General features: G+C 39.0%; 1 protein-coding gene and 3 pseudogenes across 1 annotated transcript; 3 read left to right on the top strand and 1 right to left on the bottom strand.

The window, feature by feature from the left end:
- Positions 1-4,553: 4,553 nt before the first annotated feature.
- Positions 4,554-4,848, bottom strand: LOC130707131 (transcription and mRNA export factor ENY2-like; annotated as a pseudogene).
- Positions 4,849-14,223: 9,375 nt separating this feature from the next.
- Positions 14,224-76,238, top strand: LOC130707261 (peroxisomal multifunctional enzyme type 2-like). Its single transcript, XM_057540918.1, has 19 exons — positions 14,224-14,358; positions 16,287-16,346; positions 17,625-17,646; positions 17,747-17,793; positions 19,263-19,347; positions 20,433-20,620; positions 27,091-27,182; positions 29,793-29,817; positions 31,404-31,532; positions 34,727-34,830; positions 36,275-36,511; positions 38,991-39,042; positions 45,504-45,575; positions 48,458-48,561; positions 52,948-53,013; positions 61,017-61,086; positions 61,788-61,894; positions 63,707-63,793; positions 76,116-76,238. The coding sequence occupies exons 1-19, from the start codon at positions 14,274-14,276 to the stop codon at positions 76,140-76,142; spliced, it is 1,659 nt and encodes a 552-aa protein (XP_057396901.1). The 5' UTR covers positions 14,224-14,273; the 3' UTR covers positions 76,143-76,238.
- LOC130707262 (protein FAM170A-like) lies at positions 76,135-81,631 on the top strand (annotated as a pseudogene).
- Positions 81,632-118,899: 37,268 nt separating this feature from the next.
- On the top strand, positions 118,900-119,339 carry LOC130707130 (60S ribosomal protein L32-like; annotated as a pseudogene).
- Positions 119,340-121,896: the final 2,557 nt, after the last annotated feature.

Below are 121,896 nucleotides of genomic sequence, written 5' to 3'. Positions count from 1 at the left end.
CACGGTACATAGTAAATGCAGTGCACTTTGAACGTTTCTATTCTGTTTCATTAAGTAAATGCAGATTACAACCCACTAAATTGATTTTGTGAAGTATTAATGGGTTGTGACTAGACAGTTCTGAATTTAGCACCTCCTGTTCATGAACTGATTCATATTTTAAAGAGCCTGGATTATGATACAATTACTAGCCATTAGATTTGAATACTGATCTGGGGCAGATATAATTTTGTGGTAAAGTTGAGACTGTCATTAGGTCTACACTGGGCCATCGTTATGAAAGAGAGATTGAGATCTAATTCCAGTCCTCTCATGAAGACTGTTGTCCTTGAGGTCTTGGGGTTCTCATTTAAGGATACATATCTGTAGAATTGAGGCACTGCTAAACATCCCAGGAGGGTGTCCGTGAATGCCTGCCAGGCCTGTGTCTGGGAGTTAGTCTGACTCCAACCCACGCATGTTCTAGAGATGAATAGAAATATCAGGTGCTGTTGTTTAGCTTGGAATATTGAATAGTTTAATGGGAGACCTGGAAGGAGAGGTTTAGAATTGTCTAGGATTAAGGTAAACAATTTTGCCGTGATGGGTGGTATAACGGGAATTCGTATTTATTAGCTGATTGTAGTAGTTGTTGGGGATGTAGTTGTGAGAGTGGTGGAGGTGGGCCGTGGAAGAAGGGAGTCTGGCCATTGTGAATTTGAAATGGTTATAAAATAGCAAGCTGTAGATCTGGAGATAGGGAGAAGTGTGTGAGTAGTTGGAGATTCTGGAGTCAGGAGAGGTTTCGAAGTCATTTGACTTCCTTTGATTGGTAAAGCTAGAAGGTGAAATAGTCCAGGAAGCTAATCTCAGAGGCTCTGTCAACTTGAAGCAGAGAGAAGTCTAACCCACTGAAGAGAGCACTGAACAAGCACTGTGAGAAAAGAATCAACTGATATTTGACAGTGCTAAAGAAGTTAAGGTCAGAAGAGAAATGGGGGAGAGAGGACGGTTGACAATGAACTTCGGTGTGGGAGAAAGTTAAGACAGGATTTAAAAGAGGATTAAGAGAAAACAGAGGCTCTTGGCTTTACCTTTTTGTGCATTTTGACTGTAAAGATGTGCTGGGCATTGTGGGAAATGTAAAAGAACGACATAATCTCAACCTACAAGGACCTTCTAGTTTAGTTGGAGAGACAGACTAAGACACATAAAGTATTTAAATAATGTTTATGTAAGCACAGATATAAAAACGTTGGAGGACACTTAGCGAACCTGTTACTGGACGAGTGGTATTACAGGGAAACCGGGAGGAGAATGTCACTTTTAACTTTATATACAGATTTGTGTACAGTTTGCATGGGCCTTTATGGTAAAAGTAGATTACTGACATGTCTTTTCAGAGAATTGTATAGCTTGGTTTTGAGATAATTCTCTGATTAACTTAGATCAATCTCTACGAGAGACATACCCCATTCCTTTCATCTGATGATTTTCTTTGTTACCATTTTTTTTTTTTTTTTTTTTTTTGCGTTCTGGTTATGAGTATTTGATTTCTCTGAAAACCTCATGTTTCGAGCAAGTGCTTCAGCCTAGATCTGATAAAATATGAGGAGAGTTGAGTTATTATATTGGGTGGGTTCTCTCTCATCCATTCAGAGTGGATTAAATTTTAAAATAAATTATTTGGTGATCTTTTAGTTTTGGAAAACTTTATAGTTTGGGTTCTTTTTAGAAGAGCCTGATAATTTAGCCATCTCAATATTTGTTTACTTGTTTATCAGTTAATTCAAATTTAATTTAAACTACCAATTAAATTTATCAATTATATTTTTAAAAACGTGTGCACGAGGCGTCAGGGGCACGAGGCGGTGCCGGCCTGGCGCGGGGCTGCGGCGGCCGCGTGGACCGGCGCCCGGGGCGGCAGAGCGGGGGCGGGGCCGTGGTTCCGGAGCGCAGCCCCGCCGCCCGGGTCGAGGCGCTAGGGCACCGGGGACGCGTGGTGGGCGCAGGGCAGTGACGCCGGCCCGGGCAGAGGCTGCCGGAGCGCCGCAGGCCTGGAAGTCCGCGCGGGTCGCCTGGAGACGACGCCTCCGCCAGGCCCTGCTCGAGCCCGCCCCGCGCCCAGGCGCACTTGGCCGCCCGGTGCCCACGGCGCGTTGGGCCTCAAACCATGCCGGTGTCTGACCAGGCGTTTGTCACGCTGGCTACCAATGACGTGTACTGCCAGGGTCCTTGGTGCTGGGGCAATCATTGCGGGACCACAGGGCCACCAGGAGGCTGGTGGTGCTGGTCACCCCTCAGGTGTCCAGCCTGCTCAGGGAAATTCAGATTATCCACATTGACACCAGAAGAAGTGAAACCCTTCTGCTGACCAGTAACAATGGGAGACATGGAGAATGTTATCAAAGGCTTATCTGGGGGGAAGGACCTGGGCCTGGGCAATTGTAAGGGATGTTCTGTAAAACTGGGCAGACTAAATTTCCATGCAAAAAGGAAAAAAACAAAAAAACAAAAAAACGTGTGCATGTTAAAATAATTTAAACAATGCAGAAGTAAGCTTTCCACCCCTTGTTGCTAGTTACATAATTCTGTTCCCCAGAGGTAACCCCTAATTGCCTGTCTCTTATATAGTCTTCCTGAGATATTCTCTGCCTATACAATTTATATGGGCACGTATCCATTTTTGGATGTATAAATTTACACCTCATACCTTTGAGTGTGAATTAAATATTTCCTGTGTGTGGTGATTATGTAGTCAAGGTTCAGAGCAGGATATAGAAACCACTAGATATTTGAAACAGGAAAGGACTTAATTTAAGCAGTTGGGTTTTAGGCAGTTCCTCTTGGAATTCCTTATGGAACAGTATAAAACTGGTCCATTAGGGGAGCCACTACCTCTGAGGCTACCATTGGAACTGCCACAGCCCAAATAGCCACTGGCCCCAGGGATCTAGAGAATGGAAGCTGCCATCCAGAAATTAGGGAGCTAGATCTAGAAGCTGCCACTATACCTGCTTAATACCTAGGAAGCCTCAAGAAATCAGCTTCTTAACCAACAGTAACATCCAAAAGTCACAGTAAGGTGGCTTCTGCCTCATTCCCTCCTTCCACATTTCATGCAAATGCGTTTAATGGTGGAACCCAATTCACATCTAGCGTCCATCCTAGAAGCTAGGTAGAATGATAGGAAATGGTAGGTAGAATAGGTGGAAAATACAGTTTTAAGCTTTCCAACCCCTGAAAGTAGAAGTAGGTGAAGTAGAGGCTGAGAGTACCAATGAAAGCTCTACCTTTGTAATGTAATTAATTGCTCACCAGTTACTTTGCAATAGGGATTGAGTTGAGTGGACCAGAAAAATTATGCTAACATTTGCTCAACCTTCTGATTTTTTTCTTTTGTTTTCAATAGGATTGGGCCGAGCCTACGCCCTGGCTTTTGCAGAAAGAGGTGCATCAGTTGTTGGTAAGTTGATACATTTTTCTTTTCATTCAGTAGCTAGGAACTAAAATACAGTCTTCACAAGCCAGAGGCCTTTGTATTCACATCAAATAATTTGTTAAGGTCAAATTTCATCACTAATTTTTTCTTGTGCCAGCAAAATTTTTTTCCCCATTGAGGCTAACTTTGTAACTTACTTTTTAAAGTGAACTAGTTTCACAGAATTTGCAACTTAATAGAACTGAGAAAGATGAGCCGACATTCATTATATAAAAGGAAATTCTTGAATTTGGTCTATTGTGGGCTGTAATTTTTCGATGTAGAAGACTGGTGCAAGATGAATCCTTGTAAGTGTAAATATATTGATAAGGTAAGAAATAAGTGCATTTTCATAACTAAATGTTTGGAATCAGGGAATCGAAAGTATTTTTTTTTTAATCTCTTTCATAAAAATTTTTCAAATGGAAGCTTTTATAACAGTTAAAAATTTTTTAAATTAAAGGGGCACTTGCATGAGTTTTATTATGGGGGGATCAGTTGGAAGATGGTGTATTGAAGAATACACCAAAAGTGGGAGGTTTTAGTAATCTTAGTGGTTTGCCTGATGTACTTGGCAGTTGGTATGGACCTAGGAGTGGATTTGTCTACAGCCAAGTCTTTGTGGGGAATATCTAAATGAGTGCCAGGTAGGTACATAGGGCAGATGTATGGCCCAATATTTATTAATATCTGTCCTGGGCTAAAATTGTTAGCCCACATTATTGTCCCCCCAATCCCAGTTTTCCTACATCTTATCAGGGAATACAGAGAGCCAAATTTCTCCCAATTTGTTTACGGAGATGTGTAATAAAAGACTGAACAAGCAGCCAGGTTTTCTAAACAAAGAAGACCTAAGCAGGATATTGAATATACTTTGCTTCCTCAGCATATATCTTTTTTTTTTTTTTAATTCATGAGATATTTATTAAAATAACACATTTAGGGAAAAATATCAATACAATTGTATACATCATTACTGAAAACTGTATACCATCATACAAAAAAGGATTTTATTTTGGGAAATCAATTCCTAATTTATGGCAAGTTTTACTTTCAGAAATAAAACCACAAAACAACACAATCTAATTCAATCTTAACGGCTGGCATGCTGAGCAAGGAATGTTCTTATTCTTTGTAGGAGCTCCTTCTTTACACTGTCAGGTACCAGGGCTCTGCCTTTTGGTGTGATTTCAGCCACCAAGTCATCAACAGTAATGTGTTCTAGTCCTTTTTCTTTAATTACCTTTACAGTGTGCCTTCAACTGATCCTTCCAGCCACATTCAATTAATTTAGCTCTCAGCAACTCTTTGAGGCCTTCTCTTTCTCCGGTTTCTATCAACTTTTGGTTAATTGCTGCTCTCATCTGCGCATCTTTGTTCATCTTGCTAACCACACTCTTCGGCTGCCCGGACCTAGCATATATCTTTATGGAAGGGACACAGCGACTTTGGATGTTCCTTGTTTAAGGTCATAGCCACTGGCTGTTAATCCAGTCTACTTCTTGGGGCAAGGACAAATTTTGATATTGTGGTATTTGGTCAGGGCGTGTATAGTTCAGGCCTTTTTTGCCAGGTTTTCCCCAAAATATTTCATGTCAGGGCCTAAAGGCACATGTTGTTACTTTTTTTTTTTTCCTTTAAAAAAAAAATATTGTTATTTATTTATTAATACTTAAAACTTTTAATTTATTTACATCTTTTCCACTCAATTCCGTAAGTGCAAGTATCTCATTTTATCTTTTGTATCTCCTAAAGTTCTGAGAATGTTGCCTTTTGTAAAGAAGGGACTTTGTTCATTCCTTCCTTTATTGTTTGCTGTAGCCCTTTTCAGGGGGTGGGGCGGGCTGGGGAGTGGTTGGTGTGTCTTTGAGATTGGTTGAATAAATTTCTGCTTTTTTTGTTGTGACTAAGTTATAATCTTAGTTTATAAACTTGTTTTGTAAAACCTTTTGCAGCAGTATGTGTTTATGTGGATCAGTTTTCCTATATTTATTTATTACCTTTGAATTTGTTGAACTCAGATTGGAGTTTTTCAGTTCTAAGAAAAACGTAAACAGGGACAGTGTATCTGTTTATTTTGTCATTGCCTCAGGGATGGTATCGCAGCAAGTGCTTGTGAGAGTCCAAAAAGGCAGAAAATTAGTGTTTTGGGAAAAATATTTACCAAACTAGGCTGGAGAGCCAGATTTAGTTTAGCTTAGTTTATGTGAAAATGTAGAACTTTTCACTGATATTTTCTACCACTTTTTAGCCTGTGACCTAGCTGTGAACTTTCTGGGCTACCAATGGGTTTTGTTCTTCCTTAACCACCACTACCCTCTGCTTTAACTTTTTTAAAACACAGATGCCCTGAGTCCAGGTTGTATCATGTGCACTAACATTTCTCCTGTGTTAATTTTGTTCTGCTCAGCATATTTTTACCTGAGTAAGCAAAAAATAGTAAAGAGGAGTAAGCAAACCTAGGATTTATGACATCAGAGTATCTTGTTTGTGGAAAAATTACTAATCAGTTAATCCTATGACTAGCTCAGAGGCCAGTAAGAAGTAAGACCTTAAGAAATGGAGTACCTTGTTTCTCATATAAGTCAACTTTTGCTAGGTTATGCCGAGTTAACAGACAAATCTCAATGGATTATAATAATAAAGGATAATTTCAGGACTTCCCTGGTGGTGTAGAGGTTAAGAGTCCACCTGCCAATGCAGGGGTTACAGGTTCGAGCCCTGGTCCGGGAAGATCCCACATGCCGCGGAGCAACTGAGCCCGTGCGCCACAACTACTGAGCGTACGCTCTAGAGCCCACGAGCCACAACTACTGAGCCCGTGTGCCACAACTACTGAAGCCCATGTGCCTAGAGTCCGTGCTCCGCAACAAGAGAAGCCACTGCAATGAGAAGCCCACACACCTCAATGAAGAGTAGCCCCTGCTCGCCACAACTAGAGAAAGCCCACGCACAGGAAGGAAGACCCAACACAGCCAAAAATAAAAATAAATAAAATAAATAAATTCTTAAAAAAAAAAAAGGGTAATTTCATACCTACCTGACCTTTCAGCTTCTGGTCAGCTGTGTCTCTGCTTTATGTGTCGTACTAATTTCAGGATCCCAGCTGAAGGAGCAACTTTCATCATGGCTGTTCTTCCGGCAGAAGGAAAATAAAAATGGATCCCCTTGGTGTCTCATAAAGCTTCTGTTTAGAAGTGGCATGTCATTTCTACTCACCTTTCATTGGCCAAAGGAAATCACCTGGCCAAGCCCAAAGTTAAGGGTATCACTTAAGATATTCTCTTCATGTAAATATGATTGCTATGTTTTATATTCCGTAATATAAAGCATTATGGGAGATTTAAATCTGGGTATCAGAACTGCTAAGCCTGTGGCTGATAATTACAACAAGGGACATTTGGTTTCGTACACGTTACATCTTTCAAGAAATGTTCGCACATGTCTGAAGGAAATGTTGGGAATGGAATAGGTTTGAGATTTCCTCAGTAGGTGAGCTGTATCGAGTTCTCTGAATATTAAGTTTTGTCTTGAGGGCGTGAACACAAAGAAGATGGAAGTGTTCCAGCAAGGAGAACCTCTTTTTGGACAGTAAGAAAGGCAGAATGCTTTCTATTCTTGAACTGGAGGAGTAGCATTTTTGGGTAATTGAAACTGCAATCTTTTGAAGTAAGATCGACATGATTTCTTTTCTGTACTGCAGTTGCATAATCACTGGTAAAGATGAGTTACAAGTTCCTGTGGTCTGATGCCAGAGCCTGTGTTTTTAACCGCTGTGTGATCCTGATAGCCAGAAGGTGAACTGCAGTGGGGAAAGTGAATTGTCTTTGAAGTTAGGTCAGGCTATAAATCCTGTTTCTGCTGTCTAATTACATGACCTCTGAATATTACTAGCCACCTTACCTAATAACTTCCAGGATTATGATGGGGATTAAATGACATCAAGAATTAAAACCTTTTGTAAAGGGGGTAAAAAGCGAATAATAGTGACTGCCTACCGTGTGCTGGGCACTGTGCTCAAGATTATGTCAAAGTGAGCTTAGGGGGCATCCCAGGCTGGCGTGAAGTCATCTAGGGGAACAAAGTGAGAGATGAGAGATTACAGGAGGTCAGGTCATGTAGGACCATTTAGTTCAGAGTAAGGACTGGCTTTTACCCTGATTGAGATGGGAAGCCATTGGAGAGCGTGGAGGAGCAACATGACCTCATTTAAGGTTTAAGTGGATCATTCTGAGTGCTGTGTGAGGAATAGGTTCTAGGGGAGCAGGCGTGGAAGTGGAGAAGTACGTTGGGCATATTGGGGTCTATTATCCTATTAACAATTCTTGTCCACACTTGTGATTTTTTGTTAAAAAAAGAAGAGGAAGCAGAGAGATCTGTCAGGTTATTGCAGTAATCTACATAAGAGATGGAGGTGATTCAGACAGGTGGTAGGGATGGAGGTGGTGCAAAGAAGTTAAATTCTGGATATATTTTGAAGGTAGGTATGGCAGGATTTGCTTATTTGCTGATGTGGGTTGAAAGGGAGAGAGAAGGATAAAGTGGTGGTTTACCGAGATAGGAAAGACTGGAGGAGGGCCGGATTCGCAGAGAGGGGACATTCCCAGTAGACTTTCAGATGGGGATAGTAGGTAGGCAGTGGGACATAGGACTCTGTAGTTGGGGGGACAGGTTGAAGCTGTGTAAATCTGTTTTCAGTTTCTAGGTGGTATTCAAAGCCAGGAGACTGGATTAGATTACCCAGGTGGTGAGTGCATATAAACAGGAGATAGGGTCCCAGCACTGAACTCTGGAGGGGACTCAGTCTCTCATTTTCAGTTTCTTCTCCCTTTAAGGAGACCTTTGATGCCTTCTTGTTGTTGAGACAGATTAAGTCCCTTAAATTAAAGAGCCCTAATTTAAGACGTTGCTTTCTAAACTGTCACAACATTTTGGAGGTCTTCAAATATTTAGATACATTTATGGCCATTCTGGAAAAGACTCTGATGAACTAGGGTGATTGTATCTTTCTACCAAACGTGAAAATAGTATGGCAGCTCTGTGTTTTCCGCCTTTTCTTTGGCTGTCAAGAAGCTTGAGGGTAAACCTGACACTGTCCCCAAATAGAGTAACTACCATTAGCATATGCTTTGAGTAGGCTTCTCTTTCTCTGATGTACGTTTTCTTAATTTTTCCGTTTTTTAATAGTCCTTGCACATTTAAGCCACCTCAAATACTTTTTGGTAGCAGTCAGGACATGAACAGAATACAGGAAGAAATCCCCATTGGGCCCACAGCTCTAAAATCAATGAAATGATTCTTAATGCTATTGTTTGCTATCGGAAACTTTATCAAAATAGGAGGAAAGGCATCAAGCATAGAAAACAGAAATGTCTGGAAGAACATCCAAGAGATGGTTAATAGCAGTTACCTCTGGGGTAAGACAAGGATTAAAACGACTTTTTGAGTCTGCAGGGTTTGAATTTCTTGAAAGCATTAAAAAAAAAAAAAAGTAAATAACCTCTCCAAAAAATAAGTACACTTGTAGTATAATATTGCCCGTGTCATCTTTTTATATGCTTCTCAGATTACTCATTGTAAAGGATTTCACTCACAGAATCAATACATATGCAAGTTATTTTGATTTTGTAAATTTGGAAGCACCATTTTACTTTGGAAATAAAAGTCGTTTATAGATATGTCATTGGTAGTGGATATGACTCAACTGGTGTCAAACCCTTGGACTGAATAAATATATGAACACGAATATGTGTAAGCACAGTGATAAAGCACTCTTCAAATACAAAGCATTATAACATTATTACTCTTGATAATTAAGTGGCAAGTTAGAAACTGCTATATAAGCAATTTCCCGCACTGAGCTACAGCAAAAAGGACGAACTACTTATAGTAAAGTGAAGCAGTAAAGTGAGGGCAGACTTTAAGGGATCTTGAAAGTTAGGCAGTGAATAATTAGGGTTCCACTGCAGATTTTGAGCAAGGGGATGACGTAGTATAAAGGCTGCCTTTGGGCCATTACCCAGCAACAGTCTGCTGATTGCCTGGAAAGATTAAGATTGGAGGCAGAAGACCACCGGGAAGGCAACTGTAGTAATCTGGGCATGAAATTATAGAATAGGAAAGAAATGGCAGTAAACGATTCCTCGAAAGAACTGGAAACTCCTCAGTGCACAAACTGTCTACCTTGCGAGCTTAAAGCACCTAGTACAGTGCTGGATACAGAGTGGGAACAGAGTGAACATTTGAAGAGTCATAATGAAATTGATGTCAAGCCTTGATGGCTCAGTGACATGTGCTGTTCAGAAATGGGAGAAAGGAAAGAGTACCTGGGAAATAACTCACCCAGCAAACTGATGTTGAGAAGATGGGACAGTTTGAGGAAGATGATAATCAATTTGCTTTGCTTTTTTTTTTTTTTCCTATCAAACTATAAGTGACGTATATTCCCTCAGCTGGTTTAGCAGCCCTGATATCAGGAGACCCAAAGCATGTTTCTTGCTCTAGTCTTTGGAGCCAATAGTCAGGGCTGAAGGATAGCAAGAAAGAACAAGAAAACCAACTTCTGAGAGCAAAGTCCTGTACACAAATAGGATTGCTAAAGACAAATCCAGATTTCTCAATCTGGTTTTTGTAACAAAACACTGGAAAACAATGTATGTAATGCTCATCAAATAATATTAATGCTCCAATGTTACCTCTGTTTCTCTTTCAACATTTCAATAAAGGAACTTATGATCTGCAACACGTATAAAGAATTAAAATCTTTTATAAGTAAGGGACACGTACACATCTGTAAGAAAGAAAAACACCCCAAATGAAACGTGATTTAAGCAGGCAAAACAATAAGAAGTATAAATGACCAATAAGCCCATGAAAATAATGTTACCTTACTAGTGCTCAAAGAAATGTAAATTAAATAATGAGCTACAACTTGTAATCATTTAATTGTTATACTGAAAAGAATGATGATGTCCAGTGTTGGGAGGATATGGGGAAACAGGCATTGTCACAAACATGGTTCTGTTTTCAGGCTTGGATAGCTGATAACTTGATACTTTGTATTTAGGTATCCATTTACCTATTAATAGACTACTTTTACAGGCTCCAAGTGTGTTTTAGAATTCTCTGGATTCTTATATCCCTGCTCTAGTGGTTAGCATATTGCAGGTATTTAGTAAAATCTTGGGGTGGATTTTTAGTAAAAAACCTTATGTAGTCTTTAGTAGACTATCCAAGTCATTGATTTATTTAAAATGACAGAAATAGGAAAAAGATTTTACATCTTAAAAAAAAAAAAAACAAAACTCTTCAGAGCTATAAACTGGATTTTATATGGAGGATTTACAAATATATCACTTTGGGGGATATTTTGATGGTTTTAGCTGAAAAGACTCTGTCCTTAACTATCATAATCTTAAGATTATTTTTAATCCATTTTTACTCCCTAATTTAAGGCTATTTGTTTGACTGGGGTGGCTGATTTACTGTTCCTTCTATATTCTCCCCAAGCACATGTGATTTTTTTGTTTGTTTGTTTTTTTTAGTGGAAATAATTAGGATAAAAGAAACTTGTTTACAGCATTAGAGGAGCAGAGTGGTATTGTGGTAGGTCCAGGTTCTAGTCTGAATTTTGCCATTTCATACAGCCTTGGAGCCTGGACAAGCTTTGGAGCCTGGAACAAGTTACATAACCTTTCCTAAACTTTGCTCTTCTGCGAAAATAGGAACAACTGTTCCGGCCAAACTCCTAAAAAGCTGTATGGAGATCAAATGCAGCAATGTACATAGATGGGTCTTTGAAAATGTAAGGTATATACATACCAGTATAAGGCGGTAATGGTATTTTAAAATATTATTGTGATTAGAATTTTAGTCATATATTTAAGCTGAACAGTGTCACATAGTGTGGATGCATTTCTCTTTGTATACAATCTGTGAACATTGTTGCTATCCAAGCCCTTCAGCGTGTAACCAGTGCTTTTCTAGTTAAGCCTGAAATCCCTGTGATTTAGCTCTGGTGATAGTGGGATAACTGAGTGGGGTCAGTGTTAAGTTTGTACTCTCTAAGGTGGAGACTTGTCTTGAATAAATCTATTCTGAAACTGTTTCACTGCACATCATTGATCTCAATAATTATTTATACAGTCTTCAGTTCTTACCTTTGCTTGCACTTGGTTGCACTTTGAACAGTTTCCACTTGGGGGTAGTGTTTCATTTCACAATTGAACAATTCTTTCTTTACTTTAGTATGGCCTTTGCCAGTTTGCTCTTGAACTTTCCCTTGCTTAGTTAAAAAGGGTCTTAATAGACTGTTAGCCGCATGTTTTAAAATCTTGATTTTTAAAAACTGTTTCCTGTCATTTGAGTAATTGTACAGAAATGAATAATTAATAGGAATTTAGTCTTGAGAATCTTAACACTTTTTTTTTTAAATCTCTGAGGGATAATGTAAGCCTTTTCCCCATTATTTTGTGTCTTTGAGGCATTTTTTATTTGCAGTAAGGCTGTTAAGACTATATTGTTAGAAAAAATATATCCCAGTCCACATTTTGAAAAACTCATTTCCTTTAAGAGTAAAAGCACATTAGGCTAGCTTTGCTCGGTATCATCCCTGTATCTCCCTTTACCACCCAACCCCACTTGCAGCCCTCACTCCAGCCCCCACCAAAAGAGACCCATTCTTGAAAAGAAAAACAGATCTTGTGGGTTTTTCTTTTTTCCCCAGGTATGGTAATTATCCATTTGGTAATATTAAGAGACTTTAAATTTTAGTATATACCTCTATGCCATTTATTAATTAGTAATTTTTAAATTGTTATATTCTGCACAGTGTGCAATAACCCTATAAAAATGATCACTTTGCAATGCAAATTAATTCTTTGTCCCAGGTATTTGTTTTAAATTCTGTTTTTTCCAAGTTATTTGGCATTGATCTATATATCTTTTCATTTGTTTTTGCATGTTATTTTGTAAATAATTAAATTATTGTATAAATTACCTTCGTTATCATATTATTTAGTTATGTTGGCTTTTATAAACTTTATGATGCAATTAGTGCATTAGTGTAGTTACCACATACTTAACTTTCAGTAGATTATAAACTCTGAGGATAGGCACCATTCTTATACATCTGTAGATTTCTGTAGATTTCCTTGCAAATAGTAAATGTGCAATTAATGTTTGTATCTATATAATTGGATATAGGGAGATGTTATGTGGTAAGTGTGGTCAGTTGTTAAACATATAAATTACATATATGCTATAATTAGTGACTGAACACATATTAGTTGTGTATGTAATTTTTGACCTCTTTCAATAAATAGTTTTTATTTCTTTTTTTGGTAGACCATGACACACTATGTTTTATAAAAATTCACGTGTGCTTCTCCAAGAGTTTAATATTGTGCTTGTTCTTTTTTTTTTTTTTTTTTTTTTATAAATTTATTTATTTATTTATTTTTGGCTGTGTTGGGTCTTCGTTTCTGTGCGAGGGCTTTCTCCAGTTGCGGCGAGCGGGGGCCACTCTTCATCGCGGTGCGCGGGCCTGTCACTGTCACGGCCTCTCGTTGCGGAGCACAGGCTCCAGACGCGCAGGCTCAGTAGCTGTGGCTCACGGGCCCAGTTGCTCCACGGCATGTGGGATCTTCCCGGACCATGGTTCGAACCCGTGTCCCCTGCATTGGCAGGCAGGTTCTCAACCACTGTGCCACCAGGGAAGCCCCGTGCTTGTTCTTTATCACCATTCCTGTAAACAAAGACCTTCTTGACGTGGAGAAGATATTTCACATTGTGTATTTAACCTTTCTTTCTTTCTTTCTTTCTTTTTAATTATGGTAAGAACATTTAATATGAACATTTAACAAATTTTTAAGTGTACAATACAGTATTATGCACTGCAGGCACTATGTTGTATGGCAGATAAGATCTATAGAACTTATTCATCTTGCATTATTGAAACTTTATGCCCACCGATTAGCAACTCCCCATTTTCTCCTCCCCCTAATCTTTGCAACCACCATTCTACTCTCTGATTCTATGAGTTTGACTATTTTAGGTACTTTGATGTAAGTGGAATCATGCAGCATTTGGCCTTCTGTGACTGGGTTACCATATTATCTTCAAAGCTCATCCATCTCATTACATATTGCAAAATTTCCTTCTTTTTTTAAAGGCTGAATAAATACATTGTATTTATGTACCACATTTTCTTTATCCATTTTTATCTGTCAGTTGATATTTAGATTATTTCTACATCTTGGCTATTGTGAATAGTGCTGCATTGAACATTTGGAGTGCTGTTGTCTCTTTGGTTCCTGATTTCAATTCTTTTGAATAAATACCTGGAAGTGGGATTGCTGGATCGTGTGGCACTTCTAGTTGTAATTTTTTGAAGAATGTCCATACTGTTTTCCTGTGTATTTAATCTTAAAAGTGATCTTTAGGTTTTTTTCTTTTCTTTCTTTTTGCTAAAAGTGGTTTGAATCATGGTCTTTTTCTTTCTAAAAAAGGAGAAGCATTGCACAGTTAAAAATTTCATGACATGAACCTGTGTTTAAATATTTTTCTGCTTCATATCTATATATGTATATATATTTTTTCATATCTATATTTAAAAACAAAGAGGCATGTTTTGAAAGTACGTATCTCATGGTGTGTTCAGTAAGATGGGAATATAGTAGTAGGGAATTAGGAAGTTGACTGAAGAAATACACTAATAATATAATTTCATTTCCAACTCATATTTTTAAGGTCTAGAACTGAATTCTTATTTGTTTATTTTTGCATTGCAGTGAATGATCTAGGAGGGGACTTCATGGGAGTTGGTAAAGGCTCCTTAGCTGCTGATAAGGTTGTTGAAGAAATAAGAAGGAAAGGCGGAAGAGCAGTGGCCAACTATGGTACAATATTTGAGAGAACTATACTGCTTGTTTTATATTTCCTCCACTGATGCTGTTTCTCATGTTAATAAGTATTGAGCAAATATCTTGGCATTCCAGTATAATTATGAAATTAGATTTTACCAAAGTCTGCCAAAGATGTTTAGTGACGTATTTTTTAAACTTTTGATGTAGATTATTTCATGAGTCTAACTTTTATTCAGTTGTCTATTTAATATTTTTAATAATGAGCGCATGATATAATCAGTACCTTACTGTAGATGTGAATATGAATATGCTCTTTTCTTAAAAGACCTGCCTTAGCTAAAAGGTCTTATGTATTTCTACAGAGTAACATTAAATTCTTCGTTTTAAAATTGCTTTTAAAAAACATTTCTTGAAGTAATATAGTGTAAGAAGTGAAGTGCCCCCTTTCTGCACCCAGCCTTCATATTACATTCTGCACAGGTGATCATTGCTGTATGCAACTTTCTTATCTTTATGAAAACGTAAGAGTCAAAGTTAGGCATTAGAAATAAAGACAGCAAATACAACCTGTATGTTTGATGTATTGATTCTAGTAGTATTTGTAAGGAATCCTCTTGAGTAGATTTACTTTAAAAAGCTAGTGCTTACTGACTTTTCTGCAAATTAGATTGTTTTTATGGACCAGGGAGAAAATTAGATTGCCAGTGACTTTATTCTGAAATTTTAGAGGAAAGGAAATAGGATATGATTTGTTTTGAGAGTTCAAGGGACTAATGAGACAGACATTTTAGTATCTTATTTCCACATTGAGAGTCTAGAAAAATGTTTTCAACTTAAAAAAATTTCTGGGGTTTTAAAACCTATTTTGTAAAGATAAAGATTTCAGACTCTCTTCCCTGCCCCTCAGTTTTGATATTCCACCTGTATCAATCAGGATTCAGTCAAGAAAACAGAAGCCCCTCTCGGTTTTCCAAGTGTGAAGGGTTTTATACAAAGAATTAGAGACTTACCATTGGAAGGTCTGGGCAGGTGCATGTCAGGGAAACTGTCGATGACCATCGCAGCTTGTGGCAGGTGGTTTTCAAGAGCTCACCTGGATGTGCTGTCAGTCTCACATCTGCCGCCTGCTCACAAGATTGCCTGCGTTTACAGTCTCTTCCTACTTTTCCTCCCTTTAAGCGAGTATTTCTTTTTGGCAGATCTAACCCAGGAGCTTATGGGTCCCAGGGAAGGGACCTGGCTCCCGCTGTGATTGCAGAGGAAGTAGAAAGAGGCAATGGTGATGTTGAGTTGACAGCTGACCATTTGACACACAGCTCTGGGGATATGAGCCCTTCTCCTGGGCTGATTAGCAGAAAATCACAAATCCGTAATATTTCATTGAGCTTTTCTTTTTGTAGTTAGTATTACAAAAACAGTAGGTTTGTTTTCCAAATGTAGTGATACAGAATTGAACATGCTTTTTCAAATTAAACACGCTTCTCCTTCCCTCCCTCTGAAAGTCTCATTTGCATCCTTAAGGGGAAGTGCTTATGTGGCTATTTAAAATTCAACAGAAATGAAATAAAATAGATTATTCCATTTGTCGTACTAGCCACACTTCAGGAGCCACATGTGGTTTGTGGTTACCATGTTAGTGCAGAAATAGAGCATTTCCATCCTCACAGAAAGTTCTGTTGGACCATGGTGTCTTGGATATTATTTGTCAAATACTTCTCATTTACCCCCTCTCTCTTTTTTTTTTTTTGGTAGGTTAAAGGATTGCCTTAGGGACTAAATTTCTTTTGTAACATGTATCATTTATATTTTAGTTTGTTACGTGCCTGCAATATAAATGTATTTTCCTGGGAAATGAGTTCTGTTGAATGAATAGTATCTGTCATGTGCTCTGAGCCACAGAATTTAGAAGTCCTTTGTAAGGGATATTACTGAAGTTTTGTCCTAATTTCCCTTTCCCTCAGATTCAGTGGACGCAGGAGAGAAGGTTGTGAAGACAGCACTGGATGCTTTTGGAAGAATAGGTAATGTTTCTTTGCATTTATGGTACTAACAGAGTAGCTTCTACCTTTCTAATGAAATATTTTTTATTTCACTTTTGTTTATTAAAAACTCTTTTTTGGTAATCAAATTTTTAGATTTGTTTTAAATTTTAATTTTTTTACATACCCTAATCTTATTCCACAAAGGGCTTGAGGTGACAGTTTTTATGCATGTATGTGTTGAGTTTGTTTTATATTTTTTTGTACTTTAAGAGCCTTTAAAAAAACTTGTAAGTATTCTCTAAGTTTCCTTTTTATAATAATTTAATCATACCCCAAATATATTTAGAAAATAAAAAATAAATCAGTATTTTGGCAATAGAGGACCCAGTGGAATATTTTAGATAATTATAATGATTCAGATTAAAATGATTCAGTATCTTGCAAATTAATTAAGATGAATTATATAAAATAAAAATCTTCATTTTTAAGAAGCATTTCAAGCATTTCAAATATATTGTTTAATTTTCCTGACTTAGTCCCATACATTGTTAGTAAAAGGTTATTGAATTACTAGAGGGAAACTACTGCAGATAAGCCCAACGTGTTTATAATCTGAAAAATGTTAATTTTTGTAGTTTGAATGTGTTTCCCCCCCCTTTTTTTGGTCTAGCATATATATTTTTCTAGCTATATTTGGTTGAGCTTGTGAGAGACATGTTCACATAGTGTCTGACACAGGGATAGAGACCACAAAGTTTTGAAGTCATAAGGTGAAAATAGCCACAAGATGGTGGTTGAACCTTAAGAAACAATCCCTTCTATTTTATAGTGAGAATGCAATTATGTATGAAGACAGGCCATCAGTTTCTGACTCTAATGGTTTCCTTTCTGGGCTTTTGACTTTTGAGTGGCAAGGAAAAATCTTTTAAACTTTTAACTTTCCCTGTGAATTTTGAAGTTAATTGAGGGATGGTTTACGATTACCACTGAATTCTAAGAACCTAAGAGTTGTGTGACTGCTAATTCTGTAAATAAGCTCACAGAAATTTGGCAGGAGGTAGAGGTGGAAACATTTAGGTATGTAGACTTGAGAGGAAAGCACTGCTATAATGGGGTACTTATTGTGCTTTTGTGAATCCGATTTTTTTTTTACTATAGGTATAAAATTGTGTTCTGCTAGCACTTGTTACCTATTATATCTACTTTTCCATGGGCAGGGGGGAGGCAGGGAACGCTTTTGAAAGAAATGTGTTGTAAGCAAAGGCAAATTAATATGCTTGCTTTTATATTTGTGACTTGAATATTTTTATATTGTAGATGTTGTGATCAAAAATGCTGGGTGAGTATTTCTTTTTAAATTTCCAATAAAGTAATGTACATGCAAACTTTTTTTAAGTGTTGACTTTCTCTTCTCAACATATATAATATCAGTTTTTTAGAATTTTGAGGGACCGTTCCTTTGGTAGAATAAGTGATGAAGACTGGGGTAAGTTATTTTAAATATACGTTCTCTGGAACATACTTATCCATTTAGCCTTCTAATATTTGATACATTTCCACACTTAAGGAAAAACTTGCTTCTACCTATTTTTGCTTCTGCTAATATAACTGATGATGAGTAAGCTTTACAACTGAAAATGAACAGTTGGAAGAAAAGGCTTTTGTGACTTCGTTCGTTTCCCTTTTTCTCTTTGAGAGATTGTCAGCGTTTTCTTGCAGTATTAGTTGTTTCTAACAGCCTTTTGCATGCTTGTCTGGCTGTGTGATTCTTATTTCAAGAGCAAGAGTAGGCTGTGGAAGAGAGTCTGAGGCACTAAAAACGATGGAGATCTGAGAACTGGGTGGGAAAAACCTAGATATAATTTTGAAACTTCTAATAAGTAGGAAAAATTTCCATTAGGAATGTCATGTTGGAAAGATTGAGTTTAGATGATGAACAGTCACAGTTATAAAATTTTTTTATCCTGTTTGCTCTTTTTTGCCCTTACTTTCATTGGCTATCAGAACTAAAACAAGCATTGGTGGCTGCGACGGTGGCAGGCATGGTAACTGAGATGAATTACATCATTGTTTATAGAGTGTGTTTCTGGGAAATATTGCCAGAAGTTCTTTTGGAAGAAGGAAGATATCTTTCTGACTTAGAATTAAGCAAAGACGGCTTTTAGCTTCCAATTCCCTTGTAATAACTGGAGAAAAAAAGGAGCTGAGAAAGATAGAATTTGTTGGCAGAGGGGACTTAAGTCGGTGCTTTGCTTTGAGCTCTGATGGGGCTGGAGTGTGTCCTCTTCTGGTTTCATCAGAGTAAGATTAAATCTGGAATTGTTTGTTTATCTGCATCATCCTCCAAGTTGTCTGTTCATTAGATTGACATTTCAGAAAGCAGGCTTCTCTGTCTCTCTTTTTCCCTCTTTCCCTCCCCCTCTTTCCTACACCTCCACGCCCCGACCCCCAGCTCTCTCTAACTCATTTGCAAATCCTGTTAAAAATAGGGATTTAGGGATATACTGAACATTTTATAAACATTTCTTGATGAAGAACTGAGTGGTTTTTGATTATGCTTTAACTAACGTTTGTGTTGAGTCCCAATTATGTATGTAAAATTCTTGGTTATTTGTATTATGAATTTTTATATAAAATAGGCAAAAATTAAAGATGGCATTGCACTTAGATATGCATAGGCATCGTATTTAGGTGGCATTATATTTGTGATAAAGTTAGATATATTAGATAATAATCTAATCATAAATTATCGGCAAAATAGGTATGAATTATTGATTGGTTATGTAACTGGAACTAAAGCAGAAATGATTACTCAGAGTGCAATGTGACAATAGCTGATTTTGAATGCTAGGTATAAAATGAACATCTTTGTATAAGTAAGTCTTTGCTTATGTTGATTCTGAGATAGGTCTGTCTAAATTTGACAATATTCATGATAAAAATGTCTTGTTTTAGATATCATCCAGAGAGTTCATTTGCGGGGCTCATCCCTGGTGACCCGGGCAGCGTGGGATCACATGAAGAAACAGAAATTTGGAAGGTAGAGTTGTATGTGGCTGTCAAGGGGGTTTGGAGATGCCGTGTGTGGGTTCTTATGTCCAGAGGAAAAGAATTGCTTTGACGTTGAAAAATACACCTTCAGATATGCACAGGCTTTTTAAACGTAGTTTTGGAAGATGCCTCCCCGTTACATTGGTGTCAGTCATAGATTAGCGAGGTGGACAACTTAGTATTTCTTTTCACCTCCTACTTTTCATTATTAATGATTCTCCTGCTATTCTCTGATATTTTAGCAGTACAAACATTGAGGATTCAGCAGTACTTTATTCTCTAACCAAAATATCATTTTTTGTGCCCAGTGACCAACTGGGGAGAGATGAGTGGCTGTTTTCTACTGGCTAACACTGGTCAGACATGAGTTAGTCTTTGTAAACTAGGAACGGTAAGACTCTTATAGTTGCGTCTGTGTGACTCAGACGTGGCAGACCTAGTAAGTGGCCCCATGCTCTCTAACATAAAAGTTATTCCTGTTAACTCAGGGTTCACACACATCTACTAGAAGTAAATTGCGTGTGATATCTGTTCTTATTGGAGAGTTCTAGTATATCTTGATACTAGCAGTTTCTGAAAGTCAATGATAGGATTTACTTGTTCTACTAAGTAGAGTAAGTGAGATTAGGTCAGATTATGAGATGGTATTATTTAATATGAGGCATTTAATATTATCCAGAAAGGGAAAGGAGCAAAGTTCTGAGGACTAAAGAATTAGAACTTCATGATCTAATATTTCTTACTAAAATTTTAACTTGTAAATTGGCAGTTTATTTTATGTTTATAAATACTTATTGTTTTCAGTACATAATGAATATACATTCTTACACTTGAATTCATTTGATCCTGACCAGGGATTCTTTCTAAAACAATAAAATCTCACAGTTGAATTTTGAGAGATTACTTTTATTATTTATATTAATTTAGATATATGAATCATGACTTTAAGAACCTAATGGCAGTATACAGAGTTGCTTTTGACAGGTATAATAGTAATGAAAAAAAAAATGCTTAGAGTTGCAACATTATCAAAATATAGAAAAGTTGATGTTGAGAGATTGATTTTCCTTTTAGGATCATCATGACTTCATCGGCTTCAGGAATATATGGCAACTTTGGCCAGGCAAATTATTGTGCTGCAAAGCTGGGTCTTCTGGGCCTTTCAAATTGTCTTGCAGTTGAAGGCGAGAAAAGCAACATTCATTGTAACACTATTGCCCCTACTGCTGGATCACGGTTGACCCAGAACATTTTGCCTGATGGTAAGTAGTTTAGTTTTTTTTTAATGCTGTTCCTCACATACCTGTGTGGCGTGAGCTTTGTAAAAGTATTTAATTTTTTGAGTAGCTAAAAAAATTTCCTTACAATTTAAAAAAGCATAATGTGTAGTTTATGTTCATTATAGAAAATTTAGGAAAGCACAAACAAACAAAATGTGACCCATAATTCTACCACACTGAGCTAAACTTTTTCTCTTTGTGTAGGTAGACATACATACATTTTTTCTTTACAGAATGAGGTAATACCATTCTTACTGGTTTATAATAATAATTATTTAAAACAATTAATAGATTGTTTTTTAGGGCAGTTTTAGGTTTATAGAAGAATTGAGCAGGTAGTAAAGAGAGTGCCCATATACTCCTCCTCCCACACAGTTTTACATCAGTGTGCTACATTTATTACAGTTGATGAACCAGTATTGATCAATGTTTATTTATTTATTTATTTATTTATTTGGCTGCATCGGGTCGTTGAGGCATGTGGGATCTTTCGTTGTGGTGCGTGGGCTTTTCTCAAGTTGTGGCACGTGGGTGTTCTCTCTCTAGTTGCGGCGCATGGGCTTCAGGGTGCGTGGGCTCTATATTTTGTGGCACGCTGGCTCTCTTGTTGAGGCACGTGAGCTCGGTAGTTGTGGCATCCGGGCTTAGTTGACCCTCGGCATGTGGGATCGTAGTTCCCTGACCAGGGATCGAACCTGCATCCCTGCATTGGAAGGCAGATTCTTTATCACTGGACCACCAGAGAAGTCCCTGATTGATTATCATTAACTATAGTTAATAGTTTACTTTAGGGCTCACTCTTTAGGTTGTATGATTTTATGCGTTTTCACAAATGCATGATGTTACGTACCCACGATTCTAGATCATACAGAATGGTTTCACTCTAAAAATCCCCTGTGTTCCATCTCTTCATCCTCTCCTCTTTTTCCCAAATGACTGGGAGGATTGAAGCTCATTTCTTTTTATCACTACATAATATTACATGGTATGTAGGTGCCACAATTTGTTTTTTCATTCACCTATCGTGGAACATTTTGATTGTTTCCAGTTTTTGACAGTTGTGAGTGAAGCTGCTATAAACATTCATGTGCAGGTTTTTGTGTGGACGTAAGTTTTCAACTCATTTGGGTAAATATTAAAGAGGATAATTGCTGGATTGTATGGTAAGAGTGTCTTTAGCTTTGTAAAAATTTCCAAACTGTCTTCAAAAATGGCTCTATCGTTTTTCATTCCTACTAGCAGTGAGTGAGAGTTCTTGTTGCTCCACATCTTTGCCAGCATTTATTATTGTTTATCTTTTGCATTTTAGTTCTTTTAATAGGTGTGTAGGGTATTTCATTGTTTTAATTTGCAGTTCCCTAATGACTTATGATGTTGTGCATTTTTTTCCTGTGCTTATTTGCCATTTATTTGTCTTCCTTGGTGATGTGTCTGTTCTTATTTTTTGCTTATTTTTAAATTGGGTTCTTTGTTTTCTTCTTCTTTTTTGGGGGGGGGTTCTTTGTTTTCTTGTTGTTGAGTTTTAAGAATTCCATGAGGGCTTCCCTGGTGGCGCAGTGGTTGAGAATCTGCCTGCTAATGCAGGGGACACGGGTTCGAGCCCTGGTCTGGGAGGATCCCACATGCCGCGGAGCGGCTGGGCCCGTGAGCCACAACTGCTGAGCCTGAGCGTCTGGAGCCTCTGCTCCGCAACAAGAGAGGCCGCGATAGTGACAGGCCCGCGCGCCGCGATGAAGAGTGGCCCCCACTCGCCGCAACTGGAGAAAGCCCTCACACAAAAACGAAGACCCAACACAGCCAAAAATAAACATAGTAAATAAATAATAAATAAAAATTAAAAAAAAAAAAAAAAAAGGATTCCATGAATATTTTGGAAACAAGTTCTTTATCAGATATGTGTTTTGCAAATATTTTTTCCCAGTCTTTAGCTTGTTTTTTTGTTCTCTTTCGTCTCTTTCACTTTTGAAGGATAATTTCACCGGGTACAGAATTCTGGGTTGGTAATTTTTTTCTTTCAGCACCTGAAATCTTTCACTCCACTCTTCTTTTGCTTACATGGTTTCTGAAGGAAAGTCTGACATAATTCTTTCCTTGTTTCTTTATGCATAAGGTATTTTTTCCCCTCTGTGTTCCTCCAAGGTTTTCTCCTTGTTTTTTCCACAGTTTGAATATAGTATGCATAATAATAGGTGTAGATTTTTGGCAATATTCTACTTGATGTCTTCTGAGCTTCCTGGATCTGCGGTTGGTATCTGTGATTAACTTTGGAAAATTCTCAGCCATCACTGCTTAAAATATTTCTTCTGTTGTTTTCTTTTTTTCTTCTACTTCTGGTATTCCCATTATGTGCCTGTTCTATCTTTTTATTTTAATTAATTAATCGATTAATTTATTTGGTTGGGCCGGGTCTTAGTTGCAGCAGGTGGGCCCATTTAGTTGCAGCTCGCAGGCTCCTTAGTTGTGGCTCGCAAGCTCCTTAGTTGCAGCACGTGGGCTCCTTAGTTGTGGCATGCAAACTCTTAGTTGTGGCATGCAAACTCTTAGTTGCGGGATCTAGTTCCCTGGCCAGGGATTGAACCCGGGCCTCCTGCATTGGGAGCGTGGAGTCTTAACCGCTGCGCCACCAGGGAAGTCTCAATGTATCTTTTGTAATTATACCACAGTTCTTGGATATTCTATTCCCTTTTATTTTTTTGTCCTTTTTTCTCTTTGCATTTCATTTCAGTTTGGGAAGTTTCTGTTGACATATATTCAAATCAAGCTTACTGATTTTTCATTTCAAAATGTTATATTGTTTTTGTTTTTTAGCATTTCCTTTTGATTTTTTTAGCATTTCCTTCTGTCTGCTTACAGTAGTCATCTGTTCTTGTAAGTTGTCCACTTTTCTCCATTAGAGCCCTTAGCATGTTAATCACAGTTATTTTAAACTCCTAGTTTGAAAATTCCAAAATCTCTGCTATATTTCAAGCTGGTTCTGAGGCTTGCTTTGTCTCCTCAGCCTGTACTTTTCTTGTCTTTTAGCATGCCTTGAAATTTTTGTTGAAAACTGAACATGATGTATTGGGGTAGTAGAAAGTGTGGTATACAGAGCTTTATTGTGAGGTTTCATGTTTATCTGGCTAGGAGTTAGGTTGCGTTCATTGGTTGCTGTAGCTGTTGGTGTCAGAGGCTACATTTTCCTCTTTGTCGTTGTTTTTGTGTCCCCTGTTGTCTTTGGGTTTCCCTAGGTACTCTTTGTGTTTGCAGCTCTCTCAGTTGTAATCCACTGTTGTTATACTGGAGGCCTGTTGAAGTGGCTGTAAATTATGGCGAGGGGAAGTGTTCTATAATCTTATGATTAAATCCGCAAGTTTTTTAGCAGGTCAAAGTCTCTGGACTCTGAGCTTCAGTAGAGTTTTTTAGCCTTTTTTTTTTTTCTCCCCTTATTTGAGACAGGAAGGCTAGAGGGGTTCCACTAGTCTAATTGCTCTTCCCTTAGGTCAAATAAGGCTCTGGTAGCTTCCCTTGAGGATAGGCCTTTGTTAAGGAGAACAGAATGCTCTGGGCATATTTCAAAATGATTTTGTCTTATTGATTTATTTATTTTGTTACCCTCTCCCTTTTTCTCTGTAACATTTCAAAGCAAATCTTAGATGTTGCATTTCACCTAATAAATACTTGGAAATGTGTCTCTAACAGATATGGACATTATAACCACAATACCAATATCACACCAAATAAAATAATTCATTAACATTGTCTAATACCAAATTTATATGAAAACTTCCTCGTTATCTAAAAAATATCGTTTTAGAGTTAGTTTATTCCACAATGATCTAAACAAGGTTCACAGTCGTTTTGTTACTGTATCTCTTAAGTTTTATTTAACATATGATAGTTCATTCTCCTTTTTGAAAAAGTGCCAATTATTTGTTGAAGAAACTGCGAGTTCATTTGTCCTGAAGACTATTCCTCATTCTTGATTTGGATTGCCTTTGCACTTTTGTGGAAAATCAGTTGACCACGTAGGTATGTGTGGGTCTATTTCTGGATTGTCTGTTCTGTTGTATTGATCTCTGGGCCTGTCCTTTTACCAATACCATGATGTTTTGATTACTGTAGTTTTATAGTAAGTCTTGAAATCAGGTAATGTGAGTCTTCCAACTTTGTTCTTTGAAAACATGAAATATAAAGTTTTAAATTTAAAAATTTAAATGTATGATTGAGAGCCAATGCTTATTTATTTAGTTATATAAGAAATAGAATACTTGACTGGTGGAAAACTGTATGGTTTTTGATACTCCTGGTTTTAACATATTTCTAAAAAGAAAATATCTATAATACTTTAAAAGTAGTTTCTGTGAAACAGTACAAAACAATTGATGAGTGAAATTACTTTAGAATTAGCTGCTTCATGGCATACAAATGCTTATTCACAATACCATTTTACTTTCCACGTTTGAGCTAACATTCATTTTAGAACTTGGGATTTGTAATACCAAGTATGTACTTGCTAGCTTTTCCTAAGAGCTGTGCCTAACCAGTTTGCTTTAGTGTAGAACAGCTATTTGTACCTGAGATCTAATTTTTCTTTTCCTTTTCTTTTGTCAACAGGGCCATTTAAAAAAGTCCCTTATTTTAAAAACTCTTTATACTCTCATATCTTATTGAAGGAATTCTTGTTAAAGAACTGGATTATTTAAGTATAATGCTACATATATGCACAACAGTGTAGGTTACTGGCAAGAAGTAAAGCATCAAAATGTAATGCATAGTCATGAACTCACTGCTCAACCCAAGAATTGGAACATTACTTGCATCTAACTTTATACCTTCTATTCTGTTCCTCTGCTTCATGCCAAGAGATAACCACTATTTAGAATTTTATGCTTATCATTTCTGTGCTAGACTCCTACCTTAGTCACTTTTTGCCATTGGCTGTAGACTTTCTTGGGGAAGCAGCAAGTTTCCAAGAAAATATTGAAAACTTGAGCTTTTAAATTTGCTTTCCTTTGGGAATGTAGCTTCCATTAATTTTGACCTCTAGAGATGTTAGGTCACTGTTTAACGTAGTATCTTTTATGCCCACCAAACCCTAGTGAAAGATGTTTGGAGAATAAGATCTACTTTAGACAAATAATTTAATCTTTCTGGACCTGCTTTCTCTTCTGTAAAGGAAGAGAGTTGTTACAGATCATTTTTAAAAGCCCTTCAGATTCTGAATTCCTGTTATTTTAAATTTTGGTATTTATTACTTTTTTATAGTTTAGAAAAAGCCGAAAATTTATTTTGCCTCAGCGTTTTTCATCTTTTCCTCTGAAATATTAACTTACAGGCTGTCAAAGGAATTATTTGTTAAAGAACCAGGTGTTATGAGTAATGTGGGGAGATATTTGCAATTTCATTTCCCCCTTTGAAATATATTTGAAAAATGGAAAGTCATGTATGTGACTTACATGTTTCTTACATGAAATGAAACATAATCTTAGGATGAATACCCATGAACTAACTTCCCAAGCTGTATTAGTTATTTACTGCTGTGTAATAAATTACTTCAAATTTTGTGGATTAAAACAACAAGTATATATTATCTCACAGTTTCTGGGGTCAGGAATACTGTAAAGTGAAAGGTTCTTAGAGCTGCTCTTTAATTTACAGGAACTGTAAATGTCATCGTTGTCACTTTAAAATATAAAACTGTATTTTGTCCCTTCACAGTTAAAATTTACATTTATTTGATTCTTTAAAGATTATAAGATGTATTTACAAATCGTGTCTCCTTTGAGCCTTGCAACAACTTAGTAGAATAGGCAGGTAACGCATTTTAATTACCATCTTACAGATGCAGACACACGTCCAAGAGAGTTGAGTGCTGTGCTCAATGCCCTAAATTGCCTACATGGCAGGGCCAGCAGTAAAATCTAGGTGTTCATGCTCCTTGTGTAGTACCTTTCTGCTCTGTTAAGTTGCTCACAGAAGGTATGCAGCAGGAAAATATTTCTTAACACTTTGTGACTCATCAGTAACGGTTGCAAGGTCCATTTTCCATCATCTTACTGCCATTACAGTTGTCAAGGCTGTTTTGTACTTTTCTAGCTTCTGGGAGAGCAAAATAGTTTTGGGAATGAATGGTACCTAAGTTCATTATGCTATGTATGCCTTTGCTCACCAGTCTTTGCCAAGGCAGCTTTAACTTGTCTTCTAAACAGTATGTTACCCATCTTGGAAAGGTATATCTGATGCCTTGTATGTTAGAAGCCTGAATATATCCATTGGGATGAAAAGATTCTTCTAAAAGCCTTGGATGTTAATACTAATTATTTATGTTTATCTAATTTTTTTCTTATTTATTTAAAAAGTCTCTGAACCTATAATTTTATAAGTGAGGAATTTTCAGAAAGTAAAATGATTGATTGAATATGTATATATTCTTATTGATAGATTTTTTTTCTTTTTTTGGCTATTTATTTCAGATCTTCTGGAAGCTCTGAAGCCAGATTATGTGGCACCCCTGGTCCTCTGGCTTTGCCATGAGAGTTGTGAGGAAAATGGTGGCTTGTTTGAGGTATTCTGCACCTTTGCACGTTCTCCCAAAGCAATATTTGTGTAATTAAATATAAAAACTGATTCAAAAATTAGTATTTTCCAGTTGTTCACATTTGTAAAAATCTGCATCAGTTGGTATCACTTGTATATTTTTTAATATTATGTATATGTTATAATTAAGGAACAAGTATGACTAATGTCCTTTTTTGAGAAAGTAACAGCAACTTTGTAAATTGTTCTTCCCTAGTCCTTCATTTCTGATATTCTTGTCAAATGAAAATGTGACTGGCTGGTTTGATGTGTTTAGTCAGATACAGAAAGTCTCATTTGGTTAGAGATGCTGAGTAGTAAAGTGAAGGGACAGAGGTGGTGGTTTAAAGTCAGCCAGGCCAGGTTTTGATTTCTTGCTCTGGTAATTGCTGGCTCGCTGGAATATTGTACAGATTAACCTCCCTGAGTTTTAGTTTTCTTGGGGTTTTGTTGTGAGAACTGGAGATCATATTTTTAAACTCTTAGCATACCTAGCAGTCACCCCTCAATTTTAACTATTATATCAGTATAGCAGGAATTCAGTCTGGGTATGATAGATCAGTAAACACAACTTATTATCTGTATTAACTTTAAAAATAAACTTTGCTATGTTTCCCTATTGCAAAGCTTTACAAGTTTGCTATAAAAATAAAAACCACACATAATCCTACCATCCAGTGAGGTTCAGTTTTCACTCTATAATCAAAGTCCCTTTAGATTTCCTTATGCTGATTTATATATTTTTTGGTCCTCATTTGAGTTTGATCTCTTTTTTCTTTTCTAGCATAAACTGTTATATTTTAGACCACCCTCCTTTATTTGATTCTCTGTGGTAATATAATAATAAACCTGTTGCATGCAGAATACATGACATCCAAAGATATTTCTTGGTAGCAAAATTACCTGGCTCAGTTTGAAGTGAATGATATATTAGCCTGATTTATTTGAATAAAAAGCTGTTTAGTAAATGAAAAACAGTCTACACCTGTCTATGCAGAGATAGGCACCTCTGCTTTCTTAATCACAGTCGTTGATTGTGAATTGTGGAAAATTAGAGGTGGAAAGAACTTTACAACTCTAGATTTACAGAAGAGAAATTTAATAATATCAAGCCATGTGGAGCTCCAAATTTGGTCTGCCTGTCTTTTATCTCATTAAGGAATTAAACAAAAATTCTTTGTCTTTTACATTTATATTTGTTATTAATTCTGTGACCAAAAATAATATATGCTTTTTGTAGAAAACTTCAAATATATAGGGGAGTTTATAGAGGAAAATAAAAATCACCCACATTACCACTATCGAGAGATAACTCCTATTAATATTTTTATGGATATTCTTTTCCAGTCTTTTATTAGATGTGCATTTTACACGAGTAGTCTTTTTATTTTAGGTATACAATTTACACACATACCCAGACATGCACAGATAACTAGGATAATGCTGTAGATGAAGTTTTGTATGTTGTTCTTTTAGTTTACTATATTGTGAACAGTTTTAGTAAGGGACATTTGCTGTGTGAGATTGAGTGCAAAATACAGTAAGAGCGGTGTGTAATATCCTGACTTAAACCTTGAATGTAAATTGACACTTTGTTTGCCAAGTTTTGATAGATATCTAGAGTGGCAGATAGAGATTTTTTGGATCGACTGGAGCTGTCGTTTCTAGCACCTGCGAGGAGTTTGCAGCTTGTTGCTTCACTCCCCAAATATGATAAAAGATGATATTTTTCTTGCCTGTTATCAGTACCACTGCCACTTTAACTACTCTGACAGCATCAAGGCCGATTGTCCTGTTAATATATGTAAAGGAATGAGTGATTAAAAAGCCATACCCTTGAGCGTAGAGCCACTGAGAAGTGTGCTGTCTGCTGGTACAGTTTCTTCTGTTATATGCATGTGGAACACTGTAGTTGTGGTGTTTGAAGATATGACAAACAGATTTTCTTACATCAGACATTTTCTTCTGAGGATTTCCTTGAATGGCTTCTAGAAAAAATACCATCTTTCTGTACGGTGATTAATGTATTTGGTCATTTGCCATATTTCTATATAAAGGTGTTTCATTAAAATGAGTATATGTAGTTCATTAAGTCAAATCCTGGCTTTATTTTTCTTTGCTTTTTATTTTTTTTGATTCATTAAGTCTTTCTAGAAGGACATGTATTTCAAGTGATGTGCTGGGCAAATTTGGTATTTATATTGTTTAACCTTCATGGTTACTTCATGAAGAGTGTATTATTATCCTGATTTTATATAAGGGGAATCTTGAGTTTAGGGAAGTCAAACTATTTGACCAGGAATCAGACAGCTAGTCTGTAGAAGAACTGGTATCGCACCTTGGTTTCTGTGCAAAGTCATGCTTTTCTACTACATGCATTTCTGCTATATTGTGTTGCTTTATTTTTCTACTCTGATAACATGAATAGTGCAAAGTCATGCCGGCCAACGGAGTTTTGTAGAGCTGCATTATTTTCATCCATTGTCATCTAGCATTCTGATACTCGTAAAAAGATAGCTGCCTGTTTTGTTAATTTCATGAAAATTCTATTAGTAATTTCACATTAGATGGTATAACTTCTTCCTCCTCTTTTTGGTAGGTTGGAGCAGGATGGATTGGAAAATGTAAGTCTCTTTTGGTTTTTGGTTTGCCATACATTATTTCCATATCTTTAAACCTGCATATCCAGGTAGAGCTGGGTAAAGACCTTGTCAAATGCCGAACCATTGGATTTAGTGCACGCATAATCAAACTCAAACATTGTAATAGCAACAGGTCTTCTAAAACATGGAAGTTGTCCTGCAGGCCTGTGGTATTTTCAAGGATCTTTTCAGTTTTTTTCCTATTAGCAGTGCTTATTCAATATTTGTCCTGTCCTATTCAGAACTGGCTGTTTTTTCAGACAGCACAGTCTCTCTTTATATTGATGTGTGTCTTCCCATGTCTCCGGCACCCCACATGCTTGTTCAGCAGAGTAGTGAGTGGAAGGGAGGGCGTTTTTTGAAGATGGGAAGAGCTCTGTCCTAGGCAAGTTCTCCAATTCTCTCAGTGATTCTTTTCTTCCTTGGAGCATGAGACATCAGAAGGAGACAGTGGGGAATCACACTGGACAGCTTTCTAGAAGAGAAATTGCAGCTGATCTATAGAAATTATTCTCCTTCAGCCCAACAGTAAATTCATCTGGCTTAAGTCCTCTTTTCCCCCAGTTCTTAAACCTTGTGAGCTCCAGATTGGATAATTACTTTATGGTGTTTAAAAAAAATTGTGAACATTCCAATATCCCAATTCAAGTTTTCAGTTGGATGCTGGTATCAAAATTAATTGAATTATTTAAAAGGCTGCCATTACTGGATGACATTGTTACAACATATTGTAGAATATTATTAATGACTGTTCTCTAAGTTATGAAGTAACTTATTCAAACATTTTTAAGTGTCTTATGACATCTTTTAAGAAAGGAAGATCAGTTGTTGCAATAAAAGCTGTATATGGGACTTTATCAATAAGAAATCTCTAGAAGCTTCTGTCATTCCCCAGGACAAATCTTCGATTTAGTAATCATCAAAGTCTGACCATTCTGTTTAAATAAGGTTCTGTTTATTCCTCAGGCTTTTTAAAAAAGACACAATGTTAAAAATTATCTTCATGGAACTTATGCAGCAATGATGATTTTTGTGAATCTGGGCAATCTAGTTGACTTCCCATGGACAAGGAGGAAGAGCAAAGGGAGGAAACGGGAGAATTATGTGGGGTTGTCTGATATATTAATTTGATTATCTGGAGTCTTTGGCCTGTTATCACCACTAGTTTTCAGTTTGCTATTCAACAAAGCCCTATTCTGTTCTGTTACCTTAAAGTGTATTATCTAAGTGATCTGTGGTGATGAAGACAGTCTTTTGGTGTGATTATATATAATTTAACTTTCTGATTCAGCATTTCATCTTACCTTTAGTAGTATCTGGCATAGTCAGAGGAGGGAGAGGTTTTCCCTTCAGCTTCAAATATTAGAAAAAGAAATTTGACATCCTAATGGGTTTGTTATTCTTTTAAAAAAACATTTGTAGTAAAAATCTTTAGAAGTTAGAATCTTTTATCCAAATTCCATTTTTCTTGAAGTTAAAAAAAAAAAATTCAGGGGACTCATGAATTCTGCTTTCTGTCTCGCTCTTAAACTGTGTGTTCAGTATCTTAGTTTTGTTTCTATAACCAGTACGATGGGAGCGGACCCTTGGAGCCATTGTAAGACAGAGGACTCAGCCATTGACTCCTGAGGCGGTGAAGGCTAACTGGACGAAGATCTGTGACTTTGATAATGCCACCAAGCCTCAGAGAATTCAAGGTAAAGAGTCCCAAGTCAGTTCAGTCCTGGTTGGAGAATCAGAGGCAACAAAGCATTCTCTTCTCTTATGGAATTGTCTTCTTAATTGTGATAACTTAGATGCTCAAATCATCTAGAGCACATTTTCTGCTCCAGTAGGTATTAGAACTCTCCAATTTAAGGTATGTATGTTACTCCCACTGTCAGTTTTTCAGTTTTCTTATGATCCTGATTTTTTGGTATATGTGTGATTGAGAGGACGGTAGGAGGTGTTTACCCATTTGTGCTCAATGCATCTATTCCCCATCTGGTGGTTGGTTTCAAAGTCTTGCCTTATCTAATCACATGCTCCTTATCTGACCTGATTTTTCCTTATTTTCCCCAAAGTTTAGTTAAGTCTTATATTATTTAGGCTTAGGTCTTTTCTCTCTAGTGAATAGATTTTGCTTTGTTTTAGCACTTTGTCTTTGCTACTGTTTCTCTGCCTTTCTAAGATGCCTCTTATTCCTTTTATCACCTCTGCTAATCTCGGTGCTTCTTTAGAAAAACTCAAGCCCCAGATGTTCAACAAAACTCCCCAGATATTCTGGGCTTCAGAAGATCTCTTTCTTAGCTGAACTCTTACAACTTGAGCGTCTAATCATGACTGCTTTCCACTGCTTTTGTTTCATAAGTGTGTGGTTTCTTAGCTGCATAGTAAGTTCCTTTGGAGGCAGAGAATGTATCTTGTATGTCCTTTTGTATTTGGTGCTAGTATAGTGCTGAACTCATAGAAAGGATTTAGTAAATGCTTGTTACCTTGAATTATTGAATCATCTATGATATGCCACAGGAAGAGATGGCCAATAAAAGTCACATTATTTTTTCTAGTATAACTCACATATGTATATAGTATATGAACTTTAAAGGACCTTTCTGGGAAGGATCATGAATCAGGATTATTTTATAGAAAAATCTGTTTTTCCCTTCCTAGTGTTATATTTAATGTTTGATAGAAGAATATATCTGAAAAATGACTGTTCTTTTTTTTTTTTTAATCCCAATGTTACTTTCCTGTCTGCTGGTACACTCACTGAAATATTCATTGTACTTTTCTCAATCAGAGGATAACATGATTGTTATGTCATTAGCGGTAGCATTTTCTGTATTCTTTTTTTTGATATTTGAGATAAATTTAGTCTCCGAATAGCAGTCACCTATCAATGAAAATTAGGAAAAGGAAAAAGGAAGAAGTGTCTTAAAAACTCTTCTCTGAGGTCAGAATTCCATTTTATTGCCTTAAAAGTATTAGACTAATATAAAGAAAAAGGTAACAATGAACTATATAGTTATAAATGAAAAGATACCCCTAGTATTTGAAGTACAGTTAGAAAAAAAATCTTACACTTTCTGTAGAATCACGACTTTCCAAGCACCCATTTCATCATTCTCATTTTACAGATGATGGAACTAAATCCCAGAAAAGCTGAGTAAGTGGCCCAAGCTTTCTCAGTGTTTGAGCCAAGAGTTAACTCAGGTGGTCTGTCTTTGAGTGCAGTACCGCCGGCCTGTACCGAGGTTACTTTCAGTTAAATAGCCTCCCATCTAGGCAGCAGCCTAAATGGGGTGGTAAGAGGAAGATTGGTAAGCAAGAAACCTACCTCGTGTCACCAGGAATGGCAGAGAGCCCTGGTCACCTCACATTCTGTAGTTTAGTTATAGTTTTTGTCTGAGTTTAGAAGGAGGTTTGTTAGAAAGGTCCCAGAGCTTTTGGAACCTTATGGCATATGTGGATACTCTGTGAATCTCCTTTATTAACCTTTTAGACCCCAGAATAGCAGCTTCTGAATTCTGTCCATAGTCACTGGTCATAATGGTGGTTTTCTCTGGAAGAATTTTCAGTAATATTTTCTGAGCAAGTTACCGGTACAGAGACCTGGGGGGTAATCTTGACATTGTTGCATCCTGGAGGAGGGGTGATGGTGGGGAGAGAAGGAAAATTAGTTGTCCCTCCACCAGATGGAAATTGCACATCTGTGGACAAGGATCCGACTTTACAGAGTTGTAAAAATCACTCAAAGACTGCAAAGCTCAGAGCCTCTTTGGAATCATAACGTGGGGAGAGTATGTTGGAAACACCCAGTTATCTTTGGTCTGTTCAGAGTCTCACGATTTTTTCCTGCAATAGCCTGACATCGTACAGTCAGTTCATGAATGCCAGCGAAGGTTCTGCAGCAGGCTTGCTGGATGTTATAGGAATGATTGTCTAAAGCATTGTAGCTTTTCTTAGTCACGTCTGTAACAAAAGCTTTTTTTTTTTTGGAAATAGCTTACATTTATTTGGATTTCACCAGGAGAATATTAGCTCTTTAGGATATTTGAAAGATGATGCTTTTATGATCTTTATGTAATAGGTTTACCAAAGCACTCTGTCTTATTTAAATTCCAGTGATCCTAAAGAGAAAATTCAGTTCGTTCATCCTTATTTATCCTGAAGTTGATTGACTTGAATCATTCATGATTTAAATTTTATTTCAGTAGAAATGAAATATAGTTCAACTATATAGGAAAAATCTGGAAGTTTGTCCTGTGGGTCACTATTTAAATAGCACTGTAAAATAACTGGCTAGATATTTCACATATGCAAATGCTCTTCCCACACCCTAGTGGGACTGATTTTTCTTTTAATTAATTTTTATTGGAGTATAGTTGATTTACAATGTTGTGTTAGTTCCTGCTGTATAGCAAAGTGAATCCGTTATACGTATACATATATCCACTGTTTTTTAGATTCTTTTCCCATATAGGTCATTATAGAGTATTGAGTAGAGTTCCCTGTGCTCTACAGTAGGTTCTTATTAGTTATCTATTTTATATATAGTAGTGTGTATATGTCAATCCCAGTCTCCCAATTTATCCCTCCGTGTCTCCCTCTCACTTGCTAACCATAAGTATGTTTTCTACATCTATAACTCTGTTTCTGTTACGTAAATAAGTTCATTTGTACTATTTTTTTTAGATTCCACATATAAGTGATATCATAGATATTTGTCTTTCTCCTTCTGACTTCACTCAGTATGACAATCTCTAGGTCCATCCATGTCACTGCAAATGGCATTATTTCATTCTTTTTTTATGACTGAGTAATATTCTATTGTATATATGTACCACATCTTTATCCATTCGTCTGTTGATGGAAAAAAAGCATTATTATTGTTATTTATTCTTTTTTTTAGACTCAATTGGCGGTATAATTGAAGCTCTAAATAAAATAGATTCAGATGGAGGAGTTTCGGCAAATCATACCAGTAATGTGACATCAACAGCTACATCAGGATTTGTAAGTGGAAGAGAAAGCCTAACGCTTTGCCTTCTTTGGAGACTTTTTTCTTTTCTTTCCTTTTTTTCATTTTTCTTTTCTTTTATGCAAAAAATGCTTTTCCAAGCTATTAATTTATTGTTAAATAGGAAAGGTGAGTGACCATAAAACTTTATAGAACATGTAATGAATGTTTATAAAATTTGAATGAATGTAAAGCTAAAATATTAAATGTAACTTTTACTTTCTCTTCTTCCGTGTAATAAACAAGCGTATTTTTTGTTTTTTGGAGCATTTTTGATAATCGTCCTTCAGTCACTTTCTAACTCTTTAGAAAAGGATATTTAACTTAGTGCCTCTTTTGAGTCATTTCTTTTAAGGAAAAGCATTGATAGATTGTATTTTGGAAATATTTCAACATGGCTGCAAGTAAAAAGTCTCCCATTGTGTCAGAAATTCTAAGAGAGCTGTGGTTATAGTTCTTGTGAAGTTTGCTGATTAACTATGTCCAGTACTTCTTTTTTTAAAAAAAAATTATAGTGCATAAATAATAAGAAATAAGTCATTTGACACATTCAGTTGTGGTGTTTTGTGACTCAGGGGAGACATAGTGATGAAATAAACAATCTAATTGTAACCCTGAGAATATGATCAGTTTGTAAATGTGATTTTACTTTAGAGTAGGGGTTGGCAAACTTTTTTGGTAAAGGGCCAGATGGTAAATATTTTAGGCTTTATGGACCACGTACTGTTTCTGACACATAATCTTCTTTTTCTTTTTTTAGACCACTCTTAAAAAAATGTAAAAACCATTCTTAATTCTCTGCTGTTGTTTGCTGACTCTTGCTTTAGAATGAAAGTGATCAAAAATTGGACATGATTCTTTTAGAACCTAACATATGCTTCACAAATTAGCTAGGCATGTCATCACTAAATAGAAAAATACAATATCCAATTAGATAAAGGATAGTCCTGGGTAGGAGCTTACGGTAAAATCTAATTATAACCAAAACCATTATGAAGGAGTCTGATTTACAAGCATTAAGCAGTGTTTTGCTCATCTGTTTCTACTGACTTTTATAAAATAGATCTTATAGAGCCATTCATTATCCCTGTTTATAATAAGTTTTTTATTTTTTGTAATTTTGAGTAGCTAACAGTCACTGTATTAATAGGCTTTTCCATCATCAGAGACAGGAAAGTTGAAAATGAGATATACTATCTGTTAACAAGAAGCGGGCAAGAAAAAAGTACTTATTTGTAAATGAAGTCTTTTTCCATACATTATAATTGATTTTATTTAAAAAATATAGTGAAACAATTATGATACCCTATCAGATTTAGTAAAATGACATTCTATTCACAAAGCTAAGTATGTAGCAGTTAATAGTTTTGAAAAGTCAGAAATTTAAAGATTTGACAAGAGTATCAGTGAAAAAAATAACTTTCTACAATTGTTCCATAGGCTGGAGCTATTGGCCATAAACTTCCTCCATTTTCTTCTTCTTATACGGAACTGGACACTATTATGTATGCCCTTGGAGTGGGAGCATCTATCAAGGAACCGAAAGATTTGAAATTTATTTATGAAGGGAGTTCTGATTTCTCCTGTTTGCCTACCTTCGGAGTTATTCTAGCTCAGAAATCTATAATGGGTGGAGGATTAGCAGAGATTCCTGGGCTCTCAGTCAACTTGGCAAAGGTATGCATAATAAGAAACCTTTATTTTGCTCTTCTTCTCTTTCTTTAAATATGATTGGTAAATGTCACATGCTGTGTGTGTGTGTGTGTGTGTGTGTGTGGTGTCTTAATACAATAGTTTATAGTGGTTGATTCAAGGATAAAGATTTAGCATGTCTTTTGATTTTTCTTAAAAAGAAAAAAAGGGTAGAGAGTTAGTTGAAAAGGCAAGCAAAAAGAAGACAACAATAATTATGTACAGTCCATAACCCTGGCATAATGTTACTAATTCTCTCTCTGCCATTACATGCTATTTGACCAAGGGTAAATAACTTCTCTAAGCTTCAGTTTCCTTATGTATAAAGTGGGTATGATATTCCTTACCTGACGATAGTGATGAAGGAGCAAGAGTGAAGAATATTTGAAGCAGAGAGAACAGGTGTAAAAGGCCTGGAGGCAGGTGCATACTTACCTTGTTTTTGGAACAGCAAGGGGGTTGATACAGCTATAGAATGAGCAAGGGGGCAGTGGTAGGAGAAGAGGGCCTTGTAGTCATCATAAGAATTTTACCTCATACTCTGATTAACATGGGAGGCCATTTGTAGTGCTTTGAACTGAGGAGTGGTATGATCTGGCTATGTTCACTCACAGGCTCATTTTTGCTCCTCTGTGGAGAATAGATTTATGGGAGCCAAGCATGGAAGCAGGGAAACCAGTTTGGAGTTGATTATGGTAATTCCAGCACTAGTCTGGATATGCATGGACAGAAAGAGGAGTCAAGGAAGAAGGTTTTTGGTCTGGTTAACTGGGATGATATATATGCATATATACCCATATATTTAGAATTAATTACATACAATGTATTTAACATGTATAGTAGTTACATATGATATATTACTATGTATAATAAAATAGATATATACAGTTACTTTAAGGTGGGGATGATCAGGAGTTGGTTTTAGACAGATTTGAGATGCCTATTCTACATTCAAGTGGAGGTATACAGTGGGCAGTTAAATATGTGAGTTTAGAGTTTGCGGGGGAGGCCCTACTGGGATTCGTAGCATTTAAGTGAGATTTAAAGACATGAGGCTGGGTGAAATCACCCATGTGTGAATGTAAGTAGAGAAAAGCCTGAGTTTGGTGAGAGGTGAGAGGTGGAAGAGATGAGGAGGAGTGAGCAAGAGAGACTGGGAAGGAGTGGCTGATGAGGTATGAGGTGTATCAGGAGAGTGTGGTATTTGAGAAGCAAAGTGAATAAATGGTTTCAAGAAGGGAGGAGCAAACAATTGTGAGAAGGCTTTGGGGTTATTTTATTTCTTGAAGTGAGGGTCAGGCCATGAGTCCAGTTGATAACTGTTGAATCGTAGACTTTTGAACTGATTTCTGTGATTTTGACTGATTGGAGAACCCATTTACTGGAGGATCGATTAGCTCATTGCTGCTCTGAGTCTATGAGAATCTATGGTTATTTTATTAAAGTATTCGATGAAGTTGGGAGGGAGGCAAGGAATAGATGCCAGGCAGTTTGTTGTTTTAGTCACTCTCCCATGGTATTTGTTGCATACAGTTCTTCTGTTTGGGTAATGTCAGTACAAACAATTAAAGTAAATGTTTCAGAATTCTTCCTCAGAGTTGGAAGGAGTTGGAAATCATGAATAGTGTTCAAAATCTGTCACTGGGAATGATAGCCGTCTTGGGATTTGAATCCCAGTCTTCCTAACCTTGAGCTTCCAGGTCGTATGATAGTGAGGCAGTCCTTCATTTGTCCTCCCATCACTACCCTCACCCCTTTTCTTTTTCCCTTCTGGGTTCTGAGGAAGACTGGGAATTAAACTGTCCCATAGCAGTTGAGTGTGGTCATTCGGATATATGGGTCAGGTTTTGTTTTTACTGTCCTATTGTATTCCTACATATATTTTTATATTCTTGCTTTGATACATTGAAGTTAAGTGGCTCTGATGTTGCACGGGGTCTTTAGTATTTACTCTTACACTAAGGAAATGTTGACATTGGCAGTGCTTTTACTTGAATGTGGTTGTAAGATTTATATTAATGTTTTGGTTATGTCATTTGTATTTGGCAGGTGTGACCTGAAATTACTTTACTAGTACTGACCTATTTGTTCATTTTTATTCAATAGATATTTATTGGATACCTGCTATGTTCCAGGCGCAGTGACGAGCACTGGAAATGCGCCTAGTTTAGTGTCTCCATTGGCAAATAATCCACAGTTATCAGTCAACAAAAATTTATGAATGTCAAGAAAGAACACAAATGTATCTTTTCTATTCTAGAGAGCTGACAGTCTTTAGATTGGGGGACTGATTATTTCTGAATCATATAATTAAGAAGTGGGAGCCAAATTGAGACAGATAATTTGGGGGAAGTAGTCACGTGAACGTGTGGACAGTGAAATGCCACTTGTGATTAGCGGTATCCACAGAAGAAGCTGTGGAAAAAGAAAGTCTACTAATAAAATTTTGCTTACCCTAACGTAGGTTCTTCATGGGGAGCAGTACTTGGAGTTATATAAACCACTTCCCAGAGCAGGTGAGTTCTTGATGGTTTTATTTTCTGACTAACCTTCCAAACTGTGTCAATGTGTTAAACTGGCATAGAGCAACCTAAATAAACAATATTATAAGTTATTTATGTGCATGTCAGCCATTAGAGTAGATTGATGTTAACTAGTACCTATTTTGGTTGCCTTAAACTTTGTCCTATTTGAATAGTCTTATTTAATAAATTATTTCAAAATACTAAACATCTGGTCAACAATTGAAAGGAGCATATTCTGTGTGTGTCCTAAACTTAGTGATTGTGTATAATCAGTTATGATTCCCATGAATATGATTCTTCATTCTTTTCTCAGGTATTTGTGTTGGTACTGATTTTCATAAGGCAAACAATGTTAAAAGATACAGAATGTCTTGTAATTAACTTTTTTCTATTTTCTTTTAGAGTAAGTAAAACCAAGGCTGTCTTAATAATCAGTTTATTTTTCTCAATAATACCTTACTTGTTCAGTAAATCTCATTATCTTTTCACTTTACTTTGATATGTTTGTTTTATGTTGCTACTCTGATGTCAGAATATTAATTATATACAGACCATGTAAGGTGGTAAAATAAAAAAAAGTCTTTTTCATTTCACATTATATAATGTAGAGGTCAGCAAATAGCTAGAATTATACTTTAATTTTTTTTGAGATTTTAATTAAAAAAAAAATTCTTATTGCTTAATGCTGAATAGTTCTGTTTCAGTGTTAGTGTTACTTGTTTCTGGTTGTTTTTGTAGTTCTTCCCTGTTTTTTTTTTTCTTCTTTTACTTTTTTCCTTTGTGGTTTCATGCTTTTCTTTTGCTTGTGTTCCTTTCTCTTTTGTTTTTGGGTATCTGTTCTAGACTTTTGATTTGTGGTTACCATGGGGCTCATAGATGTTGATCTATGACTGTGTTTATTTGTTTTAAACCAGGTAGTCCCTTAAGTTCAAACACGTTTTAAAAGCTCTACATTTTTTACTCGCTTCCCCCGTACTTTGTGTTTTTTTTTTTTTTTAATTAATTAATTCTTACGGCTGTGTTGGGTCTTCGTTTCTGTGCAAGGGCTTTCTCTAGTTGTGGCAAGCGGGGGCCATTCTTCATCGCGGTGCGCAGGCCTCTCACTATCGCGGCCTCTCTTGTTGCGGAGCACAGGCTCCAGACGCGCAGGCTCAGTAATTGTGGCTCACGGGCCCAGCTGCTCCGCGGCATGTGGGATCTTCCCAGACCAGGGCTCGAACCCGTGTCCCCTGCATTGGCAGGCAGATTCTCAACCACTGCGCCACCAGGGAAGCCCCCATACTTTGTGTTTTTCATGTCATAGTTTACATCTTCATGTTTATCCCTTTACTGATTATTGTAGTTATACTTGATTTTACAATTTTTTTTGTTTTAGTCTTTGTACTAGCTTATTTAAGTGGTTGAGCCTCAGCCTTCCCTATATATTTGCCTTTACTAATGGGATTTTTTCTTTTCTATAGATACTTAATTCTTGTTACAGCTTTTTCTTTTCCACTTAGAGAAGACCCTTTAACATTTCTTTTAGGGTTGCTTTAGTATTGATGCTTATCCAAGAAGTTCTTTATCTCCCCTTCAATTCTGAAGGATAATCTTGCTGGGCAGAGTATCCTAAGTTGTAGGTTTTTCCCTTTCAGCACTTTAAATATACCATGCCACTCCCTTCTGGCCTGCAAAGTTTCTGCAGAACAATCAGCTGATAGCCTTATGGGCATTCCCTTGTATATGCTTTTTGTTTTTCTTTTGCTGCCTCTAGAATTCTCTTTAAGTTTTGCCATTTTAATTATGATATGTCTTGGTGCGGGTCTGTTTGGATTCATCTTGTTTGGGACCCTCTGTGTTTCCTGTACCTGGCTGTTTCCTTCTTCAGACTTGGGAAATTTTCAGCCATAATTTTCATTAAATATATTTTTACCCCCTTCTCCCTTTCTTCTCCTTCTGGGACCCCTATAATGGAAAGTTGGTATGCATGATGTTACCCCAAAGATCCTTTAAAATGTTCTCATCTTTTTTCTTTTTGCTGTTCTGATTGGGTGATTTCCATTTTCTATCTTCCAGATCACTTATGTGTTCTTCTGTATCACCTAGTGTGCTGTTAATTCCTTTTAGTGTGTTTTTCTTTTCAGTTGTTGTATTCTTCAGTTCTGATTGGTTCTTTTTAGAATTTTCTAGCTCCTTGTTAAAACTCTCACTGTATTCAGCTATTCTTTTCCATAATTCAGTTAGCATTCTTATTACTAATGCTTTGAATTCTTTATCTGGTAAATTGTTTATTTCTATTTCATTAGTTGTTTTTTTCAGGAGTTTTCTCTTGCTCTTTCAGTGGAAACAGATTCCTCTGTCTTTTCATTTTGCTTATCTATTTCTTTATCTATTGAAATTTGGTGAAATAGTTACCTATGGTGGTCTTGAAGGGGTGTTCTTTCGTGGGCATGTCCCTATACAGTCTGCATGTGCCCAGTGGCATTGATGGGAGAGCTGGATTTGATGTGAGCACAACTTATGTCTTTTCTCAAGGTGTGCTGGCAGCTGTCATCTTGGTAGGGGGTGGAGCTGTAGATGGAGGGGTAGGGCCAAGCCAGATGTTAGGTAGAGCTTCCCCTCTGCTTAGTGGCTGTTACCCCACTATTTGGTGCGGGGGCAGGTCCCAAGTTGCTGGAGCAGAAGCCCTGAGGGTCGGGTCTGAGCTGGCTAAGTTTCCTTTAAGTGTGTGCTTCCTCCCCCTCCCAGCACTGGCACCCTTACTCCAGAGGGGAGCAGTGGTGGAGCAAGAGGGGCGGGTGTGGGTAATCAGTGACGGTCAGAGCATGGTTTTGTTTTGTTTGTTTGTTTGTTTTAACATCTTTATTGGAGTATAATTGCTTTACAATGGTGTGTTAGTTTCTGCTTTATAACAAAGTGAATCAGTTATACATATACATATGTTCCCATATCTCTTCCCTCTTGCATCTCCCTCCCTCCCACCCTCCCTATCCCACCTCTCTAGGTGGTCACAAAACACAGAGCTGATCTCCCTGTGCTATGCGGTTACTTCCCACTAGCTATGTATTTTACGTTTGGTAGTGTATATATGTCCATGCCACTCTCTCACTTTGTCACATCTTACCCTTCCCCCTCCCCATATCCTCAAGTCCATTCTCTAGTAGGTCTGTGTCTTGTTTTTTTTTTTTTTTTTTAATTGTATTTATTTATTTATTTATGGCTGTGCTGGGTCTTCATTTCTGTGCGAGGGCTTTCTCCAGTTGCGGCAAGTGGGGGCCACTCTTCATCGCGGTGCGCGGGCCTCTCACTATCGCGGCCTCTCCCGTTGCGGAGCACAGGCTCCAGACGCGCAGGCTCAGCAGTTGTGGCTCACGGGCCCAGCTGCTCCGCGGCATGTGGGATCTTCCCAGACCAGGGCTCGAACCCGTGTCCCCTGCATTGGCAGGCAGACTCTCAACCACTGCGCCACCAGGGAAGCCCCTAGGTCTGTGTCTTTATTCCCGTCTTGCCACTAGGTTCTTCATGACCCTTTTTTTTTTCCCCCTTAGATTCCATATATATGTGTTAGCATACAGTATTTGTTTTTCTCTTTCTGACTTACTTCACTCTGTATGACAGACTCTAACTCCATCCACCTCACTACAAATAACTCCATTTCGTTTCTTTTTATGGCTGAGTAATATTCCCGGAGCATGGGTTTCGTTTGGCATGGCCACCATCAGAGATCTGGGGCCCCTGTGCAGCCACCAGTAATTGCTGCCCCCTCGCTGCTCAGTTGCCATGTAGAGTTTGAACCTCCTCAGTGTCTCATGGCTGAGCCTTTTCCTCAATCATGGCAGCCCAGAGTGTGAAGCTGCGACATGAGGCACATGGTGCTGGCGTGTTCTCTCAGCTCAGGCTGGGGACCAGGGCAGTCGTAGGAAACCAGTCAGCTACCCAAGTGGTTTCAGTCCGCCCTCTCTGCCCTGCCTCAGGGGCACGTAAGTGTTCACGTGCTCCCGGAGTCCAGGCTTCCCACAGCCCTCCTGTTAATCCCACTGGCCCTCCAACCAGCCAAGGGGACTCGTGTTCCCCTTGTTGGACACCAGGGCTGGGGCGTCCAATGTGTGGCTTGAACTGCTCACTCCCCAGGGAAGGTCTCTTCCCGTGTAATCTCCTTTTTCCTCTGAGTCCCCTCTCAGGGACACAGGTCCTGACCTGATCGCTTTTCTTCCCTTTCTACCCAATTACCGGTGGGTCTTTCTTATAGTCTTGGTTGTACAGGTCTTTCTGTTAGTCTGCACTTAGTTTTCGGTGAGAATTGTTCTACATGTAGATATATTTTTGATGTGTTTGTTGGTGGGGAGGTGAGTTCCGTGTCCTCCTGCTCCACCGTCTCAGTTTGAGTCTTCAGTTTAGTGTTACAGCCTAAGTTTTCACACAGCCCTTTTTTTAATCTGAGGCAGTGTGCAGTGTGTGGTCAGGTGAAGAAGTTTGGCTTTTATTTTAAAGACAATAGATAACCACTGAAGGACTGAAAGGAGAGAATTATATGATCAAACATGGATTTTAGAAAGCATCAACTCTGGCTCATGTTTGTAATGCTTGGATTTTAAGGGAATGAGATAGAGAGAAGGAGATTTTCTAAGAGACTGTTGTAATAATCTAGGTTAGAGACCGTGGTTGATTGAATAGGATTGTGGGCATGGGGATGGATATAAGTGGAGAAATTATAGAGATACGTAGGGAGTGGGCTTGGTGTTTGATTGGATGTGGAGTTGATCACCTGAGGAGGTCACCAGCAATTTGACAATTATTTATTGATTACTTTCTAACTTCTAAACTTTCTGCTAGGGTTGTGAATAAATGGAGAATGGAAGCAAATCTGGACTCTGCCCTCACGGAGCATATAACCTAGCTGGTGGGGAGGGCAGCCAATAGTCAAAAAGCCACACAAATAAATGTACACTTGCAACTATATGTGATAAACATTACAGATGAAACATACGTGATACCATTAGAACTTAAAATAGAAGGATTTGGCATAATCAGGTTGGTAATCAGGTTGACTTTGGGAAAAAATAACTTCAGACATAATAGGAGAGCATGTTTTAAAGTTGGTCAGAGTGGACATGTAGGTACCTGGTTAGAAGTCTGTTGTGGTAGTTCAAATGAAATGATGGTAGCTTAGGCTAAGGTGGTGGTGGAGAGATGGAGAGAAGTGGGAGAAGCAGAGAGAGATTTAGGAGGTGAAAGTGACAGCAATCTAGTTATCCTTAGCGTTTCTTTTACCATCTTTCATACCAAGGCGGGTACCAAGTTCTTTGATTCTCTCCCTTCAATACATTTAGAATCCTATTTCTGTCCCCCTCACTTTGACCACCATCATCTCTCACTTTCTAAGTGTTCTCTCTGCCTCCATTCTTTTTTTTTTTTTTTAAAGAGATTAGAGTTTATTTATTTATTTATTTTTGGCTGTGTTGGGTCTTCGTTTCTGTGCAAGGGCTTTCTCTAGTTGCGGCAAGCGGGGGCCACTCTTCATTGCGGTGCACGGGCCTCTCACTATCGCGGCCTCCTGTTGCAGAGCACAGGCTCCAGACGTGCAGGCTCAGTAATTGTGGCTCACGGGCCCAGCTGCTCCGCGGCATGTGGGATCTTCCCAGACCAGGGCTCGAACCCGTGTCCCCTGCATTAGCAGGCAGATTCTCAACCACTGCGCCACCAGGGAAGCCCTCTGCCTCCATTCTTGCTCCCTTCAGGTCTGCTCATCTCACTGCAGCCAGAATATTATTTCCAAAATGCAAGTGTATTTGTCACTTCCCTGTTAAAAACCCCAGATGGCTGTTCATAGACATCAGGATGAAGTCAGAAACTTTTCATATAATCTAGCTTCTCCCAGTCTCTGCATACTCCAGTCTTGCCACATACTTAGACACTATTTTATGAGGCAGGGGTCATGCTGAAGTTTCTGGCTTGGCAGTTGGGTGGATAGTACCATTCATTCGTATAGGGAACAAAAGAGACAAACAGGTTGGAGAAAAAGATTATGAGTTCACTCCCAAATAATTGTTAATCCATCAAGACATTACCAGTTAAATAATGGAACAGTCCCTAAAAGAACAGAGTAGTTAGAAAGAAACACTGTCTAACTGAAGCCCATAGAGTAGAGATTTGAGAAGGAATGGGGTAGCTGGTGTTGGCTGTATGCTTAACAAGTGTTCATTGAATGATTGAAAATTGTTACTTTTTACAACCTAATGTATCAGAATTATTGATGTTTCAAATTTGGTGACTCAGGTATTCTGATTGCTTTTAATGTTTATGATTCAACATTATATTGAAAATTATTCTAAATCATGATTTTTTAGTTTTACTGAACTTACAGTGGAAGTTATGTTAATTTCTCTCATGTCTTCATATAACTTATGGTCTTTAAAACAGTCTCCTTATTTATTTATTATTTATTTATTTATTATTTTACTTTCCATTTTTAGGAAAATTAAAATGTGAAGCAATTGTTGCTGACGTCCTGGATAAAGGATCCGGTTTAATAATGTTTATGGATGGTAACTCATTTCTAGTTCTTATAATAATATTGTTAGATTCATAGGCTTTGTATGTAACATAATACTTTATCACAGAAGTTGATTAATAAGTTTCTATTTATCTTCCAATTGTGAGAAAGCAAGATTAGTGTTCTAAAAATTCATAAGCTTTTTTAGAAAATACGGGAGGAGGGGGTGGAGTAGGTTGGGGTAGAGGTCCAGAGAGTGGGACATTTCAGGAGATTTGTAACAACATAACCAAAGCACAGAGGTGAGAAATGTGGCTGGTATAGCAAACATAGAGGAGAATTATGCTTCCTAGAGTATGTTTTTTGGCAGGAATGAATACATAGACTGCCCTCAGTTGATAATTAGGCTATGTTGTAGATACTCTTTTCTGTGTTAGCTCTTTGGAACTTCAAACGTATTTGACCCCTGAATCATTCTTATAAATGGTAGTTAGGTTCTTAACCTTGCACATTCAAACCTATTGAACTTATAATGGGGTTTAAACACCATAACCACATTTTATTTGCAGTGGAAAAAAAGATGATAGTAGTTTAATGAATGTTGAAATACTAGTAACTAAACATAAGCCAAAGATACATTGCTTAGAATTTATTTGTTTTAAAGTTTAAGAACAATAGAAATAGATAAACATTATAAAAAATTTTGGAAATAGCAGTGGAAAGTTTTTGTCTGGTATTTGGAATATAGGCTTTATCATTTTTGTTCTAAATACATAGGAGGTTATACTGAATATGTTGTTTTGGAACTTGCCTTGTTTTTACTTAATAATATATTGAGAACATTTTTAATGCTCTTAAATATTTTTCTACTACATTGTTTTTGTTAACTCATAGTTTACAAAGTAAACTATGTATTTCATCATAGACACATAGAACATGTGTCTGTTCTCTCTCTTTCCCTCTTCCTCCTTACCCCTCTTCTTTCTTTTTTAAGGTTTTGGTATTTTCTTACCACTCCAAATATTGGCTAACATTTGGCTGGAACTCTCCTGGTTTTCTTTTAGTCTTCTCACCATTCTACCAAATGTCTACCACAAAAAAGTTTTGCAGTAACCTTAGCTTTAATTTTTACTATTCTTTCTTGATCTACTCCATTTATTTAGCTATAGCTTGGTAATGGGTAATAATGTATTAGAAGTTGTAGATAAAATATAAATGAAATTAGATATCCAATTTTCTGTGTAATAAGGATAAAAGTCTTATTTTAAATGCAAATCACCATGACTTCCCTTATTTTTGTTATAATTATATTTTTCCTTATTATACAATTCAAAATCATATTCTTAGTTTTATAGTGCTGGTGATTTAGGTGATGCTCAAACTGTCACCAGGAAAGTAGTCAGTAGAAAGAGGGACAGCTGTCTTTCATTCATTACTTGCTTACTTATTCACTAACTTGCTCAGTCACATCGTTTGTTCATTGATTTACTAATTAATTTAATACATATTTATTAGGTACCTTTTCTGTCCCAGTTACTATTCTAATTGCTGGGAATATGATGGTGAGCAAAAAAGCCATGATCCTGCCCTCCTGAAGCTTATATCTTCATTCTCACTTATTTCTTCTTTTACATTCCAGGCTCTATTGAGGACTTCAGAAGAATGTTTGAAAATTTGGGAGTGTGGTTATCTGTATTTTATTTTAATTTTTTAATTTTATTGAATTATTGAATTTTAGTGGATTTACAATGTTGTGTTAAATTCTGCTGTACAGCAGAGTGATTTAGTTATACATATATACATTCTTTTTCATATTCTTTTCCATTATGGCTTATCACAGGATATTGAATATAGTTCCCTGTGCAATACAGTAGGACCTTGTTGTTTATCCATCCTATATATAATAGTTTCCATCTGCTAATCCCAAACTCCCAATCCATCCCTCCACCACCTTCCCTTCCCCTAGGCAACCACAAGTCTGTTCTCTATATCTCTGAGTCTGTTTCTGTTTCGTAGATACATTCATTTGTGTCATATTTTAGATTCCACATATAAGTGATATCATATGGTATGTGTCTGTCTCTTTCTGACTTCTCTTGGTATGATAATCTCTAGGTGCATCCATGTTGCTGCAAATGGCATTATTTCAGTCTTTTTTATGGCTGAGTAATATTCCAGTGTGTGTGTGTTTGTGTATCACATCTTCTTTATCCATTCATCTGTTGATGGACTTTTAGGTTGTTTCCATGTCTTGGCTATTGTAAATAGTGTTGCTATGAACATAGGGGTGCATGCATCTTTTTGAATTATAGTTTTGTCTGGATATATGCCTAGGAGTGGGATTGCTGGATCATATGGCAATTCTATTTTTCGTTTTTTGAGGAACCTCCATACTGTTTTCCATAGTGGCTGCACCAATTTACATTCCTACCAACAGTGTAGGAGGGTTCCCTTTTCTCCACACCCTCTCCAGCATTTGTTATTTGTAGACTTTTTAATGATGGTCATTCTGACCAGTGTGAGGTGGTACCTCGTTGTAGTTTTGATTTGCATTTCTCTAATAATTAGCGATGATGAGCATCTTTTCATGTGTGTTAGTCTGCATTTTATAGTGGAATTGTTTGAAAGGTTTGAGAAGGAGAGAATTGAAATATGAAAGGCAGTTGGGGCACTTTAAGAAGAGGTGAGATGAACTGCTGTTTCATAGTCCAGAAAGGATTTGTCAAGATCCTCTTCTCTCTGCCTTCCAGAGACTGGTAGTGAATGATTAAAATGAGTGCTCTGTATCCCAAACTTGGGTGTCTTTAAATTGCAAAGCCTTTTAGTAATTGGATTTTGTTTCTGAAACTTTTAAAAGGATTGTTGATCACATATTGGGTAACTAGTTATGTCATTTGGTAATAACCTCTTTTTTTTTTTTCATTTGCTTTTCAGTCTACTCTTATTCTGGGGAGGAACTTATATGTTATAATCAGTTCTCCATCTTTGTTGTTGGCGCTGGAGGCTTTGGTGGAAAACGGACATCAGACAAAGCTAAGGTAGGCTATGACTTCATAAGTGAGATACGTGTGTCGTTAAGGATCCTTATCTGTATCTTGAACTTACCATATGTGTAATTTCATAGAGTAGGATTTCAGTAATCCACACTTCTTTGAATCAGAATGTGTTCCTTGGATTTGAAATGCTGTTTATATTTGTATATTTTAATATATAACATATGTTATATATAGAAAAGTCTGGCTGACGTAAGTGTAATGTAGCTGAGGTAACTATGGGAATATCTTTACTTTCTTATGCAAACTTTGCCTGCATCCAAAACTCTTTAGAAAAACCTAACACTTACAAGTGATCCTTGTATAAATGCAAATTATCATTCATTAAATGACTTGAGCATTTCTCTTGTATAAAACAATTCTAGTTACTCTTTAGTTCTCAAATTCTATCCAAAAACATATTTTTTTCCTAAAAATATTTTGTAAATTGGATTTTACATCAATTTAACCTAGCTTTTACCTCTGCCCTCAGTTCCCAGAATAGGGCTGCACTGTCTTCCTAGGAGGAGCAGCTCACTCATTTTTCCTATTACCCCCACCCCGGCTCCCCGGCCCCAGCTTGTGTTGCAGAAGCTCAATTCCAGGTAGGCTGAGAGTTACGGGGCTGTCTTCCTCCACCCTACCCCCACTTGTAGGGTGGAGACTGTGTTCCACCGTGGCAGGCTGAGAACACTAGGGCCCTGATAACTCTTGCCCAGGCTGCTCATAGCGTGGGGGTCCCCTGCTGCTAGAGGCAAGCTGAGAAGACCAGAAGCTCCGACCTCTGCCTAGGACTCTTCTTGTAAAGTGAGGATGTCACTTGGAGAGAAGTGGGCCACTATCCTTGCCCTCATGTCCGTGGCAGTGGTGCAGAGGTTTTGCCTGGGGGGCAAGGCAGGCTGTAATGATAGAGAGCTCTGAAGCCCTTCTCACGGAAACTGACTCATTTTGGTACCAAGTATTTGGAAGCTCAAAAGTAAGGATGGTTTCAAAAACAAGGTTACTTTAGTGATAATCAAGAGGAGGCTGGTAGCTCCATGGAAGCAGTAAACTAAACTAGTCCAACTAGAAGTTTGCCAGAGAGAACCATGGAAAGAGACAGCTAAGAAGAGTCGTCATGGGATCATAACAAACCTCAAAGACTGGCCTCAAAGACTACACCTCCAAAAGGCCTGACTTTAATTGGATCAGACTGTGGAACAATTTATGCCCCAGGGCACTGTTGAAAATAATAGAACAGTCATCTGGCAATTTGTGAAGCCGAACAGCTGGACAGACAGTTTAACAGAGAGATCAGGGAGAGACGGTCACAGAGCGCCCTGCTAGAACCACTGTCATCCCAGGCTGACTGTGCTCGCCAAAGGCTGTACCCTCTGAGGAGCAACATCAGAGTCTGCACACTGTGGGGGAAATATACTTAACTAAAATCGTCTAGCCAAATGAATCGTCTAAACAAATGAACAAGTTAACAATAACAACAAGCCCTGGAAGGGGAAAGGGGTCTCAGTATCCAGAGTTGCTGCAATATATTATGTAAAGTATCCAGTTATCAACAAAAAAATTACAAGATCTGAAAGAAATAAAAGAGTATGACCCATAGATAGGAAAAAACAAAACAAAACAGAACAGGCAACAGAGATTGCTTTTGAGACAACTTAATAGGAAAAGACTTCAAAGCATTTATTGTAAATATAGTCAAAGAACTAAAGGAAACCATGCTTAAAGAAGTAAAGTGTGTAAAGAAGTAAAGTAAAGTATGAGGACAATGTCTCATCAAATAGAGAAAAATTGGGGAATTCCCTGGTGGTCCAGTGGTTAGCATTCCGCACTTCCACTGCAGGGAGCATGGGTTCAGTCCCTGGTCGGGGAACTAAGATCCTGCAAGCTGCGTGGTGTGGCTCAAAAAAAAAAAAAAAAAAAAGAGAAAGAAATCAATAAATAGAAATTATATTAAAAAAGAACCAAATAGAAGTAGTTCTGGAACTGAAAGTACAATAACTGAAATGAAGAATTTACTAGAGGGTCTCAACAGTAGATTTGAAGTGGCTTCAACAGTAGATTTGAAGTGGCTTTTTGATTTTAATCAAAAAGCTTGAAAGTCCATTCATCTGTTGATGAATCAAAAATCTTGAAGATCAAAAATCAAAAAGCTTGAAGATCGATCAATCTATCTATGTCTGAAGAACAGAAAGAAAAAAGGTGAAGAAAAAGAATGAAGAGGCTTCAGAGAAATGTGAAATACCATTAAGTACACCAGCTTTTATGTAATGGGCATACCAGAGAGGAGAGAGAAAGAAGCAGAAAAAAATAATTGAAGGAACAATGGCATGGATGAAAAACGTTGATCTACACATCCAAGAAGCTCAACTGCTCCAATTAGGATATAAATGCAAAGAGGAAGATCTAGACAGACGTTTCTCCAAAGAAGACATACAGATGGCCAAAAAGCACATGAAAACATGCTCAACATCACTAATTATTAGAGAAATGCAAATCAAAACTATGAGTTATCACCTCACAGTGGTTAGAATGGCCATCATCAAAAAATCTACAAACAGTAAATGCTGGAGAGGGTGTGGAGAAAAGGGAACCCTTTTGCACTGTTGGTGGGAATGTAAATTGATACAGCCACTACGGAGAACAGTATGGAGGTTCCTTAAGAAATGAAAAATAGAGTTAGCATATGATCCAGCAATCCCACTACTGGGCATACATCTGGAGAAAACCACACACCCCAATGTTCATAGCAGCACTGTTCACAATAGCCAGGACATGGAGGCAACCTAAATGTCCATCAGCAGAGGAATGGGGGCTTCCCTGGTGGTGCAGTGGTTAAGAATCCGCCTGCCAATTCAGGGGACACAGGTTCAAGTCCCAGTCCGGGAAGATCCCACATGCCGTGGAGCAACTAAGCCCGTGCGGCACAACTACTGAGTCTGTGCTGTAGCACCCACGAGCCGCAACTACTGAGCCCGCGTGCTACAACTACTGAAGCCTGTGCGCCTAGAGCCTGTGCTCCGCAACAAGAAAAGACACCGCAAGGAGAAGCCTGCGCACTGCAATGAAGAGAGCCCCCGCTCACTGCAACTAGAGAAAGCCCGCACACAGCAACAAAGATCCAACACAGCCAAAAAAAATAAATAAATTTATTTTAAAAAAAAAGATTTATGCACTTAAAAAAAAAAAAAGGAATGGGTAAAGAAGAGTGGTACATATATACAATGGAATATTACTCAGCCATAAAGAAGAATGAAATAATGCCATTTGCAGGAACATGGATGGACCTAGAGACTGCCATACTGAGTGAAGTAAGTCAGATAAAGACAAATATCATATGATATCACTTATATGCAGAATCTGAAAAAAAAAATACAAATGAACTTCTTTACAAAACAGAAATAGAGTCACAGATGTAGAAAACAAACTTATAGTTACCAGGGGGGAAATGGTGGGGGAGTGATAATTTAGGAGATTGGGATTGACATATACATACTACTGTATATAAAATAGATAACTAATAAGGAGTTAACTGTATAGCACAGGGAACTCTACTCAATATTCTGTAAGGACCTATATGGGAAAAGAATCTAAAAAAGAGTGGAGATATAGATATAGATATATATATATGTATAACTGATTCACTTTGCTGTACACCTGAAATTAACACAACATTGTAAATCAACTATACTCCAATAAAAATTAAAAAGAAAATAAATGCAAAGAGATCTACACCCTTAGTAAAGTGCATTTAAAGATTAAATCAATATAGATGTGAATTGTTGGTCTAATTCTTACAGTTATTGTCATCTTTTGCATTGGGAAAAGAGTCTTTACCTTTTTCTCCTTTGTGGCCTAGAGAATGGATCTGGTTATATAATTCCTTTCGTTAAACAAGGTCATTTCAGGGAAATCATAATGTAGATGAAGCTAGCAGTTATGAAATTTTAAATGTCATTATGTGCTGAAAATAAAATATTAAAATAAACTTTTTATCCAGCTTGCAGATTTTGTTACAGTCAGCCCTCCATATCTGTGGGTTCTGTATCCACAGGTTTGGCATCTGCAGATTGAACCAACCGTGGATCAAAAATATTCAGAAAAAAAAAATTCCAGAAATTTCCCAAACTATTTACACAGCATTTCCATTGTATTAGGTATTATAAGTGTATGGGCGGATGTGCATAGATTATATGCAAATACTACACCGTTTTATATAAGGGATTTGAGCATCTGCAGATCATGGTATCCATGAAGGGGTCCTGGAACCAATCACCCTTGAAAACTGAGGGATGACTGTATATTGAAACATGGTTGTTAATCAAATATCAGTTTGGGTAAAGAGAATAACAATTATTTTGTTATAATTTAACGTGTAATGTTTTTTGATCTCAGGTAGCTGTAGCCATACCTAATAGACCTCCTGATGCTGTACTTACAGATACCACCTCACTTAATCAGGTAAGAATGTATTTTTGAAAAGTGATAAAGCCACCTGACTCCTGACACTTTTTGATTGATAACTCTGATACCCTGTAATTTTGTGAGTCCAAAAGTAGTGGCTGTGTTCTTCTACGTAATAAAAATAATGGCATATTTCTGTAGTTGAAATTCGTTTTTTCTGAATTTTTACTTAGCAGTTTTTTTCTCCACTAGGTATCAAAAGAAAATGTAAAATGGCTTTTCATTAGTCAATTGAAAAAGCATCATGCTTTGTTGGCAATGGATTGCTTGCCTTAAGGAGACTGCCTAGCTTAGTAGTGAAGAATTTCATTAAAGCCTTAGAGAGCAGGATAAAATAAAAGGTAAATTTCAGTTATCCTTTCTTCTATTGGAAAAGAAAACTGAGCTACATTGCTTCGAGAGAGATTATTTTATGCTAACTTTAGTGGACAGGTACAATAAAGCATCTGAGAAAGGAGTAGATGATTTAATCTCATTTGTTTGGCATAAATAATATGTTTTCTGATGGAGGAGTTAAAATGCCCTGTCAGTTAACAAATTCTGTAAGCATGCAAAGATTTATCTAAGAAGCAAAAGGTGACCATAAAGATGAGAAAAGCAACTTTGTTTTTGAGAGACCTGACGATTCTTCCCTACGATGGCCAGAATCCTAACCATGCAAATATAGAGCAGAATATGTAAAGCTCTGAAGTTATGCTGTGAATAAGCAGGTGATGACAGCACATTATTTGTAAAATTCACTTATTTTTTGATACTAATTTTGATATACTTGATATGAGAACTTCTGCAGGATTTATGTGTGCTGGCAAATAGGAATATAATTTCATGAGCCAGAAAGAATTAAGTTTGGAACATATTAATTGTATTTTTTTATACACTATATAATTGGGTGATAGAACAATACTTTCTACCTCAGATTAGTTTTTGCCTTTAATTGTTCTTCCCATCCCTATTTCTTATCAGTTTCTTAAGAGAGCACTCATATTTATGTTTAATTAAAGCTTCATAGTGAAATTCATTTTATTAGCACACTAAAGAACAGAAGACTTCATGGTTTCATGGTTCAGAAAACCCAGAAATGCTCCATTATTATTCTTGTGTTACTGAAATAATAAAATGTATCTGCTGTAGATAAGAAAAGCTGAATAGTTTCCATGGCTTGAATTTCTTTATACAGTAAGCAGAAAGATTTTCTTGTTTTCTTTTTTCAGATGAATAGAACTTTTTGTTAGCTTTTAGCAGACTTGAGTATTTTGCTGTGTGACAAAGGACAGTTTATAAGTTAACAAATCTTTTTTGTATAAATAATGGGCACCCATCATTTGACAGAGGTTCCTGACCATTTGTATCATATGGTCACTCGAGAATATGATAAAAACTACCGACTGTTTCTTCAAAAACATTTTGCATAAAACTTTGCATAAATTTCAGGGGATTTGTGGGCTGTTTTAAATTGGATCTGTGCTATAGGAGATACAAATCAAGTAGAAGTGTGATCTATTGACAAGGAACTGAAAGGACACTTAGATTTAAGGCGTAGATGTCTTCATTTCTAGGGCACCTATTCTAAGCAACGAATGATTAAATACAAGGCTTTGAATTATAGAGTAAGTGCTGTAGACATTCTGAGATGGGCTACTCATTAGAGAATGACATACAGAAGAGTTTGGTAGGAAAGATGGGACTTCTGAACTAAAATGGTGTATAGATCTTCTGTTTTGCCAGGGGTATAAGGCTTGCAGTATGGCCTGGAAGGGGATAAGAACTTAGTAATGATAGCAGAAAAGAGCATGATGTATGTACAAGGAGTAAGAATTAGAGCATTCACACCGGAGAGTGGTGGGAGATGATTGTGGACGAACAGACCTTTAAGGAGAAGTGGAAATGGAACAGATTATGTTGTTATAGCCTAAACTTTGTGCCAGGTATTTAAATTAAATAAGTAACTTTTCAATCAGTAGGGAAACTGGCAACCATAGCTCTACCAATATCACTTCTGGAATATTTTGTTTTTCATGTCTTTAGGAAAATTTCTTCATCTTCAAACTGGTATATAGTACAAGTATACTTCATGGTTTTTCATAATTAATAAAGAGAAAATTCTTCTCCAATAATCCAGAAAGACCAAAGAATAAATAGGTAACAGGTGTCAGGCTTTGTATTTGAGGAGAATGAAAACAAGTATCTTTAGTTTCCTTAGATACATATCTCCTACTACTTATTCTAACAATTAGGACCTTAGCTACCATCATTGTTAAATAAAGTTAATCTTTGGAATATTGGTTATACTATCCATTAAAGTATAATTCTTTATTATATTACCATGTGTATTGTAAGTACTTTTAAAATTTTGTTTTGAAACAGTGATTTATTATTTTGCATGACTCTGGGTCGCCTGGGTGGTCCTTGTGCTACAAACGGTGTTGGCTGTCACTCATGTGGCTGTTCTCAGACGGCGGCTGGGTGGGGCAGGAAAGTCCCGGATGGCTCTTTCACAAGTGCAGGGTCTTAGTGCTCCCTGTTGGCTGGCGTGCCTCTAATCTCCACCCGGCTTCTTCTCCGGGTGGTGTCTCATCTTCCAGGGCCTTTCTCTTTGGCCCTCAAGGGGATTTCTATTTCAATTTCTGGAGCTGTTTCCTGTGTAGCTTCCTCCTTTTCAGTACGTCTGCATTCCAGCTGCCCATTCTCCCAGAACTCTGATCTTTATCTCTTTAACTCTTTGAGACTGTTTTGCTATGTTTCGGTTTCCCTTTTTGCACTGCAGTCTAGAAAGTGCTGTCAGGCAGAGCGCTGTGGCCATTGTAGAGTCCATCTTGTTTGTTTCTTTTCTATCAAGAATCATAATCCTGTCCTGCCTACTGTCCAATGTCTAAGAACAGTATCTCCCTCGCCCACTTAAAAAAATTTTTTTTTCCTAATTGTTTACAGTGGAAGAGTAAGTTCATTCCACTTATTCCATCTAGGCTGAAAGTGGAAGTCCTATACCTTTTTATATGCCCATAGTGCCCAATTTTCTCATTTATTACTATTTGTTTTCTCAGTTTTTATTGCTGTGCTTTGTTTCCTACTTGTTTCTAACAATTAAAGAGCCTATTTTATTTTCTTGTTTCTCTTTCCCTTACAGTTCCCATTTTGGGGAATGCATTAATTTTACTTTTTCAGAACAATTTAACATTTATATATTATTCTTCCCCCTTCCCCACCTTTGTCTTAGTCTTAGATTTGCAATCGAATATATATCAATCCTTTTGCCAAAGGTTCTCCCATATCTCCTGGTTGGATAAAGCTCCTCCTGTGGTAGGTTCCCCAAGAAGGCCTCGTGTATAGTATTCCTTTGGTTCCTATGTTTTTATTTATTTATTAAATAAATTTATTTATTTATTTTTGGCTGCACTGGGTTGTCGTCGCTGCGCGCGGGCTTTCTCTAGTTGCAGCAATCGGGGGCTACTCTTCATTGTGGTGCGCGGGCTTCTCGTTGTGGTGGTTTCTCTTTGTTTCGGAGCACGGGCTCTAGGCGTGCGGGCTTCAGTAGTTGTGGCACATGGGCTCAGTAGTTGTGGCTCATGGGCTCTAGAGCACAGGCTCAGTAGTTGTGGCACATGGGCTTAGTTGCTCTGCGGCATGTGGGATCTTCCTGGACCAGGGCTTGAACCCATGTCCCCTTGCACTGGCAGGCGGATTCTTAACCACTGCGCCACCAGGGAAGTCCGGTTCCTATGTATTTAAAACTATTTTTCTATACCCTGGATACTCAAAGGACAGCTTGGCTGGATATGAAATCTTGAGTTTCTTAAAATGGTGTTCCATTGTTGCCTGGCTTTCTATATTGCTGTTTAGAAGTCTGATGCCAGTCATTATCTTCCTTTAAGTTACTTGATCTTTATCCTCGAGGGCTTTAGGATTTTTTTTTCCTTCATCTTTAAAAATCTCATAGTTTTACTAGGATAAGTCTCAGTGTTGCTCATTCCAGGTCCGTTTTCCCATGTACCTGGTGGGCCTTTTTAATATGTGTGTTCAGATCTTTTATTTTCAAAAAGTTTTCTAGGGTTATAATTTTAAATATTAGTTCTTATTCATTGTTTTATTTTTATTTCTTCAGGTACTCTTTATGTACATTGGATCTTTTTCTATCTTTCTTCCAACCATTTTCTGTCCTTTTGTAGTTCTTTATTAATCTCATTTCCATTCTCTTGGTTTTTTTCTTCTTTTTCTTCTATGCCCCTTATTAAAATTTTGTTTGAATATGTTCTCCTTTGGGAACATTATAATTTAGTCTTCAATTTCTGGTATGACTTTGATTTTTCTTTTATTTCTTTCCCAAGTTTAATCATCTCTTACTTCATTTCTTCATGTTTGTTGTCCATTTATATTTTTGGTTTTTGAATTTCAGATTCCAGATGTTTATTTCCTATCCCCAAATGCTTGAGTATTGTGTTATCGTTTTCTTCTGTTTGCTAGTTGTTTTGTTTGGGAAAATTGTATTTATTATAATGTTTTGGTTCTTATTTTCTTTTTTAGTCTTATTGTAGCTTTGTACAGGTGAAGATTACTTACCTATATGCATTTTGTAGGTAAAGTTAGTAGTTTGGGACAGTTTACAAGGTTCTTAAAGAAATTCAAGATTGTCATCTGTCAGTATAGCAAAGTGCCTTTTCTTTAATGGATGGCTTTTTGGAGTAAGGCATAGTGGGGAAGTGTTTTATTAAATTTTTTGTAGTTCTCTTTATCCTGCAGGATCATAAATTTCCCCTCTTGCTTCTCTTTCTTCACCATTCGTCTTCGAAGGAGACATCTTTGTTTTATCCTCTTCTTCCTCAGAAGTATTGCCTTTCTAGGACTGCCGTTTGGAGGCCCGTGCACTTTTAATTCTTTTCTCAGTAGTCAGTATTCTAATCTTCCAGGATTCTTCTCAGTATTTTTGTCCTCGAGGTAGACTGTCTGTGTCTCGAAGTGATTTTTCTTTGTTTCCTTTTTTCTCTTCCATGAGCTTCTGCTATACTCCCCCTCCCCACCCCTACCACTCTCTCTAGCAGTTTTGAGAGGGTGCTCACAAGACAGTGCTGCTGGATATAGGTGTTTTTTTTTCTACTTATAGGAATTTGAAGTGTGTGGTTTTTCTCTTCTAATTACACTGTAGGCCTGGGATCTGTGTAGTTTTACTTGTTTTTCTTGTCGATCTGTTTGCTTTTTTAGGGGATGTGAGGATTTGGGAAGAACTAATTCCTGACCTTTTTTATTTAGCATTTGGTTTAACTTAATGTACACTTTAAAAAAAAAATTTACTTATTTATTTGGCTGCATTGGGTCTTAGTTGTGGCACACAGGGTCTTCGTTGCGGCATGCGGACTCTTTCACTGAGACACGTGGGCCCTCTAGTTCTGGTGCGCAGGCTCCAGGGTGTGTGGGATCAGTAGTTACGGCACGTGGGCTCTCTAGTTGTGGTGCGCGGGCTCTAGAGGGTGTGCGCTCAGTAGTTGTGGCGCAAGGGCCTAGTTGCCCCTTGGCATGTGGGGTATTAGTTCCCTGACCAGGGATCAAACCCATGTCCCCTGCACTGGAAGGTGGATTCTTAACCACTGGATGACTAGGGAAGTCCCTAATGGTACACTTTAAATAAATAAAACTAGGAACTAATTTACTCATATATGGAAGATCCTCCCACTTACATTTAATACTCAAGTAAGACAATATAGATCTATTTTTCTTAGTTTGTATGTGTGAATTTTAGTGATTTTTACATCTAGGCAGAAATGAAACACCAAAACACGAAGCTTTTTGCTTTTCTTCTGAAATACGAAAGTCCTTCAGGATATTCAGAAAATAAACCTTGATAGTGTTCTTTATTGTTTGGAGAATGGTCATTTTGCATTATGATTGAATTTAGTCAAACATCCAATCAGTTGACTTTAGTCATTTCTCATCATAGATCTTTTATGTCTTTGCTAATTCTGCCTTCTGTTGGAAGCAATGCTGTCATTGAAATAATATGAAAATTTTCATATTCCTTTAATATGATTTCTTTAGAAAAGTTGTTTCTTTTCATTTATAGGAATGATATCTGTGGGGTAAGAACACTGACACTAATCTTAAAAACTTGATTGTCTTATACTGTTGCTGAAATCTTTTAAATAATCATAATAGTTCACATTTATTGAGGTATTAATATTTATCAAGGATAATGCTCTGTAAGAGTTTGATTAGCCTCTCAGTTTTTTAAATGAGAAGGTTGAGGCTAGGGTGATAAAGAAAATTGCCCACTAATGGCAGAGCTGGATTTGAACCTAGGTCTGTCTGGTGCCAAAGCCCATGATCTATTATGTGTTTGACACCTTCCGCTTTGGGCCCTGAAATTCGTCATTCTTTTACCATTTGTATGCAACATGATGATGTATATTTGCCTAGTGTTTTATTTTTTTAAAGTGCTTTCTAAAATTTATCATTTAATCTTCTGCCATCTTATACAGAATCTTAAGTCACATCTATATGATAATTGTTGATTTGATTTAATTATTTTTAGAAGCCATATAAAGGGAAAAAATACTGAGTCATTAAAAAAGTGAATAATTTAGAAAACTATCATATAGAGTGATGGGAAAGAGAAAGAGCTTATGAAAATTGTACAAAACATTAAAAAGTAAACAACATTTTCCTATGAATTACAGGAGATGTTATTTTCTGTAAATAAAATGTGTTAAAAAAGAATAATCAATAATTAAAAACAACAAAAACTCATTAAGAAAGTCAGGTATGCTGACATGGCTAGTCTCTACACAACATTTTAATAGTCTTGGAAAGCTTAACCTAGCAATTGATAAGAGAGAAGTCTAGAGGCAGACCCAAAGTTAATACACAGATACATTAAATACTTACTGTTAGCTCTTTTGTGAATTTCTTCCCTTCAGTACTGAAAAGTACTCTCTCATTTGACCAACGCACAATTTAAATGCTGGGAAGTATGGTGACTTTTTTCCTATTGTTATCTGTATCTTTCTGCTAATTGTGCCTTATCTAAGTACAGAAGTGATGTGAAGATCTGGAGTAAGCAGGAATATAATCTTAATGGCAAGTTATTAGTCTGTTTTTTTGCAGGATGAGCTGATCTCAGGATTTAGTATACCCAGTAGAATGAAAGTTTGTGAGAAGTGTGTGATGTTTATATGTCTAGTATTGGGTTACAGGCTTCAATTTAAAACACCCCATTAAGAAAGTTGGCATAAATTTTGCTTGGTTAGAAGAGGCTATAAACATTTACACCTTATCTTCATTGTGTTTTTTTAAAAAATGTTTGTTTATTTTATTTTATTTTTAAAAAATTAATTAATTAATTAATTAATTTTTGGCTGCATTGGGTCTTTGTTGCTGTGCGCGGGCTTTCTCTAGTTGCGGCGAGCGGGGGCTACTGTTTGTTGTGGTGCACAGACTTCTCATTGTGGTGGCTTCCCTTTGTTGAGGAGCGTGGGCTCTAGGGCATGTGGGCTTCAGTAGTTGGGGTGCTTGGGCTTCAGTAGTTGTGGCTCGCGGGCTCTAGAGCTCAAGCTCAGTAGCTGTGGCGCACGGGCTTAGTTGCTCCACGGCATGTGAGATCTTCCCGGACCAAGGATCAAACCCGTGTCCCCTGCATTGGCAGGCGGATTCTTAACCAGTGCGCCACTAGGGAAGCCCTTCATTGTGTTTTAACGAGAGTAGATTGATGGATTCCTTTTTGTGAATTTCTCCTTAGGCAGTGGTAACCAGTGTTGTTCCCAGATGTAGTTCTTGGTTCCCCTTCCTATTATTTGACAGTCCTCACGCCTTATGATCTCAGTGGCAGGTGTTACAAAAAGCATTTGGTTTACACTTAATCTTTTTTTGTTAAAAATAGTTATTTTTTAATCAAAGCTACTATTAGGTACATTATAATGCATTTCTTATGCAATAATCAGCCATATTTCCTGTTTTTATTTTAATGTATTCTAAGAAGGCACTGGGTGCTAGTTTCTTTTATAATTCTTTCTCCACAGGCTGCTTTATACCGCCTCAGTGGAGACTGGAATCCCTTACACATTGATCCTGACTTTGCTAACTTAGCAGGTGAGTTGCTAATAATGTGAGCCAATGAAAATATTAGCTCAGTTATCTAAATAATACTTAAAGACGTCGCTACTTATGACTGGAAGTTTGAGTAACATTTTAAAAATAGCCCTCTCCTAATATGTTTATGCAAAAGACATGGAAAGGTGGGAAGTAGTGTTCAGAAAATGGTGTACGTGAAATTCAGATTATGGTGGAAGGTAGCTCCTGCTAGTGCAAGGTCTAGGATAGGACCATGGGGATGGGTGTCTGAGTTATCATGAAGGTCAAGGCCATTGGAGGGGAGAGCAAAGAACTGAAAGGTTGAAGAAGGATCATCTACATACATGGATATTGAAATCACTGTGGATGATTTCATGGTTACAACCAAAGCGAAACAAAATAATTATTTGTGTCCCCAGATCTCTGACATTCCTTCCTTTTTTTTTTCGTTTTTTGTTTATTTCATAATTTTTTTCCCAGGAAGTATTATTTATAAAATATTTTCCATGTTTCTTAACACATTATTGACTGGAGATGTATTAACGCCATAGGCGTTAGTTTCTGCAAAAATCCCCCTGGTCAATAATGTGTTAAGATAGGTGGTATGAGTCAGGCTAATGCAGTTTAAAAATGTATTTTTGAAGTCCTGAATGAACTGTTCTTGGTTTTTAAACATGAAATGTGCCTTTATCTAACTAAATTCTCTCTCTCATTTTTAGGTTTTGACAAGCCCATATTACATGGATTATGTACATTTGGATTTTCTGCCAGGCATGTTTTACAGCAGTTTGCAGATAATGATGTGTCAAGATTCAAAGCAATTAAGGTATGTGTAAATTATTAATAATTTAACTACTTGTTCCTTTTTAGTTTTAGAGGAGTCTTAGTGACTTCACTTAAAAATAGGTACTATACCGAAGTTATTATTTTTATTATTTCATTGACTTGGCAATCAGCAAGTTCTCTTTTTGTAGCTCTAAATGCCTCTATTACACTTGCATCATGAAGGATATTATATACAGTTATACTTTTAACAGATTGATTTGATTGTTTTGTAAATTAATTAGGAGCATACATATATCAGCATATATGCCTTAACAAACTCAAGATTTACCTTTAAAAATTTATTTATTCATGTTTTACTGTTTTATAATTTGCCTTAATTTAATTGAAAATGTTAAGTGGCTGCATTTGAACTCTAATAAACATGCACCTATATCAGTATGTTGGTTGCATATTGATTTTAGTTTTGCACTTTTTTTTTTGTGGTCACTGTAAATTTCTTTATTTTTTGGCTGTATTGAGTCTTCCTTGCTGCGCGCAGGCTTTCTCTAGTTGTGGCGAGTGGGGGCTACTCTTCATTGTGGTGTGCGGGCTTCTCATTGCGGTGGCTTCTCTTGCTGCGGAGCACAGGCTCTAGGTGTGCGGGCTTCAGTAGTTATAGCACGCGGGCTCAGTAGTTGTGGCTCGTGGGCTCTAGAGCACAGGCTCAGTAGTTGTGGCACACGGGCTTAGTTGCTCCGCAGCATGTGGGATCTTCCTGGACCAGGACTCGAACCCGTGTCCCCTGCATTGGCAGGCGGATTCTTAACCACTGCACCACCAGGGAAGCCCTAGTTTTGCACTTTTAGTTTTCATCCATTATAAATTGCAAAGAAAACTGACTCTGCACAGTTTTGCATAAATCGAAAGACATACACTTAAAACAAAACAAAACAAAACTTTAAGGCAGTGTCAAATAGCTCCAAAAGCTCTTATCAGTTTGTACTCCATGCAGCAGTGGAAATTTATTTTCTGATGTCTTGCCTTTGATAACACTGATTATTCTCATTATTATAACTATTTTATAGTTATTATTATAATGATTTTAAAAACCAGCGAATAATATATACACAGAGCAAATAAAATAGTATAGAAAATTAAGAAATAAAAAATGTAATTATTCTGTCCTATACAACAACCCCAGGTCTTATTCCTCAGACTTAATTAGTGCTACTTTTTTTTTTTTAAATTAATTAATTTATTTATTTATTTATTTATGGCTGTGTTGGGTCTTCGTTTCTGTGTGAGGGCTTTCTCCAGTTACGGCAAGTGGGGGCCACTCTTCATCGCGGTGCGCAGGCCTCTCACTGTCGCGGCCTCTCCCGCTGCGGAGCACAGGCTCCAGACGCACAGGCTCCAGACGCACAGGCTCAGCAGTTGTGGCTCACGGGCCCAGTTGCTCCACGGCATGTGGGATCCTCCCAGACCAAGGCTCGAACCCGTGTACCCTGCATTAGCAGGCAGACTCTCAACCACTGCGCCACCAGGGAAGCCCCTAGTGCTACTTTTAACTGCTTCTCTTAAGTTGTTCTGGTAGTTACCTATATAACTCTACTTAATATGATTATTCTTCTGTGTTTTGATTCGTCAAGATTAAACTATTTATTGATTCTATATTTTGAAAGACAAAGAATTAACTTTTACTAAATATCTCTACTAATTTTATCATACTACTATTTTTATGAATTTAAGTATAGTCCAGTCTCTGTTTCTTCCTTTTATGCTCTCCAACCTTCCCCCCAAATACCACCCCCCTGCAAAGTGGAAAAGTTTCATATTAAAACATTCTTAACCCCAAAACACATTTTTTTGAAAGGTTCGTTTTGCAAAACCAGTATATCCAGGACAAACTCTACAAACTGAGATGTGGAAGGAAGGAAATAGAATCCATTTCCAAACCAAGGTATGGATAATGTAGTTAGAGGTACATTGTTTCGTTACCCTCTTCACTGTATCCTATAATTATGTTCCATCCTAGCATTCTTTTGGTTAATATTATGGATATGAGATAAAACTTAGAAAGTTTTTTTTAAAAAATCAGTGGTAACTTTTAATTGAAAATAAGATGCCTCCGTACCTTGTTTTTTATTTTCTGTTTTTTTTTTTTTTTTTTTACAGTCCAGGTCTTTTATTTTCTTTACCCCCATCATGCCATGAATTCATAGGGAGTGGGCTCCAGCAGTTCAGGCTTCTTTCCATTGGTTCTCACGAAGTGTGCTTCCCTGGGGGAGCAGGCTGGCGCTTCAGCTGAACCCAAGTACCTTTCTCTTTGGCTTCCTTCTTTTTCTGATCATTTTCCTTCACTCGTTTCAGGAAGCTATCTCAGCTCTTAGAGTGCGTAACATGCTCGATACACACATTAATTCTCTTGGCAAGAATCTTGCCCTTAGCTTGTATGTTTACAATGATGCCAACAGCATGCTGGGTAACATTGTAGACTCTCCCAGTTTCGCCATGGCAACATTTGTGGGGCATTCCTTTTTGAACAGTGCCCGTTCCCTTGATATCTACAATATCACCTTTCTTGTAGATTTGCATGTGTGTGGCCAAAGGAGCAGCTCCATGTTTTCTAAAAGGCCTAGAGAACATGTAGCGGGTGCCCCTCCTCTTTCTCTTTGTGTTGGTCATTTTGGCGAATTACTGGAAGATGGAGGTTCTGGCCGAAAAGAAGCTATTTTCTGTTTTTTATTCTCAGCTAAATTGGTGCCTGTCTACATAGCATTTCTGAAAACCCAACCAACCATATCTTTTTGGCTCAACCCATCATTCAAGTTGTTGTCAGAATATAATCTTCAGAAAATTAAAGGCATGACTCTCAGACAGATATAAAATGAAAATGTGACACAAATTAACATCTTATGTCACAGAGTCTGGGCTTAATTAATAGTAAGTAACAAGACAGAGTATATCTCCCTATAGAGTTAAGTAATTTTGGGGTGAGGCTGTTAGCAGTGCTCCAGTAAAATACTAAAAGGACATGCAATCAGCCTTTTATAAGTTTTTTACAGATTATTTTTGTTAATACAGTTGACCAGGGTGACACTTTTTGGCCTGATCATTTGTACTACATTGATGGTTTGTGTCGAGCAGTTTAAATACCACCACCAACAATAATAACAGCTTAAAGTTGTCGAGTACCTATAAGCAGGCTATCCCATTATTTCTACTATGCGTAACAGCTCTACATTTAATTTAGGAAAATCTAGGTTCAGGTCTCCTAAATAACTTGCTCATGGTCACATAGAAAGTGGTGGAGCTGGGATAGACACCCAGGTCTGCCTGGCTCAAGGCTTACTTCCTAGGCCCTAACTTTTTTTTTTTTTTTTTTTTTACTGTATCATGATTTCTTTCATAAATATAAATAACTTTGCAGAACTCTTCTTTGTATGGCTGCCTTCTCCTTATTACTTCCTGCTGCTTGCAGTATCATTTTCCTGCTTCATGTATGCACACTATTTCACTTTGCAAATTTCTTTTGTCTTTTCGGCTTCAGAGGAAGCTCTACCTTGTCCTCAGAGGCAGTCCCTTACTACTCCCCTTTCCCTCATCCATATAAAAACACATACTGGCTTTCTCTGAAATCCTCCTACAATTAATGTTGGTGCCACATATTCTGGGACCCTCTTATTTTCTAATTATTTCACCTACGTTTATTCTATTTATTTATTTACTTTTAACATCTTTATTGGAGTATAATTGCTTTACAATAGTGTGTTAGTTTCTGCTGTATAACAAAGTGAATCAGCTATACATAAATATATATCCCCATATACCCTCCCTCTTGCGTCTCCCTCCCACCCTCCCTATCCCACCCCTCTAGGTGGACACAAAGCACCAAGCTGATCTCCCTGTGCTATGTGGCTGCTTCCCACTAGCTATCTATTTCACATTTGGTAGTGTATATGTGTCCATGCCACTCTCTCACTTCATCCCAGCTTACCCTTCCCTCTCCCCGTGTCCTCAAGTCCATTCTCTACATCTGCATCTTTATCCCTGTCCTGCCCCTACATTCTTCAGAACCATTTTTTTTTTTTTAGATCCCATATATATGTATCAGCATACAGTATTTGTTTTTCTCTGACATACTTCACTCTGTATGACAGTCTCTAGGTCCATCCACCTCACTACAAATAACTCAATTCCATTTCTTTTTATGGCTGAGTAATATTCCATTGTATATATGTGCCACATCTTCTTTATCCATTCATCTGTCGATGGACACTTAGGTCGCTTCCACGTCCTGGCTATTGTAAATAGTGCTGCAGTGAACATTGTGGTACATGACTCTTTTTGAATTATGGTTTTCTCAGGGTATATGCCCAGTAGTGGGATCGCTGAGTCGTATGGTAGTTCTATTTTTAGTTTTTTAAGGAACCTCCATACTGTTCTCCATAGTGGCTGTATCAATTTACATTCCCACCAACAGGGCAAGAGGGTTCCCTTTTCTCCACACCCTCTCCAGCATTTATTGTTTGTAGATTTTTTGATGATAGCCATTCTGACCAGTGTGAGGGGATACCTCATTGTAGTTTTTGATTAGCATTTCTCTAATGATTAGTGATGTTGAGCATCCTTTCATGTGCTTGTTGGCAATCTGTATATATTATTTAGAGAAATGTCTATTTAGGTCTTCTGCCCATTTTTGGATTGGGTTGTTTGTTTTTTTGATGTTGAGCTGCAGGAGCTGCCTGTACATTTTGGAGATTAATCCTTTATCAGTTGCTTTGTTTGCAAATATTTTCTCCCACTCTGAGGTTTGTCTTTTCGTCTTGTTTATGGTTTCCTTTGCTGTGCAAAAGCTTTTAAGTTTCATTAGGTCCCATTTGTTTATTCCTGTTTTTATTTCCATTACTCTAGGAGGTAGGTCAAAAAGGATCTTGCTGTGATTTATGTCATAGAGTGGTCTGCCTATGTTTGCCTCTAAGAGTTGTATAGTGTCTGGCCTTACATTTAGGTCTTTAATCCATTTTGAGTTTCTTTTTGTGTATGGTGTTAGGGAGTGTTCTAATTTCCTTCTTTTACATGTAGCTGTCCAGTTTTCCCAGCACCACTTATTGAAGAGGCTGTCTTTTCTCCATTGTATATTCTTGCCTCCTTTATCAACGATAAGGTGACCATACGTGTGTGGGTTTGTCTCTGGGCTTTCTATCCTGTTCCATTGATCTATATTTCTGTTTTTGTGCCAGTACCATACTGTCTTGATTACTGTAGCTTTGTAGTATAGTCTGAAGTCAGGGAGCCTTGTTCCTCCAGCTCCGTTTTTCTTTCTCAAGATTGCCTTGGCTATTCAGGGTCTTTTGTGTTTCCATATAAATTGTGAAATTTTTTGTTCTAGTTCTGTGAAAAATGCCATTGGCAGTTTGATAGGGATTGCACTGAATCTGTAGATTGCTTTGGGTAGTATAGTCATTTTCCCAGTATTGATTCATCCAATCCAAGAACATGTTATATCTCTCCATCTGTTTGTATTATCTTTAATTTCTTTCATCAGTATACTGTAGTTTTCTGCATGCAGGTCTTGTGTCTCCTTAGGTAGGTTTATTCCTAGGTATTTTATTCTTTTTGTTGTAATGGTAGATGGGAGTGTTTCCTTAATTTCTCTTTCAGCTTTTTCATCATTAGTGTATAGGAATGCAAGAGATTTCTGTGCATTAATTTTATATCCTGCTACTTTACCAAATTCCTTGATTAGCTCTAGTAGTTTTCTGGTAGCATCTTTGGGATTCTCTGTGTATAGTATCATGTCATCTGCAAACAGTGACAGTTTTACTTCTTCTTTTCCGATTTGGATTCCTTTTATTTCTTTTTCTTCTCTGATTGCTGTGGCTAAAACTTCCAAAACTATGTTGGAAAATAGTGGTGAGAGAAGGCAACCTTGTCTTGTTCCTGATCTTAGTGGAAATGGTTTCAGTTTTCCACCATTGAGAATGATGTTGGCTGTGGGTTTGTCATATATGGCCTTTATTATGTTGAGGTAAGTTCCCTCTATGCCTAGTTTCTGGAGAGCTTTTTTCATAAATGGGTGTTGAATTTTGTCACAAGCTTTTTCTGCATCTATTTAGATGATCATATGGTTTTTCTCCTTCAATTTGTTAATATGGTTTATCCCATTGATTGATTTGCATATATTGAAGAATCCTTGCATTACTGGGATAAACCCCACTCGATCGTGGTGTATTATCCTTTTAATGTGCTGCTGGATTCTGTTTGCCAGTATTTTGTTGAGGATTTTTGCATCTGTGTTCATCAGTGATATTGGTCTGTTGTTTTCTTTCTTTGTGACATCTTTGTCTGGTTTTGGTATCAGGGTGATGGTGGCCTCATAGAATGAGTTTGGGAGTGTTCCTACCTCTGCTATATTTTGGAAGAGTTTGAGAAGGATAGGTATTAGCTCTTCTCTAAATGTTGGATAGAATTCGCCTGTGAATCGTTTTTGCTCATAGTCTACAGCTGAACTCTTGTGTCAACAGTAAATATTCCAGCAGAAGGAGTGGGGGTTTGATCATTTTACTGCTTTCTGCAGGGCAGACTCTGTGGGCTCATGGCAACATCGAATCTTCAGTGACCCCAGTTGTCACACCCAGGAGTCGGTTTCTCTCTAATCCTTTTCAGAGCTATGAATAGCAGGGAAACATGATTTATAGACCAAGAGGCATTTTAATCATGGGATTTGTGAGCATTTCATATTCCCTTCCTCATGATGGATACACTGCCCATCCTTTGGAAGAGACACTAAGATGTTGGTCAGATCCTGTTAACCTCATTTACTTCCATGAATTCATGTCAAGTGTATTAGGTTCATGCAGGAGATTTTCAAAACCCTACCAAATGGGTTTAGAGGAAGATGGGGCTAACTTCAGATTACTTCTTTAGGCCAGAGGTTTTCCTAGGCACCAGTAATCATCTGATTCTGCTTTCTAAGGCTGCTTGCTTTACTTACAATTCATACGTAGAAGCTAAGTCCCTGATGGAAAGGTGTTCTTTACAGTTGTGGGTTTTACCTCAATCTCTGGGCTCCTTTAAAAATAAACTTCGAATATTCTTCTCAACCCTAGTTATTTGAACTCTCTGAGTCTCAGCTCAGTTTATTAACATTCTTAATTTGCAGTGGATCTGTATGTCTTATGTCCTTAATACATTGCTTCACACAGGGACACCAGCTCAGGAAGATTTCGTCTGTTGCAAATTTATGAGGAAGTTGAATATTTATTTTTGGTACTTTTTCACCACCTCCCCAACATCTACCTCCTGACCAGATACCATTTCTTCTTTTTCCTGTCTCTACATTTCCAATCCCATTCAAAAATGGCCCAATCCTCAGCCTGTTTTCCCCTAGTCCTTGCTAAAACAATGGCTGATGATGGTTTAAATTAAGGCACCACTTCTCATGAGGTTCCTTGTATTTTAATAAAAATCTTTGAGGGGTAAATATTCAAAGTACTACTTCTCTATGGTTAAATTTTAGGCAGTGTAAAAAACAGTTTTAGATGGAGATGAAGGGAGTTGGGTGGATTACACAGGACATGGGATGAACAGGGCTGTCACTTTTGTTCAGTTACATGAACATGGTGACAGGCAAACATAAATGCAGAGATGGCATTTCTATGCTGGTATGGGGAAAAAGAAGAGAGGCCACTGGTCAGGACATTGTTTGGCCTAGGGAGGAAGAAGATCGAGTACTTTGGTAATTTATTTAAGCTTTTGTTTTTTTGCGGGTTAGGGGAGCAAGTAGGGGAGCTCATACTTGAAGCCGAATCCGGCATCTGTACCCTAACACCGAATTAAATCTCAAGACAGAGTTTTGGGTGAAGTAGAAAAGAATAGCTTTATTGCTTTGCCAGGCAAAGGGGGCTAGAGCAGGCAATTGCCCTCAAAACTCTGTGTCCCTGACCCGGAGAGGGTTGTGAGGAGTTTTATAGTAATCGTTCAGAGAGGAGGGTGTGATCAGCTCATGGACATTCCTCTGATTGGTTGGTGGTGAGGTAAGTGGGAGTCAGCATCATCAACCTTACGGTTCCAACTGGTTCTGGGGTTTGTGTGTTTGTGGGTAGCACACCGTTGACTTCTCCCCCCTGGTGGGGCTTTCAGTATCTGCAAAACAGCTCAAAGATATTGTTATGTGTATCCCTTGAGGGGGAACCAGGACCCTGCCCCAAGGCTGCAGTATTGTTTCTTTTGACTATTCCTCCCTTGTCTGCATCCCCTCCCTTCCCTAATCAGCAACTATTTGAACCTTCTCGTTGGAACTCAGGGAAGGTCATGGAGGCTGAACGAAGCCTATTTCCTGTAATCAAGAAATGGGGGACACCGATATAGGCTTTTGTGCCCAGGAACCCCACAGGGTCCTGCTAGGGATCATACTCAGTGCAAGGAGATGTGGAAAATCCAGAGATAAGGAATCTTGGCCTCTACTTTACAAGGGATCCTACTCTATGTTGTGGGGGAAATCAGACACATTCATGAAGAGTCTGCCCGAGTGGAGAATGGGAAAAGAGTTATCACAGAGGTACAACTAGCATGCTGGGAAAATGCTGGGTCCATTCTCACTGGGATATCTGGAAGGGCTTCCTGTAGAAAGTGGGATTTTAATTGAACTTTGAAAAATTATACTTTTGAAAGAAATGACTTGAGTAAGCGCCTGTCCTCTGATGGAGGGAGGGAAGTCTGGCCTAGTTGAGTGGAGGCGAGAAGGTGAGTGTTATGCTTAGTCTGGAAAACTCAGCAGGGTCTTCAATCCTAGGGCTGTGAATGTTCGGTTGAATATTTTAGGTTTTATTCTTCTCGCATTGAGAAGCCATTTAAGATTTGAGCAGGGGAATAATATTCTTAAAGAAAATAACTATGACCAGGATGAATTGAAGGGAGGGAGGAACGACATACTCATTTGTCTACAATTTGGGGAAGAGAGGAAGATTATCTCTAATTCATTAGATGTGCATTGTATCAGCGGGAGCAAAATAAGCAGCATATCTTGATACATAAATCCTCCTCCCATATATGCATTCTTTTTCACCAGGGAGCAAGTATTTGGCAGCCAAGTTATCTTTAAAGTAATAATAAGGAAGCTATTTGGAATAAGTGTTTCAGAACCATTTGTTACTTTGCACAGACCTATGAGCAAATAGGATTGAGCTAAAGCATTTACAGTGGTATGTGGTTCTGCAGGGGCTGCCACACTATTATATATACTTTTATCTTGGCTAAACTCTAGCTGTTGCCACTGCTATTACTCAAAGAACTGAAGTGTCAACAAGCTAATCAAAATAGCAAAGTGGGAGTCAAGAGTTTTTCCGCCTGTTTCTTAAAGTCTTAGGAAGATTGTTTCCTTTTTATTCCCTATATTCAGAACATAAAAGCCTCCCAGACATCTCATCTTTACTAGGTCAAACATTTCAAAAGGCAGTGGGATTATTTTCCAGTTGCTTTTCAGTTTAAGGCAAGTGTTTTAGGGGCTTCCAAAGCCTCCCTCCTGAATCAATTTATGAAAAAAAAAATGAAGTAAAGGCATTATTAACCCAACTACATTGTCTTGGTATAAAAGTCCTAACATAGCATAGTGGGAAAAGGTTCTGAATCATGACCTAAGTGATCTGAGTTCTAGACCCAGTTTTGTGAATGCATAGCTTGATGGTTTTGTCAAGTGTCATATTTAACAGGGAGGGATTAGAATTTTTCTGTATGGTTTCTGTACTATTCAGTAGTATTGTTCACAATGATTTTTGCCTAAGGAGTCTAGAAAATGGAGAGACACATGATAATGTTGCAGGAAGAGGGACCTCTTCCAGGGCCCAAGAGTGGGCTCTTGTCTACCACTCAGAAATGAATTTTCTGAGGAGACACACGTGCTGACAATGCAAGAGACTTTATTAGGAAGGGGTGTCCGGGCGGAGAGCAGCAGGGTAAGGGAACCCAGGAGAACTGCTCTGCCATGTGGCTCACAGTCTCAGGTTTTATGGTAATGGGGTTAGTTTCCGGGTTGTCTCTGGCCGATCATTCTGCCTCAGGATCCTTTCTGGTGGTGCACACATTGCTCAGCTAAGATAGGTTCCAGCGAGAAGGATTCTGGGAGGTTGGTAGGGCATATGGACTGGAGTCTCCTCTCTCCTTTTGACCTTTCCTGAATTCTTCCGGTTGGTGGTAGTTTGTTAGTTCCGCGTTCCTTACCAGGACCTCCTGTTGTAAGATAACTCGTGCAAGTGGTTACTATCGGGCCTGGTCAGGGCAGGCGGTTTTGGGCAGTGGTTTCCCTAAAAATAAGATGGTGGTCAACAATTTTGGGTGGAAGTGATGTGTGTTACTTTTGGGCCAGAACTCACACTGCCAGTGTGAGGCTCCAGAATTCTTTCTCTCTACAAAGATGACTGAGAGAGGTGGCTTCGTCAAGCTGGGGGCAGGAATAAGGAGAGCGGAGAGCAGAACGCCTAGCCAGCCCACGTGCAGCCCATGCACAGGGAGCGGGAAATGAACCTTTGTTGTTTTAAACCCCTGAGATTTGGAGGAATTATTTGTGACAATAAAATGTCAAGCCTATTCTTGATTGATACGGTCTTCAAAGAGTATCACTGGGATGCATAGGGAAAGCCCCATGGATATGGAAGATCCTTCTTTTTCCTAAATTAAAGTTTAAGTGTTCTATACATAAATGTCAAAGCTGTTTTGAGGGGAATTGTTTCCTATCATTGGAAATACTGAAATATGGACTGGGCAACCTCTTGAAGGCAGTGCTGTAGAAATTGAAGGCAGTTGTGTGATATAATAGGAAATAGATATTTGGTCTTCAATGTTTCTGGCACAGAGCTGCTAAAACCCTTGGAATTTCCTAAGTGCTGAGAGCAATAAAGGTGTCTAAGGACGGAGGCTGGTTGCTAGTGGAGCCAACCAAGTGATTAGAGGGTTGGAACTTTCATTCCCACCCCTCTGAAGAGGTCAGAGGGGCTGGAGGTTGAATCATTCACCAAAGGCAAATGATTTAATCAATCATGCTTATGTTAATAAGCCTCCATAAAAACCCAAAAGGAGGGGGTTTGGATTGCTTCTGAGTCAGTGAACATGTGGAGATATGAGGAGAGTAGCATGCTCAGAGACCATGAAAGATTTAGACACTTTCCCTATGCCTTACCTTATGCATCTCTTCCATCTGGCTATTCCTGAGTCTATATATATATAAAACTTGTAATATGTAGTAAGTAAAATGGTTATCTAGTAAGTAAAGTGTTTCTCTGAGTTCTGTGAACCCGCTTTGTGTGAATGGATTAATCAAGCCGAAAGCAACATCTGGTTGGTCAGAAGCAAGGATGGAAACGTGCATTATTTGCTACTGGTGTCTGAGTGTGTGTGTGTGTGTGTGTGTGTGTGTGGTAGGAGCAGTCTTGTAGGACTGAGCCCTTAATCTGTGGAATCTGACGCTATCTTTGTGTAAATAGTGTCAGAATTGAGCTGCGTTTGTACAACACTCAGGTGGTGTCTGATAATGGCTTGGTGATACGGGGAACCCCCTGTCCCTCCACATTGGACTTGGTACTACAGCTGACTCTTGAACAACGTGGGTTTGAACTGCGTGGGTCCACTTATGGGTGGATTTATTTCAGTAAATACACATCCTTAGATTCAACCAAATGTGAATCAAAATTTCTATCCATGGTTGGTTAAGTCTGCGTATGCGAAACTTGTGGATAAGGAGGGCTGACTATATTATGCCATTGTACATAAGGGACTTGAGCATCTGTGGATTTTGGTGTCTGCAGGGGCTCCTGGAACCAATCCCCTGAGGTTACTGAGAAACGGCTATAGAATCTTAGGTTGGAACAGAGAAGTTCATGGTCCATTTGAGGTTAAAAGTATTCAGAGTTACAGCTCCTGAGGGTAACTGTTGCGCCTCACCTTTGTGCAGCTTGTATGGTTTATGAAGTGTTTTCTCCAGTGTTAACTTACTTGCTCTTCCGTGGATAGCAAAATGTTTCTTGACTGTACCTTTCATAGTGACTTGACAGGTGCTAAGAAAAATTTGTTTGGAGAAGCAAGCTAATTTTTTACCTGAATCCCATAGCTATTCTGATAGATGAGTGGTGATATCTCATTATGGTTTTCATTTTCATTTTCCTAATGGCTAGTGATATGAAACATCATTTCATGTGCTTATTTGCGATTTGTATATCCTTTTCAGTGAAGCATTTCTTCATATCTCTTGTCCATTTTCTAATCAAATTGTTTATTTTCTTACTGTTGAGTTTGAGCGTTCTTTATATGTTATAGACTTACTTCTTTGTTGGCTATGTAGTTTGTAAATATTTTCTCCCAGTCTCTAGCTTGACTTCTTATACTCTTAAAAGAATCTTTCACGTACCAAATGATTTTAGTTTTGATAATGTCTAGTTTACCTATTTTTCCTTTTATGGTTCATCTCATTCCTGGTTTATTGCAATAGGCCCACTGTTCTCTCTGATTCTGACCTTGCCTCCCAAAAGTCTGTTCTTAACAAAGCAATTAGAGTGATCTTTTAACATGTAATTTCTCATTTAAAACTCTCCAAGCTTCCCATGTCACTCAGAGTAAAAGCCAAAGTTTGAGCAGTAGCCTCTAAAACCCTATATAATTTGGTTCCTCATTATCCCTCTGACTTCCCCTCTTACCACTCTCTCCCTCCCTCAGCCACACTGGCTTTCTTCCTGGTATTCAAACAGGCCAGGCAACCCCTGACCCAGACTCCAGTCTCTTTTTGCCTGAAAAATGTAACCTTGGCTCTAAGCTCCCTTATTGCCCTCAGGTACTACTGAGATGAGGCCCTTTTAGTGAAGCCTTCCATGATCTCCCATTCAGCATAGAAATTGCCCTATTTCCTATAGTCCCATATCCAGTTGCTTGTTTTCTTTTTCATCATGGTACTTGCAAATATCTAACCTACTAGGTATTTTACTTATTTAAAAAAAATGGTCTATCTTCTCCTCTAGAATTAAGCTCCTTGAGAGAAACTCTTTGCATCTCTTTTGTTCTTAAATGTTCAAGTACAGAATCTAGAGAGCCTGGCACATAGTAGGGGCTAAATAACGGTTTCTATAATGAAGAATGGACAGAGAAATGAAGGAATGACAAAAGTATGTCCCAACCTAGCTGGGGCTTGCTGTGATGAACCCATTGGCTCTAGGTTGGAGAACCTGAGCTGGTACGTTTGGAATCATCTTTCCTTTTCTGAGGAGAGGTTCATTTCTTTCAGAAATTCAGGGTCTAAGAAAGATGCCTTAAGAATCATCCTCCTTGGAATGACGGCATTAGAACTTCTAATGAAAGTTCAGCTCCTAAGGAAGTGGTGATTATCACCGGTTGTTAATACTCTTTGTTGAATGGTTGGTGAGGAGCATTGTGGTTCCTCATCATTATGGATGGAGGGACCAAGGTGACAGTACGTGAGCTCACTGATCAATCTTAACTTCATTAAAAACTGGACAACTTTTTGTACTTACTGTTGCAAAGCAATAGGAAGGTACACAGCATCACTTATAAAATAATCTTGTAGTAACATGAAATCGAATCTAAATCTAATTAATTCTCTAGCTATAACTACCTGTTTATAAGGAAATAGAGGTAATAGGGAACATCTTAAATGACATCACAGGGATACAATCAACAGACTCCTGTGGACAATTCTACAGGATAAATTACTTAGTTTCTTCAATAAATCGGTGCCAAATCAAAGGGAGGGAGAACTGTTGTAGACTAAAAGACACATGGACATATTGCAAGGCGTGGACCTTCTTTAGATCTTGATTTCAATAGATCATGTATAAAAAAGACATTTAAACACATTTGGAGGCAATTGAGTATGGCTTAGTTATTGTGGTAAAAGAAATGATGATTAAATTTGTTGGGTGAGATAATGATGTTATGTTAGAAACAAGTTTTTATCTGTTGGAGGTAAATACTGTGGCATGTAAGGAGAAATGACATAATGTCTGAGATTTACAATAAAAAACAGCACTTCCCCCACCCTCCCCAAACTCCTAAACCAAAATAAATACACAAAAAACTAAAAGTGTGCGAGTGAGTGAGTGTGTTTGTGTGTGTGTGTGTAGCAGAAGAAGAATGGCAGACTTTTGATCATTGTTGCAACTGGGTGATGGGTAAGTGGTGCTGCATTCCTTTTATATCATTCTCTTTACTTTGTGTATGTTTGAAAATTTCTAGCACAAAAAAATTAAGAAAAAAACTCCTCCTTGCCCCTTCTTTTCTAGGGATTCTCCAAGAAGCAGGAAGATTGAATCTCATCAGCAAACCCTCACAAGGCTGAAGTTGTCCTCTCTTCACTCTCCCGCTGCCTGAAACCTTAAGTCATTCTGCAGTGCCCTTTCAAATTGGGACCCGCCTCTGTCCATGTGGTATGTCTAATGAAAGCAGTGACTTCTGGGAGGCTACCTCATCCTGTGCACCAATCTTCCCACTGGATCCTGGCCACTACCTCAAAATGAGGTGTCTCTAATTCTAGAGTGGAATCAGGAGGATCCAGATGCATTGCCACTTATAACTGGTATAAATTACAGCCCACAAGCAGAGGTGTGCAAGAAATAGTACGAAAATTTTTTTATAACTGCACGTAATTTGTATTTTAAGCCTTGATCCTGCTGGTGTCCTGTTTGGATTTCCGCCATCCCTATTTGGAAGTCATACGGGGCCAAGGTTTTGAGGGAGTGGGTGGAAGCATGATCATTGTTGACTGGAGCCCACAGTTGTAAGTGTAGATGCCCATCAGCTCGGGGGCCATGCCTCCTTTAGGTTTGGTGGCTCCTGTGCCATGCGTGGGACAGGTTGCCATGATTCTGCTTGTATGCACACTATAGCCATCTCCTTTTGGAATTTTTCTCCATTTACCCCTCCAGCCACACTTGAGAGGCCTTTTCTCCTCCAGGATTTACAGACATCTCTCTCTGACTTAATTAGCACATTTCAACACTCCAGTAGGGAAACAAGACAGTACCTAATTTCAAAAACCTGCTTCTGTTATGTTTCTGCTCAAGTATCCTCTCTTTTCCATGGAGTTTGCGATTTTAGAAATAAAAGCCAAGATGATCAGCATGTTATTTCTGCTATGCCCTGCCGGGCTCTTCCACTGGCCAGTGAACATGGGTCTGCTACCCACTTGAATGCAGAAGGGAAAGGGTGAAATAAAGGAAGAAAAGGAAAAAAATGAACAGGAACAGATTAACATCTCAAAGTATCCTGCCACATTTGAAAGATGTGAGAGTTGAATTCATGGGAAAGGTTCTGCTGGGAAAAAGGAGTTGTTCTTGAAAATGGGGTCTGTGCTGTTGCAGAGACTGTTGAACCTAGGTCCACAGAATGCTCTGATGTCATCACTGAGGTTAGAGAATTCTGCTGTAGGCCTGGCAACCTTTGAAACTTAACAGCCCTGGTGAGCACTAGGCAGTACTGCTTGTTCACTAAGTGGTCCAAGTTGTTCAGCCATTTAGGAGACTTGACTATTTTTATTTGTATTGAATCATTTCAACGGATTTCCCAAAAGCCAAGGAGGGCCAACCTGTAGGGAAGAGGAGGAGTTGGACGTGAGGCATCTTCTGAGGGAATCTTCCAGTTGGTACGATGAGACGGCGACAAAAGAGGAAACATCTGGAAAGTGAAGAGTCCCAGGAAACTGCCGAGAAGGGAGGAGGTATGTGGGGGGCAACTTGTCTGGGGCACATGGGTTTCTGCCAAACTGAGCCTTCTCTAGGAAGGGGGGTACTGAGAACGTGTCACCTGTGAAACAGGGTGCGAGAGACCTTGTCTCACTGATGCTGCCGTATCCACGCGGAGGGTCCCTGTGGTGTGAGACGGCACAGAACGGCCAGGTGCCCCTGGGAGATGGGAGGTCAGCTCCGCTGGTCTGAGGACCCTCTCCTGGGGCTGCCGGGCCTGGAGCTTTGTCGGACTCACAGCAGGCTGCATCCTGCTTGCACAGACCTAGAGGTGCAGCTTTTCTCAGTCCCCGAGTTCTCTCTTATTCTCTTTGATCTTCCCCTGGGGTCATGAGGTGGGGGTGTGAAGGATGCAAGGATGCTGAGAGAGACCCATGAGCTGCTTGGCCCCTTTTGCCAAAGTGGAAAGAGAAGCCCCATGAGTTGAAGGCCTTGTTGAAAAGTATCTTGAGAAGTGGAATGCAGTTCGAAAGGAGATTGTTTGTCTAGGGATGGTGTCATTGAAGGCAAGGAGGTTTTATTCCTTCGACAGGAAGAATTTCCCAAAGGAGATCAAGGGAAGGGAAGGGCTTTCCAGAGACTGAGCCCGCATGGGCGGGGGTGAGAGATGTCCTCAGGGTCCTGCGGGGAGCTCTGAGAGCCACGGGCCACCTGGTGCCTGCGTGCCTTAAACCTTAAACGTAGGCGAGTAGCTTGCCCTGGGAGAGGGGTGGCCACGTGAGGAAGTGGGGGCAGAGTGGAGCCTACCCCAGACTTCCAGCTGGAGGCCTCTGCCCCAGATTAGAGCCCAGTAGCTCCTACCAGGCCTAGGGTCCTGGAGACTAGGATGGGCCCTGGGAGTGGAGGTCTAGACAGCAGGCAGATTTTCAGGCAGTGGCTGGGACAGGCTGGGGAAGGCAATGACTGCCCCTGTCTCACCATTCAGAATATTTTTCTCTATATTCCAGTGTGTGTGTGTGTGTGAGTGTGAGTGTGTGTGTGTGTGTGTGGTAGTGGAGAGAAGAGCGGGATGAATGGGGGTAGAGTGCTCATCAGATATAAAGTCTGCATGGTAAAGTTCTTGTCACCCTGCCTGGAGCTGGGTGACACTCGGTGTATGTAAGAGTGTGTACAGAATTCTTGTTAGGGGTGTTTTATGAGGCAGTAACTCATACACCCATGTACACTCTGATACAGCAAATATATCACACACCCCACATATAACTTCCTTATTAAACCACACACAGCACATGTAGGTATATACACGCATCACTCCTGTACTACGTTCTCATACAACCCACCTGTGTCACAATCCTCTCCTCCAACACCAAACGCTGGAGATGAGATATGTATATAGACACACACACTATATATATATGACACACACACTATATATATATGTATCTCCTCAACTCTCGCAAACACAGCTAACTTCAGCTATCTCTAAATACCTCTGTAAGAACCAGTCACATGTCATACACACCACACTTCTAACACATTCTTTAGTGATGCCAGACCCGCTTTGTACAAACCACAGTAAAGCACAGTCTCACTAACCCATGTCAGGGTTGCCAGATAAAATACGGGCTGTCCAGTTAAATTTGAATTCCAGATAAACAACAAGTAATTTTTCAGTATGAGTATGTCCCAAATATTGTATAGGCCATACTTACACGAAAAATAAGTAAGACCAAATACTGCATGGGAATACTTACACTACAAAATTATTCTGGGTTTATCTGAAATTGAAATTTAACCGGGTGCCCTGTATTTTTGTTTGCTAAGTCTGGCAACCCTTATATACTTACCGCCAGCTGATGTGTTATGTATTTATTGTATTGTTGTTTAGTGTTTGTCTTCCTCTACTAGAATGTGCAGCCTTACCAGAGACTAGAACAATGGAAGAGTGCCGGATACATAGGAGTAGCTGCTTACTGAACCTTGGTGAATGAATGAATGAACACACACCATAAATACAAGCCACACCGTGTGATGAGGAAAAGTTACATGTCCCAGAATTCCTGACTTGTGAACAGAAATCATGCACACAGAGGCCACAGATACAGATACACCCATCTGCACTGTGCTCCCCACGCCAACCCCACACTTACCACAGACTTAAGTGATAGACATCACTCACTCTTCACACATACTCACAGTCACCACCTAGGCCCACATTACCCACAAGACACTGACAGAATAAGTATTGATTTTAATTAAATACTGGAGTATCCACTGGGAACCACACTCTCAACTGTGTGTATTCACTGCACCTGACACATGTCAGACCGTCAGTAAATATTTGTGGACAGAGGATTGAGGAACCCACCCTGAGCCTTTCATTCCTCCCTCAGGAATCTCGAAGTCACAAGAGGATCCCCCTCAGCTTGGATCTCCTGTGGTGGCCCAAGGCTGCAGCCCAGGGGCAGGGGAGGTCCCCTCTGCCTCTGAATACTTCTGTGCTTCTTCTCCACGCAAGCTCATCCGTGGTGGTAAGGGCGCGGGGCTCCTCAGGTGAGGGGCTGCTTGGCTGGGAGGCAGGAGGCACACAGATCCCAGGGAGGCTGAGAGGAAACCCAGGGTCAACAGAGGGGCTGAGGGCTCTGTGGAGGAGCCTGAGCAGGATGGCTGAGCTGTACGAGGGCGTGGATCTCAGCTGAGTCTGGGGGCGTGTGAATCCTGGTACCACCATGGTGGGGAAGTTAAGGAGCAGGGGCCGGAAAGGTCTGGGCTTGAGGTGGAGGGCAGAGGGACCAGATTAAGCATCTTCAGAGGAAAATGTAGGGTTTGCCTTTGCCTTTGCTTCCTGAGAAGGACAGAGTTCTTCATCATAGACCTCCAGCCTGAGAGCAGGACCATCCAGCTGAGGTCCACCCAGCTCACACATACATCCGCTCTCCAGGCACAGCCATTCTCAGTGCACACGTAAACCCCAAGCACGTGATCCACAGTGCTCCTCTCCTACACCCCCATTCCACAAGTAATGCACCACCGATATTCCCAAACTCACACTCCTCGTAGTACACGCATCCTCCCACATCCCTCACATACCACAGCCCTCACCACCATACTCCACACCCCTGTATATAGCCACCGCTCCAGTATCCCCCCACACGCAGATGAAAAGCCCACAGATGACACCAGATACACCACTCCATCCTACGGCCAACAGACACCAAGCTCATGACACAGCTACCTCATGCAAATGTCCCTCTCTCATCTACCACACCTGCTCCCTCAGCTTCCAGCATGGCCCGAGCATGTTATTATGTTTTTAATTTCCTTTCCCAGGAATCTGGAGATTACATCGAGACACTCCCCGGCCTAGAGCACCCCTAGCCCGGGTTCAGGAAGAAGGGGAGACCGCTCCCCCACCACAGTGTGTCGCCTTCTCATCCCCTTCATTCAGTAAGACCTCTCTGTATACAAACAAAGAGGAAAGAGGCATGAAAATATACTACATGCGGGTGAAAACGATCAAGGGTGTAGCTGTCTCCTGGGAGACAGAGAAACCCTTGGGGTTGCTAGAAAAGCGGCTGAGGATAGAAGAAGTGACCCTTCCTGAGGATGTGCGGGTAGGTTCTCCCCGCTCTGCTGTGTCCACCAGAAACCGCCTGTCTGACAGTGAGCCCACTGGGGCGGAGAAAGAGTGTGAGGAAAGGGCAGAGCCATACAGCCCATCAGGGTCAGCTGCAGTCCAGGAGAGACCCAGGGCCAAGACACCGGACTGGCTGGTGACCATGGAGGCCGGCTTCAGGTGCATGGCCTGCTGCCGGGTGTTCCCCACCTTGGAGATCCTCCGGCAGCACGTGCGGTACGGTGTCCAGGAGGGCTTCAGCTGCCATGTCTTCCATCTCACCATGGCCCAGATGATGGGCGATGTGGAATCCGAGAGCACCACCGAGGAGGAGGTGGAGGAGGAGGAGAGGAGGAGGAGAAGCAAGGAGCAAAGGAGAATGAGGAGGAGCAGCCCACGGGGGAAGACCTCAGCCCGAGGAGACCGTGGAGCCAATGTCCAGGCTGCGTGTTACATTCTCCGAAGGACAGGAAGTGAGCAGGGGCTGGGGCTGCGGAGGGAGCTGTACCTTCTCCGAGCCAGTCCCATCTCTCCACCCCAGACTCATGCTTCCATAAGGGAGAGTTGGGGGCTTTAGCACCTCAGGGGGAACTGAAGGGGAGATAACCAGCTCCCGTGCTTCTGGCCCAGTCATGTAATAATAAAGTCATGACTGTAAGTGGGAATTGATCCTGAGCTTTTCAGCTTCCACAGGAAATTCTCTTTAGCTAAGAAGTGTTTTTCTCTCTTTTGATTTCCACACAGCAACTGAGATTCATGGGACAAGATCCTAGAAGACAGTGTGGCCTTCTGTTGGAAGAGGTAAGGCTTGAGGCTGGCACAGTCTTCTGAGCCTATGTCACGAGGGCCCCGAGGAGTGTAAGGGAAGGGGCCGCAGAGATGTGCTGGTTTATCTAATGGCTCTGCAGTTGCATCAACTTGGGACACACCCAGCACTTCCAAAGGAATTGACCTCTGTTGACTTAAACAAGAATGTGGAGCGTTTTGACTAGGAGTTTTCTCAGGGTCTGCATGATGGACCTCAGCTCTAAGAGGACGTACTGCCAGCAGCTCCTTCTCGGCAGAGAGAGCCAGGGGTGGTCTGAAGAGAGGACAGGGGGCCTCGCAGGACCAGAAGTTTGAGGTCTGAGAGCCTGTGGCCTGAGCTGAGATCTCACCCTGACCAGTGTACCTAGCTTTCTGGGACAAAGGGAAATGTGAAAGGGAGTCAGGTGGAAATGAGGTCCCCCGAGATATGGTAATGTTCCAGAAGCTTCGTTGTGCGGTAGTTGATCTGGAGCCAAGCTCACTGTGGTGTGTGTGGCTCTGAGCTTTAAGGCAACGCTGGAGGGTAACCCCGACCAGCAGAGCTTATAGTGCTTCTTGTCTCTTCCTGTTCTGCCTCATTTGTTTTATCCCTTCCAGGGAGAAGAAAGGACCCTCGGGATAGTAGTAGCAGACAGAGTGCCAGTGGTCTGAAGGAGGATGAAGGGCCCAGCACTCAGTCTAACATCATATGACAGTCTAAATATCATAGGCAATAAAGGGCATTTTCCAAACCTTTCCTGGATGTTTCATTTAATTACATTTATCTCTCTATGCATCCATCTATCAGTCATCTACATCTGTATCTTTCAGGGTTCGTGAACAAGCTTTCACATAAGCACTAGGGACGTCCACCAGCATTTTCCAGAAGGAGGCCTGGAAATTGCTGGGGACTTCTCACAAATAGGGAATGGCCACAACCCTTGCCACACAGACTATGTGCGTGGCCCTCCTGACTTACTCCCACTCACTCTGTGAATTGCCCGAGGTCTGAGATGGGGGTGCTGGCTGGAGGCAATGCTCACGTGCAGGCTGGATCTCCTCCAGATTCTGATTCTCTTCCTGGGCATGTCGTCCTCAAGCACAGTTTCCATGTCCCTGGCCACACTGATCTCCCTCCTTCAGTCCTTCCCTCCCTCCCTCTCCTGCCTCCTAGTGCAGAGAATACTTTTTACATTTGAGATGAGATTTATATTTTGTTCACAGAATTCTCACCTGTTCTACTGTGGCCTCCGTTTTTAACATTCCAAAGCTGAGAAGTTTCTTTTTTTCTCCCTCATTTCTGCTGAGTCTTTACCTTCCTAATGCAGTGAACTCAGAGTGCCTAGCTGACTGGATGGGGGAAAAAAATCCAGGGAGCAAAGAGAAATAATAAAAAATATATCCGTTAATTTTTCATAGTGTTATCCAACTATATATTTTTAAAAATTAGGAATAATATTAGGAATATTCTCTTTATAAAAAAACTGAATTATTGGGCTTCCCTGGTGGCGCAGTGGTTAAGAATCTGCCTGCAAATGCAGGGGACATGGGTTCGAGCCCTGGTCTGGGAAGATCCCACATGCCGCAGAGCAACTAAGCCCGTGCACCACAGCTACTGAGCCTGCGCTCTAGAACCCCCATGCCAAAACTACTGAGCCCCCGTGCCACAACTACTGAAGCCTGCATGCCTAGAGCTTGTGCTCTGCAACAAGAGAAGCCACTGCAATGGGAAGCCCGTGCACCACAGTGAAGAGTAGCCCCCGCTCACTGCAACTAGAGAATGCCCGCTAGCAGCAACAAAGACCCAAAGCAGCCAAAAATCAATAAATTAATTAAAAAAACAATTATGTTAAAGAGTACAATGTATAAAAGTACAATAAAATTCTCCCTTCATAACCCCCCAACCCCACTGTCAAGACTATTTCCTTTTGTAGAGATTATTGATCACTAGCTGTCTGATTTCAAGACTTTTGGTCCATGAATTTACATATGTAGGTGCTTTATATGTGATTTATAGCTTTACAGAGATTTTTTATTTATAAATTATATCATACCATATCTATTCTAAAATTAACATTTTGATTGGAGATATTTTGATGTCTTTAATATAGAGATTTAGTATAAATCTTTGCTGTAGGTCTATCCCATTTTTTAGGCCAATGTTATTTATTTACTTCTAGTGACAAATCATAATATAATTATTCCCCTATTGATGGACATTTCGAGAAAGATACTCTTTTTCTCCTGCAATTGCCTTGTGACTTTACCTGTTAACCAGATTGTGTTTCTTCTAAGTATTTTTGATTTATAAATTGTATCATACCATATCTATTCTAAAATTAATATTTTGATTGGAGATCTTTTAATGTCTTTTAGATAGAGATTTACTATTAATATTTTAAATAGTCTCCCGTTTCCCTGTGGAATATTGACATTTTAAACTCTGCACTTCAATTTTCCCTCAATACCTGTAATTTTGTCATGGCTATTTCTCTACTTAAAGATGAGTAACTCTATGATTGATTTCTTCATTTTTTCCCATCTCTTTCCAAGGTACTGAGTTTGATTGTGTCTTATGAATTAGTGAAAAATGCTAGTCCTTGAGTCAGGACATTGGGCCCTTTACCAAGTAACTCAACCTATGTGGGCTTCAGCTTCTGTATGCGTGATCAAGAGGCTTGGACTAGCTGACTTTTCAAATGCTGTGTTTCTTTGATTCACTCTCACTTTCTGATCTGCTACTTAAGAAGAGGGTCTGTTCTCATAAAGTAAGAACAGTCTTTTTTTAATCCTTGGGTTGGGCAGAGTTTAATTGGTCATACTCAGTTTGTTATATTTACTTTTACATATGCTTAACTCTAAATAATTTATATAGGTCTTGTGACTTTTTTTTTTTTTTTTTAATTGCTGACACAGCAAGAGGCTTTATTGGGAAGGAGCGCCCGGGCGGAGAGCAGCAGGGTTAGGGAACCCAGGCGGACTGCTCTGCCACGTGCCTCGCAGTCTCGGGCTTCACGGTAACGGGGTTAGTTTCCGGGTTGCCTCCGGCCCATCACCTCGCTTGGCCTGTAGTCGGCCTCAGGGTCCTTCCGGGTGGCGCGCGCATCTCTCAGCCAAGATGGATTCCAGTGCGAAGGGCTCTGCGAGGTTGGTCGTCTCCGCCGTCTTCTGGCCCCTCCCGAGTCCTGCTGGTTAGTTTTCCTCGGCAGCACCGTGTTCCGTGTCGGGACCTCCTGTTGTGAGACGCCTCAGGCAAGTGGTCATCGTCGTGCCGGGCCGAGGCGGGCGGTTTCGTTCCCTCACAGAATTACACGCAGCTTTTCGAGGACGGGGCTGCAAAGGGGAGGAGAAATGGGGCAACAGCTGGGAGGGAAGTGGGCTAGGAGAGGGTCGTTGTCCTTTAAAGAGAAGAAATAAGACCATGTTTGTGTGGCGGTGGAAGGTTGTAGTGGAGAGGGGAGAGTTGCTGGTGTGTTAAGCACTGAGAGAGGAGATGGGGACCCGGGCCGGAGGTCCCTCTCCGGTACCAGAGGGAGAGGGGACTGAGGCAGAGCGCAGAGGAGGGGGTGGGAGAGGAGCTGTGGGCTTCCCTCCAGTGGCTTCTGCCTCCTCTGTGCAGTAAAAGCTGGTCACCAGTAAGAGGCAGGGAAGGGGCAGGAGCTGGCGGTTTGAGGGCTGGTAGGACCGGAAAAGGCAGAAAACCCTGGAACAAGGGCAGGACTGAGGTGGGGTCATGACTGCCGCTTGGGCAGGAGAGAAACTCCACACAGGAGTGCGTACACCTGCTGCCTTTCCTCCAGCCACGGGCAGGACGCTCAAAGGGAGGAATATGCTGGTGTCTTGGCTGCTTTCTGCCTCAGGGGAATAGGCTCTCACAAGGGAAAATATCAAGAGCAGAGAGTAAAGCTAGAGCCAGACATTATTCCTCGTAGGCTGTCTGTAGTCAGATAGAAGTAGCCTGTCGTCTACCAGTCAGTCCATCAGTCAGTCAGTCAACAAACACTCATCTTACAGACACCTACTAAGCTCCAGGCACTGAGCGGTTGCTGGGGATATTAAACTACTGTCTTTCTTACTAGACTAACTGTTATTTAATGTGGCTGGAGCTCCGTCAGTGAGGACACTCTGGAGAGGGAGCGAGTCTTTCCGCCCAAGGGGAGAGGGCAGAGGAGGATCCCCACCAAGAGCTGCCCACGCTGCTCTCCTGGTTGGACCTTCTCTGTTCCTTGAACACACCTCACGCTGTTCCCTCTGCCCAGGGCCCTCTGCCCTGGCTCTTTGCATGGCTGATGCCTTCGTTATCTCTCACGTCTTATCTCAAAACCCTCTAGGCCTCTACCTAGAGCACCTTTGGACTCTGCCTGGAAGGCTCCTCCCCCACTCACCTGTGGCTTCCTCCCGTGTGTCTGTTCTTCTTTTCCACCTCAGCCTTACGGAGGTCTAGTTGACAAATAAAATCGTAAGATACTTAAAGCATACGTGCTGATTTGATATACATATACATTGTGGAATGACTCCCCCAGTGAGTTAATTACCATATCCATCACCTCACGTATTTACCTTTTCTGTGTGTGGGAGAACATTTAAGCTCTACTCTCAGCAAATTTCAATTACACTCTACAGTGCTATTAACTAGAGTCACCACGTTTTACATCAGATCCTCAGGCCTTATTCATCTCATAGCTGAAAATTTATACCCTTTTACTTTTACCAACCTCTCCCTATTTCCCCCACCACCAGCCACTGGCAACCACTTTTCTACTCTCGGTTTCTATGAGTTTGCCTTTCTTTTTTTTTTTTTTTTTCACACAGGCACACTGTATTTTATTTTGACAAGAGATAAATAGACTGACACCAAGCATTGTAAATGGATGACCACAACAAAAGCAACAATGATTGCAATTACCAAACACGAAACACACTCATACTATGTCATAATATTGACATTCAGTCCAGTAATCCTCCACTGTAACAGCTCCTTTACTTTGCAGTGAAAATTGATTTCTATATTCTTTGCCTCTGAGTCCTTGTGGGATTTTTGTTTTTTAATTTGAAGCAGAAAATCACCAAAATTATAATCATCCTCATCAGTTCACTCAGTCCCATGTAATTAATTTTCTTTTTCATCTTGATCTTTTGTTAACACTTTTATGAGTTCATCAGTTTTTCATTAGAGTTCTGAAAATGCTTATTCATTCAGTTCAGCAGTACAGTCAGTTATCAGAAACCTGTACTTGTCAGAGTCTTTTCTATGAATTCCTTGGAGATGAAACCCTTTTATAGGAACATATTTGCAAAAGCATCAGAGTACACCCAGAAGTGTCTGTAACTGACAAAAGACTTCAAAAGGACCATGGTTAAAGATTTGATGAAACTTCATAATAGTGCAATTGATAAGGAAATTTAGTTTTTTCTGAGATATAAGTTTTAAAGTAATAACTAGAATTATGAATTATGACATTATACCAGAACATACAAGATTTTTAGAAATTTCACGTAATGTCTGAAACATTTATATTAACATACTTCCATACAGTTAACCCAATGAAAGTTTAGTATTAGTTGTTTTGTTTGTATTTTATACTGCAGGTTCTTATTAGTCATCAATTTTATACAAATCAGTGTATACATGTCAATCCCAATCGCCCAATTCAGCACACCACCATCCTCACCCCACCACAGTTTTCCCCCCTTGGTGTCCATATGTCTGTTCTCTACATCTGTGTCTCAACTTCTGCCCTGCAAACCGGCTCATCTGTACCATTTTTCTAGGTTCCACATACATGCGTTAATATACGATATTTGTTTTTCTCTTTCTGACTTACTTCACTCTGTATGACAGTCTCTAGATCCCTCCACGTCTCAACAAATGACTCAATTTCGTTCCTTTTTATGGGTTAGTAATATTCCATTGTATATATGTACCACATCTTCTTTATCCATTCGTCCGTCGATGGGCATCTGGGTCGCTTCCATGACCTGGCTATTGTAAATAGTGCTGCAATGAACATTGGGGTGCATGCGTCTTCTTGTTTTGTTTTGTTTTGTTTTGTTTTAAAAAATCTTTATTTAAGTATCATTGCCTTAGAATGGTGTGTTAGCTTCTGCTTTATAACAAAGTGAATCAGTTACACATATACCATATGTTCCCATATCTCTTCCCTCTTGCATCTCCCTCCCTCCCACCCTCCCCATCCCACCCCTCTAGGTGGTCACAAAGCACCGAGCTGATCTCCCTGTGCTATGCGGCTGCTTCCCAGTAGCTATCTATTTTACATTTGGTAGTGTATATATGTCCATGACACTCCCGCACCCTGTCACATCTCACCCCACCCGCTCCCCATATCCTCAAGTCCATTCTCTAGTAGGTCTGTGTCTTTATTCCCGTCTTGCCACTAGCTTCTTCATGGCCTTTTTTTTCCCCCTTAGATTCCGTATATATGTGTTAGCATACTGTATTTGTTTTTCTCTTTCTGACTTACTTCACTCTGTATGACAGACTCTAATTCCATCCACCTCATTACAAATACCTCCATTTCATTTCTGTTTATGGCTGAGTAATATTCCATTGTATATATGTGCCACATCTTCTTTATCCATTCATCTGTCGATGGGCATCTGGGTTGCTTCCAAGACCTGGCTATTGTAAATAGTGCTGCAATGACCATTGGGGTGCATGCGTCTTTTTGAATTACGGTTTTCTCTGGGTATATGCCCAGTAGTGGGATTGCCGGGTCATATGGTAATTCTATTTTTAGTTTTTTAAGGAACCTCCATATTGTTCTCCATAGTGGCTGTATCAATTTACATTCCCACCAACAGTGCAAGAGGGTTCCCTTTTCTCCACACCCTCTGCAGCGTTTGTTGTTTGTAGATTTTCTGATGATGCCCATTCTAACTGGTGTGAGGTGATACCTCACTGTAGTTTTGATTTGCATTTCTCTAATAATTAGTGATGTTGAGCATCTTTTCATGTGCTTCTTGGCCATCTGTATGTGTTCTTTGGAGAAATGTCTATTTAGGTCTTCTGCCCATTTTTGGATTGGGTTGTTTGTTTCTTTAATATTGAGCTGCATGGGCTGTTTATATATTTTGGAGATTAATCCTTTGTCCGTTGATTCGTTTGCAAATATTTTCTCCCATTCTGAGGGTTGTCTTTTCGTCTTCTTTATGGTTTCCTTTGCTGTGCAAAAGCTTTGAAGTTTCGTTAGGTCCCATTTGTTTATTTTTGTTTGTATTTCCATTACTCTAGGAGGTGGATCAAAAAAGATCTTGCTGTGATTTATGTCAAAGAGTGTTCTTCCTATGTTTTCCTCTAAGAGTTTTATAGTGTGCGGTCTTACATTTAGGTCTCAAATCCATTTTGAGTTCATTTTTGTGTATGGTGTTAGGGAGTGTTGTAATTTCATTCTTTTACATGTAGCTGTCCAGTTTTCCCAGCACCACTTATTGAAGAGACTGTCTTTTCTCCATTGTATATCTTTGCCTCGTTTGTTATAGATTAGTTGACCATAGGTGCGTGGGTTTATCTCTGGGCTTTCTATCTTGTTCCATTGATCTGTGTTCCTGTTTTTGTGCCAGTACCATATTGTCTTGATTACTGTAGCTTTGTAGTATAGTCTGAAGTCAGGGAGTCTGATTCCTACAGCTCTGTTTTTTTCCCTCAAGACTGCTTTGGCTATTTGGGGTCTTTTGTGTCTCCATACAAATTTTAAGATGATTTTTTCTAGTTCCATAGAAAATGCCATTGGTAATTTGATAGGGATTGCATTGAATCTGTAGATTGCTTTGGGCAGTATAGTCATTTTCACAATATTGATTCTTCCAATCCAAGAACATGGTATATCCCTCCACCTGTTGGTATCATCTTTAATTTCTTTCATCAGTGTCTTATAGTTTTCTGCATACAGGTCTTTTGTCTCCCTAGGTAGGTTTATTCCTAGGTATTTTATTCTTTTGGTTGCAATGGTAAATGGGAGTGTTTCCATAATTTCTTTTTCAGATTTTTCATCATTAGTGTATAGGAATGCAAGAGATTTCTGTGCATTAATTTTGTATCCTGCAACTTTACCAAATTCATTGATTAGCTCTCGTAGTTTTCTGGTGGCATCTTTAGGATTCCCCATATATAATATCATGTCATCTGCAAACAGTGACAGTTTTACTTCTTCTTTTCCAATTTGTATTCCTTTATTTCTTTTTCTTCTCTGATTGCCGTGGCTAGGGCTTCCAAAACTATGTTGAATAATAGTGGTGAGAGTGGACATCCTCGTCTCGTTCCTGATCTTAGAGGAAACGCTTCCAGTTTTTCACCGTGGAGAATGATGTTTGCCGTGGGTTTGTCGTATATGGCCTTTATTATGTTGAGGTAGGTTCCCTCTATGCCCACTTTCTGGAGAGTTTTTATCATAAATGGGTGTTCAATTTTGTCAAAGCTTTTTCTGCATCTATTGAGATGATCATATGGTTTTTATTCTTTAATTTGTTACTATGGTGTGTCACATTGATTGATTTGCATATATTGAAGAATCCCTGCATCCCTGGGAGAAATCCCACTTGATCGTGGTGTATGATCCTTTTAATGTGTTGTTGGATTCTGTTTGCTAGTATTTTGTTGAGGATTTTTGCATCTATATTCATCAGTGATATTGGTCTGTCATTTTCTTTTTTTGTAGTATCTTTGTCTGGTTTTGGTATCAGGGTGATGGTGGCCTCATAGAATGAGTTTGGGAGTGTTCCTTCCTCTGCAAATTTTTGGAAGAGTTTGAGAAGGATGGGTGTTAGCTCTTCTCTAAATGTCTGATAGAATTCACCTGTGAAGCCATCTGGTCCTGGACTTTTGTTTGTTGGAAGATTTTTAATCACAGTTTCAGTTTCATTACTTGTGATTGGTCTGTTCATATTTTCTGTTTCTTCCTGGTTCAGTCTTGGAAGGTTATAGCTTTCTAGGAATTTGTCCATTTCTTCCAGGTTGTCCATTTGATTGGCATAGAGTTGCTTGTAGTAGTCTCTTAGGATGCTTTGTATTTCTGTGGTGTCTGTTGTAACTTCTCCTTTTTCATTTCTAATTTTATTGATTTGAGTCCTCTCCCTCTTTTTCTTGATGAGTCTGGCTAATGGCTTATCAATGTTGTTTATCTTCTCAAAGAACCAGCTTTTAGTTTTATTGATCTTTGGTATTGTTTTCTTTGTTTCTATTTCATTTATTTCTGCTCTGATCTTTATGATTTCTTTCTTTCTGCTAACTTTGGGTTTTGTTCTTCTTTCTCTAGTTTCTTTAGGTGTAAGGTTAGATTGTTTACTTGAGATTTTTCTTGTTTCTTGATGTAGGCTTGTATAGCTGTAAACTTCTCTCTTAAAACTGCCTTTGCTGCATCCCATAGGTTTTGGATCGTCGTGTTTTTATTGTCATTTGTCTCTAGGTATTTTTTGATTTCCTCTTTGATTTCTTCAGTGATCTCTTTTTTATTTAGTAACGTATTGTTTAGCCTCCATGTGTTTGTGTTTTTTACGGTTTTTTCCCTGTAATTCATTTCTAATCTCATAGCGTTGTGGTCAGAAAAGATGCTTGATATGATTTCAATTTTCTTAAATTTACTGAGGCTTGATTTGTGACCCAAGATGTGATCTATCCTGGAGAATGTTCCGTGCGCACTTGAGAAGAAAGTGTCATCTGCTGTTTTTGGGTGGAATGTCCTATAAATATCAGTGAAATCTATCTAGTCTATTGTGTCATTTAAAGCTTCTGTTTCCTTATTTATTTTCATTATGGATGATCTGTCCATTGGTGTAAGTGAGGTGTTAAAGTCCCCCACTCTTATTGTGTTACTGTCGATTTCCTCTTTTATAGCTGTTAGCAGTTGCCTTATGTATTGAGGTGCTCCTATGTTGGGTGCATATATATTTATAATTGTTATATCTTCTTCTTGGATCGATCCCTTGATCATTATGTAGTGTCCTTCCTTGTCTCTTGTAACCTTCTTTATTTTAAAGTCTATTTTATCTGATATGAGTATAGCTACTGCAGCTTTCTTTTGATTTCCATTTGCATGGAATATCTTTTTCCATCCCCTCACTTTCAGTCTGTATGTGTCCCTAGGTGTGAAGTGGGTCTCTTGTAGACAGCATATAGATGGGTCTTGTTTTTGTATCCATTCAGCCAGCCTGTGTCTTTTGGTTGGAGCATTTAATCCATTCACGTTTAAGGTAATTATCGATATGTATGTTCCTATGACCATTTTCTTAATTGTTTTGGGTTTGTTTTTGTAGGTCCTTTTCTTCTCTTGTGTTTCCCACTTAGAGCAGTTCCTTTAGCATTTGTTGTAGAGCTGGTTTGGTGGTGCTGAATTCTCTTAGCTGTTGCTTGTCTGTAAAGCTTTTGATTTCTCCATCAAATCTGAATGAGATCCTTGTCGGGTAGCGTAATCTTGGTTGTAGGTTCTTCCCTTTCATCACTTTAAGTATATCATGCCACTCCCTTCTGGCTTGTAGAGTTTCTGCTGAGAAATCAGCTGTTAACCTTATGGGAGTTCCCTTGTATGTTATTTGTCATTTTTCCCTTGCTGCTTTCAATAATTTTTCTTTGTCTTTCATTTTTGCCAAGTTGATTACTATGTGTCTCGGCGTGTTTCTCCTTGGGTTTATCCTGTATGGGACTCGCTGTGCTTCCTGGACTTGGGTGGCTATTTCCTTTCCCATGTTAGGGAAGTTTTCGACTATAATCTCTTCAAATATTTTCTCTGGTCCTTTCTCTCTCTCTTCTCCTTCTGGGACCCCTATAATGCGAATGTTGTTGCGTTTAATGTTGTCCCAGAGGTCTCTTAGGCTGTCTTCATTTCTTTTCCTTCTTTTTTCTTTATTCTGTTCCGCAGCAGTGAATTCCACCATTCTGTCTTCCAGGTCACTTATCCGTTCTTCTGCCTCAGTTATTCTGCTATTGATTCCTTCTAGTGTAGTTTTCATTTCAGTTATTGTATTGTTCATCTCTGTTTGTTTGTTCTTTAATTCTTCTAGGTCTTTGTTAAACATTTCTTGCATCTTCTCGATCTTTGCCTCCATTCTTTTTCCGAGGTCCTGGATCATCTTCACTATCATTTTTCTGAATTCTTTTTCTTGATTGTTGCCTATCTCCACTTCATTTAGTTGTTTTTCTGGGGTTTTATCTTGTTCCTTCATCTCGTACATAGCCCTCTGCCTTTTCATCTCATCTATCTTTCTGTGAATGTGGTTTTAGTTACACAGGCTGCAGGATTGTGAGTTCTATGTAATTTTATCCCATTTATAGATTCGTGTTACCACCACCATGATCAAGATACAGAACTGTCTCATCACTACAAAAGAACTCTCTCATGCTACCTGACTCTCTGTACTCACACCCATTCCCACTCCATTCCCCTCCCATCCCTAGTAACCAATCATCTGTTCTCCACCTCTACAGTTTTATATCTTTGAGAATGTTTTGTAAACAGAATCACACAGTATGTAGCTATTTGAGATTGACTTCTTTTTCACTAAGCATAACGCCCTTGAGATCCATGGGCATGCTGCATGTATCAGTAATTCATTCCTTTTTATTACTGAGTAGTATTCCATTATATGGATGTATTAGAGTTTATTCAACCATTCACCCATTGATTGACATTTGAGTTGTTTCCAATATTTTCCTATAAATAGAGTTTCTATGAATATTTGTACACATGTTTTTGTGTGCAATGAGTTTTTGTTTCTCTGAGATAAATGCCCTAGCTTGTGATTGTTGAATCATATCCTAAATACTGCAAAAAACATTTTCCAGAGTGGTTATGCCGTTTTACATTCACACTGGCAATGTATGAGAGATCAAGTTTCTCCACATCCTTGTCAGCATTTGTCATAATCACTATTTTTAATTGTAGTTGTTCTAATAGGTATGTAGTGATAGCTCATTGTGATTTTAACTAATGACGTTGAACATCTTTTCAAGCTCTTAATATTGTGTTTCCTTATTTGTTTTAAATTTTCATTCATTTCCTTCTGTCCTTTATTTTATTCCATTCTCTCCTCCTCCTCCTCTACTTCCCCCTCCTCCTCCTCTTCTCAGTAAACTTATTGAAGTATAACATACATATAGAAAAATCATAAGGCTACAGTGCTAGAATTTTCTCACAAAGGAAACACACCTATTAACCAGCAGTCTGATGAAGAACATTTCTATTACCCAGAAATCCCCACCCAAGGCATCCAGTATTTTGACTTCTAGCACTAGATTAGTTTCACCTGTTTTTGAACTTCATATAAATGGAATCATTCAGTATGTACTCCTTTGTGTCTGGCTTCTCTTACTCATAAGATTCATCAAGTATTCTCTTGAATCGTCTCTAAGAGTGACTGACTGCCAACTTTAGGCAGCAAATACCATGTGGAGACTCTCCAAAGTATGTTGTGGAATTAAAAGAGCCAACCAACAGTAGTTCTGATGCCTGATAAACACCAGTGACCAAATAATATTGTGGGATGACGATGATGGTGGGATGAATTCTGAAATATAAACTACTGAGCCAAACTCCTACCCTCTCCACCTTCTTGATCCACTTTTCAAGGGAGTAAGAGCTGATTTTAGGAGGGATAGCTTTGGTAGTGGGGAAGTAGATATTATCAAAAGCAAGACTAATGAGTTGGAGCAGGCATCATACTTCCCTGAGAGGTGTTGAACCATCACCATCAGCTTCTTGGCATCTCAAGAAGGGGCACTCCTAAAGGTAGAGGCCAATTGCCTGACCTGTGCCTCCTAACCCCCTCCCCCCTTTCCTCACACTTAGCAACTCTGCTGCTATAGTTATAATTTGAAAACCCTACCTACAAGTGAGAGTGGATGAGGGAAACTTTGATGGAAGTTCTTACAGATGACAAAACTGTTCTTTGCTCCAGGAAAGACAAAGTGGCACATTGAGGGTTATTTCAGTCAAGATCCCACATGCTGCAGAGCAACTAAGCCCGTGCGCCACAACTACTGAGCCTGCACTTTAGAGCCCGCGAGCCACAACTACTGAGCCCGTGTTCCACAACTACTGAAGCCAGCATGCCTAGAGCCCGTGCTCCCAACAAAAGAAGCCACCACAATAAGAAGCCTGCTCACCGCAACGAAGAGTAGCCCCTGCTCTTCGCAACCAGAGAAAAGCCTGCGTGCAGCAACGAAGACCCAACACAGCCATAAATAAAATAAAATAAATAAATTTATATTAAAAAAAAAGATTAGTTCTTGCAGAGGTAGAATGGCTGTCTCTGAATTTAATCCTTTCCTGTGTTCTTCTGAATTTTCTGTCCCTTCTGCAGATATCTTATAGTGATCATCTTGGGATTCAGACTTTCCCACCCTGAATATGATTCTATCGTGAACCATTTACTGGGGCTAAAATAACACAGCTGTCTTATATCGTACTTTTTCACTATGAGGTATGTGATGTTTATCCTCTACTTTATAGAAGAGAAACTAACACTGAAAAGATAAGAAAATTTCCCAGTGACTCAGCTGGTAAGTGGCAGAGCCAGGACTTGAACCCAGGACTGATACCGAGAGCCCTACACTGTACAGCACCCTACAGCTCCCAGAAAATGGGTAGGTGGCCGAGTTGAATCCTGAGGATTCTCCTTCTCTAGTTTCAGATGTTCAATGGCAGAATGTTCTGTGATGGGTCAAAGAAAGTTGCTGTCAAAAAATTACCTAAATCATCTAAGTCCTGTCCTTACCTATGTGAGGCTTGTTCATGCATATCCAAATTCGAATGCTGACAATTATTACAAGTAACAACTAGCTTGTTACTGACAGCAATAAAATGGAGATCCATACTGTCATGTCCACAAATCAGATGACTGGGTTAATAAACATCTGGGTGAGGGAGTCACTTGCAAGCTGTGACCTTGTGCAGGTTACTATTTTCTCCATCTCTTGTTATTTTTATCTGTTAAGTGAACCTAATTGCAATACTTAAATAATCCATGTAAAGCACTTGGGTAAAGAAGAGTGTTTAGCATATAATAAGGGCTCGATTCCTGTTAGCTGCCGCCATCACCTTCATCATCATCATCATCATCATCATCACCACCACCTGGAGAATGTGTACAGGGATGCGGAGGTGATGGGAGTGGTTTTTAGTGTGACCTGAGGCCACATCGCTGGACTAAGATACCTCTGTAGTTAGTAGCTGCCTTTTCTAAGAAAATGCTTGCTGTTGAATTTTAGATTTGAAACTAAAACCATCATCCAGGCTGTTTTATGAAGAAGGAATCAGATGCACAGAGAATTTATTTAGGAGACTTAATACTTGAGGCCTTTTAAATTAGCAGTTTATATTTGAGGAAGATTCGTATTTGGAGATAAATGTTGATCTTCATTTTGAAAATATTCACTACTATCATGTTGCACCTTTCTCTTTACTTTTGAAATGTAATAACATATTCAACCAAGGGTACCAGGGCTGTGCTAATGGTTTCATCCAACCAGAGCCACATTCCGTCTTAGCAGTTCACTGGCTCCTTTCAACAATGACTCCTCTCATTCACCGGTGCCAGGCTGAGGTCATGTTCTCGGTGTATCCCAGCTCTAAGAAATGTGATTGGTTTGTTCCTTCTGCATCACCCTTGTCCCTGGCTGTAGATTTGATACAAATTCCATGTACACTGTATGTAAACCATATGGACACCATCTGAGAAGAACCTTTCTCCTGTGTTAGCTCTTCAGGATAAGCTGAAAGCTTCTGAGCCTGCTTGCCTCTGGCTCCTTTAGTCTCTGTTATGGCTCCTTTATTTTAAATCCTGGAATTTCCAAGGTCATGACAAAGTGAATGTGGGGAAAGAGGGATGATTGATACTTGTTACATTGCTCTGGATTCACAGGTATTGACTCTGGCATAACTTAATTGTTGAGTGAGAGATGCTTTATATTAACTCTTTAAATCTATATTTTGCCCGAACTTAGGACCTCTGCCCGTAGGTTGGCAATCGTTATCTGGCCGTGATTTTAGGAATTGTTCTGATTTCTAATGTTACGTCATGTTGTCACTCATGGGCCCAGAGTTTAGTTAGGAGTATGTGTAGTTGAGTCCCTAGGCTCATAGGGTATTAGGACCTAACATCGTTTACGTTGTGGTCATCTACATTTTGTTGCTCAGCATCCATTCTCTTTCTATTGTTAACAACATCCTGGTTTCTCTGTAGGACAGCAGTACCACCTCTCTCCAGCTCTCTATCCAGATGCAGATGGTAACTCTGATGACAGCTGGGCACGTGACCTGGGTCTGGTCAATCGGAGCATGGCCTCCCCTTTGTGCCAGTGATTGATTCAAGAATGAACATGTAATGCAGCTGTGCAATCAGGCTCAACTGTAAATCATCCTAGGACTTTTGCTAGAGATACAGGGAAAGAATTCTTCTGTCTTCCCCCTGGACTTGAAACTATGAGGCTATGAGTCTGGAGCTTCTGACAGCCAATGTGCTTCCTTGAGGAGAGAGGCAGCCTGAGAAAGGAAGGAACCTGGAAAGTGGAGGGATGGAGAGATGGAGAGAAGGTGAGTCCTGATGCTATCATCTGAGGCAGTACTTCCAGCCTCACCTGCAGTCACCTTCCCCTGGACTTCTCCAGTTTCAGGAGCCAATACATTTAATTTTTTTGCTTAAGCCAGTGTGAGTCAAGTTTCTTTACTGTAACTGAAAGAGTTCTGATTGATACAAGATGATTTCTAGGTTGGTTTTATATTCCCTGTGGAAAGTTCTTGCTCTTTTAGAGAAGGGAGAGGGAACCTAAGAAAACTTAGTGCCGGGAAACTTTGCCTAGAAACAGATTAGTAGGCACCTGACCTGGTCAGTGGAGACAGACTGGCTAGAACTCAGAATTAAAGTCTGTCCTAAAGTATCATGAGAATATATTGATTCAAATTAAGGTTTATTATTTTTAAGCATTTTCAATCACTGAAAGTATTTTGGAAGGCTGCAAAGTGGCCTAAGGTTAAGAAAACAAGCTTCGTAGTTGAAGCTTGGGAATGTGATTTCATTTCTTTGAAACTTCCTTTCTTTCATTTCATTTCTCAGTTTCCTCATCTATATAATGGGCATATCCAGTGCCTATCTCAAATAATCACTAAGGCACATAAAACATTCATAGCAGGATGTCTAGTATATCCTCACTAAGTAGAAGCTATCACTCTTAACAATGCTCTGACCTTTTCCTTTTTGGATTGTGTGATGCGTCATATTATATCTTTGAGCCAGAACTGAGTCAAAATAATGTAAACTAGAAGGACAAACTCTCTAGAAAGAGGATATTAGGGTTTTTAAACATTCCTTAGGCTGACTAAAATTTGTTTGCTAGCTCTTCCAAGTTGGTAAGTAAAGGGAAATCTAAGTACTGGTTGTTTTCTTATATTTAGTGAAGGACCAAGTTATCTAACTGAGTTCCTCTTGTTTAAGGTTGCTCTAAGTTGTCAATGACAGTCCTCCTGATGGAAGTAAGAGTTCAGGCCAAGCTTTACCTCCTGGGCACTTAAAAACAAAATGAGAAAAAAAAAGATAACACAAATCAAAACCCTAATCAAAACCAATCTTTATTTAGTACCATGTGCCTGGCACTATGCTAAACTCTCTCTGTGGACCATCATGTCTCCATCACAACTCTAGAGGGTAGGAACTCTTATCACCATTTTACAGGTGAGAAAACTCAGGCTCAGAAAGAAAGGACTGTTAAAGGGCACACAGTTGGTATGTGGTGGAGCTGGGGTGGTAGCTGCCCTTTTAACCACACACACTGCTCCTTGCCTGTGTGCTCTCCAGCCTAGCAGGATGGGAGTCCTCACCCTTCAGTTCCTGAGCCCACATTTTTTCACGGTAGGTCTGAGAGCATCAGGAGACCTAGTTCCTAGGAGTCAGTACCCCCAGGATCATCCAAAAGGCTGATAGTGGGATGTTCCAGGGGCAAATGACACACTGTGGGGGCAGAACTGGATCACTCTGAGGAAAAAGAATGTCTTTCCTGGAAGAATTGTTATATTCTCGTTATATCTGCTTGCTGCTCTGAAAATTGGGAGAAGATGTCTCACTGTGGAAGGACAATCACTCTTTCCTAGTGAACCACTCAATAATTGATTTGATTACATGTGGTTAATATGGGAACCACATGTGGGTAAAAAGTATCGACTCTTTTAATTTATTTTTTTTAAATACAATGCTGAAAGGAGGGAACAGAGATGTTTATTTGAAACAAATGATTTATTTTACATGAATTTTGTACAGATGACATGCCTTGTTCTAAGATGAATTTAAAACAGTGGTAATGAACACCCTCCATCACCCTGACCATCCTTGAAGTTTCCCCTATCACCATGATGCCTATTATCTGAGGTCATTTTTGTTGCTGTCAGATGTTATCATTGGCTTGGCTTGTCTCCCTGTGATGTGTGTGTGTGTGTGTGTGTGTGTGTGTGTGTGTGTTGTGTGTGTATGGTGGGGGGGGTGACTTGGTGACAATAGAAATTAACAAAAGGTATGAGCAGAGACTGACACAGTATTGAGCAAATGGATACTAATGATCCTCCTCACACAGCAATGACCTGGTGTGTGGTTGTGAATAGTCAGGGCCACCACACTGCACAACACCAAGGGCTCCATCTGCACTAGATTCAGACATCCAAGGTTCCCTGGAAGCCAAATGGGCCTGTGCAGGATATGATAGAGAGGGAAGGCCTGAAAAGTGGTGGAGGTAGACACATGTTACTTCTTGGCTTCCCAGAATTCATTTACACTATTTCTTTCTTTAAAAAAAAAAAAAAATTATTTATTTATTTGGTTACACCAGGTCTTAGTTGCAGCAGGCTGCCTCCTTAGTTGCAGCAGGCAGGCTCCTTAGTTGTGACATGCAAACTCTTAGTTGTGGCATGCATGTGGGATCTAGTTCCCTGACCAGGGATTGAACTCAGGCCCCCTGGATTGGGAGCGTGGAGTCTTATCCACTGTGCCACCAGGGAAGTCCCCATTTACTCTATTTCTAATAGCTTCTCACATTAACTGGGAATCTACTCTTCTCCTACTCTCAATGTAGATCTAATTTCACCCCCAGCTCTAAACGTGGCCTGTGACCCAGGTCTGACCAATCAAAGCTTCATATTCCCCTGACTGCAGAGATGGATCATGACAAGCCACCAGGACTTCACGTTCCTTTGCTGAGGCTTCTGAGAGAGAGCTTGACTTAGAGACTTGGCCTGTGTACCAGGCTGGCCTGCTTCTCAGGCGTTTCTGAGCTTTTGGGGCCCAACTGTAAAATCTTGTTGACTTGAGCAGATCTAAAGCTGGGAAGGAACACTGATACAATGGCAGGAATACAAGTATGTGGTGAGTTGGAGGCATATATTTCTTCATAATAAATGAGCATTGTAGAAGAGGGACCAGTGTTCATAGCAGAAAAGTGTTAGGGAGAGGAGTTTTGGGATTGTATCATGAAACGTTCTGGATCTGAAGTCTGTGGGAAGATTCCAAGATTCAAGTTGTGACGTGTCTCCCGAGTTGCAATTAGCTCCCCCAAGCTTTCAAGATTGCTGTTGTACAGGGCCATGGCTGTATTCTCATTCCTTTAGCTAGCTAAATGTTTTCAGGCCAAAAGATTTCGCCATTGCTCTTTCTTCAGCCATCTGGAGTCATCTTCAGTCTTTAAGACATCTTGGTTATGGTTTTTCCCATCTCCCAACCTTTCTCCCAGCACTGTGACTAGATTAAGCTTTGCCTCTGACAGTGTTTTTTAAAAATTCACATTTCTATTCAGTACAACACTTTGAACTCTTTGGAGAAGAGTTATCATAGAAATCTAGTAAAAGAGGGAACTCTTGCGGCAGTGATTTGATAATTTATTTTCAAGAAAAGTTTTAAATCGTAGTTTTGAAACCTGTTCTGTTGAATCCAAACAGGATTAGTAAGCATCAGTCAGGACTCAAGGAATCACATTTCTGTGGTCACAGTCATAAGTTATCTCCCATTGTATTTACTCTTCCCTGTATTTTTTGCCTGACATTCTGCCTGCAGCGTCTGACTAACTCTGATGAGGGAAAGCTATCTTATTCAGCTCTATTCATCATTTTTTTTTCCCAGGCTGTGCTAACAATGAAAAAAATCCCCAAACACCCTGTATGGTTAATTGGGTATAATGTGTTACCATTTATGGGGCTCGGAGTTTTAGAACTTCCCCAGGCGCAAAGGACTCAGCAATGATCGTGGATTATAACTGAGGATTTCTATTTATGTCATTCCAAGAAAGGTGTGTTTTCTTAGGCTCAAAGTCTGACCTTTCTCTGCTTATTGAGCGCTTACTGGTGGCCTTTCAAAGTTACTCATTGGCCACTGTATTACCTAGTTACTTTAGTGCTGTGGCAAGTTAATTCAAGAACTACTTGAGGGGCTTCCCTGGTGGCGCGGTGGTTGAGAGTCTGCCTGCCAATGCAGGGGACACGGGTTCGAGCCCTGGTCTGGGAGGATCCCACATGCCGCGGAGCAACTAGGCCCACGAGACACAATTACTGAGCCTGCGCGTCTGGAGCCTGTGCTCCGCAACAAGAGAGGCCGCGATAATGAGAGGCCCGCGCACCGCGATGAAGAGTGGCCCCCGCTCGCCGCAACTAGAGAAAGCCCTCGCACAGAAACGAAGACCCAACACAGCCATAAGTAAATAAAAAAAAAAAAAAAAAAAACTACTTGAATCACTGAACATTGCATGTATTCTCATAAACCAGATATTTAGGCCTGGGTGGTGAATCAGAGAGCAGAGACAGGCACTGAAGGGTGTCTTCAACCATGAGACAGGAACCCACTTCTGTGTGAATCGGTATCTGGGAGCATTCCTCTGGAAAGTCAGCCTGGGACAGCACAGGAGAAGTAAGCTGCTCCCGGTTCTATTTTCTTCATCTCTACAGAGAGATCTGCAGGTATTGGGCCTGCATTTGGCCAGAAGAAAGTCTCTCTCTGGATTATTAGAAGAGGTAAGAGTGTGGGGGGAATAGAAACAGCAAAAGTTCTGTTTTCTCCAAAATGCTAGAGCCTAGCCCTAAACATACTGAATGAGATGTTTTTGTGGCTCTTTACTCCCTCTTGTGGCGACGTGGTGCCACTGTTTTCTAACTATCGTGGACCTTCATGTTTCCACCTGAGGCAGAAATCACCAAATTGTTTAACATATTCAGGTTGGATGTAACTATCCAATACGGCAAAGAGCAGAGGTTCCATGCTACATTTGGACACATCTCTCAGAGAGTTAAGGGATTCATCTGTTAAAAGTTGTAAATAAGCATGTAGATCCACTGTTCCCACCGAGAGATGGTTTCACAAATACTTTTTCCCCAAATGTTGGACTAGTATGGGGATTTTAGAATCTGCAGATGAGAAAAAGCACCAGATGTCACCCTTCCATTCCACTTGAGGGTAAATAGTATAAAGTTTCCCTACAAAAAAAAATGTAGAATCTGAATTCATATATCCATTCCAGTGATATTTTATTAATCTGTATATAACATGATATCACATATATATGTATTTTACTGTGAGCGTTAATAAATATTCTTTATTTTAAATTTTGCACATTGCACTTTAACATGACATCCAAACATTTCTCAAGTGGATGCCTACTTTGTAAAACCGTCTATTCAGCTCATTGTCATTTCTGTACAGAAGTATAAGTAAATATATGTGATATAATATGTGCAGTAATCCTGGAATTATTTTATTTATCAGATATTTTGGCCTCTATTCTATACTCCACTCTGCAGTACAGGGAGGAGTGGGATAAATGGCACAGTGTAATTGGGAGGTCTCTCTCTTGTTTAAAAACTGGAATGGAATGGGCAGCTGTACAAGAGAATGTGCCAGAAGTAGATTCTATTTTTGTAGTAAAACGAGCTGGCAGCACATTTTATAGTGCTGTGCATTGCTTTAGGATCATTCTCAAAAAGCAAAAAGAGCATCCATTTGTGTTGCTCAGTAGTCTTAGTACTCTGGTAAATTACGCTACAATGAAACGAGAGTAGACTCTTTCCAGGCACAGACTCTATAAAGGGCATCCTTTCACTGATGTGGCTGGTTGGGCATGGTCAAGGTAGCTGTAAACACTCGTCTTCCCTGGTGTGGTAGGCAAGCTCCAAGATAGCTTCTGTGATCCTCCCTCCCCCATCTTGATATTCACACCCTTGTGTAATCTCTCCCTTTTGAGTGCGGGCTGGATTTATTGATTTGCTTCCAATGAACTGCATTCCACAGCAGTAATGGGATGTTATTTCTAAGATTAGGTTTCAAAAAGACTGTGGCGTGCCAAAACTTGGAAGTAACCAAGATGTCCTTCAGCAGATGGAACGGTAAATAAACTGTGGTACATCCAGACTATGGAATATTATTTAGTGCTAAAAAGAAGTGAGCTATCAAGCCATGAAAAGACATGGAGGAAACTTAAGTGCATGTTCTAAGTGAGAGAAACCAATCTGAAAAGACTCCCCACTGTATAATTCCTACTATATGACATTCTGGAAAGGACAAAAAAGAAAAATAAAAATGAAGACAGTAAAAAGATCCGTGGTTGCCAGGGGTTAGGGAGAAGGAGGGATGAACAGGCAGAGCACAGAGGATTTTTAAGGCAGTGACACTATTCTGTATGGTACAATAATGGAGGATACATGTCATTATACATTTGTCAAAACCAATAAAATGTACCATACCTAAACGTGGACTTTGGGTGATAATGTTGTGTCAATATAGGCTCATCTTGTAACAAATTTACCACTCTGGCGGGGGATGTCCACGGTGTGCGTAGTTGTACATGTGTCAGGGAAGGGGTTATATAAGAACCCTCTGTACTTTTTGCTCTATTTTGTTGTGAACCTAAAACTGCTCTAACAAATGAAGTCTATTAAAAAAAAAAAAAAGAGGCTATGGCTTCTGTCTAGGTGCCTTCTCTTGCTCTCTCATTTGCTCACTCTGAGGGAGGACAACTGCCAAGTTGTGAGGAGCTTTCTGGAGAGGCCCACGTGGCGAGGAACTCATGTCTCCAGCCAATAGCCAGCAAAGACCGGAGGCTTGCCCGTGGCCACAGGAGTGGGCTCAGAGTGGAGCCTCCCCCAAATGGGCCTTGAGATGACTGATGCCAGTCGACACCTTGATTACAGCCTTGTGAGAGACATTTTGAGAAACTCTGAGTTGGAGGTACCCCGTTAAACCAGGCCCAGATTTATGACTCATAGAAACTGAAATAATAAACAAATGTTTGTGATTTTAAACTGTCTAGGTTTTGTAGTAATTTGTTGTGTAATGACAGATAACGAATAAACTTGTTAAGCCACCTGTCATATACAAATGTTGAAGAGATTCTTTAATACTGAGAATTAGATGGAAAGTACTGAACCTATGGTTCACGCCAGGGACTCTACCCACGGGTAAGCATAAATATATCCAACCACCTGTGACTACAGGTGACTACAGTTATAGTCTCTGTGTTGTTCTAGAGTAAACCTTCCGTTCCTCTGCATAAAAGGAAGAAAATTAAATTTTACTGAGCATTTACTACTTACTAGGCACTTAAATGATATCTTTTAGGAGGAGATTATGGGCAGTTAAAAAATTTATCCAAGTCTATGAAGATAGAAAGAGAAGAAGATGGGATTAAAATCGAGGTGTCGGACCTCCCTGGTGGCACAGTGGTTAAGAATCCACCTGCCAGTGCAGGGGACATGGGTTCGATTCCCTGGTCCGAGAAGATCCCTCAGGCTGCAGAGCAACTGAGCCCGTGCGCCACAACTACTGAAGCCCGCGCACCTAGAGCCCCTGCTCTGCAACAAGAGAAGCCACCGCAATCAGAAGCCCAGGCACTGCAGCGAAGAGTAGCCCCCGCTCGCCACAACTAGAGAAAGCCTGCACGCAGCAACGAAGACCCAATGCAGCCAAAAATAAACAAATAAAATAAATAAATAAATAAATAAATAAATAAATAAATAAATTCATTTAAAAAAAAATCGAGGTGTCACTTCCAAGTAAAAATAACTTGTATCACTCTTTCCAGAACTTTTCCTTGCATTTTCTCATTCTATATTTTCCACTAATCTGTGTTAAATCATTAGGCTTTCCTCACAGTCTACAGTCATAGTGGGGTATTTTATACACATTTTTCTCAGTAACTAATAGAACAAGCAGGCAAAATATCAGTAAGGATATAAAAGGCTTGAATAATATGATCTGCAAACTTAACCTAATAGCCATGTATAGAAGCCTGAGCCCCAGACTGCAAATCACACATTCTTTTCAAATATACATGGAATCTTTACTAAAATTGAATCAAATTTTACTAAAATTGGGTCATAAAGCCACCCTCAATATGTTTAAAAGGATTGAAATCAGAGTATGCTCTCTGATAATAAGGCATTCAGCTCAAAATCAACAACAAAAAGATTACTAGGAAATCCCCATATATTTGATATGAAGAAATATACCTGTAAATAACTCATGCATCCAGAAAGAAATGATCATGGAAATTAGAGAACATTTTAAGCTGGAAAATCTCAAAGTTTTCTAGGAGTAAAAAGTTTTCTAGGAGGAAAAGAGAAGCAAGGTTGTGGATTCTAATGATGAGTCATGGTGTCTAAGCAAGACAGAGAGGAAGACAGAAAGAGGCTCTGGGTGTCCAGAGAGACACGGAGGGACACATTGGAAGTTGCCATGATAGGGAAGGATTCTGCAGCGGGAGTACTTGAGCTGGAAAGGTTTGGATGTGAGATTGCCAAAGTGGTAACTGGTAACGAACGTGTCCAGGGTGTGACTATAGCAAAAAGTTGCCAAAGCTGACTGGATAAAAAAGTCACTGGAAGTCAGGGCATTAAGCAACTAGGAAGCAGGGCATTGGCTGGATCATGCACAGGGCTTCTAAAGTCTCCAAGCAGAATGAAAGGAGCTGAGGTGAAGAGTCACGTAGCAGGAAATAAGCCATGTGATGAGTGAGAGGTTGTGAACAGGAAGGAGGAAGATTGAAAGCAATGAGATGTGAAAGTGGGTAGTAAATCCCAAGTGGCTCAACTGTCATGGGAGTAGGTGTCCAGGATAATCCGGGTTACTCTTAAAGCACATTTCATCAGGTATATTCTACAAAGAAAGACAAAACTGGCAATAGCTCACTGTATACTAAAACTGGCTGTAGCTCCCTATATACTAAAACTGGTTTTCATAGTTTAGACAATGCATAGAATTATCAATTGCTTCCCACTGGGAGAAACCAGCCAAGTTCTTACTCTTTTTTTTTTTTTAACCCTTTTAAATAATTCAAGTATAGTTAATTTACAATGTTGTGTTTCAGGTGTATAGCAAAGTGATTCAGTTATACATATCTATCTATTTTTCAAATTCTTTTCCATCATAGATTATTACAGGATATTGAATATACTTTCCTGTGCTATACAGTAGGTCCTTGTTATTTATCTATTTTATATACAGTAGCGTGTATCTGTTCATCTCAACTCCTAATTTATCCCCCCACCCACCTTGGTAACCATAAGTTTTGTTTTCTCTGTCTGTGAGTCTCTTTCTATTTTGTAAACAAGTTCATTTATCAAGTTCTTACTCCCTATTTGGGTTTTCTCAGCCTCACAATCAGCTTTACTTACTGTGCCTCTTTTCAGTCTTACCAACTTCTCCCTAAGAGGTTTTGCTCACTGCACGATACACACGACTGCTTGCGGTTTCTCTAAGGGAGATATACATCCTGTAATTCAGGTTTGTGTCTGAAGCAGAGTTCACAAGCTCCACAGATATTGTGCTTAATTCAGAGTGATGCAGCTGCTTGTAACTGAGAGGGTTTTAAGCTACACAACATATGGGATTTTATGGAGCTTAAATTGTTTTTAGAAGTTATTCATTTGTATAATTACACAAGTAGCTTTTCAGGTAAAAAACAGAAAAAGCCAAAGTCCCCTTGATCATTGCCATGGTCCCAAATCATGCCCAGAACTAACTACTTAATCAGGTGATATGTTCTCCTGGGCTTTTCTCTACGCATTTACATTCTTATAAGTGCACAGAGGGGAATATGTAGTTTTGCACAACGGATCATTTTACTCCCCCGCTTCTGACACGCTCTGCATTATAACTAGAATAAAATCCATACTTTCCACTGTGGCCTCCAAGATTCCACACAATCCGGTCCCTGCCTCCCTCTGTGACCTCCTCTTGTGCCAGGAGGTGTGACGGTTTTCTCCCCACAGGGCCTTTGCATGTGCTGTTCATGCTGCTTGGAGAGTTCCGTCACAATCCTTGCTTGACCGTTTCTTCTCAACTTTCAAGTCTCAGCTCAAAATTCATCTGCTCATAAGCCTTTCCTGGATGCCCTCTCTAAATTAGTACTTCCCTCCTCTGTCTCAACTTTCTATCTCTTTTGAATCCTGTTACCTTGTTTCAGGCAACAGAGTTCTACCACTGGGGTTTGAATCCTCTCTTTACTCCATGCTAGCTAAATTACTTCACCTTTTTGCGCTTTAGGTTTCCCATCTAAAACTGAGGATAATTATGCACTTACTTTTTAGGGTGTTATGAGTTAATATTTGTAAACCATGAACAAGTTGCCTAGAACGTAATGCGCTCTGTTTGATAAATTGATACAATTTTTCCTTAGCACTTGCAATGAGAGGAAATCATTTCTTCCTTTGCTGTTTATCCTCTCCCTTCTCCAGAATGTAAGATCTGTAAGTGCAGGGACCTTGTCCATTCTGTTCTTAGGCCAAGAAGAGTGCCTGACTCATAGCACCCTTAATAAGTAAAGGCTGAATGCATGAATATTCAGATCTTACCTCCTGCATAGGGTTCTGAGTGCACAAGAGGTAAGTTTTTTTGTTTTTTGTTTTTTTTAACTTCTGGCTGCATCTCACTGCATGTGGGATCTTAGTTCCCTGACCAGGGATTGATCCCGTGCCCCTTGCAGTGAAAGTGCGGAATCTCAACCACTGGACAGCCAGGCAAGTACCAAGAGATAAGTTTAAAATGGAAAACATGGTCCTGCTTTTATTAAAAACTTAACTTTAATACACTGTCCACCACTTAGTGCTATCACCATATCTTGCCCTGTTATACTAGAAATGGACGTAACTCCTCTAACCTCCAAAGTAGGCCTAACCCAGCTGCAATACTCTCTTGTGTCTTACTTTTCCAAAGAGCACAGCAGAGCAAAGACTGCTAACATATCCTGCCCACTGTCCGCAGCACATGGTGGGATGTAGCTCCAGGACCTTGCTTCAGATGTGCAAGATCACCCATCCATTAAACCATTGATGTTTCTATTGCTGAAAAAACAAACAAACAAAAAACAAAGAGCACCGCATACAGAAGGTCAGTGTAGTAGCAGCCTCACTGCTAGAAAAACACTAGCAGCAGTTATCATAAGCAAAAATGACATTCCCAGATTCCAGCACAATCCAGACCTGTACTGCAGTTGCCAGCCAATTTATTTAGGATTATCTGCGGGATGGAGGAAAGAGAAAAGTTCTTGTTTAAGCCTGTCAGGTTACTAGTCATACTGTGCTGGTTGGCCAGGGTCTGTGAACCTAAACTCTACTGGGAAAAATCTTCTGTAGAGAGGTTAGTTGTGCTTTCATGCGCTCCTCTTGCAGAAACCCAAGCTTTCTCCAGCTGTGCTGTAGCTACTGTCACCACCAAGATGGTGGGTGCTTCAGAGGTCCAGTAAGGCCACATGGACATAAACTTTCCTACTCTGAAAGATGCATTTAAAAACGATTTTTTTCCTGCAGATATTTTCTTGCTGCATTAGGTCCAAACTGGGTCATCTATCCAAGGCTAAGAAACAAGATAAAAGAGAAAAAAAATTAGCAAAAAATCCATTAGATTGCTACCTACTAAACTGAGCTTGAGGAAAAGCCAGGTCTGAGGTGTTTCGTTCCTGGTGCTATCAATGGATCTTTTTTTTTAAATTGAAGTACAGTTGATTTACAATGTTGTGTTAGTTTCAGGTGTACAGCAAAGTGATTCAGTTATACAGACACATATATCTATTTTTTTTAGATTCTTTTCCCTTATAAGTTATTAGAAAATATTGAGTATAGTTCTCTGTGCTATACAGTAGGTCCTTGTTGGTTATCTATTTTATATTTAGTAGTGTGTATGGGATAAATTAATGAGTCTTAAGTTCATGCAAATTACAGCTGCCTTTACAGTATAGGGTCCCCTAGAGAACATCTTGTGATTCCAGGGAAAAAAAATCTATCTCCGTCCAAGGCTTGATTCTGACTTATGCAGTATGAGTTCCTGGAAAGCCTGTGTTGGTTCCCAAATGAATCCATTTTCGTATTAAACTTGGCTACTGTGGTCTATATGTGCTCAATCACCCTGCACAGCTGCAATCTCAAACCAGCTGCAGCTCAGTGACAGCTGACAGAATTACTATGAGAGCCAGTGAGTGAGGTCGGGGGCTCTGCAGCCAGGAACCACGCCCCAATCATGCCACAGGTGGTCTAGTGAAGACACCGTTCTCCTTGCAGCTGGATACTAGACGCCACCACTCACCTTTAACTGGTACCTTTAAGTCTCTTCTTCTGGCTCCCCCCACAAGAACGAGGACATGAGAACAAGCTAAGAGCATTAGAGAACAGTGTACACGAATAAAGCAATCCTCTTTGGCAGTGTATCATACACCTCACTCTGTGACTAGCCAGAGCCCAGCTGTGAGTCTGGGAAGTGGTGTATTAGCTTCCCAGCAATGGCTGAGAAAGCCTTCATTCTCGCTCTTGTGGGCCTGTGGCTGAGCACACCTCATGGAAGATCACAGTTGGGTTGATTTTGCACTGACATTTCTGAAAGTAAGAATAACGCACACAACCTTTTTTTTTCTTTTATTCTTTTTGCAGTTTTTTTTTTTTTTTTTTTTTTTGTAAACAGAAGAACGGGATTATTGGAAAGATGACAACGCAAGACGGAAGCAAATACCCCGCATGAAGATCTGGGTGCTTGTGCCAGGTGGAGCTTGGCGACGGAGCCGATACTCAGCTTGCTCGGCTCCCTCGTGAGATTTCGTTTGAAGAAGTTTGGCGCTGCTCAGTCGCCGTAGCTACACCCTTCGCGGAAGCGACCGGGAGCGTGGAGACCACAGTTTACTGAGTTGTCTCACTGGCTTACCGTTGATGGCCATGCCCAAGGCTCACTTTTACACCTTGATTCGAGTCTGCATTCGGAATGCCCGCGGACTTCCTTGTGCCCAGTAAGCAAAGAAGCTCGCCGTTGGCCTGGTGCCAGGATAGCGTCACGGGTACACGCGCCTTTGTAGGGAGCAGGGGGCGGGGTGACAGGGGCACCAACCCTCCGGGAGAAGAGGGCCCCGCCTCCAGGCCACGCACCCCCCTGGTTGGAGGCAGCGCGGGGGAGGGGCGAGGTCCTGGCTCAAAGCCTAGGAGTGACCTTTCTTATTACAAGGGCTTTCTTATCTTTCAGCGCCCTGGAGGCTAGCCTTTCGGGGTTTCGGTGAGCCCCAGAATTAAGGGGTACAACGTCAAAAGGCAGATGTGAACAAAGGGCTAAGAGTGCAAGGGGCTGGTGTAGGGGCGAGCTTTCAGTGACGGGACTGCGTTGGAGATTTAGGCTTGAGTTACAGAGAGACTTTTCTTGCTCTGCCTGAGAGTTGAAACCAAACTTTCAGAGTTGTAGAACCATAGCTGTCTGTTTGGCATCTCCAGCCATAGCTTCACTTCGCTTACTGTAGGCAGTTTGCCCAAAATTGAAATCGTGTTCCCTCCAAAAGCTGATCTTCTCCCACTATTCCTTATTTTGATGAATGGCCCACCATAACCTAGATTCTCAAGCCAGAAATATGGGGGTTATTTCTGTCGTTCTTCTCGTACATCCTATTAATCAAAAAGACCTATTGACTCCATTTCTAAAAATAGGTAACTGATAAGAACCTATGTATAGCATAGGGACCTCTACTCGATACTCTGTAATGCCCTATATGGGAAAAGACTCTAAAAAAGAGTGACTATATGTATATGTATAACTGATTCACTTTGCTGTACAGCAGAAACTACACAACATTGTAAATCAACTATACGCCAATAAAAGTTAATTTTAAAAAAAATCTCCAAATTACCCTCTCTTCAACATTTCCTCTGCATTACTTCTGGTCTCAATTTTTCCCAATAGGTTTCTATCTGTTACCCCTGCCCACGTACAATCAATTCTCAATTATGGGGCAGAGTGATCTTTCCATGATGTAAACATTTCTCTGGAGTAATCCTGCTTAAAATATTTTAAGCACAAAATTCAAACACCTAAATGTGCTCTGACTCTGCTTGCTTTCGTGCCCAACCCTGTCTCCAATCTAGCTAGTACTTCTGTTGCCTGAAGAGTATTCAGTATAGTTCCCTGTGCTATACAGTAGAACCTTGTTGTTTATCCATTTTATATATAATAGTTTACATCTACTAACCCCAAACTCCCAATCCATCCCTCCCCACCCTCCTTCCTCTTTGCAACCACAAGTCTGCTCTATGTCTGTGGGTCTGTTTCTGTTTTGTTGATAGGTTCATTTGTGTCATATTTTAGATTCCACATATAAGTGATATCATATGGTATTTGTCTTTTTCTTTCTGACTTACTTCACCTAGTATGAGAATCTCTAAGTCCATCAACGTAGGAAGCAACAAAATTAAGAACCATTAAAAGATACTGCCTATGGGCAACTTGTGTGTCAACATACGTTAATGGGTGTTTTTTATGTGCATGTGCTTAGTTTGCTCTGCTCAACCTCTTTCTACTTACACTTTTTCTTATCAGTTCCAGAGGAAAGAGAAAAGCTGGAATAGAAATTCAAAACAATAAGAAAATCATACATGGGTTGCTTTGTCTGTTAGTGCATAGACTCTGGCTTGAGAAAAGGTTTTGAAATTAATTTTAGAAAAGATTATCAAAGAGAACTTTAATAATGCGCTTAATATTTGCAATGTCTACAGCACATAGCTCATTGTGTTTACTTTTTCTGATTTTGATCAGCCTGGTTTAATAAATGAAAACTATTAGGATACTGGTTCATTTATGTTAGTTCATTAGCTATAACTTAACATTTGCAAACATTTCTGTTAACCTCAGAAATTAGAATTTAAACTTGATGTGATGCAGTATTAATGTTTCTTAATTTTTGTTGAGAAGAGAAAAAGAACTGCTTATCTATAGACGATGTTGAAAGGTTTGTGATTTTCCTGTGTCATTTTATGTATTTTATTTTTGCTATTTCCTGATTATCTTTTTCAATGCTTCTCGTTTTATTTTGTTGTGAATCATTTCATGGGAGAAGGCATAGATTTTTACCAAAATTTGTTTCCAGGAACTTGACTTTTATCAATGAAACATTTTAAAAAAACTTTTATTTCAGTTGTTTTTGCTTTTTGTTTGTTTGCTTTGTTTAGTTTTTCGTTTGTTGGACAAACACTAAGTAATTTTATATGGACTAAAAAGTAACTTCAACAATGACTCTCTGTATAGTTTGACAACTTCTCTGATTTAAGGAGAAGAGCTATGATGGTGTGACTCTGGAATGTCACATATAAATGTGGGTAAGTTCAGACACAAACATATTCCAGATACCTCCTCTCAGAGGATCATTACTTCTTCAACCTCCACTCCCCAGGAAGCTACTTAACGTGTTACAGGAGTGATGCTGGCCTCTTAAGTCCGATAGATTTTAGCTCAGATAGTGGCTCTGATGCCCATATTAGGGTAATTGCAGGAACATGTTTCTTTGTTATTGGAATATGGTATGTTAATAACTTATTTGGTTGGGTGGTGGGATATAAACAGAAAACCCCACATGGCTTCTACATACAGTTTCTTTTCTTTTGGAGAGATGGTATAGAGTAAATATTAACACTTCAAATGAGACAGATCTGTTTTACTTTTTACTAATTCCATTATTCCCTCAAATTGTTTCACTTCCCTGAACTTAAGTTTCTTACTTAAGATATGTGGGAAAGGTAAACACTGAATACTCTGGCTATAATATTGTTATTTCGGACACATCAGCTTTCCTAGGCAAATATCAATTGCGTTCAACAAATAGACGATAGTATTTGTTAGGCAGGTTTTACAGCAATACTGAGAAGTAACAAATCTAACATTTGTTTTAATTTTTTTAATGTTTTTTTATTGTGGTAAAGTCACGTAGTATAAAACATACTATTTTAACCCTATTTAACCATACAGTTCAGTGGCACTAAGTACATTCACATTGTTGTGCAGCTCTCACCGTCATCCATCTCCTGAATTTTTCACCTGCCTAAACTGAAACTCTGTCCCCATTAAACACTAACTCCCCATTCCCCCTCCCCCACCCCCCCCACCTCCCGGTCCCTGGTATCTACCAATGTACTTTCTGACTCTATGAAGTTGACTATTCTAGGTACCTTGTGTAAGTGGAATCAAACAGTATTTGTCTGCACCTAATGTATATTGGAATGCATTTTTAAGGTTAACTTAATATATGTCCTGCAAACAGATTGTACCTTCTTTCCCCCCACCCCGTGCTATACAGTAGGCCCTCACCAGCCATCTACTTCATACATAGTAGTGTACATATGTCAATCCCAATCTCCCAATCCATCCCACTCCCCTCTCCCCCCTTGGTGTCCATACGTTTGTTCTCTACATCTGTGTCTCTATTTCTGCTTTGCAAATAGGTTCATCTGTCCCATTTTTCTATATTCCACATATATATGTTAACATATGATATTTGTTTTTTTCTTTCCGACTTACCCCACTCTGCATGACAGTCTCTAGGTCCATCCACATCTCTGCAAATGGCACAGTTTTGTTCCTTTTTATGGCTGAGTAATATTCCATTGTCTATATTTACCACATCTTCTTTATCCATTCCTCTGTTGATGGACATTTAGGTTGCTTCCATGTCCTGGCTATTGTAAATAGTGCTGCAATGAACATTGGGGTGCATGTATCTTTTGGAATTATGGTTTTCTTTGGGTATATGCCCAGGAGAGGGATTGCTGGTTCATATGGTAGTTCTATTTTTAGTTTTTTAAGGCACCTCCATACTGTTCTCCATAGTGGCTGTATCAATTTACATTCCCACCAACAGTGTAGGAGGGTTCCCTTTTCTCCACTCCCTCTCCAGCATTAATTGTTTGTAGATTTTTTGATGATGGCCATTCTGACTGGTGTGAGGTGATACATCATTTTGGTTTTGATTTGCATTTCTCTAATAATTAGTGATGTTGAGCATCTTTTCATGTGTTTGTTGGCCATCTGTATGTCTTCTTTGGAGAAATGTCTATTTCAGCCTTCTGCCCATTTTTTGATTGGGTTGTTTGTTGTTTTGATTTTGAGCTGCGTGAGCTGTTTGTATATTTTGGAGATTAATCCCTTGTCAGTTGCTTTGTTTACAAATATTTTCTGCCATTCTGAGGGTTGTCTTTTTGTCTTGTTTATGGTTTCCTTTGCTGTGCAAAAGCTTTTAAGTTTAATTAGGTCCCATTTCTTTATTTTTATTTTCATTACTGTAGGAGGTGGGTCAGAAAACATCTTCTGTGATTTATGTCAGAGTGTTCTGCCTATGTTTTCCTGTAAGTGTTTTATAGTGTCCGGCCTTACATTTAGGTCTTTAATCCATTTTGAGTTTTTTTGTGTGTATGGTGTTAGGGAGTGTTGTAATTTCATTCTTTTACATGTAGCTGTCCAGTTTTCCCAGCACCACTTGTTGAAGAGATTTTCTTTTCTCCATTGTATATTCTTGCCTCCTTTTTCATAGATAAGGTGACCATAAGTGCGTGGGTTTATCTCTGGGCTTTCTATCCTGTTCCACTGATGTATATTTCTGTTTTTGTGCCAGTACCATACTGTCTTGATTACTGTAGCTTTATAGTATAGTCTGAAGTCAGGGAGCCTGATTCCTCCAGCTCCGTTTCTTCTTTTTCAAGATTGCTTTGGCTATTTGGGGACTTTTGTGTTTCCATACAAACTGTAAAATTTTCTGTTCTAATTCTGTGAAAAATGCCACTGATAATTTGATAGGGATTGCATTGAATCTGTAGATTGCTTTTAGTAGTATAGTTATTATCACAATATTGATTCTTCCAATCCAAGAACATGGTATATCTCTCCTTCTGTTTGTGTCATTTTTGATTTCTTTCATCAGTATCTTATAGTTTTCTGAGTACAGGTCTTTTGCCTCCTTAGGTATTTATTCCTGGGTATTTTATTCTTTTTGTTGCAATGGTAAATGGGATTGTTTCCTTAATTTCTCTTTCTGATCTTTCATTGCTAGTGTATAGGAATTTCACATCAGGAAGTGTTTTAATATAGCCACTATGAAAAACAGTTTGGAGGTTCCTCAAGTAATTAAAAATAGAACTGCCATATGATCCAGCAATTGCATTTCTGGGTGTATATCCAAAGAGAACAAAATCATTATGTTGAAGAGACATCTGCAGTGTCATGGTCATTGCAGCATTATTTCATAGTCAAGACATGGAAACAACCTAAGTGTTGACAGCTAAATGGATAAACAAATTGTGATACACACACATACACATCAGAATATTATTCAGCCATGAATAATTGAACATTGAATTCATGAGTATTTCATGAATAATTGAACTTCTTTCAATTGATATGTCTGTGAGTTTCATTTATATTGTTGTACGTGGATTTTGATTTTGATTCTCATTGTTACATACTATGATTATGGACATATACCACAGTTTATTTATCCATTCTAGTATTGATAGGCATTAATAGTGTAGTTGGCAGTTTTGGCCTATTATAAACAGTGATGTTATAAACATTCTAGTTCCTATACTTTTGTAATCCATCTATGTATTAGGTGTACACCTAAGAAGGAAGGAAGAAAATAGAGAACAAAATTATATAGTTCTAAAATTAAATGACTTTAAAATATAAATAATAGACGATAGACTCACACATGACCATCTAAGCAAATAATCTGAAATATTTTCCATTAGATATCACACATGGCTCTACTGATGTTCAAAGAGAGAAAATTTAACCAAATAGACTTAAATGAAATTAAACACATCTTTGTCTGTCTTTGATGATTCAAATGTACCCTGGAAGGACCTTACATATATAAATAAAAGTTGTTAACTTTGGACTGTCACAGTGGTGAAAGACTGTTTAGAATAGATCAGCTTAAGCAGATTGCATTATATAAACTGAAAAAATCCAACTCTGGGGAAATTTTTTAGAGTATTTAAAGTTTTGCCTTTTCATCTTTATTTTCATTTGAGAAAACTTTTTTTTCTGAAAACAATTGGCTCTGAAAAGTATCTTTTAATAAAGATTTTTAAAAACTTTTTTCTAAACCTCTAACCCATAAAAAAACTCACTGAATTACAATATGCTGCATTAATTTCCATCTATTGTTCATTTAAAACACAGTGGATTTTCTTAAACTAAACATACTGTGTAACCAGCACTGAGATCCAGAAATAGGTCATTACTATACTACAGTAGTATACGATCTGCAGTTGCTGAATCCATGGATGCAGAACTGTGTATAAGGAGGAACCACATAGAAGGAGGGCCAATTATAAGTTATACTCAGATCTTCAACTGTGTGGAGGGTTGTTCAACAACTCTCTCATTGTTCGAGGGTCAACTGTACATTGTGATTCAGCTTCTCCTTCTGCCAGATTCTGCCTTTCTCACATTCTTCCAGGTGAACTTCCTAAGAGCATTGTCCATTAACTTTCCCATTAAAAATCCCCATTTTCAGGAAACCCGATCTAAGATAGTACCAGCACAAATCCCAGAACATCCATATGGAGAACTATTAGGCTTGCTAAGGAATGAGGAAAACTATGTGCTGCCATTGCTGCAGGATTTGGCTAATATGTACCAATATACCATGAGGAGACAAGAGTAGATGCACAGGATTGTATATGTTGAGGATGCTGAATGAAGGGGAACAGAACAAAAAAGAAAGTTGGGGATGGGGGAGTTTATCAATATGGGTGATAGTCCTGTGAAATAGAATTTAACACTCTGGCATCTACAGTGGGAGATCATGCTATTCTCTCCTAGGATAGCTATTAGAAACATGTAAAAAAAAATAGTGACACAAAATAAATTAGGTAGGAATGTCGGAGTTATCAGGGCTGATGATGGAAAAAGGATTCCAAGATTCAGAAAGAGACGTAGGTAGGATATATTACATAAAGCTGGATAAACAGCTGACAGTATTTCATGTGAAGGCCTAGAGGACATGCCAGGTGACAGTACTAAGCAAGTAACTGGTGAAAGGGGAACAAAAATTGTTTAGGAGCTCAGGGATGGCTGTTCTCTCTAGGCTATGAATGACAGTAAAAGATGCTGTTTTAGGACTGGGAATCCTGATAGCAATTAATTTGATTGCATCTCAAAATAACAAAGAGGAGATGGTAGTGCTTAGCAATCAAAAGCAAGGTAAGTGCAATGATCACAACGAGCAACAAGATCTGTGTGGCAGATGAGGAAGCTTGACTCACAGTGAGATATAGAAATGGTTAACAGGATATGTTAGTCCTTACAGAAATCTGAATATGCAGCAAGCAAGCATTTTGCATAATATGTACAATCAAAATAAATAAAAATAAATGATAAGGAGGCAGAGGGAAGCTGCCCATTAAAAAGCTGCCCACAATTTTTTCCCCCTAGATTCCAGATGTGATCTGATTCTCAGACCATGAACCCATTGACTGGAAGAGAGGCCTATGATGAAAGATCATTTTTCACTGTGACAAATGTATAACAGTAATTCCCCTGTACTTTACCTAGGTGACCCCTGAACTTTAATTCAGGTGCCTCAGCACTGGGAAAAGGGAAATGTCCAGATCATTCAAGGGTTGATGTAAACATGAACATAGTGAGGAAGAAATTCCATATATTAAAAGGAACAAAATAGAATGTCTAGAACCCAAAATACGTTATGTGCAGATTAAACACCACAGAAAAAATATCAGTGAGCTTAAAGACATAACAATAGAAATTATCCATACAGATATATTTACCTTTGGTGAAATATGGGATGGTACTAAGAACTCTAACAATAGTGTTACTAGAGTTCCAGGAAGGAGGTTTACAGGAATTGAATAAATAATGGCTAATATTTTCCAAATTTGTTCAAAATTATAAGGCTGCATGTCCTAGAAGCTCAAAAAATTCTAATCAAGAAAAAGAAAAGCAAAGGCACATAATTCAAATTTTATAAAATCATTGTTAAAGAGAAAATTTTAAAAGCAGTCAGAGAAAAGAGAGATTAAATGCAGGGGAATAACCATAAGAAAGTTGTTGACTTTTTATCGGAAACAATGCAAACCAGAATATTTTGGAACAACATCTTTAAAATGTTGAAAAAAGGTCTGTCAACCTAAAATTCTATATCCAGAAAAAATATTCTTCAGAAATGAAGCTAAAATAAAAATATGTTCAGGAAAAGAAAACCTTGGAGAACTCATCACCCAAAGATCTGCACAAGAAGAAAATTTATAGTAAATTTCTTCAGGCTGAAGAAAGAGTAAACCAGAGTTTTACTAAGAAATAAAAAATACTGTGAATAGTCACTATGTAGGTAAATTTTTTAAAAATTCCTTCATTTTTAAATTTCTTTAAAGTGTATTTTATTGTTTAAATTATAAAATAATATATTTGTGGGGTTTATGACATATGAAGATGTAGATTATTTGACAATAAAAGTATAAATAAGAGGAGGGCATAATAGAAATATACTGTTATACATTTCTTACATTAAAACTCAAGAGGCATAATATTACTTGAAGAAAGACTGTGATAAGATGCATATTGCAAACCCTAGAGCTCCTACTGCATAAACGTAAAAGTTATAGCTAGTAAGACCATGGTAAAGAAAAATTGAATATTGAAAATATTTAAATAGTCATAAAAAATGCAGGGACGGAGAGCAAAAAATATATGGGACACGTCCTCCTCAGCATCATGGCCACCCTCAGACCTCTCATGAAGCCAAAGATCAAAAAGAGAACCAACAAATCCATCCAGCACCAGTCAGACCGATATGTCATAATTAAGAACTGGCAGAAGCCCAGGGGCATGACAATAGGGTGTGCAGGAGATTCAGGGGCCAGATTTTGATGTCCAACTTTGGTTACTGGAACAACAAGAAAACAAAGCACTTGCTGACCAGTGACTTCTGAAAGTCTCTGTCCACAATGTCAAGGAGCTTGAAATGCTGCTGATCTGGAACATATATTACTGGGCTGTGATTTCTCACATCGTCTCCTCTAAGAACCACAGAGCCATTGTGGAAAGAGCAGCCTAGCCGGCTGTCAGTCACCAATCCCAATGCCAGGCTGCACAGCGAAGAAAATGAAGAGGCAGCTTGTGTGCACATTGTATTCGTGTTAATAAAACCATAAAACTCAAAAAAGTATACGTATGGGACAAATTGAAAACAAATAGCTGGATGGTACACTTAGAAACAACCATGTAAATCATTAGATTAATTATAAATGCTCTAAACTTTCTTAAAAAAAGCCAAAGAATATTACACTGGATTTAAGAGCTAAATCCAATTTTATATCATCTGGAGGAAGTGCATTTTAAATATGGAGTTACAGATAGTCCAACAGTAAGAGAATGGGAAAATATACAGAGAAGTCCTCACAACCAGGAATATTGACAAAGATGAGAAGGGGAATTTCATAAAAATAAAAGTGTCAATTCTGAATCCCTGTGAACCTAGTACCAGAGATTCATAAATCTATGAAGCAAAAACTGCAAAAAATCTGCAAACAAAATTAGACAAATCCACATTATAGTTGAAATTTCTGCAGAAAATTACTAAGGATATAAAAGATGTGAATAAAATATCAACCAGCAGGACATACCTGAAATTTATAGAATAATTCACTGAACAATGGAACATACAAAGTCTTTTTAAAGAGCACATTCAACAGGTGGAACAAAAAATAAAATTAATTAATGAATAACTGAAAAAAAAGAAAGTGAACAGTTGTTTGGGACACCTTCCATCTGATTTCACATTAAATGGAGGCATATTGTGGAAATGAATCCTTAATGGTTATCCAGACTTTAAAAGTGCTCACATCAGTTATTAAAGCTAATAGGAACAATTTCAGTTTAAAAGCAGGACTTCCTGTCCACTTAATAGTACAGTAGTATTGACTACATTACTGGGAAATGCCCTATGTCTAATTTTCCATTCCTTAACTGGAGGAGAATATTGTCTCGAATGCAGATGCCTCAGATACCTTGTAATTTTATGTAACCAATTTCAATGGACTTTATGCCATTTTTAGCTTGTCACCTATGTGTGATTATCCCAGAAAACAATCTCTTTTCCCCCAAACTCACTATTTATGTACTTCTTATGTTTAAACTAATTACTGAACCTTAGTACTTCCCCATTGAAGAATGGGCTTATAAGTATACTGCCTCATGATTATATGATTTTTAGACTAGATGGTTTATTTGGTAGATTTCCTAGCATCATCTCCCTGGGCTCTAAGTTATTTAATACATTAATTTTGGGCAGTTCATCATGATGAACTGATGGTGTTAATTTTTTATTATAGCCTATTTAGTAGTTTTATCCTCTAAGATCACAAAGATTTTCTTTGATATTTTCTTAAACAAATTGTGGTATAGCCAAACAATAAAAAGAAACAAACTACTAGACACACAGCATTGACGAATCTCAAAAAATGTGCTGAGCTACCTAGGACACAAAAGAACACATACCATATGAACCCATGTATATACTATTACAGAAGAGGTAAACCTAATCTATAGTAATCTCTGGCCTAGGCAACAACTGATAACATATCAGTTGTTGCCTAGGCCAGAGGTGAGGGTGGGTAAAATGCAAATGGATACAAGGAAAATTTGGGGGGTGATGGAAATATTCTGTATCCTGATGGGGTTGATGATCATATGGGTGTATACATTTGACAAGCTCATCAAACTGCAAACTTAAAATAGGTGCTTTTTTATTGCATGTAAGTCACACCTCAATAAAGTTAATAAGGAAAACCAAACAGAAAACTATTGTGTAGGGAGAAGAATGGAAGCAGGGAGACTAGCTAAAGTGCTGTGAATAATCTGAGCAATGATGGTTGAAACAGTAGAAATGGAAAACAAGAAGATAAATTTAGGATATGTTTTGAAGGCAAATTTTACGTGATACGTGGATAATTTATATGTGTACATTTGGGAGTGGGGATTCTGATGGACAGTGAGAAATAAGGAAAAATCCCTGAAAGTTTGGCTTAAAAAATTGGATAGTGTTATTTATTCAGAACAGTTAATCTGAGAAAAGAGTTTGGTAATTGAGTTCTATGGAGAATCAAGAGTACTATTTTGGCTGTGTTAATTTTAAGATGCTTTTTAAAAAACCTGTGGACAAATATCCAGCAGGGTGTTGGGTATATGATTCTGGAGTTCTAGGGCATGTTTGAATCTTAAGGTACAGATGTGGAAGTGATAGCGGACAAGTTCTATTTAAAGCCATAGGCTTGAAAAAATGTCACCTAGAGAGCCCAGGACATTTAGTGGTGGAGGAGGAGAAAAGGACCAGCGAAGGAGACTGTGATGAAGCAGCTAACAATGCAGGCACTCAGTTACAAGCACATGGGGTCCTAGACATTAAGAGATGAGAGAGTTTTGTGAAGAAAAGTGAGCAGTTATGTTGAAAGCAATGGAAAGGTCTGGTTAAGGAAAGAACGGTGACCACTGGATAAATTTGTGTGTGTGTGACCCTGACAAGATCTTTTTCTGGAATAGAAGGGGTGGAAACTTGATTGGACTGGATGTAGAAGATCATATTGACATGACTCTATATTTGTCAAGAAAACGTACAATGAATTGGGAAGGAATGGAAGAGTGGTGGGAAGATGATTCAGGTCAAAGTCATGGGAGGTTTTATTTGATTTGATTTGAAAAAAACCAGTATTA

This window comes from Balaenoptera acutorostrata, chromosome 2 (genome assembly GCF_949987535.1).
Source record: "Balaenoptera acutorostrata chromosome 2, mBalAcu1.1, whole genome shotgun sequence".
Classification (NCBI taxonomy): domain Eukaryota; kingdom Metazoa; phylum Chordata; class Mammalia; order Artiodactyla; family Balaenopteridae; genus Balaenoptera; species Balaenoptera acutorostrata.
The sequence above is the reverse complement of the archived record's forward strand: the minus strand, read 5'-3'. Positions and strand labels throughout refer to the sequence as shown.

Bases quoted from the DNA above. Each gene is read 5' to 3' on its own strand.
- LOC130707261 (XM_057540918.1), top strand. From the start codon at position 14,274: ATGGGAGTTGGTAAAGGCTCCTTAGCTGCTGATAAGGTTGTTGAAGAA. The intron at 39,043-45,503 runs GTGAGTTCTTGA...TTCCATTTTTAG, and splicing joins TAAACCACTTCCCAGAGCAG to GAAAATTAAAATGTGAAGCA. The intron at 61,087-61,787 runs GTGAGTTGCTAA...TCTCATTTTTAG, and splicing joins TGACTTTGCTAACTTAGCAG to GTTTTGACAAGCCCATATTA.